Source organism: Conger conger, chromosome 2, assembly GCF_963514075.1.
Source record: "Conger conger chromosome 2, fConCon1.1, whole genome shotgun sequence".
NCBI lineage: Eukaryota > Metazoa > Chordata > Actinopteri > Anguilliformes > Congridae > Conger > Conger conger.
Genome location: NC_083761.1, coordinates 55,481,394 through 55,625,572, shown reverse-complemented (window position 1 = coordinate 55,625,572; position 144,179 = coordinate 55,481,394). Strand labels below are relative to the sequence as shown.

Below are 144,179 nucleotides of genomic sequence, written 5' to 3'. Positions count from 1 at the left end.
TGGTAACAACCAAACTATTTCAGGTTTTTGCCTAATTCAAGAATATCTACCCATATTAAAGCAAATAATTTTCCTCCAGAAAGAAGATACATGTCTTTGCTTTGACTATAAACTATCGGTACAGTTCTAGGACATTCCTTGTGATTACAGTTCAGTCAACAGTAGCGGAAGTGAAACTGTTCCAACGTCCCCTGACTATGGTGTAAGTTGAAACACCTCAGGGGCAAATTTAAACCACGTCCAAAATGCTAGAAAACGGACTGGAAAAATGCTTTGTTTTAGTAAAGTCAAAGGTGGTCTATATTTTGTCTATACTATTCATCCCTGTCTGCCTCCATATTTTCCATTAAATATTTTGACTATGCCTGCTGCCTGAGGGTGGAATATACATTAAGATGTTTGCTGTATACCTGTCATTTTATAAATTTAAGACGCAAAATGGGAACCATTGTCACTGCTCAGGGTGTGACAGATGCTGAACCTAGGGGAAATGTATCTAGCTAATGCTTTAGCTTCTGTTTTAGAATCTGCATGCACAGTGGGGAATGTTTCCACCCACCTTGAAAATCTATCAATGATTACTAAACAGTACCTTTTGCCTTCAGCGTGATCACTCATGTCTTCATAGTCCTAAGTACTAAATGAGTAAATGGACCCACCGGTGGGGGCATGGAGCCTAGTGTAGTTGGTATACCTTTTTTTTATGTTTGTCTCTTGGCAAATTTGGCATTGCGATATCATGTTAGTAACATGCTTGGTTAGTTTTGGGATCAACCAATGTTACTGTATTTGTCTCATCATTTCCCCCCTTGCACAGTGGCCTATCCCATGGGCCGCTCTGCAAATGAGCTCTATTACTGTGCTTGGTGTGACAGCTTTTCCTGTACATGTGCACCATTAGTTCTTGTAAGGCAACTTCTGGTACATACAGAAGTGCAAGTTGTTGTAGGCCAGTACTCCAGATCCACTGCTCGCTTTGCAGCTTTGTCTGCATAGTCATTTCCAGCATGAGCCACCTGTATGCACTGTACATTGAAATTTTTTCGGCAGTTTCATAGCCTCCAACAGGTCTTGTACCTCAAGAATATTTTTTATTAGGTTCCCCCCTGCAGCGAGGCACCTTTGTCGAGCCCAAATTCCCCAAAAGCTATGTACCACCCCACAAGCATATACGGAGTCACTGTAAAACAGTCAACAGTTGCCAGCACTCCTTCTACATGCCCTTGCCAGAGCAACCAGTTTAGCTTGTTGGGTACTTGCTCTTGGGCTCAAGGCTTATTCTTTGATTGTTTGGTATGTCCATGGCCCCTCCTGCTATAATACTGTATATCCCAGTGCAGATATTCGCTAGCTTTTGTGTCTTCCACCACACTCACATTCATCTGGTTGGCCTTCCTCAGGTGTCCTCATCAATTCTGCCAGGTTTACGGCTTTAGAGCGAGCAATGGTCAAACCTGGTTGTGTGAGCAAGATCTCATATCCCAATACTCTCCGGCGAGTAAGGGAGGATTTTCCTCTGCTCAGCAGTGCTTCTACTGCATGTGATATCGGGTGACTTCATGTCCTGCCGTTGTTGACATTGCTTTCTCAACAGCAAAGGCAGCTGCTGCCAGTCCTTTTTCACATGTGTGGAGTCCTCATTCTACCTTATCCAGTCTCCCACTGTAATAGACAAGAGGCTTGTGTCTGATTTGCTCTTTTTGGGTTAGCTCTGCTGTGGTAAATCCCCCTCTTTCTGCACAGACAAGATGGAACTGTTTGTTGTAATCTGGGAGTCCCAAAGTTACTGCAGTGTCCTGTGAAAGGTAGCCAGTCAATTTGATGTCTTCCTGCTTTATTTAGGCACAAGTCTCTTAGCAGTTGTGCTATTTCTGCAGAGTCACAAATCCATTGCCAGCAATATCCTGCCATTCCTAAGAACCTCTTTCGCTGTTCTCAGTTTGGGCAGAAATACTTTTACTCCTTCGCATGAAGGTATAGCCCAGACACTGTTCTGTTGTCCTCAGTATGTACAAGGACAACAGGACAGTTGGAATGTTGATGAATATAGTCGAGGGCTCGGGTATGACTGGATAGTCTGCAATTACTTGGTCATTCAGTGGTCTGAGGTCTTGTACCATCCTCCACTTTCCCTCCATCTTCTTAACAGGTAGGATTGGCATGTTTGGGCTGGTAGTTGGGTATATCACTCCAGTTTTTAGAAGATCTTATATAGTTGTGGGTTGCAGGTAACTCTCTTGTTTCTCCGTGAGTGTCATCATTGCTACCATTTCAACTGTGCTTTTTCATGGTTACTGAAGTCTTTAGGTCAAAAGACAGGAACCGATCTGTGGGGCAGACGCCATTCAGCAATCCAGGTATATTGGTGGGGAGATGCTGCTGCATCATCCTTCTCACCATTGGTCCAGTGTCCTTTGCTTCAAATCCTGGGTTGATACCCAATGTCACATAGGGAGATGCTGTGTCCCCATTATATACCATTGCTCTGTTGTTAAATTATTCTCTCCTACATTACATTACATTATTGGCATTTGGCAGACGCTCTTATCCAGAGCGACGTACAGTCGATTAGACTAAGCAGGAGACAATCCTCCCCTGGAGCAATGCAGGGTTAAGGGCCTTGCTGATGGGCCCAACGGCTTAACCACTAAGCTACAGGCCGCCCTAGAGCTACTATAGCCTCTACCCCTCTTTCCTATGTAGATACCTCCTGTATGCATCATTCCTTGTTTCCCATATATCTCTTTGGAGTCTTGGGTATGTTCTTCATCTTGTCCTGTCGAGTCAAAGTACAAGATGATGTGGAGCTGATCCCTCATCTCTGTTTTACTGTTTTCCTTGCGTGTTCTCATCCAAAGCTTCTAATATTCCCTCTAATTATTTTCTTGTGGTAACTGGGCTGTCCTGCTGTTTGTTTATCATGTCCATCACATATTGTCCAGATGATCAGAATCTTTTCCCACATATATTTTTAACACTTTTTCAGAGGGGTACTGTACCAGCTATCAAAGTCAGACACTGTCAAAATAAGACAGTAACCATGCCTTGACAACATTTCATGGAACATTATCCACAGCACCCAAAATGCAACAAATCCCCATATAATGTGGGCGCATCGTATATTCCCCTCCGAGGAATCGCCACCTTAACGTGGTGGAGGGGTTTGTGTGTCCCGGTGATCCTGGGAGCTAGGTTGTCGGGGGCACTGTCAGCCCCCAGTAGGGTCTCCCAAGGCAAATTGGTCCCGGGGGAGGGGCCGGACCTAGAGCGATTCAAAGACTCCCATGACATGGCCACACAAAGATCCAGTTACCTCGCCCGGAAAAGGGAAACCGGGGCCCCCTGCTGGAGCCAGACCCGGGAGGGGAGCTCGTCGGTGAGCGTCTGGTGGCCGGGCCTTATCCCATGGGGCCCGGCCGGGCACAGCCCGAACTGGTCACGTGGGGTCGCCGCCCTGTGGGCTCACCACCTGCAGAGGTCGGCATCGGAGTCGGGTGCTTTGCCCAACGGGCAGTAGGCAAAGGCGGGGATCCGGGCGTGCTGATCCTCGGCGTCGCAGACTGGTTCTGGGGACGTGGAACGTCACCTCTCTGGTGGGGAAGGAACCGGAGCTAGTGCGGGAGGCGGAGCGGTACCAACTAGATATAGTTGGGCTCACCTCGATGCACAGTACTGGTTCCGGAACCAAACTCCTGGAGAGGGGCTGGACTCTGTTCTTTTCTGGAGTTGCTCAAGGTGAGAGGCGCCGGGGTTTCACCCGGGGAACGAGAGGGTCGCCTCTCTGCGACTACGTGTCGCTGCGGGGAAGGCTCTGACTGTCATTTGTGCTTATGCACCAAATGGCAGTTCAGAGTATCCGGCCTTCTTGGAGTCACTGGGCGGCATCCTGGAAAGGGTGCCACCCGGAGACTCCATAGTTCTGCTGGGCGACTTCAACGCTCACGTGGGCAATGACGGAGAAACCTGGAGGGGGGTGATTGGGAGGAACGGCCTGCCTGATCTGAACCCAAGCGGTGTTTTGTTATTGGACTTCTGTGCTGGTCATGGATTGTCGATAACAAACACCATGTTCGAGCATAGGGTAGCTCATAAGTGTACTTGGTACCAGAGCACCTTAGGCCAAAGATCGATGATCGATGGTCGTATCATCAGACCTGCGGCCGTATGTCTTGGACACTCGGGTAAAGAGAGGAGCAGAGCTGTCAACTGATCACCACCTGGTGGTGAGTTGGATCAAGTGGCCGGGGAGGCTGCCTGACAGACCCGGTAAACCCAAACGTGTAGTGAGGGTGAACTGGGAATGTCTGGTGGAGGCCCCTGTTCTCGAGGTCTTCAACTCCCACCTCCGGAAGAACTTCTCACGCATCCCGGGGGAAGCTGGGGACATGGAGTCCGAGTGGGCCATGTTCAAAGCCTCCATTGCAGAGGCGGCAAGCAGGAGCTGTGGCCAGAAGGTCATCGGTGCCTGTCGGGGCGGCAACCCAAGAACCCGCTGGTGGACACCAGCGGTGAAGGAGGCCGTCAAGCTGAAGAAGGAGGCCTTTCAGGCTTGGCTGGCCCGGGGGTCCCCTGAAGCAGCAGACAGGTACCGGGTGGCCAGAAGGGCTGCAGCTTCGGCAGTTGCTGAAGCAAAAACCCGGGTATGGGAGGAGTTCGGGGAGGCTATGGAGAAGGACTTTCGGTTGGCCTCGAGGAAGTTCTGGCAAACCATCCGACGACTCAGAAAGGGAAAGCAGGGCTTGTCTCAGGCTGTTTTCAGCAGGGGAGGAGAACTGCTGACCCGGACTGGGGATATTGTCGGGCGGTGGAAAGAGCACTTCGAGGAGCTTGTGAACCCGAACAACACGTCCTCTGTGGAAGAGGCAGAGCCTGAAGACTCGGGGGAATCTGCACCTATATCCCTGGCGGAAGTTGCTGAGGTAGTCAAAAAGCTCCTCAGTGGCAAGTCGCCGGGTGTAGATGAGATTCGCCCTGAGATGCTGAAGGCTCTGGACATTGTTGGGCTGTCTTGGCTGACACGCCTCTTCAGTGTCGCGTGGAGATCGGGGACAGTACCTGTAGAGTGGCAGACCGGGGTGGTGGTCCCCATTTTCAAGAAGGGGGACCGGAGGGTGTGCTCCAATTACCGGGGTATCACACTCCTCAGCCTCCCTGGGAAAGCTTACTCTAGGGTACTGGAAAGGAGGCTCCGACCGACGGTCGAACCTCGGATTCAGGAGGAGCAATGTGGCTTCCGTCCTGGCCGTGGAACAGTGGACCAGCTCTTTACCTTGGCAGGGTTGCTGGCGGGGTCATGGGAGTTTGCCCATCCAGTCCACATGTGCTTTGTGGACTTGGAGAAGGCTTTCAACCGTGTCCCCCGGGGAACGCTGTGGGGTGTACTGCGGGAGTATGGGGTACCGGGGCCGTTGTTACGAGCCATCAGGTCCCTGTATAACCAAAGTAAGAGCTGTGTCCGCATTCTCGGCACAAAGTCAAGCACGTTTCCGGTGGGTGTTGGACTCCGCCAAGGTTGCCCCTTGTCACCGGTCCTGTTTGTGGTATTCATGGACAGGATCTCAAGGCGCAGCCGAGGTGAGGAGAGTGTCCGGTTTGGTGACCTCAGAATCGCATCTCTGCTTTTTGCGGATGATGTGGTTCTGCTGGCTTCATCGGACCGTGACCTTCAGCACGCACTGGAGCGGTTTGCAGCCGAGTGTGAAGCGGCCGGGATGAGAGTCAGCACCTCCAAGTCCGAAGCCATGGTTCTCTGCCGGAAAATGGTGGATTGCTCCCTCCGGGTTGGGAACGAGTCTTTGCCCCAAGTGAAGGAGTTCAAGTATCTCAGGGTCTTGTTCACGAGTGAGGGTAGAAGGGAGCGTGAGATCGACAGGCGGATCGGTGCAGCGTCAGCAGTAATGCGGGCGTTGCACCGGACCGTTGTGGTGAAGAAGGAGCTGAGCCGGAAGGCAAAGCTCTCGATTTACTGGTCGATCTACGTCCCAACCCTCACCTATGGTCACGAGCTTTGGGTAGTGACCGAAAGAACGAGATCGCGTATACAAGCGGCCGAAATGAGATTCCTCCGTAGGGTGGCCGGGCTGAGCCTTAGAGATAGGGTGAGGAGCTCGGACATCCGGATGGAGCTCGGAGTAGAGCCGCTGCTCCTTCGCGTCGAAAGGAGCCAATTGAGGTGGTTCGGGCATCTGATCAGGATGCCTCCCGGGCGCCTCCCTTTGGAGGTTTTCCGGGCTCGTCCAACTGGGCGGAGACCCCGAGGGAGACCCAGAGCCCGCTGGAGAGATTATATATCTCTCCTGGCCAGGGAACGCCTCGGGATCCCCCAGGAGGAGCTAGAATGTGCTGCTGGGGAGAGGGACGCCTGGAATACCCGGCTTTGCCTACTGCCCCCGCGACCCGACTCCGGATAAGCGGGTGATGATGGATGGATGGATGGATGGCATCGTATATTTCTTCCAGTCTCTAACTGGAGAACAAAACACTGTGGCCCACCCGGGATCTCGTTCTCCTGGATGGCTCATCTGCTGTGGTAAAGACCTCACTTTCTCCTCATTAGGTTCAATTTAAGGTGGAAGTTGGTTGGATGAAGATGAAGGAAATAATACTGACCATGGGCCCATTGGAGATCCATTCACCAACACAGAGGATTCAGGAGTTCCCAGAGCAGAGACATACATACATATATTGTCTCATATCTTCTCCTCCTCACTAACAAACCAATAAACCACAGTGACACCCTACCGCTTTTGTTAATAAAGGACCATATCCTGTTGTTCATATTCCCCAGTTCCTTCCGGGTCATCATGACCTGTTCCCATCCTATGTGATGGTTATGTTCTGCAACTCAGCATATAGGAGGTGGACAACCACTGTTCTTCCTTCACTCTTCACAAACTTTCAGTCCTTCAGTATTACACAGCTGCAGTTTTTACATATGTGGTGGCAGGCCTAGACCACTTACTTCTACAAGTTGTTTGTACTTCATGTACTAATGCTGTGGAGGCATATTGAATGCATCAGCTTAGGCAGGGGATTTTGGATGTTTATCTGCATGCTCGTAATGAGACTAATCTCATTAGAATCGCAGGTAAGTTGTTGAATGCTCTATACCTGAGACCTCTACAGAGATGGTTCATTTACTTTGGTCTCCGCTTTGGACACAATTTATATTGTATTTCAGCACAATGGATTTGAAATTAAACTATTCATATGAGGTAAAAGTGCAGACTGTCAGATTTAATTTGTGAGCATTTACATCCATATTGGGTGACCATGTGGGAATTGTAGCTTTTCTGTACATAGACTGAAAAAAAAATCAAATTTACACTTAAACTGTTTTTAAAAAAGCAAAATATAAGCTGTTTTACTCCTGATGCAGGCTCACGTTTCCCATTTCCACATCTGATTTCTTTAACTCGGTACCACTCTATCACAGAGATATGCAGTTTTGAGAAAAATGACTTCAACATTTATTATTCATATTCACACATACAGTAGAATCCACTCCTCCTATTATACACATTCACATTGTTTTAACCCATGAAATTCACCCCTACATCATGAGAATTACTATATTTTCAACAGCATATGGTCTTAAAATATCTAATGGTCCAAAAACCTGCCCAGAACCTCCCCAAACAAGAAGAAAATGTTTTTCATCCAGTATAAAGTATTTATATTAGTCATTTTTCTACCAGAGCCTTGTTAGCAAGCAGAGTTACTCATCACAATAAGTATTAACAAAAAAAGAATGCCACTACAATATCAACCTCTAAGAAGACAATGTGTTGTTACTATCTCCTACCACATGGACAATGGGTTGGACTTTAGGAGGCATAAACAATTTAAAGTTAAAGGTGAAAAGAAAAATAGTCAAAAATTGTGAAAACTATTTACATAAGACACTAGGCTGCATGCTCAGACCTTCACAGTGCCTGTCTCCTCTGAAGGTCATGTCACTCTGTGAAGCAGATGCAGTCTGCCACACTGCAGAAAGGGACATCACAAGAATGACACTGTTCCCACCACCTGATCTTGCCCCTTCTATGTACTACCATCCATGCCCACAATTCTGAATTTAGAATTCTGAAACAGCTGGTAGCAGGTCATCTGAGCGATGTAAGCAAATTCATCTACCTGAGAGTGACGTCCCAGCGACATAAACCAGCAGCCGCTGTAAATGCTAAATGGGGACATAGCGACCATGCAGTGCCAAAAATCAAAACGTAGCTTCAGACAAGATCCGTCTGAACTGATCAACCAGCTAACAACCAGCTATTTAAAAACCTAAGCTTGCCCAGGGCAGGAAACAACAGCCGTTTTTCATGGCTAGATAATTCCCCCAAACAAAAACTGTAATGTACTGTAAGTTACTGTACATATGCCCAGATGAGTTAGTTGGCAAACACCTACATCCCAGCCAGCAATCAGAAGCTCGAAAGCTAGCTAAACATTCAAGCTAAACTACAGTAGCCCAGGTCAGCTAGATTAATCCTCGAAACAAATACTGTAAGTTACATGTTTGTATGTGGTATGTAAGGCAAAGCAGAAAAAAATAATGTAGCTCACTTTGCTAGCTAGCCAGCTATATAATTGAAATAGTGCAAACAATATTGTTAGCAAATAACTAGTAACTACTTACAGTTTGTGTCATGGACAAATCCAGGCTGTTCCAGTGCTTCTCTTCTCACTTCTGTCTTCTAATTCACTGTTTAATTGAAATTGTTTAAAGTATGTTGTGTTGTGTGACTTCAACAGTTCCGTTCATCTTCCATTTTCTAATAATGTCTCTTATAGTGGAAATAGGTAGTTTGAAATGTTGAGAGATTTTGTAGCCTTCTACTTCTTGATGGAAATGAACCATCAACATTCTGACATCCTTGGACAAGTGTTTATAGGAACCCATGGTTGTTAACACCAGCCAGAACAGCCACTGTATTTGGATACGTTAGGAGACGTGGAGTTACTTCGGAATAAAAAGTTTAGCCCTGGAATTATACTCACCTAACTCATTGGAGCCCAAAAGCGTAAATCACCTGTGTCTGGACCTTGGTAATTGTCTTTTTAAAAGTAACAAAGAATAATCCCAAACTTTTGCACACGGCACCTTCCCTTTTTATATATCATTTGTACAGCAATAAATGAAAATAAAAAGCAATTTTGCTTTAAAATTTGCAGAAAGGGCTCATTTTTAACTGTGCACCATTTAAAGTTCAGGTTTGCTTTCTATCACGTACAGATTAATTAGAACAGACATTTAAACCGGGAGTGCTTACATTTTTGCACCCCACTGTATATGGACACTCTCTCAATTGACTTGTTACATAAGGTAACACAGCCACCTTCTTTCACCCTGAGAAGACCATCAATTTTGATATTTCCACATTTAGCACAAGTCTAAGCACAAGATTTCTCTGTACTAGAGTAAAAACAGCTTGTAGAATTTCCACTGTAGATAATGGTGTCTTCAGCATAACAAATACACTTTTCCATTTTAACCCAAATTGTTTTTGTACATTTAAAATAAAATGAGACCCAAAATAGGACCCTGTGGACACCATTTTCAATAGTCAGAAAGCCAGACATCAATCCATCAAGTTGGACATGTTGAGTTCTTCCGCTCAAATAGTTTTCATACTACTATACAGACTTAGAAGCTTTAGACACATCTAAAAAATAAGTGTAGCACAGTATTTGGTCTGCAACAGCAAACTCAAATAATAGCTATCTAACAAATTTTTCCACATTATCTGTTAACCAAGCTACCTGTAGGATAGTGGAAAAACTATTCCAGCTATTCATAAAAAAGAAGCATGGTATAGTACTATAGCGGTGTTAAAATTTAAAGGCTGCTATTTAATTTTAACTTTAGATGCTGATATATTTTTACTACAATGTCCATTGTAGTATACATTGTTTGCTTTCATCTTGTTACTGTGCATGGATTTGAAATGTAAACTAACTCAGATTCGGCATAACCATTTGCTCTGATCTTGTTACAGCTGTCTGTACAAGATCAGAACGTCAGTAAGGAACAAAGCCAATTCTTGGTCGGCCCTGCAGGGTTCGGCAAAAATGTACTCTCAAGCCTTTGATCGTCTCTAAACTTATGAATAGAAATGTTTAGAATAACAATAGTTAAATTAGTGACATAAAATATTCTAATGAGTTACAGTTTCTGTGGACCTTTTTCAGTCATTTTTCAATGCTAGTCAAGGGTACCTAAACATGCACCATGTGTTTCATTTCATTTTAGCTGGACGTTGGAAAAGTTCATCATCATACATGCATCTTAGAATCAACAAGAGTATACAGTGGCCAAGGTCACAGTTATCCAGTCATTTATTTCAAATGTCTGCCAAACTTGGCCTGTGATATCCCTTTTTAATATGCTGGCTGTGCTCCAGTTTACCTTTAATTTCAGTCTTCTAGTGTTTTCTTTCATCACTGATTGTCCATCTGCTGTACAGAAGCAAATGTATATTAGGAGAACAATCTGGACCCTTCATGGTCCATCTCAGACTCTCCTTCACGGCCATCACTGCCGGAGGTATGATCACATGTTATAATACGTGGCTCAACCTGGGAGGACAGGATAACAGTTCTCTCCTCGAATGGAATGAAATCTGACAATAAAAGACATTTATAGTAGCAAAGGCCACAACTATATTTAGCTTAAAGGTAGCATAGTTTGTTCAGTTGAGTCCCCTCTTACAGTTAGTACAATATGTGGTTTTAAATGAAAAAAAAAAACTCCCTGTTCTTTACACGTTGAAAGCACTAGTTATGAACTCAAGACATCATTTTTATAATAATATAACATAATAATTAACCACAAACATTTTTTCTACATAGGGCTTTGTCTTCTTTTCTGAGTGCTTTATGTTAGTCTTACTGTAGTTAGTAGTTAACTGCACTTAATCTGTTCCCTGCCTTCTGAAAACTCTTGTTTTATGATGTAGACTACACTTTCGGTTTCACATTAGTCATTTCATGCAACTGCGAGCTTACATTTTGACCCCTCGACCCATTCAGCATCCTGTGAAGTAATTAAATTTCCTCATATTGACTCTCCATTCATCTGAGCAGGTGAGATCCCTGCTCCATTATAGAGCACATTTGTTAACCAAATGTTATCACATACAAAGGTTGGAAATGGAAGAAGCTTGGCCCTTAGTAATTAAAAAGTGACTCTCTGGTATAGTGTAGGTAGCATACTGACAAAGTTCTGGGGAGTCTCCACTCCTAGAATTTTTATTAATGCATTTTGGAACCATTATGAAGTAAAACGGGAGAAGTAATGTGCCATTAACCTTTTGTTGTGCTTTTATTTCCATTGCCCAGTGGATTTATGTAAAAAGCCTGGAAACAAGCTTTGAGGTTTAGAAATGAATAATTATGGACTCATTCCTCTAAATAAATGTTACAATAAAGTGGTACTGTGGAGGTGATCACTAGATTTGAATAACACGTGTCAGCCTCCCTCACAAACATTGCAAAACCTTAGTGTTAGTCTTTTCTGAAATCTGCCTTTTTGCCTTCTTTCACCCACTACAAACAGAGCATTGACTGTATTTCCTAACTTAGCACCTCTAGCAACACTATAGATCATTGATTTAAAAGTGACATGTCATGTGCTTTGTTGAAAGGCAACCCAGTATTTTCTTTCTTTTTGCCTAAACAAGAGTATGCATAAGACCAAAGGCAAATCCAAATGTTACTCCTAGACTTTATTTATCACAGTAAGATATACTGTAGAGTAGCATTTGTGCTGCAAGTTGCAGATCTCATTAACAGTATACCATAAAGGGAGGGAACAGAAAAATAGAAAATAGATTAAAAAATGTATTGACTGTGTAGAGAAGGGAGCACATCTGTCATCTGCGGTTCAAACCCTGTACAGTATAATTAACTTTTGCACTTTTAACAAAGGTATACAACCTGAATTCCTTTTGCAGTGTTATCTACCTGCATAAAGAACTATATATCAAAGTGAAAACTAAGGATAAAATTTTGAATAATTTAGGTAATACCAAATGTAAAGCAGTGAAACCCTATTTCAAAGTAGGATTTGCTGAAACACTGATAAAACAGCACAACCAGCAGGTGAAACGGATAGGAGCAATGCTTTCTAGTTGGCCATGAGCCATGCCCAATCCAATTTGTAAGCAAATATGCTTCCCACAATAATTAAGGGATAATAAGGGGGGATAGAGAATTATTACTATCATCCCATAATTCATGCGAACAGCATAGGAACGGGGTAAAAGAATCCTGATGATGAACCAGGTGCTCTTTGAGAGGTGCCATCTGGCAGCTGAACTGACAGCTTATGGTCTTAAACGGTCCGCTTTCTAAAACTGCAACCAGGTGCACCTGTACAAGAGAGGAATCTCATATGAGCATCTGTGTAACTGCCTCTTCTAGCTTCTCTATGACAGCGCAACATCTCTTTGTTGCATTTAAAAGATTGAAATGAAAAGCCATTACTGTTCCATATCTAGCATGCAGCTTCACATTAATATTAATTGTCCTAATGTGTATGCAGTATTGAATGTATCACAAGTGGAAAATGAAGGTGGGAATTGTGTTTGACAAAGCCATAGTTCCATCCATCAGTCTTGAGTATATCATTGGCTATGCTGGTGCAGTTAGCTAGGTGTCCTGCTGTGTTATATTTATAAAGTTTGCTTCTTCAGGTCTTTCAGTGTATTACATGATTACCAGGTTTGCCATTTCAATCTGCATTTAATTCAGGCTGTGTTTCTTCCAGATCTTAATTTCTCCAACATTTAGAAATCGGCATGTAACATCATAACATCTCTTCATTTAGAAGAAGACTATTTGTTTAATACAAATCTTTACAGCACCATAGAATGTCCTATATTGCTGTTATGTACACACATTTTAACAAAAGTTACAGTGGAAAAAAAATATTCAATTGATTTTATATATTTTATTTTCTAAAATTCTGTCAAAAACAAAATGCATGGAACTGCAGTATAAATTAAAAAAATATATACATTCAATAATTCTTAGTTAAATAAAGTATTGCATTCATTTTTTAATAATAATTACATAAGGGCCAGAACCTTTCATTATTCCCAAATGTCTTGTTTTTGTCTCACCTTCAGTACTGCATTAAGACAGGAACTCTGGGCTTTGACTGGCTTATTTATAATCTTAAATGAATTTTGTGAGTTCACAGGAACTCTAATCCACCTACACTACCTCCTCTGAATATGCAATTAAAAGTAGAACACTAAATGATACAGTTTGCCTTTTCATTTAGCATTTCTCTCGCCTTCATCCAGACATTCATTTTACGTCTGAACAAAAATGACTTTAAATATAATACTGTACATCTCATATGATATGAGTTGCTTTAGCTCTGTCTCCAAGAGCCATGGCTTGATATCAGATGACTCTTGTAAATATACGGTAAAGGTATGTTTAGTACAAACAGAAGCACTTGATCCATGGCTTAATCTAATATCCATAAAAGGGCTTCAGAAGATACAGCAGTAGCACCGCTAGACATCTGTAGTCTTTAGAGGAAAAAAGATCTAAAGGTTCTAACTTTGGAGTTAAATCCATAAAAGCAAGTTAGATTTTTTTCCCTGTCATATTCTATCATGAATGTCACCTTTTTAACATGCATGAAATCAGAAAGATAACAATGGCTGCTTAAATAAAGACTTACTTTTATGGAGCACATATTCCTCGGTGTATAAAATCAGTGTATTTGTCACAGACTGGAATTTTGTAATTACTTGAATTAAAAATGGGCCTGGTTTAAAAAAAGCACTCAGTCAGTTGAAGAGAACTCAGAAGAGTTGGACTGCCACCCTCTGGTGAAAGTAATGTTACTCAGTTTCCCATACTTTCATATATTGGAAAATATAATTCTACGTAAATGCTATTGAATAATAACGCTCCCAGTTTTTTATTGAAATCTCCGTGCAACGTGTGTGCGTACATGTGTGTTTGTGTGTGTGTGTGTGTGTGTGTGTGTGTGTGTGTATGTACCTATATAGAGTACTGTCAAATTGGAAATTATACAGTTACAGGGAATAGGTTGTACAAGGTACAGTATGTACACTGGATATAATTTAAGATGAAGCTACCGTATATGCTCATGACAACTATTTTTATTCAACTCATTCTGTGTAATTGGAAGTGGTTTTGTGTGTAGTGTTGAAGTGATTTAAGTGGATTATGGAAATGAAGTAAAGTTTTAAAGCCTGCAAGCAGTTTTTCTTTTTTCCATGGGTTGTTGATTGATTTTACTCTTTTGATCTGTTCACGGATTCTCTTCACCAAATGACTGCGGTACTGCTGAAACCTGCTTTAAAATTCAGAGCTTCCGCTGAGATCATTTCAGCGCTGAAACAGAAACACTGTAAATACATTGTGAATACACACATTGTCAATACCTTCCTCTGCTCTGATTTTCCTTTTGTTTCAGTTTAAGTGTGTACAAAATGTGGACATAAACTATGAAATCCCCATTGTAAGTAGACAACTCTGGGCTTCCTTCAGGTCATCAGCTGTAGAGATGAAAGGCTTTTTTGACATTAGTCAGGTAACTAGTGAGAAATCGATTTGAACATAATAATAACACATAGTGTATCAGTTTAGGTACTCAGATGACTGAGTGCTTTTTATGTTTTAGTTTTTAAACGTCTCTGTACAAAGAGCTGCCAGCCTCTTAAAACGTGTATATTGATTGAACAAAGCAATAGACACACGCTAAATGTATGCCAATTTTATTTGGTCAAAGAGTGGGTGTACTGCCTGTAAATAACACTGGGTGGATATCTTGTAGGCAGCTACACTCCGTACATGATGGTGTTCTGTGTTTATGATTTGATTTGGTCAATAGATAAATGGATACACAATGGCATGAATAAATGAAATACCCAGTCATTAAACAGCCTGGATGTTTCCCTCTGAACACCGCCAGCAGCATACAGTCAGGGTTTTGCAGGACACAAAAATATACCCAAACAAATTTTGGCTTTCACATATTTCTGTTTTGTAAGACACTGATACTAAAAAAGACATCAAAGCGCATGCATCTGTGTCAAAACTATGACAAGAATATTGTGCAATTAAGCATGGACTTAACTTTTGGGGATAAAAATTGCTTCAGCACACATCCATGTATAAAGCAAATCCATTTAGGTAATCAGTCTGTCATGTGGTGCGGTAAGCCAGTATGCTGCACTGCTTTGAAATTGGTTTGGATGGATATTCACTGCTGCACAACGTGCCACTGCAAATTTTAAAATCACCGGCACCAATATAGCCTACTGTATTTATCATTTTCTCTTCATTTCATTCTGGTTCTGATATGGGTAGTAACAATTATGAAAATAAAAAAATAACCATTTCAAAAGCCGTATGTTCCTTCATTGTTTCAAGTCACAAATGCCGTGCTGGCATGGATATCAATGTATAAGAGCAAGGATATTTTAACAGGTGATAAATATTAATATAATCAGATGACAAAAAGTGACATTGGCGTGAAAATATTATGCATTGCTCACGCAACAAACTTGCAACATGGTTAGATTATTTGGCATTTTGCACATTAATTGAAATGTCTAAATAAATTAAAAGCAAAAGATTTTCCCTTAGAATCCAGAGAGTGGAGCACTCTTCCATTACTCTGGCCTAATAGGAAAAGTACAGATAAAGTGTAATTACTTTTAGAGGCAGAATGCATTGAAGCAGAAAGCACCTATATACCTTTTACATATGAGGACACAGCTTACCGTCCTTCACAATAAGATTACTTTTTGGAGCAAAAAAAAAAAAAATGATGAAGAGTTTTGTCTGTATTTTATTAAAAGATAAGATATTCTCATGCTTTATTTCAAATATTGAAGACTAATTTAAGTACATAAAGTGGTCGGGGCTTTTTATGAATCTAATTTTTCTCACAGCATTCTGGACCCTGACATGAAAGCATTGAGGTCTTCTGAGAATAAGAGGAAGTTGTTGTTTTGAACATATTTTTCTATCACAAGCTATTGGAAAAATAAATTCATGGAACAAAATAGTGAAATTCTCTTTTAGTTTCTGTTAAAAACATCTTCCCATAGCCTTGCATAGTCCTGCTGCAGAGTGCCAAGAAAATCAAATGAACTGAACAGAATTTCTGAACAGCTCCCACAAAATTAATGTGAAGTATGATGATAGATAAATGGAATCTACTCTTCCACATTCTGCCAAGCAAGTTGGTTACTTGAAAATTATGCAAGGAAAATATCAGCTAACACATCTTTTCTGCTGTCTAGCCTTGTACGTTATTCAGTGTGTCATGTGTTAATTAATAGTTGATCGAAGCAATAGTTGATAGTTTAGCTAATTAATTGCAAATCAGTGTAGTGTTGATTATGTTGATAGTGTTGCAAACTATGAGGGGTGCATCAACAATATAATTTACACTCACTGAGGTGCTTGAACTAACTTGAACTAGTCACCAGCTTCAACTACTAGCATGTTTCCATCATGGGTCTTCATACATCATCGCTAGAAATAGACAAGAAAGCATTGATAGGGAGGCCTAACAAAGACCTTGTCATGCTGATGAAGATAATTCAGCTTATCCACATTTTCACACCCAAGTTCCTCAATTGGAAATTACTGTATTGGGCCCTATTTTAACAATATTGGTGCAATGATGGCAGTGAATTTAGGGAATATGGAATATCCACTCCAGTTAATTAGTAGATTATCTCAGCACAATGTAAGGCTAAAGTCACGCATCATCTGATGAAATTGTGTCGCTTCGCTCTCTCCTCTTAAATTAGGTTGCTTGTGGACGTGTTCTTAAACGTAGCCTAGCCAATCACTCTTATCTAGCAGTGGTGTACCGTCAGATGTAGAAAAAGACTAAACAGATGATTACTCTGACTACTAAGCTGTTTCCAATGCCTTTTTTATTATGAATTAAGTAACTATGTAACTGAATAACATATATCAATAGCAATTGTGTGTACCCTACTAGGCTATCAGTTTTCTCTGTGTCATATAATTGTGTAACATTTAATACATAGCCTACGTAGTGGGGCCCAGTACGCTGAAAAAAGGGTGATGTAAACCATTATCTTAAAACCGAGAAATAAGCTTATCAATGGCGTTTTTGGCATAGAAATTCTTGTGGGGCACCAATCAGCTTGTCAAGCATAGCAGTGACTATTGTGAGCCTCAACCTTGCTAATTTGACACAGTGATGAAAGCCTTATAATACACTATCACTAGCTGCTCACTTGCAAAATAGGGATATGAGAAAGTAGCCTATCCTGGGAGTTGGGCCTAGCATTTTAAATAAATGACGTAATTCAAATGTAAATTCGGGAGGAACAGGAAATAAAAAAGTTCATTGTGTGGCTCGATTATTTCCAATTTAGCATTTGATCACACATGAAGGTAATCAGGGGAGCTGGCATACTTATCAGTTTGTTAGTTAGCTGGTATTTATATTGTGGGGAAACTGGAATGCAACTGGATGATGCAGTGTGGATAAGGTGAAATAAACGTGGACAATTAAAATTAAAAGCTATACTTCATTACAGTCATATACGAGGCTACCTACCTCTTTTGTTTTGCTTTTGTTATTGAATGGGCAATGGGTGTGGTACTGACTGCCCAGTATTTTGTCCCCCTTTATTTGTCTGTTCACCTGATGTGTTTAACCGTGTGGGGTGAATCTCTCCTCCCATGAAGGTAATCTACCTGGCGGTCAGCTTGTGATCCCCTCCACCATAATTTCTTTTTAGTTTCTGGTGGCAGCCATCACCCCCTTTCGTGCCATGGCCAGTGCCCTGGTGATGCTGTAATCCCATTTTAAGCCTTGTAGAAAATTACATTTGTTGGTACGTTTGTGGTGGAATTTGAATTGTAATAAAATTGCCCATCCAAACTGAAATACTATGTCTCTATGGGTCATTCCTTACAGGCGTATCTGTGTGTGGAAACCCTCATGTACAAGATTTTGGTCCCCTTAACATTTTTTGGGGCAGATGTCCCCAGGTGGTGTAATCGAATAGCCTACAGTTCAAGACCTTTACAAGTTTTTGCCAGGTCACATTCGGTTAGTGGGATCCTGCCCTGTGCTAAATATGTTGTGGACTTAATTGACACTGGATCCATGATAACTACTGCCACAGAGAGTTTATTTTCAAAACATTTATCTAATTTGAATAAACATGATTGCCAGTGGTGGGGATTAAAAGCAGCAAATGGTCTGGATATACTCTATGTGGAGTATATTGAATTAGATGTAACAGTCCTTGATCAGCTCATTCCTCATTTGCATTTAAAGGTACAGGGCAATCTCCCTGTTCACATTGCTGCCAGTACCCTTATTATGGTCCCTGTTATTTACCCCAATTCCCCTCTGTAGAGTTAGAGCCCTTGATTCCAGGGGATGGGTCACTCCTGGAGGGGTTGTTCATTTATGCTACACTTCTTCAAGCAGAGCGCCCTGTATGCCCCAGTTACTAATGTTGGCTGCAGTGATGTTTGGTTGCCCCGATCATGAGTGGCAAAACCGACCCCGAGTGTGGTGGCTGAGTTGAAACTCCCTGTTTTCAATGGGTTGTCCAAGCGAGAGAGCTCTTGGTGAAGTACAGTGCATTATTCACCTGGGATGAAGGTGATTTGGGGTTCACTACTTTAATAGCTCATAACATTCCCCTATTGGATGATTCCAGTGCGTCAAACGGTGCCTCCTGCTGTCCCAATATAAAACTGAAAGCTCATATTAAGCAGTTATTGGATAGCCAGATATTTTGGGAAACCCCTACTTTTCCACTACCGTTTTCGTCACAAAGAAGGATGAAAGCCTATGTGTTGACTACTGCCGACTTAACGCAAAGACACGTAAAGATGCCTACCACCTCCCTTGAATTGAGGAGTCGCTGGACGCTGTGTCTGCTGCAAAGCTGTTCTCGAAGTTTGACCTAGCCAGTGGATATTATCTGGTGGCTGTTGCAGAGAAAGACAAAAGCTAAAACTGCTAAATTCTGCATGCCCTTTGGGGTTTTTGAGTTTAGTCATATGGCCTTTGGGTGATGCAATGCACCTGAGAATTTCTAGAGTCTCGGGGATCAGCGGTACCAGTCTGGTTTGTTGTACCTTGCTGATGTAATTGTGTTTTTGTCCACAGTAAATCAACATCTGGAAAGACTGGAGGTGTGCTCCCAACTTTTAAGTCAGGGTTTTAAGGTGAAGTCATTTTTTCCAGAGTCAAGAAAAGTACTGGGGAATTTGGTGTCAGCTCAGGCGGTGGCCACAGATCCTGAGAAGCTTGAGGTGGTAAATTACATTACATGTTATTTAGCAGATGCTTTTACCAAAGAGACCTACAAAACAGTGAATATCAAGGTCATTCATTCCTTTGGTTTGCGAGTTATGACCGCCACTTTGTGGAGGGCTTCGCCAAGTTAGCAGCACCCCTTCATCGTCCAGTGGGTCAATTAAGTAATCCACAAAGGAAGGGTAAGACTCCAGCAGTGCCTTTGTCGTCATTGTGGGATGAAATGTTGTTTAGCTGCCTCAAAGATCGCCTTGTTACTGCTCCAGTTCTAGCCTATGCTATTTTCCAGAGGGCCTTTATCCTGTCAATAGTCCATGTGATTCATGGGGGGTTAGCTACAATGCTCTCCCAGGACCATGAGGGAAGCTCAGGCCAATAGCATATGCTAGTCGGGTTTTGCCAACAGAAAGAAATATGAAGAATTACAGTTCCATGAAATTGGAGCTACTTGCCCTTAAGTGGGCAGTTATTGAAAGATTTTGGGAATACATTCAATCCCTTCAGCCATCCTCTGCCAAGATAGGGGCAGTGGAACAGAGTTTGGCTTCCCAGTGGGCTTCTTTTTATTTTGTTATCAAATACCGCCCAGGGAGTAGCAACAGAAATGCTGATGCTCTTTCCCGGCAATATCTAGAGTGATTGGTGCCAGGGGCAGAGATTCCATTGGCCTTGTCGCTTAGATTTTCAAGGACTTCACCAGACAGTGTGGAGGTTTCAGACCAATTAAATCATGGCTGTAGCCGCTAAACCAACGTGACGAAATGAAAGCAATGGTCTACTCGCTAGTTTAAAATAATTCAGTCTGTCGAGAATCCACTCCACAGTCTGTTGTTATAGTCATAAAAAATAAAAAGCTTTATTTTCCACTGTTAGTAGCCTTGCCCAAGACAAAGGAACAATAAATATAATTTCTGGAATTCTGCCGGACTAGGTAAGCGACCGCAACATATCCCACTTTGCTTGCATCAGAGAAATGGTGCAGCAGAGCTGACACAACCTTTCCAAAGCCTGCTGGCTTGAAACATCAGTCAACTCCAAATGTACTCAGCTGATGCAGATCTTCCATCCATCTGGGCCACTGCTGTGCAAAATGCACTGGTACAGTATCATCCCAGCTGATTCTTAGTCTGCACGAGTCTTGCAGGATGTTTCTTGCAGGCAGTGTCACAGGGGATAGGATCCCCAGTAGATCATATAGCAAACTCACCATAGGCAAGCTACCCCTTCTGGTAAGAGGCTAGGTTTGGATAATAACTGTGAACTTGAAACAGTCGGACTGGTCACACCATCATAACCCCAAGACCCTTTTCATGGGAAGTGAATCTTGATCCAGGTCGAGATCTTTGTGTTTCTGTTGCCCTGTCCTCCAGTGGAATGTTCACCAACACTGCCAGGTTGTTGCTTGTCCATTTGGTTAATTTGAAGCCTTCAGATCGTGCTACAGATAGACAGCCTGTAGAACAGAGCTCACTGATGTTAGGCAGTCGTCAACATAATCGTTGTGCAAAACTGTGTTGACTACAGTTACTGTCGTGTCTAGGAAACGACAGAGTCCAAATCTTCAATTTGTCGAAAAACATCTTCGCAAGGGAAAAGACGACACCAGGCAGCAAGATCTTCAGGAAAATCAGACTTTATTAGCACACGTGCATAAAGCCGGATCAGCTCTCCAGAACTGAACCCCGACTGGCATTTGTACACCCATTTTATACACAGTTACTCCTCCTCAAACCTCATTCTGGCAAATCACCCACACTTTTCTTATCGTAACTCCTCCCAACGCTCCTCCCACAACGTCATTGTGGCAAATTGCCAACGGTCCTTATGCTCTGCCAACTCTGTACAAAGTTCAGGGCATTCTGCCAACTACATGTACTTTTCTAATATACAGACATACTAAACATTTGATTAATTATTCTCTTCTAAGGGAGTAAATGTACGTAGCATTCTTTACTCTCATTTCAACAGCTTTCACTGTGGTTTCTTGCGTTTTCATAAGCTCAGCTATAATTAATGTTCTAGGTCAAATAGATACACTTCTGGCATAAAACATCGAGAGTCCCGGAGAAATCAGCTGTACAGTCATATCTTGCTCTGCCCGTGTCCTTGACAGTTTGGTCTACACAGTTCAAGACGGGCCCCCCCCTGCCAGCTGGCTGGGCTCACTGTGTAATCCTAGCACAATTTAGCAGTTAATCAGTTTGAAACTATACAGGGTACATATCATACTTTAATACAGATATATTGATAAACTTTTAGCACACATCGTCGAGAGTTTTGGAGGAACCAGCCTGCTCACTAAGGCGGAGTCTGATTTTGACTCGTGATTGGTTATCATGCTTTTAGGAGGGAGATCTTTCGTTCTGTGAATTTTCCCCTACATTACAATCAAGCACGTGCCTATTGTCTTCAGCACATCTTCTTAGTGCATAGCTAGCACAGCTAGGTGATGATGTTGCACCAAATAGGTGCACTTCCATCCTGTACTCCTGCAGACCTTGGCTCGTGTCACCATTTGGCCACCACAAGAACCTGAGCAAGTAGGCATCCTCTGACGGAACCTCTACTTGGTGGAACATGGCTTCTACGTCATTGGCTCAGGCGGTAAGGGCAGTTGTCTGGCAGTTGGAGGGTTGCCGGTTCAATCCCCTGCCCAGGGTGTGTCGAAGTGTCCCTGAACAAGACACCTAATCCCTAAATGCTCCTGATGTGCTGGTTGGTGCCTTGCATGGCAGCCAATCACCGTTGGTGTGTGAGCGTGATCATGAATGGGTAAATGAATGGGAAAACCATTTACCATTTACATCAGCCATCATTTCCACAGGCTCTTAGTGGAAACTTATCATGACCCCAATCAGGGTGCTGGTCACATCTAGTACCTAAAGAAGTATCCCATTCAGAGTGGTTCCTTGATATAATGCACTGCAGTCAGTGCACTGCGGATTACTTCCTCTGGTTCCAACACCTTTGGCACATTCATACCAATAAGCAGACCTTTCAAATCAGACCACCTGTCTACATCTTCCTGCTGTGTGATGTTGCCTTTGCTCACTAAGATAGACCCATCGCCCTCCAGACGACTTACCTCCATATCTGCTACAACATGACCAGACACAGTCTAGTTACTTCCACAATCCAAAAAGGCATAAAACATCACCACTTTTTTGCCTTTACATGCACTAGAACAATGGCAAGAATACTGTCTGTATCCCCGGCCCGTGTCAGCACATTTATCTTCTATGTCCATACATCCACTGATCACTGGTTTCTCATCTTCCTTTGGTGGGTCTTCCTTGGGGGGGACCTTATCCTTGTGCATTATATGCAACAATGTAGGATGTGTCAGTGAGCAGAGCTAGCAGCTCAATTTCTCTTTACACGATTTGCTCATGTGTCCCTATTTCAGGCAACTAAAGCACAAGCCATTTTTTCAGTCTTAATGCAGAGATTTTGTCATTTCTTACACTGCTCCAAAATGTTCTTACCTTGACCAAAGATACAAGACTTGCTAGGGCTTATCCCGACAGCAAAATCATTCTGACTGCTCCATTCACCTTCTCTGTCTTTCCTGATGAAGACTTGGTTTGTGCTTGACTTTTATCCTTTAGGTCACCAAACAGAATGTAGCGCAATCTTCTCTTGTCTGTTAACGAGCCCCACAATATTTCTGAAATAGGGTATGCGCTCTTGTGTCTCCTGAATATCACTGCCCACACTTCTGTACTGCTCCATGAAGTACAGTTGATCCCTGCTGCTCTCGTTTTACTCTCCACACCATGTTCAAATGCTCTCATGAACAGTTGGTACTCCAAAGGATCTCTCTTGAAGATAGGAATGTTTTGTGGAGGTACAGTTGAGAGTCTTTGTTGCTTTACCAGAGATTCTGTAATGTAATTCTGGCATTGAATTACAAGAACCAAGGCAGAGTTAACAGAGTCTTTCAACAGATTTGCACAATGAGTGTGTATACCACAGTCATCTGTGTCTGCTCGTGTGGAGTAATGACCATGACTGTGGAGTGCGACGCCCTACAGGAGTTAACTTCATCATTTGAATCCTTGTGTTCTGCAGCAGCCACATTTTTCACTGCAGCAGAGACTGGCACTATTACTGCATTACCCTTCGCACCACTTGATGCTTCTGAGCCTTTATATTTCTGCAACTCCTTGAGTTGTGCATCATTTGTAGCCAGTGCCGCTTGCAGCTCTAGCTGTTCCTTTTGAACCTCCATCTTAATTACTTGTTCCTGTAAAGCTTGTATTTAATGGAATGCAGCTGCCTTGGCTAATAGTTTAGCCTTCTCCAACTCTTCTCCAACTTCCTAGATGTCTGTGATGCACTGTCCTCTGGGTGTCTATCCTCAATGACTTTCCTTGCTTCTTCCCTACACTAAAGAGCAACATTAATCCACGTCTCAACTTCCACTATGAATTCCTTGAATTGATTTGCTTTAGGCTCAAACCAATATCATTCATTTCTTCCTCAGACGTAACTTGGTGAAAGTGCCCTTTCACAGAGGTATTCTGGTAACTCTCCCAATAGCTACTTGAACTCTGTCATCAATTTGTTTTGTACCACCTCCAAATTGCCATCATCATCCATGAAAGTATGTATCTCATTCCTTTTTCCTGTATGTTGGCCCAATTTAGCATTCCTCGGGCTTACTTGCCTGGGAAAAGCATCCCTTATAGCATTAGCTGTTAGCTTCACTTGTTGTTTTTCCAATGCATCAGAATCTTTACCTTCCTCCATAATTATTAGCTTACATTTTCCAAGGTTAGCTAGCCTATACTTTGTTAGCCAATATTAGCTTGCTACACTTGTTAGCCTAGCAGCTGTGAGCTAAATACTACAGAGTGTCGGATGTCTGATCCACTTCGAATGAACAGTTCTCAGACCATTAACACCTCGTCTCGATGGTAATTTCTTGGGTTCACATACATTAGCCTCTGATGAATACAGTAGATACTTGTTTTACCTGGTGTTTTTTATCTTCATGTGTAGACCTTGTGAAGCCAGTGTTTTTACTGTAGCTACTAAACCAACATGAAGAAATGAAAGTAATAATCTACTCGCTATCTGGTCGTTCAGTTTAAAATAATTCACTCCGCAGTCCGTTGCTATATTAATAAAAAAATGAAATGGTTTATTCTCCATTGTATATTCACCTATCTCCATAACAAAACTAAACAACACACGCATGCAGTAAAAACACTGTGTGCCTCCAAAGCACGTCAGGCATTGACTACGTTGGTCTTTATCTTATTTCTCAGCTTAATACCAGTTGACATGCATATAACACCACTGTCTGTCAAAACTATTTGATGTTTGGTTGTACGCCTAGGTTACATGTGGATTTAATTGCTGGGGGGTGGGGAGGGTGTCTTTGATAATTAAAATGTGGATTCAGGGCCATCCAGAGAGTCTGAAAGCCTGCTTATGAACAGGTGAGGCAGTGGCTTGAAGCTAGGACCGAAAAATGCAACTAGAAATGTGAGCAGGTGAATTATGCAGGTTTAGAGGAGGGTCAGCTTGCATATTTGCAGAATCAAAAGCATCATAACATTCAGGACTTTTGGGATTCCTTTTCGATGTCCTCACGGAAAGGGTGAAAAGTTGTTTACTCCATTAGGCCTGCTTATGGGGACGGTCCTGTACAGCAGGTACATAGATCTCAATTAAGGTGTGTCCCAGAAGGACACAGAGGGAGGATGGGTGAGGTGCCAGTAATATCTGCAAATCTGGGGCATGTCTTGCTAGTGGTTCTTCCTGAAGAAGATTCTGATGAAGGGTCCTGGGCTTTGCTAATGGACGAGGGACTAGAGGTAGTCAGCCCGCCAGTAAGCCCCCTAGTCAGCCCCCCGGGTGGCCCAGATTTGCAGGGACTAGCAGCTGAAGATTTGAGACATTGATCTAGGTCAACTGCCAGGTACCACTCAAATCCTCATGGGTTGCCCCAGTCAGCAGAATGCGGCCTGTAGTGTCAGGGGACATCTAGATGATGTACGGCGTCAGGTAGTAGATTGTTAGTTACTTTGTTTTTCTCTGTCATCATCGGGGGGGGGCGACTCTTTTGGGGGGCATGGAATGTAGCAAGTGAGACCCAGGTATAATTGCTTCTGATAGGCTCTTTCTCAGTCATTTGGTACCTAACACTTCCATTTCCGGTAGCTTGTTCATGCTCAGTCCCGGTATGAAGGTATGTTGATTTTCCCTGTATATTCGTTTGGATTACTTTTGACATTGTGTGCATTATTAATATGCTTACGGTCTATTTTATGTGGTTGGTGGTAGGGTAAGCAGGGGATCGCTGGATATTGTAGTTGGCAATGTCACTAATGTGAGGTAGGCCTCACGCATATAGCAGTGTACATGCAGGTTTGTGCTAAAATGCTTGTTCACTTGAACCGCATTGATTCTTCTGTGTTTGGACATTGTAAATATTGTAAAAAGATGCAAGTCCAGTAAGGAGCTTCTACGGGAACAGAGGGAACTGTATGTGTTCACAACACAGTAAATATGGTTACATGTGGGCTGGAATCATGTTCGTAATAATACTGACTTGTAACTCTGTGAAGGCATGGTTTTTCCTTTGCATTGTGTTGAAGGAAAAGTTGCTCATGTATTTCTTGGGGCGCAGTGCATACAACTGCTACCTGTTACGGACGGTATGTATCTACTTTCTATGTAAATGAGAAATTCTATATGCAGTTAATTAAATGTTTGACTAGCGTGTAGTTAAATAATGGTTTGTTTTCTTTTCTAGATCACCTCTGTGCGGCTGTAGAGCTGCTGTCCTTTATGCCTAAGGTCTGGTCACACGAGATGGGGACAGGGAAGAAGTGCAGGAGGGGGTGGGAAATCAAAATCCTTATTGAACACACAGCCAGTTGGTTGATTAACCTGTCCAACAAACCGATGAACATGGTATGTGAGTTCGCAATGTGTACGGGCCTATGTTTTGTCCTCACTGCACAATGCAATAACTTAATAAAAAATAATATATTTCCTTTCAGGGCTAAATCTACTTTTGTCCCACCTATGAATAGAAATGCCTCTATTGATACCAATTGTTTCTGGGTCTCAGCAGATTCTTCTTAGGGAAAGCAGTCCTATTCTAGATGAGATCAAACTGTCGCGTCATTATATTGATTAGGTTTTTATGATCTGACATAACTGTTGCTCTTTTATGACTGGTTAAATTTAAAAAATGAATATCTGAAATTCAGCATTTGCCATGACCCACAGCTTATCTGTTTTTTAGATAACCAGTAGAGAGGTTAATGGGTTCAGCACATATCTATACAGGAAGCCAATAATTCCTTCCTAAATGGTAATAGCTTCCACCCATTATCCTTTAAAAGGAGTCTACCTATTAGCCAATACAATCATATTCATAGAATATGCAGTAAGCGATCTTAATTTCTACGACAATCGGATGTCTTGAACACACACTTCAGACAAAGAAAAGTGAACAGTAGACTGCATGTGCCTCTGAAAAATGTATACATATAACTCAAGAGGAAAGCTTGCAGCCCACGGGAAGAATCACCTTAGATAATAGGGCAAAAAATTTGAGAGCATTATTAAGAATCATTGCCACATTCTTAACACTGACCCTCAGCTTTCCAAGCAGTTCAAGGGTGTTCAGACAAACCCCAACATCATAAATATGATGGTAAAATCAGATTTACATCCCCTACCCTCCACTTCCCATCAAAGTACCTTTCTTGACCATGTCCCAGCTGGGAATTACACGTGTGACGTTGTGCCCAACGTAACTTTACCACAAAATGTAAAAATTTTAATCATCCTGGGACTGGCCAGGAGTTCAAAATTAAGTTTCATTACATGTTCCACCAAGAATGTAATTTATGCTTTGATGTGCCTGTGTTCATTTATGTGGGCAAGACAAAGAGCTTTAAAGACAAAAAATTCTCAGCATAGGAGCAATATTTAGACCCAGGACCAAAGGAGTCCTGTTGCTCAACACTTCATGGAGGCTCATCAAAATATCTCTTCCTTGATATATTTGAGAATTTAACATGTAAACAATCCAAAGAGAGGGGCAATGTTGAAAAACTTTTTTGACAAAGGGAAATGTTTTGGATCTACACTCTTAATAGTTTATTGCCTTCTGGTCTTAATATTGATCGAATATAAAACCTTTTCTATAAAAAATCACCAACTTCTTGGGTTCATTACTGCATTCCTGATATATCCATATATTTATTGTATGGACTAATGTTTTCTCCCACAAAGGAATGTGAGGCACATAATGTTAACCATTTATACTATATATCATGTGTATGTATGCGAATATGTATGCATATATACACGTTTCTAGCATTTTGTTCGGTTTCTAACTTTGAACGTTTAAGACTCTGCCTTGGATCATGAGGATCAGGTGATCAGGAGGTTTGCATCATGTATATGTATGAGTGTGTTAGCACTGAAGATCCACTGGGATCAAAATGTTGTGCATAATAAAGGTGTGTAAGGAGCATACCAGTGTGCAGGCTTCCTTCTTTTCATTCAGGATTTTTAGACATAGTACACATGAAAGATAGCTCCAAATTATACCCCAAGGAATTTCATTACAATTACTAGTGGAGAGATATTCATCCCAATTGATTGGATTGTAAGGGGTTTGTAAGAGGCTCTAAGGAGAAATGTGTGGGCAAAGGGCAGAGATTAAACCCCTTTCCATTTATTCTATCCAGCATGGCATGTATTGCATGTGTGAGAAGCTCTATTCCCCAGGGGACCCCTTAAGTTTTCATTGTCCGACGGAAACGTAGGTAAAAGTCAAATGATGTATCATGTAGGTCATATTGTGATTTTAAATCCTGGAATATATGGAGGCCATTTTACAAAAAAATGTCAGCAAAGGCATTGTATTCTCCATTGAGGAAATGAGAATAGATCGGAGTCTATTAACAGTATAGTTATGAAAAATGGGAATGGCTAAACGCCATTTGCAGATGGTCTTTGTATGTTTCTTGACGTTTTCCAAAATTGTGAGAAGATACAAGATGATGGGCCCAAAACGCCAAATAGCTGAGTGGATTACATCCTGAAGTCTGTGGGGATGTACCAACCAGGAGACCGATGCATTAGGATCTTTCCAAGTTGTAATTGGACCTAAAATAAAATATAATTTTAAATTGAGACGGGACAGCCCTCCAGATTACTTTTTGTGTTGTATGCACTGTAGTTTAATTATAAACTAAAACCAAACCAAATAAAATTTTATATTAAGACTATGAACTAGATGCCAGAAATAGATGCCAGGCACCAGGGCTTAAGCACTGTCCTTTCTCAAGAAGGTAAGCTTCGACCTATTGCATTTGCCAGCCAGGGTCTGTGACCTTCGGAATGTCACATCACATGCAATACTACAGCTCAATGAAACTGGAGATTTTGCCATTAAAATGGGCAGTGTCTGAAAATATCTCCTGGGTCACAAATGTATTGTCTATACAGACAATAATCTCCTTAGTCATTATCATGCAGCAAAACTGGGGGTGTTACTCTTACAATGTCTCAGCTAACTCCGCCTTGCTTTGTCATATACCTCCCTTCTTAGCTAACTTGCAAGTGTTACTGAACACATACTGTATTTACATCCGTCTCCGTGGCATTGCTATAATTGCAGCGCAAATACATTTTTCAGTGTTTACTCGTTGGAATCATTGAGTAGAGGCGTTCCGCAGTCACGCGAAGAGACGCTCGTCCGACCGCAGTTTAATGAAACTTAAATTCATCTCCTCCATTCCCGTTTAAACAATAAGCACTAGGTATTTAATTATAGTTAATTTAATGATTTAGAACTGACTGCTTAATTGATTTCCTTACTCCTCTAATCCCACCCCCACGTAAAATCGATGTAAAAAGTTCAAAACAAAATATAATACAAATGAAAGTCCATTAAAAATACAAATAATACAAAACAAAATTGAAAAATAATTTTGAAAAAAAAAAAAATCAAACAAAATGGAATAATAAGTTTAAAAAGTTTTCCCTTTCAATTATACTTTTTTCCTTTGAGTTATACTTTTGACTTCATATAAGCTAAGCGTGCGCAGTAAAGGCTAGTTTACTGTTACTTCCGCCTGGGGGTGGATCTAGCCTCTCCCTCACCGCCTGGGCCCTCCTTCCCTCTCTTCCATTAGTAGTTTGTTGATCATTGTTGCTTGTAGTAAGAAGTCTGCATAGTCCAGTGGATTCGGTGACTACTTTGTCTCACGGAACAGAAGAGTATCTTGTAATCCGGTTGTATCGGGAGACAAACTAACGTTCTTATTGGTAAGTACGATGAAAACAAGTGGGTAATTTCTGAATTTCCTCTGCATCTATAGCTAGCTAGCTAGCGACCTAACATAGCAAAAACAGGACTGGTGGTATTTCTTACTATGCTGGATCAACGTACAGCATGCTACGTTAACTTAGCTAGCTATATTGCAATTTCCTGAACTGGTAAGCTAACCCCGTTAACTGAAACATTGGTGTCGGTCTTAGCTAGATAATGACCGGAGTTGATTTAGCTAGATAATTAGCGTAGTTGAGTTAGCGAACATTGGTATAGTTGTGTTAGTCTAACCCGGGTTCGATGGAATTCAGAAGGCTGTTGCTAACTTCGGATGACTAACGTTAGCTAACGTTAACTTTGCCAACTAGCTAACACATTGTAGACCCCGTTAGGCACGCAGAACCTTATCTGACTGTTATTAACGAATCGTGTTGCTTCTAGAAAGACTAACATAGCTAACGTTAGCTATCTTATCTAACGTAACTTAAAATAACGTACTGATAGCAGAGCACATAGATTAAATACAACGAAGTCTAGCTAGTCTAACTAGTTCTAACGTAACTTTGAGTTAATATAGCTATAGCTACACGGTTACGCTATATCGTTGACGTTAGCTGACACTTAAGTCTACCCGTATTACTAGCGTTACGTGTTTGTGTCAGGCTACATTACTTAACGGTAGTTGCTCCAGAACAGCATATACTTTTGGTAATGTTTACGTCACATCTAGCTTGACTCACGTTTACTTTTTTTTTTTTTATAAATGAATAAAGTGAACCACTGTTGAACATTTCAGGCACATCGGGCTACTAGCGAGGTAGCTAGTGTTTCTTGTCTTGCGGTGCTATGCCAGCTGTGATGTTTAGTTGTGTCGAGTCATGTAAATGTTTCTTAGTTAACGTTAACTAACCTAGCGTTAACTAAACTAACTTTTAGTCAGCTGGCTTATTACAAAGGCCTCTTTTAACGTCAACTGCCGCTACGAAGTGAATCATGATGTTACGATTGACGTACGTAGTTGGCGATCATTTACTTTGATCGGACAGTGAAAATCGCTAGCTAATATCTACTGGGCTACAGCGACGCGTAGTTAGCGTGATTCGGCATTTCTAGGAGAGACTGACGCAACATGACGTCACATCAATGACGTAATCCATTTGCTTATACCTCATGCAACTTTATTAAATTGTATGATTTAGGGGACGAAAAGACTTGACTAATCAGACACAGTTGAGTAGCTAAGTGTCACTCCCTTCGTGTAGGTATAAGAGATTTCAGAAATCTATTCCAGGTTTTTGATTGCCTTTTGAGTCTGTTATTTGTGTTTGTAAACATGAGGACCAGAGTCAAGGGGCTCCAGAATTATTGGCAGTCATAAATATGCACAAATTATACTGTAAACTAAAAAGTAATAGTTATTCACATGAGCTTTATTTGCCCGCATGTGTAAACTAAGGTAGTGTGCTTCATTAATGGAATCAACCAAACTTACATTTTTCAAATAAAAACAGGTTTCACAATTATTGGCACCCCTGGTTCTTACTTTATGCAAAGACCACTGGAAAAGATGACACCCACGAGTCTTGTCCTATAATTTGTGATGAGGAGGGCCATTCCTCCATGCAGGTCTTTTTGATGGGATTCAAGTCTAGAAAGGAGATTGAGATGGCCATTGCAGGACATAGATGATGGTTTCACTTAACCATTACTGTGTGTATTTTTATGTATGTTTGGAGTCGTTGTCCTGCTGGAAAATTGACCTATGACCAAGTCTCAGTTCTTAACAGAGACAACTGGATTTTCTGCCAAAATGTTGTGGTACTTTGTTGAATTCTTTGTGCTCTTTGATCTTAAATGGTGCCTCTGGACCACTGGCGACAAGACATAAATTACCCACCTCCACATTTCATATTTATTTGGCTTTTCACCATGCTGATGGATTACAAAGGGATTTAGCATGCTTGTTACCTAATTAGTATACTTTAGTAAAACAGGAAGTGGTGGAATGACCCAACATAGTTCCTTTAGTCTGAGTTGGACTTTATTAAGTAAAATTGTATTGCCAATTTCACTTTGTTTGATTTTATTTGCAATGATTGTTAGGGTTGCCATTCATTTTGGCATTATAATATTCAGAAAAACTTTTTGATTGGCCAGTTGTTCCTCTTATTGCAGAATCACCCATATATAAATACACAAAATTCTTCCCCTCAAAGTGTGTTATTCCTCTCACTTTGACAATTGAAATGGGGCATATAATTCTAAATTGAACAGCTCCCTGTTTGAATGTCCACTGGGAAGTGTAGGAAGAAATGTATGTCTACTTCACTAAAGTGGTGCCATAGCTCAAAGTAGCCCGGACCAAAAAATTTCTTCAAAAACATAGGCTTACATTTACTCTTAAAATATAATTGATAAATTACAGAATGTATAAATCAGATTCATTCTGAACTCTGCTATGTTTAGCTAAAAATCATGTTTTCTGACTACTGTGCTTTCATAGAAGTCTAGGGCTTTAAATAAATATTATAGAATTGATTTTGTCACTACAGTGCCATGGAGTTTCCAGACCTTGGAGAGCACTGTTCAGAGAAGTCCTGCAAGCGTTTGGGTAAGAAGTCCAACAGAAGTGTTGTGCTGTGTTCTTGGATTTTTCTGTCAGTTTTACTTCATAACTGCAAAGTCGCATTGTGTTCTCAGTTGACCTAGAACAGGTTAATGAATGAATGAGTGAATTAAATAAATAGTAAGGCATACTAGTTTAACATCTTGATAAAATGTTTGACATGTTGCATTCATCCAGCACCTACTACAAGCTGCAATGCGGTTCTTTCTTTGAAAGTGTAACTGTATAAATTGTAATGTTTTAACATAAATTAAGTATTAGAAAAGTAATTTATTTAGCTCAGTATGGACATCATTGAAAACTACAATTATCACAAAGTGATATATTGTTTGTGAAAGTCCAGTGTCTAAGTGACTCATTTATGTATTTTACATGGCTATTACAATTATTCCTCATTGGAAATGTTTTAAACGATATATATATATTTTATCTTTGACAGATTTTCTCCCCATGAAATGTGATGCTTGTGAAGAAATCTTCTGCAAAGACCACATTACTTATGATAACCACAAGTGTACTTCAGCTTATAAAAGGGTAATTGTTTTTGGAACCTCCTGTTTCTTGATCAGAAGCAACATATGTCAGCATACTTAAAGTGATTTTTTGCACCTTATGTACGCTCACATATGTTGTTCACACAAGGATCCCTGAGTGGCTGAACACAAGCACTGAGAAAATTGCAAGTGGGGCACAAAGTTGCCCCTGACAGCAGAGACTGTTGCACCAAATTAACTTGGATGGGTCTGTCAAGTGGCTTGGCCTACAAACCAAGCAGGCTTTATCTAATTGGTAACCAGGTCTGGCACTATTGCTTATATTAATCAGGTGAATACACCCCTGTTTATCCTGTGTTGTAAGTCTGCTCAATTAATGTAATTTATTTCATGTAAGTTCTTGCCTGGGCTGTCTCTTCATCTACACTGGCTTGACAAAATTGGCCTCATCCCAACTATAGTAGGACACCGCATTTTTCCTCTTTTCCTCATGACACTGCAGGCACCAGCAGTATATCAACTCTTGTCTGTGAAAGATGCTCCTCCAGATGGAAGTAAATGCTTAATGCAAGCAGGATGTTAGTACCCTTTGCAGATGTAGTATGAGGTAATTGTGTATTTCCACAGGATGTGCAGGTTCCAATGTGCCCCCTCTGTAACACCCCTATCCCCATTAAGAGAGGAGAAATGCCAGACATTAAAGTCGGGGAACACATCGACCGAGACTGTCGATCCGACCCTGCGCAGAGGAAGCGGAAGGTATTCGGAATGTCCTCGTTTAAACCGCTTAAACCTAGCTCTGAAGAATCAAGTCATTTCGTCTGACATTTCGTCCGCAGTGCTATGAGCTGTGCAACCTTCTTTCCTCTAGATCTTCACAAACAAGTGCTCGAAGGGGGGTTGCAAGCAGAAAGAAATGATCAAAGTGACCTGCGACCAGTGCCACTTGAATTACTGCCTGAAACACAGACACCCCTTAGACCACGACTGCGCCGCGGATGGTCACCCCGTCTCCAAGTCTGGGTGAGTGCAGTGGTCTGGCACGCTCCGACGGCCCTCGTGCCGTTTCCCCATCTCCCGGCGTGGGGACTCGAGTGCAGTGGTGGGTGTTGTGACTGTCGCTGTGTTTTTTTTTTTTTTTTTTTTTTTTCTTTCAGGCACGCTGCTCTAATGAGATCCCAGGGGGCCTCCTCCAGCAATTCCGGGCTCTCCGCCTCTCGAGCAGCCTCTAGGTCTGTTCCCAACGGTCTGAGTGGGAACGCCAGGGCCCAGCAGCAGAGGTGAGGAGCCGCCGCGGGAGATGATGCACCTCAAATCTGCATCCAGACCCTGAATTGGGAATATATTTTATTTCCCCCGGCTTGGCCAGGCTCAACAATGAGGCCTGCCAAGCGGCCCGGCTTGAGTTATATTACATACGGGCCAGTACATCATACATCACCTCTGTGCCACTAAATCCTTTAAGTTTTTATTTATTGGCATAGAAAAACCTTTGGCCAGTAACTGAAAAGACAGTGGCCTAGTGGGCCATTAAAAAATACACCTTGTCGTCATCAGGCCCTGCTTGATAAATACGACTGCTTGATGCATAAAGCGCAGCTTTGGTCTCTCCTATTGACCCGCCACAATTTGGTTGCAATACTTCATTGTACTGTCATCTGCATTCCTAGAGGTCTTGATCAGCTTTGGTGGTACATGGTACATGGCAGGTAATTAGAACTGCTATTACATGGCAAAATCTGATGCGTCAGTGTGTTGATGAAGATGGGGAGTGTGTGTAGAAATGGTGCTGGTGTTGAGCTTGTGTCTCTTTGCCTCTTCCCTCCCGCTCCAGTGCCCATCGGAGCCCAGCAGCTGCTGCCCCTGCCCCAGCACCCTCTGCAGCGCAGAGAGTGATCCCACAGTCTGCCTCTTTACAGGCCGGTCTGGTACGCTCCTTACAAACACACATACCCACAATCCCAATCAACTCTTCTTCTCCTATCTAATGCCAGGTATACAGTAACACACCCCAGTAACTCAATGAGTTGGCTGCTTCTAATCACGCTCGTTACCCCAGGTTTGAATATGCCGTACATGTATGAACGAATCGCATGTTCTGAAATGCTTGTGTACGATAGGCGAGTTCTAATGCCAGAGGTGTTTAGCCATGCATGTGCAACTTTGGGTTCTAAAGTCATCTAAAGTCTTTAGCCGCCATCAACTGCAGACTGACTCGCAATGATGTGTTGAATGACGTAGTTGAGTCTTGACTAGACCTGGCGGATGCTCTGACCCAGGAAGTCTGGGCTTGAGTTGAATGAGCTGGCTCAGGGATAATTGTGGTGATGAGGAAAGGCTGGTAGGTGTGCTGAAAGGTGCTCCACTGCACTGCTAACAGCTGTATTTCTTGTCTGCCCAGAGCGAGGAGCAGGCTCTGCAGAGAGCTCTGGAGATGTCCCTGGCAGAGTCGGCCCGCAGCACTCAGCCAGCTCTGAGGTAACCAGCCCACCCCAAATGAGGCCCATGAACCCTGCCCCACCTCCAGTAGTCCTACCATGTGCTGGGGTCTGCCTCTATGGAAGAACCCTTATCACAGTGAATGTGTTTAGCCTAACACACAGCCACTCTACATTTACACATTGTTTGCGCATGTGTGTGTGAATGTGTTTAGCCTAACACACAGCCACGGTGCCCCACCTCCAATAGTCTTACGACCATGTGCTGGGGCCTTCCTCTATGGAAGAACCCCTAACACAGTGTGTGAGAGACATTCCAATGAAAGATGTGTTTATTAACAGAATGGGGAGTAGGATGATGCCTTTTTGTATGCATGTTCATTTGCACACATTGTAGATGGAAGGGGTGTTATTTCACGGTGCACTCGTATGAGTGTATGCATATCCGTGTGCGTGTACCCACCTCTCTGGCTCATCTCTCAGTCCACAGGAGCAGGAGGATCTGGCTCTGGCTCAGGCCCTCGCTGCCAGTGAGGAAGAGTTCAGACGCCAGCAGCAGAGACAGCAGGTATCCAGTGCCCTTCGCAGTCAGTAGCATGCTAACAAGACCTAACCTAGGTACTGTACATGAGCTCTGTTCATGTACTCTGCTGTTCTTCTTCATTAGTAATTTGTATGGAGTGTGTATGTGTGCTACACATTATAATATTACAGTCACTCAATCACTGTCTGCTCCTCACCGCTTTTGATCATATTCAAGATATCAATAGATCAGAAGACCAGCGGACCAAATTATAGATTTTTTAAAATTTATTTCAAAGACTGAATCCCCACAATCTGAAGTATATGATGTACTGAGTATTGAGAAGTTTACAATTTGTTGGGAATTACACCCGTACTCTAAAAGGGTGGCACAGTGGGTAACACTGTCGCCTCACAGCAAGAAGGTCCTGGGTTCAAATTCCTGTGTGGAGTCTGCATATTCTCCCCATGTCTGTTTGGGTCTCCTCCCACCATACAAAGACATGCACATTAGGCTACTTAACAGGACATTGCTGCAAAAGAGCATGTGTGCTCAGTCAAGCTACCCTGTCAGTAGTAGGCCAAGAGGAAAATGTAGCCAGCTGGGGGGGGGGGGTTTCAGATGATGTTGCTAAAATATCAGAGTTTCATGCACGCCACCTTTTATGGCTTAGAGTGGCTGCACTTTTCGAAAGGCCACGACTGGTGGTCGATACATGTCCTCTGTGCGGGCACTAGCTGGGCGACATCCGACCAAAATTAGACTAATGAAAAAAATAACAGGGGCATTTTCTTCTAGAAAGTAGACGGCACAATTTGTTTTTATGGTATCTGATCTCCAGCAACTCGTATTTGTGGGAGTTGGCTTAATGGTATGGGTAACAGTTAGCCTATGTTTGTTGAATGAAACTTATTTTTAGTATATTGATGAATAGCAAATAGTTTTATTTCAGCATCTTTTAGAGAGCGGCAAAGATGTGTGTGCAGACGCCAGTGACAAGCGAAGGAGAATAAACCTGAACATGACACCTCTGTATTTTGAATAAAAATTAGTTTGATTTGTATTAGTCACAATAATTAGTCATGCCAACCTTCAACATTTATTAGTCAATCGTATTATTATTTTTTCCAATGTGAATACATGTTTACAGATAATTGGTTTCAATAGGCAACAGTACCTGCCTTAATACAAAAATGTGCTCTTCAAAGTCCCATTCAGCTTGCAAGTTTGAGTAAAGGATTCATTAATGTGCTACACCCCTGTATCTGTGTGTATGTTAATGAGTACTGGCCACCATAATTATCTATAAATTAAGGCTCTAGATGACATGAAATGGCGGTCAGATGTCCATCAGAAATGCAAAACCCCTCAGCTTCCAGTGAGGGTTACATCCCCTCCGAACTTCCAACATTTGTATCTCTACCAATGTCACAATCAAACCTACACCCTTGGACTCTTCCCAGTCCATGTCAAGAGACGCCAATGCTCTCCTAAGCTCCTCATAGACTGTTGTGTCAATTTGAACTAATTTATTAGGGCATGGGCTTCTTCCCCCTCTATCTCTGCACTGCATGGGAGGTGCTCTGTGATGCTGGCACTGGGGCTCTCTGTGAATGTGAGGCTGAATGGGGCCTGACTGGCTCTGGTTTGGAGGCTGACCGATCCCCCTCTACAAAACCAAATACCATTCCAATATGATATTTCATCATTCATATTCTTCACATTAATTTAGGATACAAATGGAATCACTTTGGTCTTTCTTAATAATAGAATACCCTATTGGTAGAATCATAATTAAGCACCAATCAAATTTAGAGCATGTTTGCCCATTCATAGTCACCGATGAATCAAATTAACTCTATTAATGTTCCTGTTATGTAGCCTAAATAATATGCACACTTCACATTACATAATGTAAAACATTCTATCGGCAACATGAATTGTATTTAATGTATTTTCTTCTGCAGCACCAAATGACGCATGGGGTCACTAAATATATACTCTCCTCTTCACTTTCACAGGGCAGGGAATCCAAACAGTCAAACTGCAGCATATCGTAGCACCTCACCCTCCAGAGTGCCTCAACAAGGCTCCACAGATCCGCCGTCAGGACACGGACAGCCTGGGAATGTTCTTTTAATCAGGGATCCAGGGTTACTCAGCCACATTTAACTGACCAAATGATCAAGCCAAAAAGAATCATTGCTCACTGCTTTGTTTTTGAAGCTCTTCTTACAGATATGCATCATGTCACTTGTATCAATGGATCTTTGTAAATAATTTATATATACTGGTATTCTTAATCAAAACTTTAAACCGAGCTGTTGAATAAATTATTTTAGACGCTAATACAAGTGTTTCGTTTTATTAATTGTTTAAATGTTTCTTGTTGGTAATGATTATTAGAGGGCGCAGCCAGGTTGTATGATATGAAATACACGGTGAGTAGGCACTATTAATACTTCTCCCCACTGGGCAAGTTTGTGCTTGTAGACATTTTTACATTTGCAGGAAACCAGTACAAACATTGAATTATGAATTTAAAGTTGCTAGAAGCGTGTAATTTCCCCCAAAATAACGAGGCAGAGAATGGGAGGTAAATGCTGTTTTTGGTGATGTCCATCTTAGAGATTTGTGTTCTAGATTAGTAGATCTGGTTTCTATAGACGCAGACCATTTGTAAATGTTTATTTAAAGCCAAACAGTGTCTGCAAAGAACCAGAGTCTTTTTGCTGTCCTGTCAAGTGGATAATTGAAGAGGTGCTCAGATCATCACGGACTGCTTTAACAAAAGTACATCACTAGGTGGCAGGCTTGTACCACAATTGTGGTTCTTCTGGTTGTGCAACGTACAATGTGCTTTTCCGACACACCCGTGACTGATACAATGCAGCATCTTCCAATGGACTGAAAAAGGAGGGGCTCATGTGTCAGTATTTTAGTATGAACTAAAGCGCATGTTTTTATACCACATTTTCAAACTTGAAATTGGAATTTACTTTCCACTGCCGCAACACACACTTCTCTAGCTCACTCGCTAGTAACATTTCTTCATATATTGTCTGAATATATTAGCATTTTATTTACTTTTGAGGCACATTTTCATTTTATGCCTCTATATTGTCCTTGCATTTTGATTGTTTTTCTAAACTAAAAAAAATATTTAAAAAATGCCTTCTCAGTTGATCGAACTGGATTGAATTTTAAAACCATATTGTAATTACAGAATGTGGTCATTTTTAGACAAACTGATTTTTGACGTCTCAATTCATAAAACATTCTATAGTATTAAACTTAAATATGTCAGAATTATCTACATTTTCAAGGAAACCACATAAACCTATATTTTATGTATACAGTGTCCATGAGGATGTCACAACAATGTAGCCATTTTGTAGCCAAGTTGGAACTAAAGTGCATAAACAATTATTTTATGGAACTATTTTTTAGTTTCACACTGCACACTAATGGAGGTGGGAACCTCGCCTAATTATGTTGATTGGAATTGGACAGTGAAATAACCATGTAAACAGACTGGTGTGTTTTGATAGTCCTTTTATACATGTTCGATGTTTCTGTTTGGGCGTATGGCCAACTCTAGGAAGAGGCCTGGTGGTCTCAAACATCTTCCATTTCACAATTATTGAGGCCACTGTGCTCCTGGAAACACTCAAAGCTTTAGAAATGGTATTCTATCCATGCCTTGATCTATGCCTCGCTACAATTTTATTGCGGTGGTCTACAGAGAGTTCTTTGAACATCATGGCTTGGTCTTTGTCCTGACATGCACTGTGAATTGTGGGTCCTTGTATGCACAGGTGTGTGCCTTTCTAAACTATGTCCAATCAATTCAATTTGCCACAGGTGGACTGCAATCAAGTTCTAGACACAAGGATAATTAAAGCAAGCAGGATGCAACTCATTCATTCATTCATTCATTATCCTAACCCGCTTATCCTGAACAGGATCGCAGGGGGGCTGGAGCCTATCCCAGCATACATTGGGCGAAAGGCAGGAATACACCCTGGACAGGTCGCCAGTCCATCACAGGGCACACACACCATTCACTCACACACTCATACCCAAGGGCAATTTAGACTCTCCAATCAGCCTAACCTACATGTCTTTGGACTGTGGGAGGAACCCCATTCAAACACGCGAAGAACATGCAAACTCCGCACAGAGAGGCCTCGGCCGACGGGGATTCGAACCCAGGACCTCCTTCCTGTGAGGCAGCAGTGCTACCCACTGCACCATCCGTGCTGCCTACAGGATGCAACTGATCACTGAAAAACATGTTTTCAAATTGAGTGTGGAGTTATTGAGTGTAGATCAATGGGAAAAATGGCAATTTTATCCATTTAAAATTAAATCAACTCAAATCAAGCAGTCTGAATACTTTCTGAAGCCATTGTACATTTTCAGACTTCTTGCTGTTTTATTTTACCTTTGTTTTCTTATCTCTGCAAAGCACCTTGTGTTACTGTATGAAAGGTACAATAATTAAGTTTATTAGTGTGGCTACTTTATTTGAAAATACATATACTCAGTGAGCACTTTATTAGGTATTTATTAGACTTATTTATTTTGACTTATTGGTCTTCTGCTGCTGTAGCCTATCCACTTTTGACATGTTGTGTGTTTCATGATGTTCTTCTGCATACCACTGTTGTAACGTGGTTATTTGCGTTAGTCACCTTCCTGTCGACCAGTCTGGCCCTTCTCCTCTCACCTCTCTCATTGTTTTTGCCAGCAGAACTGCTGCTCACTGGATGTTTTCTAGAGATTTGTGCATGAAAATCCCAGGAGATCAGCAATTTCTGAGATTCTCAAACCACCATTCCACCGTCAAAGTCACTTAGATCATATTTCTTCTGACATTTGGTCTGAAAAACATTGAAACCTCTTGACCGCGTCTGCATGCTTTTATGCATTTAGTTGCTGCCACATGTTTGGCTGATTACATATTTGCATTAACAGGCTGGTATACAGGTCTACCTAATAGTGCTCATAAAGGCAAAGACGCATGATCTGGTTTGACTGTGAGTTAAGCATGTATTCCGTTCACTCTGTATCCTCTCAGATGTGGGCAGATATGTTTTTAGGAGTGGCAGTTTTTTATTTTTTCATTTTCTCCTTGTCTGAAAGCATTATCGGCGAAGAGGTTTAGAAGCATTGTTCAATGTAAACAACAGCTGCGGCCAGGCTATGAACTGCCTCCAGCCTCATGTCAGAGCATCATGTACAGTGCACAAGTGCTTTTGTGCTTGCATCAGTGGACTGCATCACTCACCCACTGACTGGAACACAGCCCCAAGCAGTAATGTATTCTGGATTGTCAAAGATGGCCCTCAGTAGCTTCAGTGCGAGACAAAACCACTGTCCTAAGACCTCAATTAAATATTTAATGTGATGTACTAAGTTTCACGTGCTGTTTGCCTGTGGTTTTTTTAAGAGGATAAAAAGACAGGCTATAATGTTTCTTCTGCATTATAGTATTTAGCTTTTTATTCTGTGTTGCTGAGAAACAGCTGAGATGATTAACTTATTTTAGTTATTGATTTCATTCACTTATTGATGCATTTAATTTATTGAACTTTGTTGATCAACTTTTTCTATTTTGTGTGGTGGTGGCTGAGAATATGTGACTGATTACCTCATGTTACTGTTCAGAATCTGTGCTACAAAATGACGTATCATTTGTTGAGATTGAGTAAATGTTTTTGGAGATATGATTCGATTATGATTCTTTGAATATAAGCACTTTGAAAGTTGCCACATTAAAACCTTACGTACATACTCTTGCCATAGTCTAGGATTGGCATAGTATTTATCCATTTATACCTTGTGAAAACAATTAGACTAAGTTTAATGCAATACATTACAGTTATTTAGCTGATGCTTTTATCCAAAGCAACGTATAGTTGATTTGACTAAGCGGAGGCCAATCCCTCAGGAGCAATGTGTTAACTGGGTTAAGGGCCTTGCTCAAGGGCACACAGCTGCACAGATCTTATTGTAGTTACACTAGGGCTTGAACCACCAACCTTAGCCACTAGGCGATAGGCTGCCCCATTAGGCTGTACCTTAGCCACTAGGCTATAGGCTGTAACAATAGGCTGTACCTTAGCCACTAGGCTATAGGCTGTAACTTTAGGTTGTACCTTAGCCACTATGCTATAGGCTGTAACATTAGGCTGTACCTTAGCCAACAGTCTATAGGCTGTAACTATAGGCTGTACCTTAGCCACTAGGCTATAGGCTGTAACATTACGCTGTACCTTAGCTATTAGGCTATAGGCTACCCCCAATGTAAATAACTGTAATGTAATGCTTGCATGTTTTTTTTTATTTTTTATTGTTATTTTTGATTTTCAGACAAATATCTAACTATAGCAGTCAGTTCCAATCAAAGTACAGCATAGTTTATAACACTTTATTTTGGTAAACCTATTGTTTGGCCGATATGTTTTTTTAATTTTTTCATATTTCACGCATCATTTCTTCTTAGACTGTCCTTGGCACTACTCAGTTGATGTAACATGAATGTTTTTATAGATAAATCAAGTTTCTATCTTGTGCAGTCTATATGAATCTCATATAGATTCATATATGAATCTCATATAGACTGCAGGTATGTACGTACCTCACCGAGCACTTTATTAGGAACATTTTAACTTTATTCCACCTACTTATTCATGCGATTATCTAATCCACCAATTGTGTGGCAGCAGTGCAATGTGTAAAATCATGTAGATACAGGTCAGGAGCTTCAGTTAATGTTCACATCAACCATAAGAATGGGGAAAATATGTGATCAAAGTGACTTTGACCAAAGAATGATTGTTGGTGGCAGACAGGGTGGTTTGAGTATCTCCGAAACTACTGATCTCCTGGGATTTTCACGCACACTAGTCTCTAGAGTTAGAATGGTGCAAAAAAAACACAAAAAAATACAGTGAGCAGACAGAAACGCCTTAACCACACAGTACAACAGTGGTATGCAGAAGAGCATCTCTGAACACACAACGCATAACTCAAAGTGGATGGCTACAGCAGTAGAAGTCTAAAAAAATAAGTCTAATAAATACCTAATAAAGTGCTCACTGAGTGTATATCTCATGTCAGAGCAATGTTAGTTCTTAACACTCTCAAAACGTTAAAATTTTTCACTGAGCTCTTTCATGAGTGGATGCGTTTTCACATACAGCATGCTCAGCACTGTCATAGACAGAATTGGGTACTTGTGGACCACATGTGAAAGCAGACTCAGTGAGTTTCCGCTGTAGTCTGCAGTGTGAAAATAAACAGGTAGTGACATCGCATTTGAAAGCAGTGTGGTTCTACATTCCAAATTATGTTGGACATCTTTCAATACATCTTTCATAAATGTAATAAATATAAATACTTCTATAAAAACCAATATAGGTCAACATAGGTATGGCCTAAACATTTTGGGATATTTCATCAAACTAATGTGTTTTTTCTTCCTTAATTTTAAATGAATGTCTGGCTCACGGCCACCATCGGTGAGGAGATTCCTGTTTGAGCAGAAAAGCAGTTCTGTTCAGTCACATCCTCAATCTATTACAGTAACTGTGCCTTTCTACCTCTAATCCCCTATTATCCTTTTGATGAAAATTGATTGCACTGGGTGCAGTTCTTCAGCATGTACATTCATCATCACCCTGTGTATTGCCACTCATCATCTCTCTCCCGCAGTTAAAACTGTCTATCATCTCCACCGCTTAATTACCAGAGATCTATCACAGCAATGGCCATACCTGCACAAGCAACCCTGTCTTTGTCTTGGTCAAATGAGACCACCTTTTGGGCCTACATTTTAAACATTCATAATATGGTCCCAAACCCAAAATTAACCCCTCTTTCAAGTGGGACATGAGGCTTCCAGTTGATCTACTGAAATGCAAAATGGGGTGCCTTTTTTACCAATAACTGGTTGTAAACTGGAAAGGTGCAACCTCTGATAATGCTTTACCTAAAGCTAGAAAATATTAATTTAGGGATGAACAGTTTGAGAAACATGATTAATCTCACAAGCATTGCAAAAGGCTGAACTCCTTTACTGAAATATAGGCATAGGACAGGACCACGGGGACATCTTTGCTGATTTTCAATGTAGTATTGAGCATTTCAGTAGGAATGAGTTGTACTCTTCTAGTGTATCTCGTGGTCTCTGCCTGGCCCTTGGATAAAGGGGATACCTCTCAGCCTAACATTTGAATTGGTCATCTTTGAAAAACATTGAAAATATTATTAAATGTGTGCTTTTTGTATTTTCATTTTTTTGCGGATCCATAGGCTTAATAAAACAATATTTTTTTTGTTTGCCATGACCCTACTCTTTGTATCCTGTACTATGCTCCTTACCACTCCACAGCAACAGATATGTTGACAGATGAGATCTTGGGCTTGAGCATATTGACAAACCAGCTACAAATATGATTGTGTCAACAGACACCTAACACCGAGTGCTCACTTCATCTTGATATCTTGATATGAACCTTGTGTTTTTTTACACACACTCCCCGTAATGTCAGCTGTGACTGAGCCCAGTAGGGCTTTCATGTTCAAAGTGTACATTCCACAACATGTTCCATACACTTTGCATCCTTAATAGTCTTTAGCGCTCTGGTTTTTGTTGCTAGGCACCCTGCATGGTGTGAAGCTGTGAGCAGTGTGAAGCTGAGGTCAGTAACCATATGCCCATTGTTCACTTCCAACCATAGCACACAGTGCTATATATTGCCAATCAAGTATTACGTATTCAGGTAGTTGTTTCCTCATTGCATTGTTAAAGATTGGGTTAATACGAGAATCAATCGGTTGTTTTTATTCACGAAATTGACATGAAACTGGTCCGTCGAAACCTGAGGTGAAAGAGGGCATGTATGGGGGTGAGCAATGTGATGTACAGCAGGCAAGCTTGTAACTGATCAGGGGAAAACATTGCGTAACAATGGACGCCGTGTCACAACACAACCCGATCTCCCCTATTGTAGGACAACTAAAACGTCTCCGTTTGTTTGTATTGTTTATATGCCATACTTTTTTCATTTGAAAGAATTCAAATGAGTTACATCTATGCCTCTTTCTGCTTAACCTCTCCTATTTCAGTGGACTCACAGCATTGCCAGCATTACTGGAATATTTCCAAGGTTCTCTTAAGAAATAAATGTTTGACATTGCTAATGCTGCCCAGTCTGTGCAGTATGTGAACATTTCTGATGAATTATATGGATCCGAACAGAGGTGTGTAGTGAGATACAGTACCCAATAAGTTCATTAACAAACTTTTGCTAATCTTTGTGAGGTTTGTGAGGACAAAAATATGGAACTTGTCAGGTTTCCATATCACTGTGCATGAAACCTTTAATGATAGCAATCCTCTATAATGGTGTGGAAAAGGTAGCATTGAGATTAGAGGGAAGATGTGCATCACTACCTTCCTGTCAAAGGAAAGTAACAACGTGTTTTTTCCCATTAATTGTTCCCATTATTCCATTCTGACAGCCCTCACATAACCTCTTTGCTATGCTCTAGCCCATAGCATATTTTCCAACTAAAACTCCCTCATAGGTGGACTTTCTCTCATGTTAAGTGGCTGTGCATACAGATATTATACAGAAAACTGTGTATATGTATGGACAAATGTAGAAACTAGCTTTAATGAACAAAGTAACCATTTGTTCCATTGTAACCATTGCAGCAATATATCCCTGTGCGAGAATATGAATATGTTTCTAGGATTTTCATGAATTTTTGAACAACACATGTGGATGGGAATTGTGAAAACTAGTAGGCCTGGCCCCAGATTAAGTGTGGAGATTCACCTGGGTAGCTTTGCTTTATCAGCTCAGGGTTTTCAAACTGGAAACTGACACAAAACAACTGGCAGTGTTCAGGTTGAGGGAAGATTATAGTTATGTTTAGGAGCTTGAAAAAGGCTTAGCACTGTTGGTCTTTAATTTCACAAAAAAAAGAAATTCTTACTACTGAGGCCTAACACTATAGCCTCATGGTCAGCATTTGCAGTATTTGCATGTTCAGTGAAATATTATTTATTAATAAATAACTTTGAACACATTTTATTGACATGGACACAGTTATACATGTCATTGTTCATGATAAATTACTTCAAACATGTTTTGTATTTCTTTTAATTGATTTTATTGTTTTTATCCATTTTAACAGCAAGAGTTCACTTCCATGGTTAGAATTAGGGTTAGGGTTAGAGTTTGAACCATGGTTAGCATTTGGAATGAGGCAAGATTAGGGTAATGATTGGTACTGAGCATAGGTAAGGGTAGTGCTAATTTTGACCACATAATTTCTCACTCTTGAGATTTAACCTTATGATCATGTTTGCATAAAACATGTATTTGCATACATCTTGCAGTGAAATATGTATAGATTATAAATAACTTCAAACACATTTCCTTGTCTTTCATTTGAATGACAATTAGATTTTTTTTTCTCTTCAATAGGTTTCCATACACTTTGCATCTTTAATATTCTTTAGCTCTCTGGTTTTTGTTGCTAGGCACCCTGCTCTATGGTGAACAGCAAGAAGCTTCTGTCATTGCTCACTTCCAACCATAGCACACAGTGCCATATAGTAGTCAATCAAGTGTGACCATGATCCGATATCAGTCACATCACCAAAACAAAGAATTGTACATTAAGCCAATATAACAGCAGTGACTGAAATTAAGTATTAAATTAAGGATTTTACTGTATAGCTGTCATTGTCATTAATTTTATTCATTAGATGTATGACTGGTGTGGACCTGACCTTTCAATTAAATTATAACCCGATTAATCTTATCAACCCACACTTTCTCACATTAAATCTTTAGCCTGCTCACAAGAAACTTTACACATTTCTTTGCAATGTCCCTCCATACTTTGCTGACCCAAAGTTGTGTCCCTGAAAATATTTTCAAAATATTATTCGTTTTATTTTTATTTAAAGGTACAATAGGTGAGATTTTTGTGTTAAGCATTGTTACAAGACCACTGTAAATCCCTTCCTATAATCGAAAAAGGCTCACAGACATGTTGACTCACTGCCTGTGTTTATCGTCCTTAAATTTGGGTTTCAATATATGCAGTTGACGAGCCAGCAATCTGTACCAAATCATAATATAGCTGTACAATAATTCAAGCTCATCGGTTGAAAAGCCAATGGCGTTTCAACATCAGCGCGTTCACAGAGAAGGGGTGGGATAAACTGTGTTGTGGTTTGAGCATGTTTGTTGGTGCAATTCCTCTCTTGACCATTATAAATTATCTATTGTACCTTTAATGTTAGTGTTGGTCTCCCCATAGTAGAATAAATGGTTCTTGAGATTAAGATCAGACGCACGTTCCCTAGAGGGAACAAAATTTAATTGACAGGCCGTTGGAGGTTATGCAGGAGAATGCAGCACCATTCTTTCATGAGAAAGTCCATTAATGTCATGTTTATGGACGTTGAAACTGCTGTCTCAGACATTTCAGAATCTCCCACTGATTGGGCTCAGATATGTTGACTGAGAAGGCCACAGCTTATGGAAATCTCATTGTTGTGTTCATCAGACCATTCGGTTATCACATGTGCTCTATGGATAAGGGCACTTGCATCCTGGATTAGGCTGAGAGGAGGCCCTTGTAATTTGTCAAAACAAATTGAGGAATGATTACTTGTCCCAAGTGGTTCCATTACCGCTACAGTGGGCTCCAGAATTATTGACACTCTTGAAAAACATGCTCAAAAAGTACGGTCAACTAAAAAATAATATAGTTATTGACATAAGCTTTGTTTTCCAATATTTATTTCCCAACAGTATTTGTCCTGACATGCAGTGTGAGTGGTGGGACCTTAATATACACAGGTGTGTGTCTTTCTGGGGGACTCTAATCAAGTTGTAGACACATCTCAATGATAATAAAAGCACCTGACACAATTTGGAGTGCCACAGCAAAGGGTCTGAATACTTATGTCATTTAGAGATTTCAGCTTTTGATGTGTAATTTTTTTATTTTTTTCACCTTATCATTATGGGCTATTGAGTGTAGATTGATGGGCAAACATGGCAGTTTTATCAATTTGAAATTAAATCTACAACACCCTAAAGTGTGCAGAAAGTGAAGGGTCTTTCTATAGTCACTGTATCAGTATCCATGAGTATGTGGTTCCACGCCTGCCCTTGATGATGTCTTTGCTCCAGAATTCCATGCTGAGCTCACCTTATACAGTACATGGTTCCTCATGAAACATCAGCATATTGAGCTGTCTGCATCACTATGTGCCCCAAAAATCATCCCACTTTTAAAGTTATTAAAATTTTGTCTTGTAGCAATAAAAGGCATTATTACAGGCAATCAGGCCTGCCCAGTATTTTTGCTCGCAACCCTGAATGTGTGTTATTGTGCAATTAATTCAGGAGCCACACCTGTGTGGAAGCACCATCTCTGAGATAATATGGCCCAGAGAGAGAAAAACATCCTTGAATAGACATTAGGAGGGTCTAATTAAAAAAATAACAGCTCAGTAAGAATCCAGAAGTTGCAATTATGGTTGGAACAAAAATCTGCATACAAAGTGGGCCCTCAGGACTGAGTTCGGGAGCGACTTTATGTTATCTTGTACTGCACGCTTGTTCAACATAATATCATACTCACACCTACATATTACATATATACATGTGTTCATTGAATCACTGAATTATCTATTTCCCCTGTGTGCCCATAGAAGCTACCAGAGCATTGGACAGCATCATATATATATACCCTTGTGCAAGATTGTCTTATGCTTTGGTGAGCTTTAGAGTATGCCGCCATATCAATAATTCATCTTTTTTTTGCTGCATGGACATAGATGAATAAAAGTGGAATGCAGCACTGGCTGCTTGGATCCAAGAATTGCTCCAAGCAGCTATATTCTTTCATGTAAAAAAAAAAAAAACAAGTTCACAGAGGTCTCTGTATTTTTGGACATGAATGGTCAGCCAAAAACGTATTTTGTCTCCTTTTGCCACGTGTCAACCTTTGTCATTTGATTCCAAAAGCCAAAAGCCATCATTTTAATGGACAGAAATATTGATGTGGATTTGGAAGACTGATAGAATACATTATTAGTTACACAGTGAGAAACCCAGTACAAACCATTTCCACTACTTTCAATTCTGTAAAATGTACATTGCCTAGCTATTTATTGACAATTACATACACACATTTATTATTCACTTATTACATATAGGACATGTCTTACAGATACAGCCTACTCAAACTAAATTCAGATTTGAATGGAGATTTGCCAAACAAAACAATTAATCTGTAAGGAGGTTCAAATAGACAATTCATTTTGCTCTCACTTTCAAAGGTTCAAAAGGTTCAAAGGTTTTGATTGTTAAACCACTGCAATTCCATCTTTCTTGAGAAACAGCTGGTGATCAATTAATGTGTTTGCAAAGGAGTTGTTTTCAAAAGAGCTTTCACAAAGGAAATAAACTAGATAACATTAATTCCATATCCTCTGTACTGGGAAAACAATAATAATAACTGCAATATAAAGACATGCAGGTGAAATGGATCATTTTCTACAATCCTAGACAAACCTCCCAGTGGGGGATTTGTATCTAGCCTGCATTTTAGTTTAGTTCTATATTTGAATGAATATTAATAACATAATTTCCTTCCTGAAATCATAGTATTCTGTAGGCCATTCACTTGATTCAGCTGTATTCATGCTTTGCTCATTTTCCGATTACAATTCTATACTGTACATGTATGTATTAAATTTATTCATTAGAATAAATAGAATATTAAGGTGAATGACACTGATATGTATGGTGCTGTGATATGATACAAAATATGATCCTCTAAAGCAGTGGTCTCCAACCCTGGTCCTGGAGAGCGACAGGGTCTGCTGGATTTAATTGTTGCTTGGCACTTAATCAATTAGAGCAGTTTAATACACAGTTAACTGACCTCACGTGGTTACCTGGGTCTCAACGGGGTCCTGATATTCAGGTGAAAACTAAAAAAGCAGACCCAGTAGCTCTCCAAGACCAGGGTTGGAAACCACTATTCTAAAGTGTGTTTGGCAGTGTATTTCTGTGAATCTCCACTTGTACAATCAAATAGGTCGACTAGAGACATAAAAATATGTGACTGTGCTGGTCAGACCTGGGTCAAATATGTCATTGTTGTTCATTCTTTTCCATGGTCTACCAAGCTTATCTGGGGAATTGGTACCCATGGAATCTGAAGTGGAAACCAAGTCCAAAACAATTACATATTTGACCCTGGTGCCTGTCTAGTGAACACGAGACACATTTATTAATATGACCACAGAAGTGGAGCAACTTTAACATGTTTTTAACAACTTTAACTTTAACATGTTTTGAGGCACTACCATGCCTCAAAAGGTTTAAATGATTTAACAATTAACACCCACTATACTGTCTCTTGCTACATGACTCTATATCAAACATGTGACTAAATACATTTGTGTCTAAAGACACAATCCTCTGCTGATATATGCTCAGTTATGGAATTGCAGTACAAATTACCTTTATTCCGTGAATGCTTGGGACAAAAATAGAACCTGGAGCTGTGACACCAAAGACAGTGTCGGAATTATGCATATCCGATTGTGAAAGTCTGCACTGTTTTAATGAGAATCAATCAATCAATCAATCAATGTTGTTTTTGTTTTGCTTAATAAAATTAACATTTTAATTAACTCCTTAAGTATCATCTCTTTTCTTGACACAAGCTGGAAAATTACATACACAAAATAAAATGGTTACTATTCTTGACCCTTTTGACTACAGGCATAATCCTGGTCTGGAAAAAAAGATATGCAGATGTTTTGAATTAGGAGAGATTTGGGGACTGATAGGTGCGGAATATCAGAAACCAAGCAGACTACAAACTGAGAGAAAAGGGGTCTTTATTACCAGTCCAGGTACAGAAGCCAGCCAACAGGAACAACACAGGATAAGCAGACAGTAGTAAACGGACAAGAGTGGTGCAATGGAGAACAGACGAGACGAAGTCAAACACAGACAAGGGTCAAAACCAGGAGATCAGACAGAGATTGAATTTGTATCTGTTGAATTTATCAAAATAATATGCTGGCTTGTTAATGCAATGCAAATAATTGGGTATAAATTATAAATCTGTACAAAAAGAATATTAACTACAAGGCTGTAGCAAGTTGTCAAAGATCTGTGCAGATACACCTTGATGGAGATGGACAGAGGCTGATGTCCTGTCTTTTGAGGCTTTCAGCAAATGCAAACATTTCACTTAAAACAATGTTTTTGGGGGCCAAGCAGTGAAGATGCATAGACACACAGTGTGTCTCTACCTCTTCTTCTTATTATTCATCGTCATTATCTTTTTCTTCTGACTAGGGTGTCTTTGGCAGCCAAGGAGAACTGTATGATACAAAGTTTTTAAATTTGGCACACTGATTGGGATAGTCCTATGATTCTTGATTTCACCAAGATTCATGTCTCTACCTTGAGCACTCTAGTGCCACCAACAGGTCAAATTTGGGGGTACGTTTATGCATGCAAGTTTGGAGACATGCTCAATTTAAAAAAATGTTGGATTCCTTGGATCAAGCGTAGCAATACCAAAATTGGCCAGCCTGTTGCCATTGTATTAGAAGTGTGAAATGGCATTGAGATTGGTTCTAAAACAGGTGAGATATTGAGGTTCAGAATTTCAACCAATTCAAACTACTGCACTCACTATAAATTAAAGACCATTGAGATCATTTTTCAAAGCTGTATTACAGTCAGGTCTTGTAAGCCCATTACACTCAGTGACCATTTATTTATATAGACCTGTAAGCTGGTTAATGCAAATATCTAATCCACCAATCATGTGGCAGCAACTCAATGCATAAAAGCATGCAGAGCTGGGGAAGAAATTAGATCAAAGTGGCTTTGACTGCGACTCAGAAACTACTGATCTCCCGGAATTGTAACGCACAACAGTCTCTAGCGTTTACAGAGAATGGTACAAAAAACAGTGAGCAGATGTTTTGTGGGTGAAAATGCCTGGTTAATGACAGAGGTCAGAGGAGAAAGGCCAGACTGAACGTGACAGTAACTCAAATAACCACACATTACAACACTGGCAACACTTTGAACCTTGAAGTGGATGGGTTACAGCAGCAGAAGACCATATACTTTCTTTTATGAAACCTGAAATGAAGCCATAAAATATAAAATGCATTAGAAAAAATATTAAATTTAATATACTAAATCAGATGTATAGTATGGTTGGGGGCATGGAATCCAGCATGTTTGTGAGTGGAGTTTGTTTGCATTAAAAAAATAAAATAACTGTCAACAACGAATGTGTATAATTATTTGCAGGACATTTATTGTTGGTGTTCCATAAATTATATTGCCAATATTGTAAATGGGAAATGCCAAATTTTGGAATGTCTGAAAGTTACTAAGTATACATGAATATTTGTAACATGTATAAACAAGACCAGTCACCATGGCTTTTGTTCAGAGTAGGCCAATTCAGTATTTTTTAAGGCTGACATTTCCTTGAGGAGCTATAATGAAGACAGGAGTAAAGAGCACGGAGGTAAATCTCATACCTTCTTACCTTCATTTCTGCCAGATAAAAAGCCCCCATGCCCCCACTTATATTGCTGTACCACTGTTCTGGCAAGGACTAAACTGTTTAGTCAGTCCATGCACTTGCAGCTTGGTTTTTACAGTGAAGAATGAACAGTAAACCAAATAAAAGTGGAGGTGGAGCTTTCATACGTGAGAGGGAAGACAAGAGAGTGAGGGAGGGAGGGCGAGAGAAAGGCAACGAGAGAGGAGAGAAAGGCAGAGGGAGCGAGGGAGAACAAAGGCATAAAGTCTGTGCGAGAGAGGATCAGAGTGGCTGCTGAATAGGAAGGAAGCGCTACATGTTTTTAGGAAGTGACATGAGAATTGAATGACTGCTGTGAACAGTGAGCCTGAGGCCTGGAAGATTGGAAGCCTGGTGCAGCAATAGGTCTTGGTGAGTACAGACTTCCTCCCCTGAAAGGAGATTTCCATGTGGAATTTCAGATTTCCTTTGTGATACCATTAGGCTTCATCATATCTTTCCCAAGCTTGAGAGATTTGTCTGGTTAGATATGAGATTACCTTGAAGCAGAAGCATCCAAAAAATTCTTTTTTTTTTTTTACTTTCTGAACCCATTTAAAGGCCCATAAATGTATTAATATGCGTATTAGTGTAAATATGAATAATGTATTTCATAGGTTGCATGTATTTCTATTCTTTGGTATTTCATCTGCATTGTTCTTGTGGTTAGACTGTGTATGTATGTATATATTTCTTTGTCAAAGAGGGTGGTGGTACAAAACAATGGGTAGTGATCTGGGCTTGTACTGTAACACTATGGTTGTGAGTTCAATTCCCAGCTGGGGCTCTTGAGCAAGGTGCCTGAATTATTATTATTCATATTCAGCTGCATAAATTACCTTTAAAAAAAACGATCGGTGTGTGTTTAGCAGGGTATTATATATTGAACTTTTCCAGTTGATAAGCAGATTAGTTCCAGTTTATCATTTGACTATAAATTATTGCAATGGTTTACCAAATATTGAACCATTTCTTCTTAAATTGGATTACATTTACTGTATATGCTTAGATATTTAGTTGTGTAGTTCTACAGTTGTATCAAGTCTGACCAACCATATCACTGCTGACTGTGGCCGGTAGCTCCACGGGGTGACTTGCAGGGAATTGGAGGGTTCCGTCGACTAGGGTGCAGTGGATTCATAATCTAGTGAACCCTGCAAATCGATCTGCAGTGAGCCACATATATGGTGTTGCAGTTTTTTTTTAATGACTATTTCAGACAACCATTTTGTGTGAGGGTGTATGATATAGACATTTACATCTCCCTCAAAGCCTCTTTGTCTCAAACCCATCAGTATCTTCACACCTATGCAATCTCTCGATGTATTGCCACTCTCCAGCTCAAGATTTTCTCTATAACTCAACATGCTTTGACACATGCAGTGGGAGGTATACATTCTCCCAGCTTTAATCAAGGCATTCAACTGGGTTGATGCACAGCTCCTTTTTTAAAGGTGGTTGCCAAGAGGATATCTCCTCTGCCATTTCACAGCCAAGTGTCTCTACAGCGTTTGTGTACTAATGTAGAAGTAGAGGAGGCAAGTTAGCCTGTGCCTCTTTGCGGAAATGTCAAGTGGCAAAAAATAAAGTAAAGAGCGCTACAGTTGGTTCACACCTCTCTTTTCTGTCTTGTTATTAAGCCAGATATTTAGCATTCCCTTATCTACCTACTACATGTGACACAGCCTAAGAGAAAAAAAGCATGGAATACTGTGGAATCTTTAAATGCACTGATTGGAAATGTATGGGGTGAATAGATATGGCTCCTGAATGCCTCAGATACCCCCTTACTCCTTTAGTTAGTGTGAATTTAATTCACCCAAAGGATTATGCAGAGAGATTATGAGAGAGTGAGAGAGCTAGGTTTGATTCATTGTGAATTATCCAATGGGATTCATTCTCAGTGTTTGTTGGGAGATAAATGCTGCATGGCTGACAGATGACAGGACATGAAAACACACAGCAATGGTTCATTACTAACAGTCATTTTGTGAGCTATAGCATAAGTCAGTTCTTACATACATTACATAGAACCCCCGCCCCCATTTCCAGTTCCATTATTGATTTCAATTTTTTTTGTGTTAAAAGGGTAATTTCTTTAGGAAGGCCTGGCTTACTGGTCATGATTAAAGCAGCATCATTAGGAATAGAGGCGACCCACTGGTCATTTCCCATGTCATTCCCCCCCCCCCCCCTTCTATCTGTCTCTTTTTCTCCATCAGTTTATTGTTCAACTAACCTATCATGAATTCAGATATTTAAACCTCAATCCAAAAGTATGCACTGCACCCACTATTGAACATTGGTGATGATGAACATTTTGGCATCACCTTAGTCACTGTTGCTTGTGAATCATCTTCACTGATACTGCCACCAAACATGTTCCAACAATCACCTGCCTTTTGGCAGCATCTTTTTCAGCGATGCTAGCCATAACTATGGACAATTAGGTCCTATGCATGCTTGGCCATTTTTCTGATTAATTACAGGTGAGCCACTCCTTTGTCTGATATAGTCTGACACATAATCATATGTAGCTACTACATCAGGTCCAATTAATGCAAACACACCAAGTAACTCCAACCAAAGCTATTCTGGACACTGCCTGGGTAAACTGTACAAACTTTACAAAAAACCTTGTAGTAGACACAATTGAATTAACTTAATCAATTAAGAGAGCACAAAAGACATCTGATCCAATGAATGGATGATCAGGATCTGAATTTAAATACAGAACGTAAAGTCTTAGGGAATTTTAAGCAAAGGTGGGAATCAGATCTTTTAGCTGTCTTAGTGGAAATGCAAGACCTGTTCCTGTTGTGGCTTGTATTTTCTATGCCTCTGTCTGTTGGGGGAGGGTTCATACTTATTGGTGCCAAAAAGGATCACAAGTTGATAAGAAAGGCAAGCACTGACATTGGTGTAGCTCTGCTTGAAGTTCCATCCCAGAACAGGCTGTAGAAAAACCATTACAAGGATATTACACAAAGCAATTTGCATCCTCTGCACTAATGACACAAATGAGCAATTTGAATGGAAGGAATCTTCTCTTCCCAGGTGCTCTACAGAAATTTAAGAACCTTTCAATGCATTCTGTTTATCCAGCTAGCAAATAACCCTACTGCAACTGTTTTACAACATTGCACAGGGTTTGGTGAAGAACAACAAAGCAAACATTTATTTTGTCTACCCTCCCAAACCAAACTGACTACAATGACTGCAAATACAGTGGGCTCCAGAATTATTGGCAACTCTAACTGGCAATACACAGAAAATGCTTTAAAAAAAAAAATTAACAATAGGATTACTGAGAAATTCAAAAAGAAAAAAATACAGGACTTTATTATTGTTTCAATGGAACCAACCAAAATCAAACATTAATATAATAAATCATACAGTGCATCTGGAAAGTATTCACAGCGCTCCACATTTTGTTATGTTACAGCCTTATTCCAAAATTGATTAAATTCATTTTTTTCCACCAAATTCTACACACAATACCCCATAATGACAACATGAAAGAAGTTTTTTAGAAATGTTTGCAAATGTATTAAAAATAAAAAACTAAGAAATCACATGTACATAAGTATTCACAGCCTTTGCCATGAAGCTCAAAATTGAGCTCAGGTGCATCCTGTTTCCACTGATCAACCTTAAGATGTTTCTACAGCTTAATTGGAGTCCACCTGTGGTAAATTCAGTTGATTGGACATGATTTGGAAAGGCACACACCTGTCTATATAAGGTCCCACAGTTGACAGTGCATGTCAGAGCACAAACCAAACATGAAGTCAAAGGAATTGTCTGTAGACCTCCAAGACAGGATTGTCTCGAGGCATAAATCTGGGGAAGATTTCTGCTGCTTTGAAGGTCCCAATGAGCACAGTGGCCTCCATCATCTGTAAATGGAAGAAGTTTGGAACCACCAGGACTCTTCCTAGAGCTGGCCGCCCGTCTAAACTGAGCAATCGGGGGAGAAGGGCCTTGGTCAGGGAGGTGACCAAGAACCCGATGGTCACTCTGTCAGAGCTCCAGCGTTCCTCTGTGGAGAGAGGAGAACCTTCCGGAAGGACAACCATCTCTGCAGCAATCCACCAATCAGGCCTGTATGGTAGAGTGGCCAGACGGAAGCCACTCCTTAGTAAAAGGCACATGGCAGCCCGCCTGGAATTTGCCAAAAGGCACCTGAAGGACTCTCAGACCATGAAAAACAAAATTCTCTGGTCCGATGAGACAAAGATTGAACTCTTTGGCGTGAATGCCAGGCGTCATGTTTGGAGGAAACCAGGCACCGCTCATCACCTGGCCAATACCATCCCTACAGTGAAGCATGGTGGTGGCAGCATCATGCTGTGGGGATGTTTTTCAGCGGCAGGAACTGGGAGAATAGTCAGGATTGAGGGAAAAATGAATGCAGCAATCCAGACATCCTGGATGAAAACCTGCTCCAGAGCGCTCTTGACCTCAGACTGGGGAGACGGTTCATCTTTCAGCAGGACAACGACCCTAAGCGCACACAGCCAAGATATCAAAGGAGTGGCTTCAGGACAACTCTGTGAATGTCCTTGAGTGGCCCAGCCAGAGCCCAGACTGAACATCTCTGGAGAGATCTGAAAATGGCTGTGCATCGATGCTCTTCATCCAACCTGATGGAGCTTGAGAGGTGCTGCAAAGAGGAATGGGCGAAACTGCCCAAAGATAGGTGTGCCAAGTTTGTGGCATCATATTCAAAAAGGCTGTAATTGCTGCCAAAGGTGCATCAACAAAGTATTGAGCAAAGGCTGTGAATACTTATGTACATGTGATTTCTTAGTTTTTTATTTTTAATAAATTTGCAAAAATTTCAAAAACTTTTTTCATGTTGTCATTATGGGGTGTGTAGAATTTTGAGGAAAAAAATGAATTTACTCCATTTTGGAATAAGGCTGTAACATAACAAAATGTGGGAAAAGTGAAGCGCTGTGAATACTTTCCAGATGCACTGTAGATTTCACCAAAATGTTGGTGAAATTATTGGCACCCCTGGTTTAGTACGGGGTGATTTTTTTCTATGCAGATTCTTGCATGATCCTTGGGTATGTGCTCATCAACTACCTTCTTCAGTTCAACCCACAGGTTTTTGATTGGATTGAAGTGCAGCGCCTGAGATGGCCACTGCAGAACATTGCTTTTGTTGTCATGGAACCATTTCTGTTTTTTGTGTCTTGCTGAACAGTGCACCTACAACCAAGTCTCAGCCTTGGGGTAGGGGCAACCACATTATCAGCCAAAAATTGCCTGGACCTCTGGAATTAAAACAGCCCCAAAACATCACTGGCTCACCTCCACAAAATTTCACTGTGGTTATGACATGCATCTCCTTTTATGCATCTCTGCTTCAGTGCCAAATATGCCAATGCTGTATCTGACAAAATGTTCAATTCGGTGTCATCTGGCAACAGCTTAAAATTGAATGTTTTGGTCAGATACAGCATCGGAGAAAAGGAGATGAGCATACCCACGGTGAAATTTGGTTGGGGGTCAGTGATATTTTGGGGCTGTTTTAATTCCAGAGGTCCAGGGGACACACCCAAGAATGTGAAGGATTTTGCAAGGATTTATGTAGAGGAATGATATCCCTTCAAATGTGTTCCTTAACCTTGCATAGCATTACAGGAAAAGACGCCATGCTGTTGTCCTGTTATCTTGGTGGATGCACCAAGAATTAAACCAGGGGCGCCAATAATTATGGAAACTTGATTTTGGTGAAATCTATTTTTTATGAAATTCATTTTGGTTGGTTCCACAGAAATGAATGAAGTCCAGTATTTTTCACATGTTCAGCATTTTGAGTTTATCTCAGTAATCATAGTATGTTTTGTGCATTGCCAATCAGAGGTGCCAATCATTTTGGAGCCCACTGTATATAGCATGCTTTTTTATATTTTATATTTATATTCACAAATCTTCTTTATGGCTCATATATATCTTGAAATCAAATAATCACTGAATTCTTATTTGAGTTTTTATTTTAAATTAATCATGGTTTCATTGTGAATGTCAATTATTTTCATCATGATCATCAGACTTTGAGCCTTTTTCTGTAACAGCACCATATGTGGACTCATATGATTAAGCTAATTACAAATATTCATGGTTTCTGATGGAGATGATCTATCATAACATAACCTAATAACTTGTAATTTATTTTAATTATGCACAAGTGCAGTAGTGTTGCTTTAATCCATTTAATTATCTGCTCCATTACAGAAAGAAATACAACATTAGCGAATAAGCATTTCAATGCTTATTCGTGCACAGGTGTGGAAATGTAGCCAATAATAAATGAAAACACTTAATCACTGTGAAAACAGAATGGGCATTTTCATTTATAAATGTTATTTAACTGATCATGGTTAATTAAGCCTAACAGACCCTGACGTTTTAAAATTATTATCTACAAAGTTATCAACTGGTGCGTCTTCGGCTACTGATTACCATGTTTGAGACAGGATGATACACATAACAAAACATTTTCCTGTCTTTAGGATTAATTCAGCCAGCCATGTCAGATCAGGAGGACTTCAACAAAATGGGGGGCCCTGGGAACATATCGGAGAGTTACCAGTTCAACCCTGCCAGCGTTATTGTTTCAGTGGTCTTCTCGCTCATCTTCCTGCTCGGCACAGTCGGCAACAGCTTGGTGTTGGCAGTGCTCCTCAGGAACGGGCAGATGGGGTACAGCACCACCAACCTGTTCATCCTCAACCTCAGTGTGGCCGACTTCTTCTTCATCATCTTCTGTGTGCCTTTCCAAGCCACCATCTACTCCCTTGAGGGCTGGGTGTTCGGTTCCTTCATGTGCAAGGCTGTCCACTTCTTCATCAACCTCACCATGTACGCCAGCAGCTTCACTCTTGCTGCTGTGTCTGTCGACAGGTATTGTACCCTTTTCTAATAACTGCCTTTCACTGCAAATACGAGGCCATGCCCATAATTGTTCCATTAAGGCACTCAACAGATAAAAGAATACTTATTTCCTAGTTATAATGCATGAGGGAACAATATTTCAATTTTTTTGATGCTAGTAATTTTGTGCTAGCTAGCTTTTTATGACATTTGTCTTTTTTTATGTGACCCTTTTAATCTGACATTTACTCAGATGAAATGGTTTTATGGTTAGACATTTGGTGAAGACCTGAAAATGTCTCGACAGATGAAAGAACAACCAAAGACAAATCAGACAAATGTAATATTGGAAACGTGCTAAACGCCACAGTCAAGGTCACATTTACGTATGTGCAATTTTGGAGAAAGTGAAAATAGAGGTTTGTAATCGGGCTCTTCAGCCATGAAAGAGTTAGCTGTTGGTTGTGGCGCTAATGCACTGTTTTTAAAGTTGTTTATTTTTTGGAGGCACCATTTGTTCTATAATTTCAGTGGAAATATTACATTATATTTTTCGCAACATTGTAGTCAGTTTGGTTTAGGAGGGTAAACAAAATAAATGTTTGCTTTGTTGTTATTCTCAAAGAAATGACCCAATCCGATTAATTAACCCAAACTCCCACCTCACCCACAGCTAAATCTTTCTCATGGAGCCAGCCTCTTTCACAACTGAGCCTCAGATGCACCTAAATTGAGTTTGGCACACCCTAATTATCAAGCGCCTTGAGTTACCAAAAGTGTAGGACAATTCTGCGTTGATGGTGAAAATAAGGTCCAATGTCTGTATTGTTAACAAACACTTTGGAAGGCATTGGTATGGGCAGGAGAATTGAGCTTCACATATAAACTGCTCTGATATCCCAGTAGAGGCCTGAAACACGGTGACTACGGCATAAGAGAGAGAAATTGAATAATTTATTTGATTTTTATTTCTGTTTCTGTTTATTGTCATGGCGTATGGCATACACATTGACAATAAAATACACAGTTCAATACGCCGAACAATTTCAGGCATGATACCTTTCAGATGAACCACTTTCAATGACTAAACATCAGCAATATGTTTTCATTTCATTGCAAAATGTATTAAATATGTTTAGTGAGTACATAAAACATACAATGAATGGGATTTTGGATAAACTGTGAAATTACATGAACATGCATATTATGGAATAAAAGACCATTATTTGTGCATTCTTGGCTTGTAGGTATCTGGCCATACGTTACCCGCTGCGGTCTAGAGAGCTGAGGACACCCTGCAATGCAGTCGCCGCCATGGCAGTGATCTGGGGCCTGTCCCTGGTCTTTGCCGGGCCCTACTTAAGCTACTATGACCTCATTGACTTTGCCAGCGGTAATGTGTGCGTCCCTGGGTGGGAAGAATACAACCGGAAAGTTCTGGACACATGCACATTTGTGTTTGGGTATGTGATACCTGTGCTCATTGTGAGCCTCTCCTATACCAGGACTATAAAGTACCTCTGGACTGCTGTGGACCCCTTAGATGGCATGTCTGAGTCCAAGAGAGCCAAGCGCAAAGTCACCAAGATGATCATTATTGTCACTGTGCTCTTCTGTATATGCTGGCTACCCTACCATGTGGTGATCCTGTGCTACCTCTATGGAGACTTCCCCTTCAATCAGACAACCTATGCATTCAGACTGCTGTCCCACTGCATGGCCTATGCCAACTCCTGCCTCAATCCCATTGTCTACGCGCTGGTGTCTAAGCACTTCCGCAAAGGCTTCAAAAAGGTTTTTAGCTGCATTCTGAGCAAAAAAGCCAGGAACAAGGTACATGTAGTGCATGTGGCCAACACTGTGCCTGCTTTTGAGACAGGGTCAACAGAGGTATCACAAATGAATGAGAATACTCAACGGAATGATTGTGAAATGGGCAACCGTTCCCCAGCTGTTCCACAAGAGTCACTTTGCCTTTCCAACAGCCATCTTGACTGAGCAATTCTGAATAATACAGCAAACGTGTTTTAAGACTTTCTCTTTTAATTTTGTCAATGTCCATTGACCTTGTTGAATATTGTGTAAAGTTTTGCTTTTTGAGTGATTTTCTTTGGTCAATATGAATTTAATGAATACGATATTCTGGTGTTTCTTATTTTTTAAAAAGAAATAAAAATGGAAGCGCATTGATTTTTAAATTGCTAACTCTTCTAAGTCTGTATAGTGGAATTATACAAATGAACAGTGAATACATGTTTACATTCTGTAAAACAACAAATATGTTGTAGTTCCTCAGCCTTTGTAAGTGTTCTTGCCAATGTTTAACTTTACTTTGTATAAAATATGTATTATTATGTTGTTCATTGTTGCTATATGGTGGATATGCGGTCTCAATAGACTATAAAATTGGCAATAAAACTATTCCTCATTGATATAGATGTAACTACAGTTGTTACCAGTTGTATAGCTTCACCTTTTATAAATGTTTTCCAACAACCCTGTGTATACTTGATTGTAAAGAAGGCTAAACTATGCATGATTTCTTTTATTGCCTCCCTCTTGTGTTCACAGTCAAAAAGCTCCCATTCTCAACCCCACCTACACCACCAACAAGACGAAGCTCAACCTTCAATAAAACTACCGTAGATATTTTGTTCTGGCTAGCTATCCGTAGCTTTGTAACACCGTATTGCAGTCAAAAATACAGCAATAGCTTAATCATACCAATCAGGCAGTCGCAAGTATGCAAAACAGCGCCCATGTGTTCCAGTCTGTTCTAGCCTGCCGCACAGCAAAATTATGTAACATAAGCTTTGTATATCATCATTATTATTATTATTTTGTTTTGCAGCTTTACATAGTCTCAACTTAATTGTCAATTAAATAGATTGTCACACCTGTTTCAGTTGAGCTCATTTGAATGCTTAAATTATGTGTGTAGGCAAAACTTCAAAGAGCAAACTTGGCTTGACTTTCCAGCCTGTGTTTCCCAGAAGGTAACGGGCGCTCAAACTCCACCCTTGACGCAAAGATTTGTTTATGGACGACACTCCCACGAAAATATGGTAACATAAATGAAACCTCTACTTGATTACCGAGTTGCAAAATGCCATGGTGTCACCAAAGAATTATGCTGTGTGCAGAAAATGTTTTACCGTTTGTGAGTGACTGTGTGATTCCACCTGCTGATACACCTGCTCATAACACTCCCATTTGGTTGATTAGATGTGCCACAGTGGTCTATAGCTTTCAAGTAATTACTAACATGTTAATTAGGCTAAAAAAATACTGTTATCATCAGAGATTTGGTTGTTATGAAGTGCACACTGATAAGAGGCTGAAGGTACAACCAGGTTACATTTTATCAATGTCATTTTATCAAATGACAGTGAATGGCTATCTCTGCATTTCCCTTCATCAGGAGCTGAAGATAAGAATATCGATGAGAAGGCAAAGATGGAGGCACAGATCTAAAAATATATATACAGTACATCTGCAGTTTTTTCACATTGTTCACTTTGGTCATTTAATTACACTTAAAGCTTGATATTGCTTTTATACTTTGCTTATACATGGATAAAATAAAAAACAGCACAATGTGTACCTCTGATGGATCTGTACACATATTTATTTAACATAATTAAGTGCATGGTAATAAAGAAACCTATTTGGTCTGGTTAATTAAAAATCAAATAAAAAATCAAAGAATTACCCTAAAATGATTAAATGACACACTATGTTCAAGTAAAGTGTTACTGTGTAAGCTTTGGTTTCCTATTAGGCCTATGTTGCAGCCAACTGTATGAAAAAAAAACATTATATTGTGCAAAATATTTTTCACTAAAAGGAAATTCCTTATGATCACACATTGCCTTCACACTGCATAACTTGGACATGAGCAGTCTACGTACTGTGAAGATCTATGAGTGTGCAAGGTTTTGGGAAATAAACAGTGTTTGGGTGGAAGTGTGGTATAAAGGAGCTGGGCTTACGACTCAAACTTTGCAGGTTTGCTTTCCTGCTGGGGAGCTACTGTTGTATATTTGAGCCCAAATTACAGGGAGATCTGATTTTTCATAGAGAGATTTATAGCAAGAGCTATGTGGTGGCTCTTTGGTGCGGTGGGTAATACAATTGGTAATACAACAACAACGCTCAAAACCCAACTGGGGGCCTTTCTGTGTGGAGATTGCATCTCGCTATATTTCAGATCTTAATCCCTCTATTGACCTTATGCCTCTCCCAATCTCCCACTTCTTCACTACAATATACTAATATTATATTTTGAGAGGGGTTGAGGAGGGAGGTGCGGTGGTGAGGCAGTCCAGACCATGCCCATACAATCCTGACATTGCTTTCAATACAGAATTTATATCAGACTTGCAATGTGTATTATTATAGTTATTTACATTACTTTGAATAGATATTTGGTGGCGGTGTAGTGGACTCATCCCTCAATGGTCATTTCTGGCCATCATTATATGTAGATGAAAGCATCGACTAGATGCTAAGATGCAATGAAATAATGGATTCAAATTGTCATTTTCACAATGCACTATTTATATTATAATGCATGAAAATGCATCCTAATTGAAATCCCACTTATCCTCTTCACTCTTCAAAACAGGCCTCTGGAATTGTAAACAGGAATTACCACACACTCAAAAATGCATTAAGGGACCAGTACCCTGTACGAGGACTCTGTTTTTTCTTGTATAAGCACCAGCGTTCTGAAAAAGAAACCTACAGCTGTCAAGACCCGGTTTCCTTCTCAGACTCCAGTGTCTGGTCCCCTGTCTCAAGCTCCAGTCTCTGGTCCCCTGTCTCAAGATCCAGTCTCTGGTCCCCTTTCTCAGGCTCCAGTCTCTGGTCCCCTGTCTCAGGCTCCAGTCTCTGGTCCCCTGTCTCAAGCTCCAGTCTCTGGTCCCCTGTCTCAAGCTCCAGTCTCTGGTCCCCTGTCTCAAGATCCAGTCTCTGGTCCCTGTCCCATCCTGGGGGAACATCAGGTGCCATTCCTTAAAGGGGGGCTCCTGTAAGGGTTCACCCAGGTCCTTCTGGCCTCAGACCAGCAGAGGTCGCCAGTATGCCCTCATCTCTCCCTGTTAGAGTTAATTGTTTCTTATTGGATTATTGGTTCCCACTAGTGTCCTCTTGTTAGGTCGCATACTTTATTGGTTTCATGTGTTTCCGTGTATATTTAGTTCCTTGTGTTCCTTTGTTCGGTTCTGAGTCGTTGTCTTGTCTTCTGCATGAGACTGTCAGCTCCCTGTGTTTTCCCAGGTCTTTTCCCCTTTTCAAATACCTCCAGTGTTCCTTGTTCCTCATAGATACACATCTTTATCTACTCAAAATACCACAAGTGGATCTAGGAGGCATTTGCAGAGTTCATATGGCTTCCGATAACCAAAGAGAGCAATTTACATGTAGGGTTGGGTAACATTTTAATTTGATCAATTCCGGATCCAGTTCTGCTTATCGTTTCCAATTCTTAATGGTTCCAATTCTTAACATAAAGCCACACATAATCTTTCTTTCCCGGTTGGTTAAAAATGGTTACATTTTTAGATGACAAAAAAGCATTGACTCTACAACCAAGGCTATTGTTTAATTAAACTTGCTAAACTCAAGATCTTTTTATGCTAATTTTCAGAAAGTAAATAGATGCAATAACAATAAAAAACGCCAGCATGATGATATGATATGAGTCCTCCATGAATCATAAGAAATGTCATACAATAAAGTCGTAAGTGAACCACAGCTACAAATTTAAAGCACATATTCTTTGATAACTATAGTACTGCAGGTATTTGCTGTGGTATTTGTATTCTACATCCTCAAAAATAGCCAAAATATGTTTGCTATAACTAGCTAGTTGATTACTAGCCTAGAATGTAAACAATCCGACGGGAACTAACACAAAGCCACACGTAATCTTTCTTTCAATTGTCTGACCATAAGGCATGTGAACATGAACAAGTTTGATGGCCTAGTTGCAATGTATTCCCAACGCAGAGAAAAGTAACCACCCAACATCACTTGAAAGCAGGATAAGCACTACAATTGTATAAGTAAGAGACAAACAAAAGTGACATAAATGTAAAACAAGTGAATATCTAGCCCACATTATTAAGCCCTCAGCTGAATGCTTCTGCTGAGCCTGGGCATGGGTATCATAATCATGCCAAGAGACATTTGGAAGAATAGTTTACTGATTCATATTTTGGGGTGGCTGTTTTAACATAAATATCTCATATGACTACAAACTTCATTTTGAAAACCTATCCAGGTTGCACTCAACCAAAATTTGCATTTTTATACAATTTTACTAGAGCATTCATGAGATGGTATAAATACCATGGTGTGCATCTGAATTATTCAGCTTAAATCCAAGATACTTTTTGATTTTGGGCCATTCTGAATGATTGTGTTGATTGAGATGATAACTGAGCGTTAGCCTATATTTTAACAATGCCTAATGCAAAAGCCTAGATTCAAGACTAGACACAGAAAGCTCTCTTATACTGTACCTGCACTAAGGACGCAATTGAATGCACCTGATTAATCAGACACACCTGCAAAGCCATTTTGTCCAAACACTATGGTCCCCTGAAATAGTGGGACTAGGTACAGAACATGCTGTAATTTCTATATAGTGAAACCAAGATGTATAAACATAAAAGTGCTGAGAATCTGCACTTTAAGCATGTGTGATTAGTTTGAGTACTAGAAAAAAAATGTTTGTCCCAAATATTATGTAGCATACTGCATATATACTGCATATATGTTACCAGAAAATGATACCCTATTTGATCAATTCACAAATTTTGGTGCCACATTATATTTACCAAACCACACTTAATATTCTTAATGTGATGCAGACAGCAAAAACGATTTTTGGATGAATTATTGTGGGTTGTTATCCATAATACCTTTTCTGGTGCATTCCGTTGAATCTCTTGCCTCCTGGCTTTCAGAAATCCAGCATATTTTGAATATGGTGGGAAGCATACTATTGAGGAAGCATCTGAGGTTTTGTTAATGTGCTTGTAAGTTAGTAAAGTACAACTAACAGGTTTCACTTAATTTCTTTTGTCTGTCCAAGCTCCTGATTGGGTCCATTGAATATTGTCCCCCATAGAAAGTCCACAATACCTTCAAATTATAAATACTTTCCCGAGAAATATCATTACAATTAAACTGTGCTTCATTAAGGTTTTATAAAGTTGTCAATAAAATGTTGTAATGATATGAATGATTCAAAAACTGGGTTAGTAATTGGGTTAGGTATATCCAAAACAAAATATGTCATACAGTATCATAATAGTAGAGTTTGAATAAATGTCACCTCTAATATCAATTTTGAAGGAATTTTTCAGTTCATAACCATATACTGTAGTGTGCGGGCCTTTTATCACCTGTGTTTCACACACCTGATTGTTATACCCTCTCGTTACCTGTGTATTTAAACCCCTCTGTTTGTCTCATTTTCATGTGCTACAGCCATACTCTCCAGCGATTATTTCTGTCTGATCTCCCATGTGACCTGTTTTTTACTTCTGTTTTTTGGATTTCCCTCTTGTTCTGATTTGACCCGCTGTGTTTGGACTCCCTTTGGCTTTTCGGATTTTGTTTCTGTTTGGACTGTCTGTTTGTTTTGACCCTTTGCCTGTGACCCCATTCGCTGGATTATCCTTGTTGTACCCTGCCTGTCTGAACTGCTCTGGAGATAATAAAGACTTTACCGTTGACTCGCTTTTGGGTTCAGTGTTCTGGTGCCTGACAGTACATGTGTCCCTCCTGCATTGCCTTATGTGATCATGCAAATCATAACCAGGAATGAAAGCAAGTGGGAATAGAGCAAATGAGAAGCAGAGTAAGTGTGCCAGGCTCTATATTCTGCTACAGTACACACATAGAATATAAATATGAAATTAGTCACACACAGCTACGGTACACTCATAGGATTACAATATGACATTCTTCACACTCTATTATGATGCACACATAGAATATACATATGAGATTCTTCACACACTATTAAAATACATACATAGGACATAAATATGGCATTCTTCACACACTGCCACAGTACCCACATAGAATATAAATATGGTGTTCTACATAGTTACAGTACTCACACAGAATATAAATATGGCATTCCACATTGCTACAGTACCCACAGAGAATATAAATATAACATGCTTCACACAGTGTTACACTACACGCATAGAATGTCAATATACCATGCTTCACATGCTCCCACACTGCATGTGTAGACTAAGTGTTACAGGTTCCACATTGCTGCAGTACAGAAATGGCAACCTGACAAATGACAACACACCATTCAGTTCAAAGTCTGAGATGAAAGTGCAAGCCCTTCAGATAATACTGTGCATGAATGGGAAGGTAAAGGACTCCTGTAGCACAGCTGGTTCCGTGTCTCACACCATAAACCAAGAGACTGGGTCCACTGCAATACAAATGGTCTCCTTTCAGTTTGTCTCTGTCTATTTTATCTGTCATTTTTAGTAGAGCTAAGCCAGCCAAGTGCTTTGAGGGTTGCCCTGGAGGTCACTCCATTTATTTTATGAAAGACCATTATTTTGGTGAGAGAAATCGAGTACATTTCCATCTTTTGTCTGCTTTACAAAGTGTTTTTAATTGGATCTGTCTCTGAGTGCACTTACATGCACACTAATCCTCCGATCTTAACCCGATTCTGGCTAAACATTGTCATATGAACAACCTTGTCTGATTATCACTGTAAGGTCATCAACAGCTAAACCCAACTAAGACACCTGAAGGTATATATTTGTAGCATATACACACCATTCTTGCACACTCTAGATATTATAAATGAGCACTGTTTCATTGAAGGGGATGGGGAAACCAGCATGCCAGTAACATAAAGGGAGAAGTGGTTGGACAGCCAGACAGACAAGACAGAACAAAGAACATAAGGCAGTGGTGATAGGTTATTGTCTAGCAGGGCCTGGCGAGAACCATATACCCACAGAAACTTAAAAAAACTGCCATTTTTGGGGGAAATTTCATAGGACTGCGGCTGCACAATGCAAACAATCTGCTGAAGACATCACCCATTGATCAGGTAATGCTCACAAAGACAACCAGCCATCTTTGAGAAAACTGTGTGAGGCTGTGCAGCACAATGTACAATACTGTGCAAAGGTCTTACCATAAAGAGCAGTAAACAGAAGTAGTACAGTAAACACTAACTCAAATCAGCACAAACTCAAATCGCATTTAGAACTGCCTCAACAAGTACACTGTCCTGCAGTTTTATAGGAAAGCTTGCCACAGTTCATCAGAAGACTTTGGCTGTCTCACTTGCTTCTGACTGTCCAGGTAATCCGAGACACAGCTTTTATCTGAAAAATGTCTATTACTTAATTAACTTAACTTAACTTTATGTACCAAAATACAACCTTTAAATACTAATAGTAACGTAATAAGAGTGTGTTGATACCAGAGTGATACAAATTTCAAATAATACGCAGACACAAACAGGATTGACTTGAGTTACAGTGGCTTAATACCACAGCTTGGGGGGCCCACAGCTAGAAAGGGGCCACAAAAACTCCAGTAGGATGTGGATCCAGAGCAATATTCTTTCAAGGGGGTCAGGATTCCTAGCTAAGCCCCTGTTACTACCCCAGTTCTGAACATTAGAAATAAAACATTAAAGCATTAATATTTATACTCAATATATAGAAAAGGAATGTAAAATCTGAGAGAGATCAGGAATGAAATATGTATTGCTGGGGAATTTGCAAGCAACTGCGGGAAAAAGGTTATCATAGGTTTATCGAGAATATATTTAATCATGGATAATGAGAAACAATGAATAATGTAAAATGTCAGTGAATGTAATAGTTGGGAAGAATATATTGAAAGGCTGGTTTCTGGGTCTGGGTAAAAATAAATAATAATATCCACACTTAGTATCAAAGGAGTATAAGCCTTGAAAAATGAAGCTCATGGGTTCTAAAGTATGCTACAACTTCTTTGAACCCAGCTGATATTCTACAATATGTATTACGTATATGTGAGTGCATGGAAATATTGTTTAACATCCCCTGAAAGATATTGTGTGGAAGAATAGCAAGGGGACATCCCAAAGGTAAGGACACCGATTACTGCCTTGATAGATTGCACAAATAATTTTATTTTATTAGTGCAAATACCTGGTAATGTGGAAATCTCAATTCACAAGAGTACATCGTTAACACTACTGTCCATTTAAGACAGATAATCAGCAGTTACATAGTACAACCAGTAATTATCTGCAATTGAGTAGTTTGTGTCATTGTGATGATAATAAAGCAAAATTAATATAGTAATACGTTTTGATGTTAGTCAAGTGCAAATGTATTGTTCATTTATATGATGAAATCCCACATGATAAAAATAACAGCTCAGTCTGGCAGCTGCATCTTCCGAGAAAGGTACAGGCACATAATACAAATGACCAAGAATGCCCGCACATAATGATTTTTATTTTATACTGTGAATGACACACAACAGAACACAACAGAGCCAGAGTTGGGTTTTCATAAGGTAACGGTGACTACATGAGTTCACCCTAGTTGCTTTCCACAGGATTAAGTTATTGCCTCGTAATCACTACAGTGACAGCTATGCACAGTAACAAACACTGACAAACACCCCCTTTTCTTTCTCATAGGGGGCTAAGCCTCCCCAAACCTCAAATCCAAAATACACCCCGATCCTGTCCCCTCCTGTTCCATCCTGCCTCTACATCACTTCCATTCTCACTAATTCTCCACTGAACTGCACAGGAGCATACCCAGCATTTCTGCCCAGCCTGCATTTATGTATTCTCAGCACCTGATTATTTTATTCTGGTGCTTTTTGGTGTCTTGGCGTCCTTCCATGGGCTTTACAGCCTATAGTTACGCAGATGATTTGGAAGTTTCATGCTGGCAAACGGTAAATTTCCAAATGTCTAACCCTGCCTCGCATTCAGTTTTCATCAACGTAATGACCCCTAATTCCATGCTGATTTCTCCCAGGTTTTGGTATTTCTCTCCCAGCTTTGGGCCTTTCTCTCACAGTCATGCTCACAATGTGTGATGGGTTCCTGTTGCGAGCCTGCCACTGGCTTCGCAATAACATGCATCTCTGCTGTGCAGCTTATCCATGCACCTTCTTCCGTGCTCAAATATTATCCATTTTCACACATATGTCACAAGCTCTACTACCCAGCTATCTGCCAGCTATGGGATTGATAGGGAAATGAAGACTACCTTTACACTTGTGAATGTCAATGAGTCAGTTGTAAATCAGTTAGGCTACTATTTGAGTTTTTAGCCCACATGCAAAACATTGTACTTACAGAAAAGCATGGCTGCACCTCTGACGTGGGCTGTGACCCACTCGTAAACAACTGACCGACAGTGCACCATGACCAACACGCAATGCTGCCACCAGCCCAATCACATGCCACCAGGAGGTCAAGCTGAGTCTCCAGAGGCAGGGCTAGCACCCAACCTTGTCTACAACCACTGTAGACAGCCACATTTTCAGTTCAGAAATCCCCTTCACAAGGTCTGCATGTCTGCCTTATTGAAGTGTTTTATATTCAAACCACGATTCGCCTTCATGTCTATTTACAGTAAGCATGACTGCTCTGTGTGTAAGCACCACCATACCTATTGCAGTAAATAGAATAAGGAGAATACGTGCTCTTCATTGCCACTGAACTGGCCTTTATGTTACATCAAGCTGCACACAATCAATTCAAAGGAAAAGTATGCTGTCTGTGAAAAGCACCTAGTTTCAAGGCCATTCCTTTTCATTGTTATTATGTGAGAAATAGCTATTATATTTTAATAGATATGGCATTTTAAAAAATAAAACTGGCAAAAGGTGTATTGTGTTTAAAAATAGTTTAAAACAGTTGATAAAGCCAAATGAAGAGTGGATAATATTGTTATTTTATTAAGAACTGAAAGATTGTATGTATGAGCTTGACAGAAAGTTGTTCTACCTTCCCAACAGTTACCCTGAGAAGAAAATCCGTTTTAATCTTAGGCATTCATCCAAAAATTCCACTTTTGACTCATCTGTGCATAGAACATTATCCCAAGGTGTTTTTTTGCAAATGTTAGATGAGCACTGATGTTTCTCTTGGTTAGCAGTAGTTTCTGCCTTCGTACTCTCTCATGGGTCCCGTTTTTTTAATTTTTTTTTTCCAGATTTTTCCCTTTTTTCTCCCAATTTGGTAGCCAATTGTACCTCGTCTGATTCAATTGGAGGTAGTCGTATTAGATGTACCTCCCGTACCCCGTCCCTCGGCGGCCCGAATGAGAACGACACGCCTTCTTCAAGCCGTCTCGTCTCATGCCCGTTGCCGTGATTCCGAGGCGCCCGAGGTGCTTATTGTGCGGCGATCTAATAACCCTGCCAAGTCCCTCCCTCTGGAGCAGCGAGCCAATTATTGCTGCCCCACGTGAGCCGGCCAAACTTGGCTTTTGGCAGGATGGGTCCCGTTTTTGCCCAGTGATGAATACTGACCTTAGCTGAGGCAGGAGAGGCCTGCAGTTCTTTGGATGTTCTTCAGCGCTTTATTGTGACTTCCTGAATGAGTTGTTGCTGCATCCTTAGAGAAATTCAGGCAGGCTAGCCACATCGGGGAAGATTCTCCACTGTTCCAAGTGTTCTCCATTTGGAGATTATGGCTCTCACTGTAGTTTAGCGGAGTCCCAGAGCTTTGTAACGCTTTCCAGACTGATTTCTAATTTTTTTTGGTAATTTCCTTTGACTGTGGCATAGTGTGCTTGTAGATACTTCGTGGTGATTAAGTTGTTGATTAAGTAAGGGGGCAGATACTTTTTTAAGTATGTTTTTGATAACTCATTCAATAAATGAAATAGTAATTCAAAAATGTTTTTTGTTTACGCAGGTTCCCTTTGTCTAATATTACATTTTATCTAAAGTCTCCTGTAGCAACCGATCCCCTGTTTTGAAGTGAGAAAGCCTGGAGCTGAGGAAATACGTTTTCTGAGATCTGAGAACAAAAGCTGAGCCAATTTCTGCTGTCTGGGTGTGATTTAACACATTATAATTATGGTCTTTCTTTTAATTAAATTTCTCTACCTATTTCTTTAATAGTGCTGTGGAACACACTAATGAACACACTAATTGGGTTGCTGGGTTGTAATTCCTGTTCTCAGATCGATCAGAATGCTCAGCACCCAGCCTCTATCACTGGAATTCTCAAACACTGCATTACATTACATTGCAGTACATGTCATAAATTAAGGAGTTTAATTGAAAGGGGGAGCCCATTTGACCAGGTGGTTTATAAAAGCCACGTACATGTTATCCACCTAACCTAACTTTAACCCTAGGGCTTTACAAGTCTGACCTTAAGACACGATTGTCCCAGCAACAAGCCTGTCAAAATTGTGAAATCCCCTTATGAAACTGAATGTCCTGACGTTTTCCAAAAACATCAACAATCAACAATCGGTTAGCGACATATATGAAATAGGGCCCTGACATGCAGTGTGAATTTGGGGCCTTAAATACAAAGGTGTGTGCCTTTCTAAACTATGTCCAACAATTCAATTTGCGACAGGTGGACTCCAATCAAGTTCTAGACACATCTCAAGGACAATTAAAGCTAACAGCATGCACCTGACCACAATTTGGAGCCAACAATAACTCTTCCCATTGTACATTAAGGAAACTGGAACTGCAGTATTCTCTACAGTATATCTTGTGGCTTTAAAAGTCAATTATTACCAGGTGCAAATGATCTACACTGATACTTTAAGTGGGCAGCAATACAATTTACAAACACCATTTCACTTATAGCGCCCAAGTCCCATTCCTAATTTCCTCTATTATTGCATATTTATCATACTGAATGGTTGTCTTCCAACACTACATAAAACATTTTTTTTAATCATTACTTAATTTAAGGATAAAAGTTATCAAACACCCATATCAGCCATGGGAATAAGTAATTGCCCCTGTAAACTTGACTGGTTGCACCACCTTTACCAGAAATATTAGCAAACAATTATGTTTAGCCCACTCTTCTATGAAGAACTGCTTCAATTCAGACAATTTGGTCGGCTTTCAAGCATGAATTGCTTGTGTTGAATTTGCCTGAATATTAGGCAAATGATCATTTGCCTAATATTGCCTAATCATTATTTTATGGATGTGAATAAATGTAATTTTCTCCAGTGATAACGTAACTCCACGTTCACATTGGATATTCTCTTAGTTACAATATTCAAGCACTTCACCTTGCACAAAAACCAATTTTTCAAAGACGGATTTTGCACAGCATGGAACTCAGTGAGCACTTTAATAAATACCTAATAGACTAATACGTTATTTGTGTTACTGTCACCTTCCTGTCGGCTTTGACCAGTCTGGCCTTTCTCCTCTGCCGTCTCTCATAAACAATGCATTTCTGTCTGCAGAACTGCTGCTCACTGGATAATTTTTTTTGCACCATCCTTTGCAAACTCTAGAGCAGGGGTCGGCAACCCTGGTCCTGGAGAGCCGCAGGGTGTGCTGGCTTTCGTCTCCACCTTAAAATAAGCAACCGATCCAGACCCAAGAAACCAGGTGAGGTGAGTTAACTGTGCAATCAACGGCTTTCATTGATCAATTAATGCCAAGTAACAACGAAAGCCAGCACACCCTGCGGCTCTCCAGGAGCAGGGTTGCCAACCCCTGCTCTAGAGACTAGTGCGCATGAAAATCCCAGGAGATCAGCAGTTACAGAAATACTCAAACCAGCCAAGTCTGGTACAATCATGCCACGGTCGAAATCACTGAGATCATGTCCCCCCCCCCATTCTGATCATTGATGTGAACATTAAATTATGTTCCTGACCCGTATCTGCAGATTTTATGAATTGCACTGCTGCCACACAATTGCCTGATTAGATTATTACACCTACTTATTTATGTGATTAAGTAAAAATGTTCCTAATAAAGTGCTTGGTGAGTGAAATGAAACACTTTTATTTCAGAGTGCAGCACTTACTTTACAAGGCAAACACCTTGAATAACTTCAATGGAATCTTTAATCATTTTCTCCACTCCAGGTATTGTTTTGTTATACATATTTATTGCACAAAAATTTGGTCCACATGCATTGTAACGCATTACAATGGCTTACTCTAACCCTCATTTTTAGTTTTTTTTTTTCATGAAATATGATTCAGTCAACAGGGAATTGGGTGAGGGCAACACAAAAAACAGCACATAAACAAGTAAATGCATAGTAATTCATTGCATTTCAATAAATAAATAAATATAACCGATTATAAATATAAAACAATTATAAATCAATTGCCATCTATATCCTTCTATGCCATCGCCTACACTTAACAATGGTACAACTTCTGTTTCACAGTGGCAGTTGTACTGCTCATGTGTTGACATGGGATGACACTGAATTAAAAAATAAAAAATAAAAATAAAATAAAGTTTGGTTTATGTAGAGATTAAGCTTATTGTGAGAAAATAAATTAAATGTGGAAGTGTTAAGCATTATATTTTAGGGTCCCTTTTCTAATGAGTACTTATTTAGATAACTAATTAGCCCATAAAATACAGAACCACAAGCAATAATATAAAATACTGAAACAGCACACGGAACAGCACGAATATGCAAGACAGACAGTGAGCTTTCACAGATGGACATGTTCCAAACTTCTCGGCAAAGACATATATTGACATTAAAGAATTTTGTGTACCTGAATTTAAATTGCTCCCTCTGATCAAACCACAATAAAGACAGTGGCAGGTATCAGCAAAGTCTTAGGCCTTATTGGCTCTGACAGACCTCAAATCAGCTTACAACAAAGAGCTGAGGATGCTTTGTTTAATGTGCTCTACAATTTTCTTTCTGTATGGTGTAGCCTTCATAAATATCGACAACTACACAAGATAGCTTTGACCAGCAGAAAACAGCAACAGGCCTTGACTAGAATGGTCCATAGTTCCAATAACTGGAAAACACAGAAATCTGAAAGGAAAAATCAAAAACATAAATGCAATTCTTAATAAAGCAAAACTTAAGAAAGACAGTCGTTTGGATAATCAAATATTTTACGTCCAGAACTGCATTAACAAAAACGAAAGACATTTCATACCGCCTTTGTGCATTTTCAAATCTGAAGCCAAATAAATCAATTGCAACCATGTGACACCAAATTACAACATAACAACATCAGTGAAATTGTTTTGGAGATCTGGCTTGGCTATGCTGCAATATGGGTGTTTAGGACAGTAGAGGCCATGCCTCTTGTCCTCCTGTATTGTGAGAGCCAGGCTCTACCCACCTTATCTTTCAGCTGCTGGCAGAGCTGCAGGGAGATTGTAAAGAACACCAAGGTGTCGTTGAGCCAGGGGACTACACACTCCACTTTGTGCACGTGGCTAACTTCAAATTTTGTGTTGTTGACTTCACTGATGGAGAAATGAGTGCAGAGTTAACACCCAGAGAGCAGATCTGCGCATGGTTAGTACACTCGACAACATGAACAGAAACATTCTTCATATCAATCATCATCACATTCTGATTTTCACATTTAACAAGAAAATGGGCACCAGCCCCTGAAGCCCCGCCCACTGGCCATGCCAGATTGTGGCAGCAGCAGATTGGTACCGTTATGTTGTAATTTTATATTCATGTAGGCCGTCTATATCATTAGTTAAATTATCTCTAATTATCATTAAATTGTAAAATTACAGTTTTGAGAAAGAAGTGCACTGTAAATGGAAGGGGACTATTTGCATTGTATAATGGGGGGAATGTTGCTTGCACCATATTGTACACACATACAGAAAATGACATCCTACCAGTGATTGTAAGGTATTTGATATTATATCATGTCCCTTACATATTTAATATTACTGAGCAAACATTTGGTGACGCAATCACAGAGTTTTTTTCTAGCATTATGGAAAATTACTTGAAAGTTATTTAGTTACAGTAAATAGCAATAAGAAATTATGCAGTTCCTTAGCAAACTAATTGGCGTAAATAATAGCACATATTTACTGGGAAATCAAATCTAACACCTTAATAAAGCCGTCTACAATGTGTGCATCTTTGATTTCATATTAAAGAAACCAACACATCATCCATTATGAATGCATAATTTGTAAGCATACTTACAACATTGAACCAGGATTGTGCAGAACTGAACTTCCAGCAGGTTTAAAATTCTGTGATAAAAAAATATATAATTTACAAAACAATAAAGGCAAATTTGCAACATTCATCTTTATATTATTCGGAAAACTTTCCCCCAATTTTCTCCCCAATTTGAAATCTTCACAGCCAATGGAGGAGAGTGCAGACAGTATACACTCTCCTACAAATCATCCTCTATCATTTGGTCAACATGCACTTACTTTTTATAAATTCTGTGTCGACCTTCCAAAACATACTAAGAAAAGCATCATGCATAACCACAGTCGTCATTTCACAATGTTTTTAGTCCAGTTTTACATACTCAATGCCCCCTATAACATCACTCTCTATGCAAGACATTTTACACTTGGGACTGACTAGATTCACAGGGTTTGCGCTTATTAAATGTAAAAAATTTGGAAATGTCTTCCGTCGCTACCTTGGTAGTGTTAGGCTGCAGGACGTGCAGCTGATAGACAGTCAGACACAGCTTGCTGAGGTTGATGTAGAAATTCACCATCAGATCTCCGGGCATTGGGGGTGCGAACATTTTCTAAAAAGAAAAAGATAGCTGGTGAAGGGGGACCACAGCGTTGGTATAGGTTTGTGTGTGTGTGTGTGTGTTTGATTTATACTGCACCCACCATGAGGCCACTGGAGGCCAGCTCAGGCAGTGTCATAGTGGCTGGGGTGGTGAGACGATTACGAGCCCGCGTTAACTGCATCATCACTGCGTCCATTAGCTGTATGCAAGAAACAAACATAACATGTATGCCTGTCTATCACTTAAAGGTACAATAGGTAAGATTTTTGTGTTAAAACATTGTTACTAGAACATTGTAAATCCCTTCCCTATCATTGAAAAAGGCTCACTGACATGTTGACTCACCCTCTGCATGCGTTTTTAGTCCTTAAATTCTGGTGTCAAAACATACAGTTGACTGACTGATACTCTGTACCAAAACATTGTTGTACACTAATTCAAGCTCATTGGTTGAAAATTGGTTCCAACTGCCACAGCCAATGGTGGGGGGGGAGGGTTTCAACGTTTTTGTTTCTGGACAACAATGGTGTTAGACAATTATGACTAACCTTGTTAACTTCTGCCCCTGTTTTAAAGTGGTAACTCTCATCGCGGCTATTCAGCAGCTGAAGAGCCTGATTCACATGGTTCCTGGCGTCCTGAATCTGGGGAAATCATAAATTAGATTGGAGTTGATCAAGTGATTAAGATGCTTGCAGAGAAAACAACACTGTCCACTGCGTAACTGCGTAAAAGGTATATAAAAGGTTCTAGTTATCCATCCATCCATCCATTATCTTAACCCGCTTATCCTGAACAGGGTCGCAGGGGGGCTGGAGCCTATCCCTGCATACATTGGGCGAAAGGCAGGAATACACCCTGGACAGGTCGCCAGTCCAGCGCAGGGCACACACACCATTCACTCACACACTCATACCTACGGGCAATTTAGACTCTCCAATCAGCCTAACCTGCATGTCTTTGGACTGTGGGAGGAAACCGGAGTACCCGGAGGAAACCCACGCAGACACGGGGAGAACATGCAAACTCCGCACAGAGAGGCCCTGGCCGACGGGGATTCGAACCCAGGACCTCCTTGCTGTGAGGCAGTTCTAGTTATATAAAAGGTTATATAACTACCATATAAAAAAAGTCACAAGAAATCAAATGAGAAATCAGGTCAAACCTGCTGCATTTTCCATTGCTTGTCATCCCGAAATGCAAAATGCATTACTTGATTACTTTTGGGCATCTTCAAATTGATATCCTGTCAGACAAAACATTACTTTAGTTAAAAGTTACTCCAGGAACCTAGCATAGATGATGACAATAATAAAACACAGCATGAGTATCTAGCTTTTGCCCAAGACCACTGGATCACTCCAGTACATGTACTTACAGCCTGGGTTAAAGCTTCCCCTTGTAATGTTAGCACTCCTTTCACTTGGTCCATGCTAAAAAGGAATGGCATGATTATTTCAGAGGATACTTTTGCAGGTATAGGACATTTTGCACAAATGTACAAGTCAGGACAGTTATACAGAACAAATATTTAACCAATGTGCAGGAGAGGTTTGGAAGCCCCAGGGGGCTTATGCTGGAACCACACCTAAAGAAGTATATATACATCATATTTTATATATCAAAGTAGAGGTAGATTGGGATTCCTCAAAAGCAAATTAAACGGTGATGAGACTAAATGACAAAATGACAAAAAGGTCTGTGCATGCAATTACTCTCATCCTTGTTTGCGGTTCTACTTGTTAATTACAGGGAAGGAGCTGATTAATACATTATTTCAACAATAAGCCAGCGAATTAGTCATTTGGATCACAATCCGCATCAAAAAACGAATTCTTCTTCATCAATAATCATGATGGACAGTGAAAGGCCCATTCACAAAGCAGATAATTGATGTTGTTAATTTCCTTCCCATAGTGAATTCAGGTGGCTTTATAAGAATAATTATTTTCACAAACTAGGGTCTAACAGGGTGATTGAATCTTCATTTTCTAGAAAGCAGCATCGTATTAAGATGTTATTCCAAAATACTGTATTAATTCAAGTTTAGTTGCATATCAAGGCATTTCATTGCAGTATACATTTGGAATTCGAAGATGATGGTCACAAAGGCAAAAGACAATTACTCACATTACAGATTCAACCCTGAGCCCAAGCACTTAATATAGAGTATTTGTTATTATGAGAATATGCTGGCACCACATGCTGTAACCCAATCATTTTTTACAGTAATGACAGGTGATCAATGATGCACTGTTAAACATTGAGGCAAGCCAAATGTCAATGCTCTCTTTCAATGCAAATAAATTATATATACCAATACAGTGCCCTCCAAAATTATGCCCTTGTTTAAAAATGGGTGTGGTTAGAGAGAATTTGGATTCCGAAAATGTTGGATACACCACTACGTATATCATTTGGATATGTTCTTGTATAAGGCAAATTACATTTGCTTTTAGTCTGTTACTTACGTTGAACTACCCAGAATGAAATTTTCTTGTTTAAGTTGGCTTTCCAGACCTCCTGCTGGCATTGAAAAGCGGCGCGATGCCTCCTGTGAGAAGAGAATGTACAGTAATGAAAAAAAGGACGTTACTGGACAACCAAAAGGGAGAAAATAAGAACAAAAAGCTATCCATTTTTCCAAAGCACTTTTAGCTTGAATTACAGCTTAATAATGTGCAAAATAAAACTGCAAACAGGAAAAGTGTGAAATATGGGTAGACTGTAGCCAAAGGCATGCACATACTCAGGTAGGCGGTGGCATTTAAACAATACTCAATTTGTATTAAGGGGCCTAAAGTTTGCAAAGAAAACATTACCCACATCATTACACCACCACCAGCGTGAACCGTTGACAGGAAGCAGGATGGATAAATTAATTAATGTTACGCCACATTCTGACCTTACCATCTGCATGTTGCAACAGATATCAAGATTCATCAGAACGGGCAATGTTTTCCCAATATTCAACTATCACGTTGTGGTGATCCTGTGCCCACTGTAGCCTCTGTTCTCAAACCACCCTGTCTGACACCAACAAAGATTTCCACCGTCGAGGTCACTTTTTCCCCCATTCTGTTTTTTAATCTGGACAACAACCTAACCTCTTGATCATGTCCGCATTATTTTATGCCTCGAGTTGCTGCCACATGATTGGGCGAGTAGATATTTGCATTAATGAGCTTGTGTACAGATTAAAGTGTTACCTTCAATATATCCTTCAGCTGCTTCAGGACAGCATGGACTTCCTCTTTCAAAAGCCATTTGAATTCTTCTTCCTGACATCAGAGAAAAGTCAATCACCGGCATTAAACAGATAGTAAATTCCAAATATGAAACAGAAACATATATGCCCATCAACTTCGAAAGACAATGTCATAGAAAGTGATGCTACTATGCGAACAAGTAGGCCTAGTGAGCAAACCAAAACATTAACTATAGCTATAGCAAATACTCAAAAATATCATGCTTAATGTTTCTCTCCAAAAATGATTGAGCTTGGCTTAGGGCATGGCACTCTACAGTAGCTATATCTTAGGTTAAACAAATGATTAACGTTCAGGATATTAATTCCTACTTTCAGCGAGTCGCCGAGCTATAACAAACCAAACAGACATCTTCATTCAAGCAGCCTCAATATCTCTTCTCTTGACCGCATATATAAATTATGCAGAGGCACGCAGACCAGGGTGCACTCCAAATCTGCAAATCAGTGTTAGTTGACACATTTCGTAAACGTAATGACTGTTAGCCTGCTTGTCAACAGCACTGACGAGGTATGTGGACATCGTCGTTAGCTTGCAAACGCTGTTACACGTCACTTTCACTTACCAAGACGGCTCTTTCTGCTTGACTCGCCGCCGACATCATAAGATAGTCATATAACGTTTATATCTAGCTAGCTAAAACGCTAACAAGGTATACGGATATGATTCTGCGAATTACCATATATGTCTTCACACAGCTGTATTGCCTACTGTTAGTAACAATCGTGTTAGCTACATATATATGCCCCGCCTTCTTTGGGTGGACCCAGTTACAACTTCCGCTCACCGATAGGCTGTATCGTTGTCAGTGATCACAAGACGCATTTTCAACTCCCGTAGCTTTTCCGTCCTCAGCTCCAGGTATTTTGACTCCCCATTGCCTTGTCGGTATCGAAATGCCTTTGAAATCACTAGAAGGTTATTAGGCTAGCTTTGATGACCTTATTGCTCCATTAAAATGTTTGAATGCATGATTCGCAAATAGTTACAGGATGTGAACAAAGGCTGGGTTTTAACATGTTTTAATAAAAATATAAGCGTACCTTATTTTCGGGTCTTGTTTGGGCGGGTGCATCACAGTGCATGGCATTTGATGAGCAATTTTTATTATTTTGAGGATTCAATTCCATTACAATAATATTTGGGGCTTATTTGTAATGCAAGTACATTTGCGTTATTTACCCATTATTGTGGAAATTCCCATGTGTAGATTATTTTTTAAAATCATTTTTAAATGGCAGTCACTTAATAGCATGGTAATTCAGTTGGTACAAATGCTTTTAAACACAAGATAACCCCTGGTCATGTAAATACATGTAGGTGCAAGGACTGGTTATGCAACACAAATATAAAACATGAATAAGGTAACCTCAGAAAACTCCCAATTCTTTCACTTCACAGCCCAAAACAAGTCTCTAAACTGCACGGTGTACATAAACCTGTTCTTTTATTCAGCATGTTGACAAAATAAGGAAAATGGAACACAGAATAACACTAGTCATACACACAACAGATTGTATATTTCAGAATTACAGAGTAGCCATATCACTTAACTGAAACAAGCTTATGCAGTTTAGAATTATTTTGACAAATGCATATCCTTGAAAATGTACAAGGGAAAGGTTTATTGGAATACATAAAACTAGGCTGACTAAAATGATAGTCAGTTAAAACAAATATTTCTAACAATGCATTAACATTATACATATTTTATAGAGGTGAAAATTTACCTATAAAATAACAAGACACTTACAGAAAGTAAAGCCCACAATGTTTCCTAAGTATTATTGTTTTACTTTATTAAATATGATAAAATATTTTCCAAATTCAATCCAATGCCACCCATTATACCATTAATAACCAAAATTAATATCCTTTAAAAATGCATGCTCAATTTCTAGAGTATACTTTGCATTACGTATATTTTTATGGGTGTACACAACTCCCAAACATACAGGTTTTTTTATTTCAAAGGTGGAATGGCATTGGTGAGTTCTGGATAAAATACATGTACACTGTTCCATTTCATGTGCTGTGAATAACAGCACAAGTGTTAAAGCACAAAATGTCAAATGCAGCTGAACTAGCAGCACATCATTAGAGATGGGGTGGGTAAGGATTTGGCAACATTTACACAGGAAACTATTCATTGCAATTCATTCAATGATATACAGTCCATAATGAAATTATAAAATAAGAGTTCATAGGTTTAAATTCTAATAATTGATAGTACAAAGATACTATAATACTTTGCACATATTTTGAACATCAACTACCCCATGTAAGTTTCCTTAACAGTTAACTATAAATGTATTATATTTTAAGGCATTGGATATGCTACAATTGCAAGATATGGGAATGTAATTTCCCCTGTTTTCTGTATTGGAGAATTAAGCCTCAGAAAATTAAATAAATACATCTCATGTGGGTTACAATATTAAGGCATTGAAATGGTATTTTCTTGATGCCTCTTGAGCCAGCTCTCAATATAAACAATTTTCTAATTTACATCACCCTGGACGAAGATAGGAGAGTACAGATAGCAAATTTAAATAATAGAACTCATGAGTGGCCATGAATGACAAGTCAACCTTAATCCCCTTTAAAAATGAGTGCAATGAATAAAAGGTATACATTTAATACAAGAGATACTGCATTTCACCCTATTATAAACACTGAGGAGCTGAATAAGCAATTACTCTAGTACAAAGTCAGTGCAATACTTAGGCTTACAAACAGTTCCCATCGCATATGGGAAGAAATATCACTGCTGCCAAATAGGCAGAATCTGAGCAGATTCATAAAAAAGTAAATATAAAAATTATATTGAAGTGTATACATATATGGAGGAAAGTCTGAAACCCATTGTAAGATTCAGTGAATATAAGCTCTGTACACTGCCGACATGTCGTTGTCAGACTGGTCCAGGGCTTTTGCCCTCTTATAGACCTGTGGGGAAGAAAGTGAAAACGCAAGCTTTTCATCAGACAGGCAAAGAATCAGCAACTCAGACTAAACACATTATTGTTATGAAAACAACCAAATAGTAAACATGTTGTCCCTCAAGCACTGTCGCCACCTCTGACTTCTTTTGGTGGGGGACAATTAGCCTACTTGATGCCTGATGTTGGCAGTATGAACACAGTTAAGCAAAGCTTTTAATGGATCCCACTTGAAGTCGGCTACTTAGCTCAAATTGAAACTGAGGCATTTGCTGTTGACAAATGCCACGTACGGGATCACAGAACCTGTCATCTTGCAGCTTGGGAGCAACAATCCAATTGCCAAAAAAAGGAATGTGTCATCTGCCTACCTAGTCCAGTAGTTTACTTCAGAGCTTAAGTTACTCATTTAGCAGGTGGTCTTATCCAGAACGACTTACAATGAAAGTACAATGTAATGCGAGGGTAATGTACAATGCAAGTCCCTCTGGATATGGCCATGCAACGCATTAGGCAATTTTCCAGATATGAGCAATACAGAACATTCCCAGACTGATGTGCAAGGAGCGGAGGGTAATGTTAAAAGACCAGTCGCATGTTAAACACCGTTAACCAAGAACCAATTTACAAATTCTAAACACGTATCCATTATATGGATTATAGTATTAAAATGGTAACTGGCTAACTTGCGTCAGTTGTATTGTTGGTCAAACCGAGACTGAGCTTGGTCGCCACCTTGTGGCAGAACATAGAACTATAAATGGAGCCTGATACAAAGTCCCCTCCACCAGGATCACAATAAGCAATCTGCCACAGGCTTGAAAATTCCAAAATGTGACATTTAGATAAAGCAGTTCAATAACTCATCCAAATCAATTATTGGACACTTCACATATTTTTCAGCTTTGTAAGTGAAAAAAGTAGGATAGCTTAGAGTCAGGAGATTGCCTTCATTTAATAATTCCATATCACAGACCATTGAACCAATAGTGCTTGCTTGGTCATATTCTTGCAGATAATTTTACCGTTTTTACAATAGACAACTTGGTGGGTATTAAGATCTGACTGACGACTAGTTTAGTGCATGTGGGGTATTTCTGAACAATGAAAACTGATTAATGCCATGGTGATCAGTGCATTTGTGTAACCAATAAATTGAGTTAAACAAGTAAAAATTTTTAGTAACTTGATTTCTAACCTCACCTATTGCGAAAAAGGTGTAAAAAAAAAAAAGAAGGAAAAAAAGCAGGTAATAAGCACAATGCACTTCATGTTTTCATCAGGTACAGGGAACCATTTTCTATGGGTTTATATAACTTTCTCTGGGTTTGTATCATCTCCATTGGTTATGTGATGTAATCCTACCTTACAGTAATAATGAGCGATAAGACAATATGGATAATGACAGTGCTTCAAAATGATAACTACAAGAGGGATCCTTACAAATTGAGTGGCAAACATTTGATTCAGATTTATGATTATATAATGCATATGTGAGAAATGATCAGAATTTACCTCATTTGCTGCTGCAGCCATTGGAGTTGGGTGATTGACCGAATCACCCACTGAAATTGCCAACCGAAGATCTTTCTGAATGTGCTTCAAATAGTAGTCAGGTCTGAAGTTGCCCTGCAAGATATCTGAACAGAAAAGTTACAGGCAGTGAGTAAGATGGAAAGACTGGGAAAAAGTAAATAATATGTTTGTTTACAAGCTCTTAAAACAGAGAAAATGACACTTAATGTGATTGGATCATCTTTAAACATACTTTGGCATTTCTGGTCCAGGAAGGTGCTTGCCATTTGTCCCTGACAGAGAATGTCCAGGAATGTTTGCTGCGACTGACCAGTGACCTGAGCCAATGTTAAACCCTCTGCAATTGTTGCCATAAAGCTGCCTTGTACCATACTAAGGATTAGCATCATTTTTGCAGCATTCCCCGCTTCACCTATATAAAAAAGGGGGAAGGAGAGACAAGTCAACATTTACGTATATTTACCACAAACAATCAAATACCATTCAAAGTACAACTGATTGCAACGCCTGAGCTGCAGTCCCTTCCAAAAGTATTGGAACAGCTAGGCCAATTCCTTTGTTTTTGCAATACACTGAATACATTTGTGGTTGAGATAAAGAGATTAACAAGTTTTTCTTTCCCGGTACTTACACCTAGATGTGTTAAACTACGTAGAACATAGTACCTTTGGTATCAGACGACCCATTTTTAAGTGAGCAAAAGTATTGCAACAGAGTGTATTGAAGTAAATTACACTTAATAGTTGGTAGCATATCCCTTGCTTGCAATAACTGCATCAAGCCTGCAACCCACTGACATGACCAAACTGTTGCATTCTTCTTTTGTGAAGCTTTTCCAGGATTTTACTGCAGCCTCTTTCAGTTGTTGCTTGTTTTGATTGTTTCCCTTCAATCTCCTCTTCAGGAGGTGAAATGCATGCTCAATTAGGTTAAGGTCTGGTGATCAACTTGGCCAGCCGAAAACGTCCACTTTTTCTCTCTATTGAAGTCCTTTGTTATGTTGGCAGTGTGCTTTGGGTCATTGCCTTGCATGATGAAGTTCCTCCCAATAAGTTTCAACGCTTCCCCCTTAGGTTGGCACACAATGTTTTTGTAGACATCTAAATTCATCCTGCTGCTACCATCATGAGTTACATCATCAAAAAAAGATTAGTGAGCCCACTCCAGAAGCAGCCATGCAAGTCCAAGCCATGACACTTCCTCCACCGTGCTTCACAGATGAGCTCATATCTTTTGGATCATGAGCAGACCCCTTCTTCTTGGCCATCACTTTGGTAGAGGTTAATCTTGGTCTCATCTGTCCATAAATTTTGTGGCTCATCTCTGTACTTTTGTAAATTGTAATCTTGCCTTCCAATTCTTACTACTGATGAGTGGTTTGCAACTTATGGATAACCCCTGCACTGTGGAGATGGTTTGTGATGCCACTGATATTTTTCTTCACAGCTTCTGCTGTTGTTTTCTTTGGTCGACCTATTCGATGTCTGTTGCTCAGTATGCCAGCGGTTTCTTTCTTTACAGTCTTTACAGGCAAAACTTAAGACTCAATTTAACAGGACACATCTGGGAAATCACTTTACAATACTTTTGGAGGGGACTGTACACTGAAATGCACACATTTATTATGCAAGTTTGGTTAATAAATTCATGAAGCTGCTGAAAAGAGTTGCTTAAATATAAATACCCAAGAAGAAAGATGTTTTTCCAATAGCTTGGAAACAGCTGCTGCAGTCTTCATATACAGTTCTATCACCAGCAGCTAAAATAACCAACATCCCATCATTAGACAGCTGCTGGCTGCCTGACAATGGGGCCTCCAGGAACCGACCCCCTCGAGATGTGATGCCCTGAGGAGAACATGAAAATCGCACACCAATTTACCAAACCTTCACGCCAGGAAATTAATTCAGCAGCAGGCAGAAATTCATTCCAATTTGTGACATGAAGCAAAATGGTATCCAAGCGTGGCAGGAACACCATTTACCCATGAGCCATGGTACTATCAAGGGAACGCTCCCCATCTCATTCACCCATCAAATATGAATGCTTAGGCCAAAACCTTTTGCCATGAAATCAGGCTGCCCTCTGATGACTTTCCCTTTACTTTGTAAGCCATGGGGCTTTTTGACAAATTAATAAGAGTTTAAAAGTATATTATCTCCTGCACATTTTGAAAAGTAACTTGGATGAAGTTGGGATACACCGGTGTTAAAATGCTTTCTTTTGTGACCTTTGGGAATTAAGTGAGATAAATGGTTGACCTGCATTTGTAAAGCCAGGTGTGGTGAGCACAAATGGAACATCAAATGGATTATGATGTCACAGAAGTTAAACAATCCACCAATGGAAGCGTCTTTGTTGTAAAGATGGCTTAGGCATGAAGGCCACGCAAAGACGGTGCCAGCAGTGATGCTTACCTGCGACAGTTCAGCGATTGTTTCCGGGTCAACCGTGGACATTTCCACATAGCATTTCCCTAGTCGGATTCCCTGAAGCACTCCGCTGGGGCCTTGAACTAGCTGTAGATCGAGGAACAGATTTACACTGACGTTAATACGTGCAGGGCACTAAATAGCGTGGAGGCATTTTCCCCCTCTTCATTTTACATGAAACCACTTACAATAAAAATGTATATTATTCCACAGCCATTTGTGAAGCAGCAAAGTTGATTGGAACAGGCATTCAGCAACAAGCCAAACTTACTTACATCTTTAGCAGCTTTTGGGTCTGACACGCAGGAAAAGGTTATATCACACATGGACACGACTTCTGCTGGTGTACGCCCTAATGTGGCTCCCTCTTGGATGAACAAGTCGCACTGCAATTAGATCAAAGAAGAGCACACAAAGTGACAAACTACTTTTCAAATTAACTCAATCAAGTTGCATAACTGCATGAATGCAAAATTCTTAACAGTGAAGCTCCAGCGTTCAATTATGAGGCTTTAGCTTGTTGGGTATATAACAGAGGGCTTCCTAAAACTATTTAGCACATTTCACTTCCAAGGTCTATATGCCATGCTACAACACACACTTAAAATGTAGTGCTGACTAATTTGTACCAAGGAGTTTCTAGTCCTACCTTTTCTGCCGTGCGATTCCACACGGTGACAACATGGCCCATTTTTAACAGGTTAGAAACTATTCCACTTCCCATATGTCCTAATCCAAGGAACCCGATCCTGTGATTGGGGGGCAAATAATTATATTTTTCTCCATGACGGCAATTATCATTTTTTAATGTAAAGACAACTTGCCAAAAAGTCATTACCATTAACTTGAAACAGTAGGCTATTCAAATGTCAAATGTTAACTACCACTACAATTATGAAAAGAAAGTTACACATCTCAAGGTGATGGAACAATTGGGAGCATAACTGACGTAATATTTGTGAAGCTTACCTTTTATCTGTAGGTGTAATGCTACCATTAATGGCTGTGCTGTCTGCCGCTTGAATAGATGTTGATGCAGCCTCCTGTTTAAACAAAATATTCCAATTGTAGAAATGATACAAAATGGATTCAATAGATAATTCCAATTCTAAATTATGCACACATAAAAAGACAGCATTCAAAATGAAATATTACTTTCAAAGGAAGATATTAAAAATACCTCAATAATCTTCAGTCTTTTGCTGATGGGCTCCATGGAAGAACATGGCTGTGGAGAAAATAAGCAAATTCAAGAGTTTGTTTTTTTGGCAGTACGCAAGTATGAATCATTACAAAGTATTATTTAGTATATTCCCATTAATAAATTTGATACAGGATGATTATGGTTCATTCCATATCAAGACCATCACCTGTGAATTGCACTCCTAAGGATTTTAATTTTACTAAAGAAATATCCCATAGGAGAACATAGGCTACTTTCTGGACCTGATCGACCAAACATGCAGAAGGCCAAGTGAGGTCTGGTGGACTCTGTGCCCCTCTTGCATACCCTCATTACAAACACAGAATTGACATACTTATCTTGCTCTAAAGATTACAAATGAGTGTCATTTTATATTTTCTGTTAAAATTTCCTATAAAACATAAGTTAACCGATGCCATTGTATCCTTGACCTGCATTGCTTCAGAATATATTCAGCTGCATAAAATGGATACTCTTAAAGTAAAAAAATCAATTGAAGTCACTCTGGATAAGAGGGTCTGTGAAACGCCAGTAATATAATGAAAACATCAATTCAACACAATTTGCTAGTGTCATTCAGAACCATTAAACCACACCGCCGTTACTAAAATAAAAGTATGAAAACCTAAACTAGTCCACTAGTATGTGGGCAAACAATGTAGGATGTTGATGCATTTTCAACTTTTGAAACTTCTAAAAACAGCTGTTACTGTTGTTTTTCAATTTCACAAGATTGTCATAAATGGTCTTGCCTTCAACATGTTGGTATGCAATTTCCTTTCAAAACCTTGCACGTGAACAGTTGGTAACAACGGTAGTAAACAATAGGTTGGTTAAGCAACAAGGTAGCGATTTGTACATTTACAAGGACAATGTGTTGGGCCCATTAAATTTACACTTCATTTCACACAAATGTTTTATTTTCATATGTTGTCCATGACCTATGCGCAACTTGTTTAAATTACTTGCATCCCAAAATGATTGGTAAACACAATTAGTTGATCATACTGCCATTTATGAACAGGCAGACAGCAGACAGCAACCACTTAAACTTGGCCTCAAGTCTCTACTATTTTTCTGAATACAAAGTCAGATAGCCAATTCCATCAACTTGTGGGATGGAACTTGGCTAACTTATATACATTTATAAGAGCAACTTCTCATTTTGCTTGCACAGATAAATCTCCCACGATGACCTTAAGGCCTGCCATTTGGGAACAACTCCACTAACTGCCATTTTGCTCCACATTTAGCCTTCTGATAACATCATACCACTGTGCTGTGATATTCCCTGCAAAGTTTAGGCCAGTTGTCAGACATGCCGACTAGTGAGTTTTAACTATATGCATCTCCTTTTAAAGCAGTTATGCAATTAAAAATAATTAAACTAAAGGTTTACTGTAACACTAATCAGATTGTATTCATTGGGATACTTTTGTACTATAGAAATACATTGGATCTTGGGCAGTCCTTTTTGGCTTCCACACTTTACTCTTGCCACCATTCAGTTACAAGTGAATCTTGGTCTAATCAACAACCTTTTTCCAGAAGTCTACAGGTATTTTTTTTGTGTTTTTTTTTTTTTTTTTTAACAATACTTAGCAAACTGTAACCTGGCCATCCTGTTTTTTCTGTGACTAGTGATTTGCATCTTGTAGAGGAGCCTCTGTAGATCTGCCTGTGAAGTCTTCTATGGACAGCAGTCAATGACACATCCACGCCTACCTCCTGAAGAGCGTTTCTGATCTGTCAAGACTGGTGTTTTGGGGTTTTACATCGTTATGGTGAGACTTCTTTGGTTATCAACTGTAGACATAATGCATGGCCTACCAGGCCCATTGCGACATTGTGCACCCTCTAGTTAATAATGTTCCAAATTGATGTTTTTGGTAGGCGTAAGTTTCGGCCTATGTCACTGTATTTTCCCTATTTCTCAGCCTCATAATGGCTTCCTTGACTTTCATTGGCACAACTTATTGGCATGTGTCAACATGACGAACAGACTCCAAAGGCATTCAAAACCGAGAATCAAGACTAGATACCGAAATCTCTTCTACTAGCACTACGGAAGCAATTAAACCATAGACTATAAAAATAGGGAACAAGTGCCTGTTACATCAACCACTCACTATTCATTGGCTTGTGAAAAGCGGTCTGAAGCCCAAGAACTCAAGTTTACCAGCACAGCCATGTTGTAAAATTTGGAGCCAGAGCGCAGAAGGTAAGCCAATGCGGCTCCTCCACTAAGCTTGTGAGAGAATGACGTAACCTGTCCCTGATTCATCCACATTACTGCTGTATTGTCCTAATAACAAGATAACTTTGAAATAAAAATCGGCACGAGGAGGCATTTTATGAAGGGGAAAAACTGATTGTGACTACCTTGCCTTGTGGGAAAGAATTATTGACTTTGTATTTTGACCGAACTTTACATTGAAAACCTATATGAATGACCTACACTGGAGCCAACTGCAGTGGTGCACCGTTTCCTAGCATGACCTACATGGTGAAATCAAAATGTATAAAATACCCTTTAAGTAAAAGCTGAGAATCTGCACTTTAAGCAATCGTTTGATTACAAATCTTAAACTGTGGAGTAAATAGGCCATGTCTACCCCAGATGTTACGGCACTACTTACAAAAGGTTTCTACCCAGGAGATTCAAGGAAATTAAGTCACCAAGACGACAAAAATGTCAAGCCATGCGGGCAGTGAGAATCCGTCTCAAACATTTGGACGGTCAGGAGTATCCCATTAAATCCTTCCTGCGCACCCTTTAGGAATCCTTAGCACCTTAATTCCCTTCAGAGGCAAAATCTGCACTCATTCTCAGGAAAACATTCATAGCTTTTATTATTATTCATAGGACTGAGTGCAAACTGGCTTAACTCGCCCATTTACAAATAATTAAAATAAAAACATCCAGAAAGTTGCCAAGCACTGCAAATACTAAGGAAGAACATCATTGCACATCTGCCAAACATGTTGCTTAGAGATAAAGCTATTTAATTTTTGAACGTAGAGATCAATGCTGAAACCGTGAATTTAGCTGCTGGTAAAAACAAACAGCACAGAAACCCAGCACAGAAACCCAGCCTGCAATTTAAAGGTGGCTTTCTGTGCTTGAAATCCATCTGGGAAAGAACTTTTGTGGATTCTGTTCACAGCTAGGTGGATAGGAGTCTGAACTCTGGATGAAGCTGTTCAAGGTGCCATTCTAGATTTGCTCACTCATTACACAAGGTTTAAAAATGTTAATTATCTTGCACTTTCTTTTGTGAGAACTTAGCCCGTTAGCATTGGGACAGAGAACAAAATAAAGCCCAGTGTAAAAACAATTTCGATTTCTTTTTTTTAAGGTTAAGATTACAAAGATTATGGATTATTATCAGCCCAAGTTTGGGGCCTCAAAATAAAGGTCCACAGGCCACCTGTAGGGCCTAGAGCTCACAGATATTCAGCCTTTTTTGCAAATTTTTTGACACTAATGAAGTCGGTGTGCAATAAAACCTGTAAATCTGTGAGCTCCAGTCTGATTCACTATTCTGCCAGTCAAACAACCAACAAACCATTCACCTCCAGGAGACAAAGTTAAAGGTATGATTTTCAAAAACCAATATGACAGTATGCATTTAATGGCAGCCCTACACATCAAGCATGTAGTTCCACAAAGCATTCTGTAGTCCAGCAAATAAGTCACTGCATCTTACCTTCTCAGTCTGGCTGAGCAGGAAGTGATGAAAATATGGGCCATCCTTTACTTTCTACAATGGAAGAGGTTGTATTCTCAATAGAACTGCTATTTATTACAGGCAGAATCTTCCATTCAGGAACTATTCAATATGAAATAGAAATGAAAACATACAAAGACAACACAAGGGCCACCTGAAATGACAATGCACCTACAACCTGCAAAGTTAAATAAAAAAAACTAAGAAACTCTTCAGAACCACAGACCAAGTAGCTTTGTTGCCTGGCCCCTTTTTATTTCTTATAAAAAGTCAAGAGGAGCAGCATTTTCTAACCTCTATAGGGTGCAATCAATGTGCATATTCAATTTCATATTCTGATTAGCAGTGCTGTAAAGCACAATATCTGACCATCAACCCGTTTTTTTCACTGGAATCCTGAAACTGCTGAACCGAAGGTACAGGGGTCAGAGTCAGTTAACCCCTTAAGAGAACAAGAAAAAACATTTTGCCTTCACATTTCAACTGATCGCTGATACTGAGGACCGATAGCAAATAAAAGGCAAGGGGAGGGTTGAATGACATTACCTTCTTAAACTATACATTATATATATATATATATATATATATATATATATATATATATATATATATATATATATATATATATATAAATAAATTGTATAACTGTAACATCTGTCATAACATTTACTGATAATTCTGTATCTATCATCTGTTATGCCATCTTATGCCAGCTGTTATGACAGTGTCAACCTCATGGCGAGGGGGACATTTTTTGACGCTAGCTACTTTGTTTAAAAAATATATATATCTATATCTATATCTATATCTATATCTATAGATATAGATATAGATATAGATATAGATAGATATTTTTTTAAACAAAGTAGCTAGCGTCAAAAAATGTCCCCCTCGCCATGAGGTTGACACTGTCATAACAGCTGGCATAAGATGGCATAACAGATGATAGATACAGAATTATCAGTAAATGTTATGACAGATGTTACAGTTATACAATTTACCAATCAAGATGTGACAGTCATTTGACATAACCTGACAGTCTGTTATGCCAGCTTGTGACAGCTGTTAGGTCATGTGCATGTGTATTGTCAGCCTTATAGCGAGGGAGTCAAGTGTTACTGAAATATCTTATGTTTGCTGGGATGGCGTCTCTTGAGAGGCTTAACTCATTGAACTCAGATGACATCATAAAATACTCCCTTTAATCTCCGAATAACTCCATTGGAGGTTGGACCCTTTTATTTATTTATTTTTATGAAGCGGAGACTTGCAACTCAAATATATTAAACGACAGTAAAACCAGTTGTATTTGAAAAGCATGTATATTTTGCCAGATTTCGGCTGTTTTGTCACCAGAAGTCGTACCTGCTGAAAACATACGGAGCCCTAAGAATATACTCCACTAGAGAGTAATAATTCACAAATATGCCTCAAAAAATTGTCATTAGGACAGTTGTCATACTATTGACTAAGACGGTTGTGGGCACTTTCTGGGCATGAGGATTTCCATTTCCATGCACTGAACCCAAAACCAGGACAATGTGAACACAAGAATATCACTACTCAATAGGATACCATTTATGCAATAAAATATGAAAGTTACTCGTCATTTCTATATTCTACTGCTATATTTGCGATAACTATTGGAATAACCAATTTCACCAATTTCCATCTGGTACTCTGCTGATATTTTTATACATTATAAAGCAATTGTATGTCCGATTACATTGGCTCTACGATATTGTTATTCCATACAACCTATTCCTGTAATGTATGATACCGGAAATGACACTTGGTTTTAGACACCTGGCTAATCCCGCAAAATAAAAACGCAAAACCTGAAGCGACAGGTCCAATACAGGATGAAACAAACATTTACCTGTTGTCTATTATGCATGTTACAATTCAAGAATATCTCCAGCTAGGCTCCAACCTCCAATCGCCAGCTCACGCAAACAAATACTCAAACCGGTACAAAACTCAAGGGAAACTTTTACAATAATGTCAGCGTATTAAAGTTTTAAAAGAACCTGTGGTCAGAACTGACTGGACTGGACAGTGTGATTTCCACCAGGTGGAAATTTCCATTGCCAGGATCAATATGATGGAAATCAATCGTGTGAATTAAAACATGAATCGATGCGTTTTGACACCTTGGCCAATTGCAACTGCCACACTACTGATGTGAATGCACTGTATACTTCTGCTGTCGTGCTCATATTTCTTGCATGCAGACTACGCATAGCAGGTTTATGCAAGTACAGTACTCATAAAACTGTAACTATGGTACCGATACAGAGCATTTAAATTTTGCATCAGTCGAGTGCCGATACCAATGAGAAGTATCCGTGTACCCTTAAAGACACCAAGTGCATTACAAAAAGCCATTAAGGAAGAATATTAATGGTTTCATCAAATCTTGATGTGTAGAACAAGGACTGCAAGGACAAACATGCATTTACTAACCTTATTTTTTTCAAAAAAGGTTTGCTTATGAGAGGCTAGGTCTTTCTTATCTTCCTCCAACAGGGCTTTCACTGTTGTTGGACTCTTGCGCTTTTTCCCACCAGCCAGGATAGATTTGCTTTTGTCTTCAGAACTAGCATTATGGGATGCCTAAAAAACAAAATATAAAACAAATGTAAAATAAAAGTACATTGTCCGTTCTATAAAGAAGAGAGGAGAAAAGGTATGCCAAGCAGTACACATTTAGAATAACTATGGTTATGATAAAAAGATTTTTTAGGCAACAGTTGGAATTGGGCACATTTAGCAATCCGGACAGAAAGAAACTGTCATTCTGCTAGGCACACTGAAGATTGGAAGCCCCCCCAAAATTGCATAGTAGCACACACAAGGCCTCATAAGACAACTGTTGTTATGGGCAGTATTATCAGTTAGATAACAGTCCAATATTAATTCTGCAGCATAAATGCACAAATTGCATCACTTGAATTCTACCCTGAAGCAATGCCCTCAAGCAAAAACACTGATCATGTTATAACGATGTATAAATTAAGGACTTTGTTTTGCATTTCCAGCTCTGTTTTTTGCATGAAGCTTAGAAGTGTCACTATACACTCCTGTACCCTGAGAAAAAAGGCTGCAAGATCTCAGTAATGCAGCAACACAGCCATTGGGAATATGTACTGGGCTGCAATACTCACTCACACAACTCAATAGATTCTGAAAAGATGCATAGCAACCTGTTCCTTTCCTTTGCCTTTCTTCAAGAACTCTTCCACTGCATCCACTGCCTGCTGGAACCTTTTGCCTTTGTTAATTTTGATCATCTCCTCCTTGTGTGGATGGTAGGGTTTCAGTTGTTCCACCTTTATCCAAGCACTAAAAAAAATAAAAAATAAAATAAAAATAAAAATCCACAATGAATTAAAGACACAAACACTCAAGACCACATTTTATACTAATGATACAGACATGCATCTTTGAACACTAGCTTCCAATAAACCTTCATTAATTTTAAGAGAAGGACTCACTGATCTTCGGTTCCGAAGAATTTAACAAAAAAACATTTTTTGCCTGTTGGTTTCTTCAAGTCCTTGGGGGGACTTACAACCTAATGGTGAAGAAAAAGACGGCCTAAATCTTGACTGCACAAGGACAGCCAGCAATTAAAGGAATGTATCTAACTTAATTTAAAGCAATCATGGTATGAATACAGTGCATTCTCACAGGACGAACATTTACGAATGAAACGTGTCACAAGAGTAATCTGACTTAATTGTTCGATTTATTCAACATGTAGCCAAGTAACGTTAACAACATGCAGCCAAGTAACCTACAAAAAAAAATAATAATAATTTTTACAAGCATTGATTGGATACTGGGTAATCGACTCAGGCTTTTTGGTAAACTCACCTTCCCTGGCCATGGTGGATAACGGCCAAGCTTCCCCCTGAAATAAATATCACAAATATAAAATATAATCTTGAACCAACGAGATAGCGGAGGCGAGTGAGTGCCAACTACCATTGCACCCAATTTGAATAGCTATTAACTACTCTCAGAATTGTGAACGTCTACAACAAAACAACTGCAATGATCATCAAGCTAATTTACCGTATCGTATGATTACACATGTTCAGCATGTAGCAAAATGGCCATCTTACCAAACCAAGTCCCCAATTCTCAGGTGCAAGTTCGCCATTTTAGGACTTTAACAGCCAGCTACGTCGAACAGTCAGCAAACAGCATCCAAGGAAGAAAAAGAACACACCCACTCATATCACATGATCTAGCTACCATTCCATAGCAAAGATGTGTTCAAGTAGTTCGAGATGAAGAACTCCTACTGTAGCTCTAACATGAGCCTCATGTAGGAAAGTTTGCATAGAATCCGCACTATACGTACATGGTCCATCTTTTTTCCAAATGGAAGTTTTTTCTCAGATTTACCAAATACCGCGTAGACTAGCAACACCAATTTCTCGCGATAAATCAAAGTTCAGACGAAGTATTTATTTGTACACATGAACGCGCTTAGTGTCCACTCCTACATCCACCATAAATGGACAGGAAACGCCCACAATAAACCTGTTTAGCCTATATATCACCATGTCCATGCAGATCGGAGTGTAAATAAAGGACTCGAATTCTCACATTGTGAAAATGAAACTTTAATTAAAGAAGTTCTTTAAAGAAAATAATCCTCTTTGGAAGCCTAAGTAGTGTGTCAAACGAAAATAAATACGTGGAGTGGCAGGAAATCACTGCGGCAGTGAAAGCTGTCAATTTAGAGGTGCACACATTACAAATAAAACATGACAAGATCGGCTTGGCATGATCTTTACGCTATTTGTTATGTAGGTGGAATGCAACTGTGCCTTGCATACTGATTAACAATGTGATGTAATCCCTCCCTGTGCAGCCATAATCTCCAAAAACCATTAGGTCCAGTTATCTAAAGTTTGCATTACCCACCTAAAATGGCGAATCTAACAAAAAATATATATGGCCAATGTAGCTATTCTCCATAAATTATGCTAGATGTAATTATTTTTAGAGCTAATGTAACCAGATGCGCGATCTGTAACAGAGACAGAGCCTTGAAACGGAAATATCACAAAACATTGCTTGAAGTAATTTCTACCATAATTCTCAGCGCACTTATTTCCCTATTTCAACTTCGCCGAGTAGTATTTGCAGTAGACTATGCCGTATTTGATTATTTTGGTTGGCCTACATTTTCCTATTTAGGATAGCAGACACTCTTCTGCATGGCGATTTGCACTAGATCTTTAATCAAAATCCCTTTATGCAACTGAATATTTTACTGACACAAGTATCTTTCTCAAATGACAGCACCCCACTGGGAACTGAACGCACAACATTTTAGAGTCGCATTTTGATGACGAAACGGCCGGTTTCAATGGAGGTCCATTCCAGTCAGAAGATAAACAAGAGAGAAAACTGGGGAATGTGACTAATTGGAAATTATTTGTGAAATTATTATAATGAGCTATATTTATATGACAATTTTATTTTTATATGAACTGGAATTGAATTGATTCACATTAAACCCAGACAGTCGGACTAGGGTGTGAAATGGAAGATGTAAAATGTAAACTGAGAATTCTGTCAGAGAGGTTAGCTAGATTCCGACAGAAAGCTTGAATTCTTTAAGTTACATCACCCTAAATAACGAAACGTTTGTAACGCCTTGTACATTATTACATTGCACGCGATAATTACATATATTGTACTTTTTGGAAGGGGCCCTGTGCACGCGTTTCAAGTCAGATTAATCTATCTGTAAGGTTAGTAGCTAGAATTTGTGCATTGCGCTGAATCGATAAGTAGCAGTTGCTAGCTATCGCAATCTTGCTCAATTTCATATTAAGAATCTGCTTATTTCGACCACCCTAAGTCATATGGTGTACAGTCAGTTACTTGATTTCTCACAGGTCCAGCTACATTTTGACCGTGTGCAGTTGGTAGCGAGCTGATGTTAGGCTAGCTAGCTATTTCGGTAGAAATGTCATGCGTTTCAAATAGTGACTGTCGTGCTAAATTGATTACAGGACATTAATCTAGCGAACCACAACTGCCCCTTGAGATGTAAGCCATGGTACATGTAGCATTTACAGGCGCTAGCTAATCCACGCACGTGGTTTCATGTCCATTTCTCATTAGCTAGTTGCCAGGATAGGAGGCTATAGAAGAGTTATAGCTAGCTACCTATCCTAGCTAGATAGCAAACTTTGCTATGGCTGAACCTCGGAGAGTGCAATTGACTAGTCTTTCTGGCAATATCCCCATTCCTTCAACTTTACTTAAGCTACCCTTAAAAGAAGAGTTAACCATTACAACATCAGGGAATGATGTGCATACGGCCATTTCAGAAAAGTCTGAAACAACTTCGCGAATTGTCCTTGCTCTTTTTGAGCCGGATCAACGGCGCTGTCCAGAGTTTTATTATCCTGAACTTGTGAAGAAGAAGGTAAAATACTTATAGCTCCACTATAGACAATGTTGTCGCTACATGTAATCTTTCTGTATCTTTAAACTGAACTGTCGCGTTTAATAATGTATCGGTAGCGATGAATAACTTAATAATAATACAGGATCTCTTGACTGATAGTGTATGCAGGTTTTTCCCCAGTATGTTTGATTGAGCGAAGTACTGAGTTAAGATTTTTCAGTTTTTTTTTGTTGGAAATCCATTTGAAATGTTAAGAGAGATAGCTTAAGATGTTTCTGTGTAAATTCTTGTAAATCTGTGCTTCATCAAGTTTAAGTAATTCATTTTAGTATTAGGGAGTTTTTTGTTTAAGATTCAATTTTTCGCCATTCAGTTGTTGAATCGTAAAGTGCATAGCTAAAGTTAGCTAATATAATACTAAACATTTGCTTGCAGAGCAGTTCACTCAAAAAGCCAATAAAAAGTTTGGAGGAGGTTGAAGAGGAGAAGCACAGAGAGGAGGCAGAAGCTCTTGCCAAGAGGTTTGAAGAAAAATATGTGAGTAGATATTGAGTTGCGCTTTTGTCAAAAAATTTCGGATTCCAAAATACCCGTAGCAATAATAGTGTGAATTTGACATGTTTAGGGAGGAAACAAACGCAAGAAGGACCGCATGCAGGACCTGATTGATATGGGCTATGGCTATGACGAAACGGATTCATTCATTGACAACTCCGAGGCAGTAAGGTTTTAGCCATACGTGATTTGTTTACCCTGAATGTATATGAATATGAAAATAACCAATGTACTTTTAAAGACGTCTGTTTGTTGACTAAATAATAACCCTTTATGTAAACATGGGACCACTTTTTTTTCAGTATGATGAGCTTGTTCCAGCCTCACTCACAACCAAGTATGGAGGATTTTACATCAATTCTGGAATGCTGCAGTTTAGGCAGGCATCTGAATCTGAAGCTGATGATTTCACTGATGAGATGAAGAAAATAAAGGCTCCAAAGGTAAGTGCAACTCAAGCATTTTGATTAAAAATATGGTGCAAATGACAAAGTAGAGGTGTGTAGACCAGGGGTGTCAAACTCCAGTCGCGGAGGGCCACAGTGTCTGCTGGTTTTTGGTGTGTGTCAGCACGTGAGATGAAGTCTTTAATTGGCTGAAGAGTTCACACACCTTGTTCTCAAGGCCTTAATTGGCTGCTGATTGAAAGGAAACTACAAATACCTGCAGACACTGCAGCCCTCCAGGACTGGAGTTTGACACCCCTGGTGTAGACCAATTGTTATTCATAGTCATAGTTGTATGTGTACTTTGTAGGATAGTCAGAAATGCTAAACTGGAAGTTAACCTAAAATAAATTATTCTGCAGATCAGCTGCCATACAGTGAAAGGATTAACTTGTCTATTCCAACATTAAAACATCTGACACATTGGCGTATTATTTGGTTATGCTAATTAAGCATCAAAGAAAGTGTAATGCTCGTAATTATTAAAGTTCAATTTTGGTAGCCATGAAAATTTAATTTCTTACTTGCAAACTAAAGCGCACTCTTAATCTTTTTTTGCTTCATGATCTGCAACCAGTTCACTTTTATTTAACCCCCTAAGTATTGCCTCCTTTTCCTAAAACAAGCTTGGAAATGACATAAAATGGTTACTATTATTGAACCCGTTTGACGACAGTCCTTTCTGAAAGGTAACCCCTGGGGGTTCCAAAAGGCAGAATTACTGCAAATATTACTGAAACAATGCTGCACCCAACTTCAGTCAACTGTCCAAAATGAAGATGTCTGTTATTATACAGTATATACGGTACTATAGGTGGGTTCTGTCGGATAAGATGGCCAATGGGATTAACAAGAACAAGGGACGACTGATACCTGAATGATTGGGTAGATTGCAGTTCTTTCATTTTTGGCAAAACATAGTAATATGGCGGACCTTTGATCAATTCTCTTTTTTTCTCCTAAACAATCCACTGAAATACGTTTCTGAAAACATTTTAGGAAGAAAGTAAGCAATGTAGTTGCTGAATCTTTGGCAGGACCGGGGGTCAAACCCCTCATACGATGTGCAACCACAGTAGCACATTGGCCTTGTGTGCAACTGAAATTAACTGATGCCTGCATCAAGGTCCATTGCTTTAACTGTGCGCCACCGCAGCACTCAGATGTTGAATCTTGATTCATTTTTGATCTGCAATGCCTAGTTTGAAAGTTGGATCCGAGTTCAGTGTGCCAGGCAGCTGCAGTGAAATGGACTGCAAGGCTCTTGTCTACATGACTCACTAACAGTTAAGAGATTTAAAACTATTTAAGAACAAATCTGTTACGTATGAGTGGTTCTTGCATAAGGCCCATTGTATACTAAAATGATCCTGGAAGAAGTTTCCGTGCTCTCCCCTTTTCAGTGGCTTCAGAAAGTATTCAGACCCCTTCATATTTAGCACACTTTATTGTGTTGTCTATTTAATTTTAAATGGATTAAATGCACATAAGGGCGGCACGGATGGTGCAGTGGGTAGCACTGCTGCCTCACAGCATGGACGTCCTGGGTTCGAATCCCCGTCGGCCGGGGCCTCTCTGTGCAGAGTTTGCATGTTCTCCCCGTGTCTGCGTGGGTTTCCTCCGGGTACTCCGGTTTCCTCCCACAGTCCAAAGGCGACCTGTCCAGGGTGTATTCCTGCCTTCCGCCCAATGTATGCTGGGATAGGCTCCAGCCCCCCTGCGACCCTGTTCAGGATAAGCGGGTTGAAATTAAATGAATGAAAATGCACATGTTTGCCCATCAGTCTACACTCAATAACCTATAATGACAGTGTGTTTTTAGAAAAACTGAAATATCATGAATATACTGTCAAAAATATGGGCACCGCTGGTCAAAAAGCCTTTTGCATTTAATTGAAGTGAAGTGAAGTGAAGAGAAGCAAACCTGACCTCTAATGGGTACAAAGTTTCCTCTAATTTGAAATCAACAATGCTTTTTATTTAATTTTTTTTCAAAATAATAAAAAAGGCAAATGCAAATGTTTGGGAACCCTGTTAGGTAGTACGTTGTAACTCGGGTAACTATAACAGCTTGCAAATTTTTCTTGTAGTCAGCTAAGAGTCTTTCAATTTTCGCTTTTGGAATTTTCCCGCATTCTTCCTGGCAGAACACCTCTAGCTCAGAAATATTCTTCCGCCTCCTTGCATGTACAGCATGTTTCAGATCTCTCCACAGATTTTCAACAATATTCAAGTCTGGGGAATTTGGTGCCCATTCAAAAACCTTAATTTGTCTTTCCTGAAGGTACTTCATGGTTGATTTTGAGGTCTGCTTTGGATCATTGTCTTTCTATGCTTTGGATCATTGTCTTGCTGGAATACCCAACCCTTCTTCAACTTCAATGTCTGGAACTTAGCCTCAGGTTTTCTCATGGCTGCATTCATCCTTCCCTCAATTCTCCCTGTCTCCCTGTTTTTGCAACTGAGAAGCACCCCCATAACATGATTATGCCACCACGATGCTTCATTGTAGGGCTGCTATCAGCCAGGTGATGAGCAGTGCCGACATAGTACTAGGCGTTCTGCCCAAAGCTCAATTTGTCTCATCAGGCAAGATAATCTTTTTCCTCTTGCTCTCCAAGAGGGCTGAGGGGAGTCCAAGAGGCCTATCATATGCCTTTTACTTAAGAGTGGCTTGACAGAAGCCACTTTACCATAAAGGACTGATTGATGGAGTGCTGCTGAAATGGCCGTCATTCCGGCAGGTTCTTCTATCTCTGCAGAAGCTCTGTTATTGTGAAAGTGGAGGTTGGGTCCCTAACCAAAGTCCTTTTTGCCCCATTATTCAGTCTGGCCAGACGACCAACTCTAGGAAGATTCCTGGTGGTTCCAAACTTCTTCCATTTCACAATTTTTGAAGTCACTGTACTCCTGGTTTTTTTTATTATTTTTTTATTTTTATTTTTTATTTTTTATTTTTTTTAAACCCATGCTCTGATCTATGCCTTGCTACAATTTTATCATGGAGGTCTACAGAGATCCTCTGTAAAAATAATTAATGTCTTGGTTTTTGTCCTACCATGCAGTGTGTACCTTTCTAAACCTTGTTTAATCAATTCAATTTGCCACAGGTTGACCCCAATTAAGTTCTAGACACATCTCAAGGATAATTAAAGCAAACATGATGCAGCTCACAACAATTTGGAGTGCCACAGCAATGGGTCTGAATAGTTTTGTAATTGAGAGATTTCACTTTGACTTTTGAAGAAATGTTCTTAATTTCTAGACATGTTTTCACTTTGTCTTTATGGGTTATTGAGTGTAGATTGAAGCAGTCTGAATACTTTTTGAAGCCACTGTAACTACAATAATTACATTAATAACATCTAGTATAGTAGCATATTAATTGATTGAAGTCTTTGTCACATACTCTCAACCCAGCCAGTCAAACATCCTACAATTTATTATTATTATTATTCGAAAGCAGGCCTGCACCTTATTTATAAGAAATATACCAAAAAATATTTTGAGAATGTATTTGGATGCTCATTCATATACAATGGGGTCAAGTCACTGAAAACTCCATCTAATGCGGAATCAAAGGCATTTTCACTGTCTTCAGGCCGATTCTCTCAGAGGAGTGATATAGCCTTCGCAAAATAATTTTTTTATGGTAAAACCTCAGCCTTTTTATGCATAAAGTCACAAGAAATGTCTTTGCCAGTTGAGATGCGGTTTTTGTTCCCGGGAGTTTATAGAAAACGTAGATAATAGTATTCCTATGTGCAAGTACTTTTGTACAAGTAACAGCGAAATCAAAAGAAATGATAATTACTCTAGAGAAATTCTGGGCATTATATACATTCCTAGTAAGCACATTTTTGGAATTAGAAACTATTATGGATTTGGTTAGCTGGACCCTTGCTGCAAAAGTAGTACCAAATTTACCCTGATTCATGTCGTCTGGAGTTCCAAAATACAGAGATGGTGAGGTCCCCCCAGGCTTGTTTTGGCACCCCTCATGTTACAAAATTAGGTACTCTTGTCACAAGCAAAGGCATAGTAGAAAATGAAAATGTATGTCCTGTGACCATATTGATTCAAAAATCACAGTGGGGGGGGGGGAAAAAGGAATGCATGTAAATAAACCCACTTGGTGTGACTTATGGGGTTAAAATTGATCAACACAATCTGCTGTGAGTAATCATTAAAGAAAGCAATGATCATCTTTCAATTTTTTACTATTATGTGCCAGCAAGGGCCTAATGTATGAAATGGTTTTTAATAGTTATGGCTAATTGAAGAAAATATTTTTTTCTTCAGAATCCTCCGGAATTGCTGAAGAGTTTAATTCAATTCAGTTATAAAATCTTTGAAAAGTTTTTTTAGTATATTGTCTTTTTTGTAGAAGAAAAAATTAAAGGACGGAGGGGATGTAAAATTAATCAAGAAGAAGACAAAAGATGGGCAGCATAAAAAATCCAAAGTTTCAAAGATGGGGTAAGTGTAAAATTTTATAGCAACAGTAGTTTCTATTCTGTCACCAGTTTTTATTGTTTTGGCTCTGTACTATCACACATTTTGAAATCAAAACGGTTAATATGAGGTTAAATGCAGATAGTCAACTTTAATTTGTGGGTAGTTGGGTGTATTGGGTGATCCATGTTGGAATTGGAGACATTTCCATGCCTAGGGCCAGATTTACTAAGCCTTTTGCGACAATTGTCTGGTGCACATATTTCTCATTCTGCCCATGAAACATGCGTCGCATGTATCAAACTGATGCACAGGGCTTGAACCGCAGTGTGCGCTCTTTAATGCATATGCATATCAGGGTGGATCGCGCAATTAAAGGACGGAGATATTATAAGTGTGGCTGATTATGTATTCCGTTGAATTAACTAAAGTCCATGGAATTAACAAGGGTCGATTTGTGCTCAAAATAGCAGGTGTAAACCGAGGCGCAAGTGAGACCGAGACAAATGCTTCGATTCTTGGAACAAAAATCACACTCTTTCAACTTCCAAGAAATCATCAAACAGATTATTAATATAAAAGGCTGGGTGTTTGTCAGAGAAAATACTTTGGAAAATAATTTATGAAGTTAACCAATATCGCATGCGAAGCTGTGGAAAATGACTGAAATAACGTGCTCAACCATAATGACCGTAACAAGTGTTTGAAGTTTTAAAAAAATCGTTAGTCGGTAGTAAAACAATAAGTAGGTTGAATGCATTGACATGCTGTTTTTAATCACTTTGGTCCATCCTGGAAAGACATGCTTTTTGCCTTTAACAGGACATTGGTAGAAACAGAGCATGCTCAACTGCATTGCTAAAATAATAAGGGTTGTGTGTTTGTTTGTATTAGTTATCCTCCAAAACAATCACGGACAATAAACTGGGAAAAACATCTACAAATTACCAGTCATACAAATAATTGTGCTATTGGAAAAAATGAATTGTCATGGAACCTCCCACACAACGTTCCCATTCTATCCAGACAATAGTCAAGCTCATTGCAGTGTTATATCTCGCATTTAATTCAAACAACAATAGCCACCACAGCTGGAAAATGTGCACGTTTTGTCCTGCACTAGATACGTGGCAGCCGATACAAGCAATACCCCACACGCAGTGAAGATATTCAATGCACTAAACGCGTGTTTTACCTGCGCTGTTTAAGATCTGCCTCTTTTGCAAAATGCGGATCGTAGGCAGTCCCATTCGCTGATTGCGTAATGAGCTGTTGCCTTTGTAAATAAGACGTTAATTTTCAGTTAAATAAGATGTTCAGTTAACTTTGTAATTAAGATGTTCATTGGACTGTGACCACACCAACATACCCTCTGCAGGCCCCATTTTGCGCTGCAGGTTTCATGTACATAAGTCTGGCCCATAGTCTCCCCATTTTAGGGGAGCAAAAATAATTGGACAATTGGGTGCTTGGCTATTTCTTGGCCAGAAAATGTTCAAGAATAAAGTCTTGTGGACAGATGAAACTGGTAGTAACCTGTACCAGACTGACGGAAAGGGGAATCCTTAGAAAGGAACTGCTCATTATCCAGTGGACCCCCCTACCAGTGAAAGATTGTCGTAGTGTCATGGTTTGGACGGCCTTTCACTTTATGGCAGGACAGTGACTCCAAACAGTACTAAAGTCAAAACCGAGTCAATTGCCCATCCTGAATCTAACTGAACATGTGTGTCACTTACGGAAGACAAGACCAAAGACCGAATGCACGAAGCAAATGGCTGCAGTACAGACCTGGCAGAGCATCACCAGAGAATGAAGTACTAAATATGACTATTTCAGAATGACTGTATTTCCAAAATGTATAAAAATACCCTTTATGAAAGCTGACAATCTGCACAATCTGCACTTGTGAATTGTTTGGTATATCTCAAATTTGAGTACAGAGCCTGATAAAGAAAGAATGTTTTTGTCCCAAACTGTATGTTCAGTAACCTCTGGATTTTATAGCCTGTCATTCAACTGAAAATTATTTTTAAAACCATTTTAGTTAGGTGCAATGAAGGACAAATTAAAAATAGTTTTGTGGGCATATCTTCCCCTGACCTGTTTAAAACAACTTCCCAGTTGAATAATACTTTTAAGATCTTGAGAGGTTCTTGTTATTCCTTGATTATTTTTTGTTGTAGATTAAGGTTCTTTGTTTCTGATAATGACTTTTGGTCGCATTTTGTTCAATTAGCATCATGCCTCTCAATTCCACGGAGGAAAAGAAGAAGAAAAAGAAGCATTCTGGTGCCCTGAGTGTCAATGAAATGCTGAAGACTTTCCAAAGAGAGAAAGAATCTTCATTAACAGAGCCAAAGCCACCACAGATCAGCCAGCCCATGACTCTCTCAGTTCGAGAGATGGACCCCAGCTTAAGTGTGGCAGATCCTCTTCTCTCTCTCATTGGATCTGCTAATGAGAGCGATTTCTTCCAGGCAGCTAGTACCATTGACTTTGACATTGACCTGGACAAGCTACTCTATGAATCACCAGAGCCTAGTCCTCCAGGCTTAGATGAGAACAGCGACCCTCTGTCTGCAGTGCAGTCTCAGAAACAACCCCTTTCGCTCCCAGAAGGATTACCACCGGCTTTGGAAAGGCGTATTAAAGAACTGACTCAGGTACAGTTTATGTTGTCCTCACGATAAACACTGCATCTCCATCATTGGCTTTGTATTCAGGTCGCATGCAGGTTTTCTTCGGGGTGTTTGTTGTCGAGTGTCTCTTGTGCCTTTTGAGTGTTTGTGTGAAATAATATGGCATGCCATGCTGCACTTGACATGGAATAACACTCAATTGGAAATTATAGAAAATTTGAACGATACCCACTTTAATAGACTTAATAGGCTTATGTTGTACTTGATGGCAGTGGAGGGGTCCTGTGCCATGGAATGCCCAATTCCCTTGCAGATCAACCCAAGTGAGCAGGAATAATGAATGATTAGGGTTTTGATGGAATGATTGCATTGGTGTTGAATTTGAAAGAAAGCTGCTTAAGGATTGTGCCAATTGGGCCAATACACAGTCGGTGCGAGTGCAGTCAATCACAGCACAGGGAGGCTTTTGTGGTCTCAACATGGAAACTGTTCAGCTTTCATAAGCATACAAAATAAAATAATTTTATTGAATTAACAGAATATCAACCGAGGCGGTGCGCTGTTGTTGCCATGAGCAAAGTGTGTACTGTAACACCAGTAGCTGCTGCAGTTCGTTAAAAGTGGAGGTTTAGGGGAGCCGCGGTGGCGCAACGGGCTAAGACGCAGCAGACTTGCGGTTGTAGTTCGCTGCAGTTGCACACCGGGGACCGGGGTTCGATTCTCGGTCCTGCCAAAAGCCAAGTTTGGCCGGCTCACGTGGAGCAGCAATAATTGGCTCGCTGCTCCAGAGGGAGGGACTTGGCAGGGTTAGTAGATAGCCGCACAAAACAAGCACCTCGGGCACCTCGGAATCACGGTTACAGCTTGGGAGGCGAGACGGCTTGAAGAAGGCGTGTCGCTCTCCCGTTGGCCGCCGAGGGACGGGGTGTGGGCGGTGTATCTAATACTAGCTCTAATTGAATCAGACGGGGTCCAATTGGCTACCAAATTGGGAGAAAAAGGGAAAAAATCGGGAGGTTTAATTTGTTAGCTTCAACGTTCCCAAATAAGTATTTGAAGAAAATGTAGTAAAATGCTCAGATAGCATACAGAGGTGACTTCATTTTGAATAAACCCACTGAGAAAAAGGAAATAGAGATTATGCTATATATTTGAAGTTGTAGGAGAGGAGCTGACTAATCCATTCTGTCCAACCAACAGGCTGCTAAAGCCTCAGAGGGAGAAGGAAAGCAGAAATTTTTCACTCAAGATATTAACAACATGTTACTTGAGTAAGTTACTTTACTTAATTTACTAGAGCATGCCCTTTAAAATCTGATGTGATCATGAAGTGGCTAGCTTTGTTTAAATTCAAATGTACTGTCCAACATTTTGTTGTTTGGTGTTTTGTCTGTAGCATTGAGCTTCAATCCAGAGAGCTGAACAGCCAAATGCGCTCTGGAATCTACGCACACCTGGCCTCTTTTCTCCCATGCAGCAAGGACACATTGGTCAAAAGAGCAAAGAAGCTGCATTTACATGAGCAGGTTAGGAACAAACACACATTCAGCCCTGCCTATTTGTTAGTTTTCAATACCGTTCTTCACAGTGCACTTAACCCCAAGGCCTCAATGGCTTTCAATGGATACCGAAAATTAACGGCACACAGTAACCCCAAGTTTTTCTCTGTAAGGATGGCCGTCTCAAAGAACCACTTCAAAGGCTGAAAGAAGCCATTGGCAGATCCATGCCTGGACAGATAAGCAAGTACCAGGATGAGTGCCAGGCTCACACTCAGGCCAAGTTTGCAAAGTATGTAACCGCAGATTGAAAAGCAGGAGAGTGTTGCCTGTTTCTGTCCATATGCTCTTCCCTCACTTGGGAATTTAAAGTACTTCAACCTTGAAACCTTGATTCTGAGAGGTTATTGCTTTGTTTGAACTTTAACACCGTTCCTTTCAATGGAAATTAATTATGGTATTTGCATTGCAGAATCTTGGAGGAGGGTAAAGAAAAAGAATCGAAAGATAAGGCATACTCTGATGATGATGATGAAGAAGAGAAGAGTGGCAAGCGGGTTATGGGACCCAGGAAAAAGTTCCAGTGGAATGATGAGATAAGGTGAGCAACAACACGATCACTGGGGGCTCATATGAAAAAGTGTCCAGCAAAAGAATGCTTACTAGACGAGCAAAGAAATGTGCAAAGGGTATTACGTTTCAGTTCTAAGATCTGTTGTTGCAGGAAGAATTATGCTAAATTGCCATTTTGCTACATCATATTTCATCAGTGTGTGACTAGCTGTGCACATGGGGTCCTCTATGAGATTTTCGCTCAGGTGATTCATTACGTAAATGATACTGATGTCAATAATGTTACATGAACACACACAAACAAAGGCGAAGTTGCCATTTAAAAAAATAAATTAAGGAAAGAAGATGATCGAATAAGATGATTATAGTAACAAAACAGAATTGTACATTTATCACAAGAAAGGTCTAAAATAATTTACATTTTGACCCTGAAAATTTGTGCTAGAGACTTCACTTCCAGTGTGGGTTAATATAACATCTGCAATATGGTCTTTAAACTAGACAATCAGTGTCTTATGTAGCTTTACTTTACCACACATGCATCCTGCATTTTCTATGTCACTTACCATGAAATTCGCTGATGTAGATTTGATGTTTAGAATGGGTAATTGTGACCCCTAAAATTTAGATTGTTTTGTGTTTTTTTTTTTTTTTTGCATTTTCTGATCAATTTCTCTTGTACTAGGGAGTTTCTTTGCAATGTTGTCAGGCTTAAAATGGGTAGCTATGAACTGGAGAGAAACAAGTCCCAAAATGCAGAAGAGTATTTGAAGGCTTTTCTGGAGGCTGAAGTTAAACCGCTTTGGCCAAAAGGATGGATGCAAGCCAGGTGACTAATAATGAAAGAATGCACTTCACCTGTACTAGAATGTGATGCATTTCCCCTAACTATTGCAATGATGATTTAGACTCTCCGTGAGTGAAGCCCTCAACCTCACTCTAAAGTTGAGTGCTGTCATTAACGGCTGATCCTTGCCTTACAATGTAAGAACATTTGAAAGTTAGGAACCCCAACTCTTCCTTTTGCATATTTATTTCATCAAGTCTAGGGCTGGGCATATACTGAAACAATGATTACTGACTGCAATAACAATCATCGCCACCATGTGGCGTATTGCCTTTCCTTAGATTTTTTTTTTTCTATAATTATACCTGATGCGGTAGTAAACATCCAAACTTCTGAGGCCATGTTAAATGCTTCTGGCAAAAAAATACAAGTACAAACATCACCACTGATATCTATTGAGTGTTGATGGGTCAGGCTTCTACAGCTTCCATGTGAAAATGATATTTGTTTTGGTCCATCACATTGAAGCTGCAAAGCCTTACTGCTGATTGACAGTCTCATCAATACTGTTTTATGGTGTAACATCTAATTCTAGATCGACTACATTTGAGTCACTGCATTAACACTTGTAAATATTCTCAATCTCCTTTCAACAGGATGCTGTTCAAAGAGAGCCGGAGAGCACATTGTCACATTACGTGTCTACCGTAAGTAAGCCAGACAACACAAAATCAGCAGAAGAATGTAGTCTTTAGATATAAATGATTAACCACTCACCCCTTAAGTACTCTTTTAATGATTAACGTCAAATGGTTCAAAAATGTTACCATACCTGTCCGAAGGAAAAGGAATGCAATGCATTGAATTCCAGTGTGCACCTGCAATAACTGTTCCTAATCTGACCTTGTTGCAGGTAAGTTTTTAAGCAGTGTCCCTATTTTAGATCACCATACAGTTTATTTTTTAACCGTAAACTTCAACATGAAGATATCGCAACTTGCATAATTAACTGGATGCAAAAAAACAAGTAGAGTCTCTCTTGGTTAACACCAAAAATACAGGTCTCCTTGTTGAAAAATTTACTGAATTAACTGAATGGTAAAATATTAGGTGCTGAATTGCCAATTATGGATGTAATTCAGTGCTTTATGATAGAAGTTGAGTTTTTTTAAATAAATAAATAATTGCTCAGAACTTCCATGTTGCCAGAGTGTCTGTACTTTCTGTATAGGTCTTTTCTACTATCAGTATGCTGCTGTCAAACCTGCTTCATATCAGGGGATGCCATCATGTTTTGGCTAAATAATCTTTGTGTTGAAAACAGTTAATCTTTGTGTTGAAAACTTTTGTGTTGATTTTGAATGGCTCCAATGTTTGCATTATTCAGTCTTATACAGTCAGGTCCATAAATATTGGGACATCGACACAATTCTCCTCTTTTTGGCTCATACACCACCACAATGGATTTGAAATGAATATGAGATATGCTTTAACTGCAGACTTTCAGCTTTTATTTGAGGGTATTTGCATCCAAATCAGGTGAACGGTGTAGGAACAGTTTGTATATGTGCCTCCCACTTTTTAAGGGACCAAAAGTAATGGGACAAACTAACAATCATAAATCAAACTTTCACTTTTTAATACTTGGTTGCAAATCCTTTGCAGTCAATTACAGCCTGAAGTCTGGAACGCATAGACATCACCAGACGCTGGGTTTCATCCCTGGTGATGCTCTGCCAGGTCTCTACTGCAACTGTCTTCAGTTTTGTCTTCAGCAAGTGAAATGCATGTTCAATCGGATTCAGGTCAGGTGATTGACTTGGCCATTGCATAACATTCCACTTCTTTGCCTTAGGGCGGCCTGTAGCGTAGTGGTTAAGGTAAATGACTGGGACACACATGGTTGGTGGTTCTAATCCCGGTGTAGCCACAGTAAGATCCGCACAGCCGTTGGGCCCTTGAGCAAGGCCCTTAACCCTGCATTGCTCCAGGGGAGGATTGTCTCCTGCTTAGTCTAATCAACTGTACGTCGCTCTAGATAAGAGCGTCTGCCAAATGCCAATAATGTAATGTAATGTAAAAAAAACTCTTTGGTTGCTTTCGCAGTATGCTTCAGGTCATTGTCCATCTGCACTGTGAAGCACCATCCAATGAGTTCTGAAGCATTTGGCTGAATATGAGCAGATAATATTGCCCGAAACACTTCAGAATTCATCCTGCTGCTTTTGTCAGCAGTCACATCATCAATAAACCAGTTCCATTGGCAGCCATACATGCCCATACACTCTGGTGAAGTCTTCTCTTGATTGTTGACTTTGACACACATACACCTACCTCCTGGAGAGTGTTCTTGGTCTGGCCAACTGTTGTGAAGGGGTTTTTCTTCACCAGGGAAACAATTCTTCTGTCATCCACCACAGTTGTTTTCCGTGGTCTTCCAGGTCTTTTGGTGTTGCTGAGCTCACCGGTGCGTTCTTTCTTTTTAAGAATGTTCCAAACAGTTGATTTGGCCACACCTAATGTTTTTGCTATCTCTGATGGGTTTGTTTGATTTTTCAGCCTAATGATGGCTTGCTTCACTGATAGTGACAGCTCTTTGGATCTCATATTGAGAGTTGACAGCAACAGATCCCAAATGCAAATGGCACACTTGAAATGAACTCTAGACCTTTTATCTGCTCCTTGTAAATGGAACAGCTGAGCAGCCAATTGTCCCATTACTTTTCGTCCCTTAAAAAGTGGGAGGCACATATAGAAACTGTTGTAATTCCTACACCGTTCACCTGATTTGGATGTAAATACCCTCAAATTAAAGCTGAAAGTCTGCAGTTAAAGCATATCTTCGTTTCATTTCAAATCGATTGTGGTGGTGTATAGAGCCAAAAAGAGGAGAATTGTGTCAATGCCCCAATATTTATGGACCTGATTAAGTATTAGTACTTGGCCATTGGGTCTCATAATTATTTTAAAATGTATATAGACTGGGTATTAATTCAGGATTATGAATTCATGTAGTGTCAATGTAACATGATATTTAAGCTTATAATTTAAATAATTAAATAATGAAAAATTAACTATTTACCTCCAAAATACTGCAACTAATTGTGTGCATTTAAGGTATTTCCATGTGCTGCAGTCTTAGAACCCCTAACTTTGTTTCCACCTACAGGACCAAAAAGAAAGTCATAACCGCCCCAAAAATAAAAAACAAGGTATGTGAGTTGTTTCCTTTTAAATTGTGAATATAAAAAAATGGAAAATGATATCCATTTTACAGTACTGCGTATTTCCTCTCCAGGAGCCGTTTGTGAAACTGGAGAGAAAGGGGACCTTCTTCGGCAATGCACCAACCCCCACTGGGAGCACTGTGTTGGGGTCTGGGAGTCCATCAGTGCTGGCCTCGGGGTCTGAGAGCTCGTCAGTGGGCCCCCATGGATGCTGCGGTCCTCACTGCGCTCCAGTCCATGCCCCCAACAGCATTCAAGCCTTCAGTATGGATGACTCGCTGGACGGAGATCTGCTTCATAACCCCCCTTCGCTGGGGGCAGTTTCCGAGGAGCTGGCGGCCCTCAACAGCGACGCGAGAGGCAGCCCCGATTTCTGCTTTTCCGCCGTACACAAGCCTGCCCCTGACAGCGTTCCCGCCTCGGCCCTGCTGGAGGAGAGGAACGCCGTGCCGAAGCTGTCTGAAACCACGTCCATGGCTACGTCACAGTCGCCGCTCAACCTTTTAGCTGAGCAAGCGCTAGCACTCGGGCAGCTCTCCCAAGACGGGAAAACCGAAAACACCCAGCTGCTGATTCTCCCCGGCTACAAGGAGCTGCTGTCCCATGCAACCCTCTCTGCCAAAGCCTTGTCTGACAGTATGCAGGCCAAAGAGAGGAGCTTCAATCAGCCAGGAACCAGCCACTCTCCTTTACCTTCTCCAACCCTGAAGCCTTTCCTACAGCACAGCCAACGCCAGAAACACTTTCCCACGCCAATGCAGTACAACCTGGGCAGTTCCCAAAATAAAGCATCAAAATACTTTCACCCGTGCTCAGGCGTACAGCAGCCCAAGGCCGCGTCGAAAGCACAGGCTTTTCAGTCCCTCTCCTCCTCTCCGCCCAACAACGGCCACCCCGCGTCCATCAGCATAGCCAGCATGATTCCCTCTAAAGGGTCCGCCCTGACCTACCTGCCGAAACACGGCTCCACGCCTAGCCCCTCCGGCCTGGCCTTCAAGCCCGAGTTCTCCCTGCCGGGCACTCCCCAGGGCAGCGCGGCCCAGTGCCTCTCTGGCTCTCACGGCCCGGCCACCGGCGCGAAGTCCCCCTCTCCCAGCCAAGCCCCGTGCCTGCAGTCGCCCAGCACCACAGTAAAGAAAGCTCCCTCCTCTCAGAAACTCACCCTGGTGGCACCTCCTGGTGGCTCTAACGGGGACTCTGCCATGGGCATTCAGGGTGTAGCCAGACTCCTCACTTCCTCACTGAACCCTGCTGTGGCACCCCCCGTGTCTGCCCCAGTAGCTGCTGTGAGTCAAGTGAGAGCGGGGTGCTATAGCCGTCCTCCTGTACTCTCTTTCCTTCTCTCCCTCTGTCCTCTCACTAAAGCCGTAGCTGTAAGGTTTAAAGAGTGTAACGCATCACAGTGCTCTGTTTTTCTCGCAATTGACTAGCGATCACAGTAAATCAAATAAGTCATGTTAAACAAAACGTAATGCCTGCTTTTTTGCAAATAGTATTCCCTCCCAGCTACAAGAATGTTTGGCAGACCACATATGTCATGCATGTGGAATAGATGTGCTAGCAGGGCACATGGCACACCATAACCACCAGTTGATTTAAGCATCTTATACATAGCTTATAGTTTTAGATTATACCTTTTGATTGTAGTCTTAATTATATGTTGTTGAAATCTGTACGCTCTTCGTAATCCGTAACTTTTTTTTTTTTTTCTGTCCCAACGAAGGTCACAAAGAGCGGGGCATCTGTGCTGTCAAGTGCCCCGTCTCTTAACCTCCTGTCACCATCATTTACTACAGCGGGCCAGAAGCTGACCCCAGGGACGCTCGGGATTCTCCCTGGCATCGTCCCTATGCACACATTTAGTTTCCCCGTCATCTTCAACCCGGAATCCGCATCCCAAAAGATGGGATCGAAAGACGCCATCGTCACCGGGCCCGCCCCGGGGACGTTTCACCACGGACTGACTCACAGTAAGTGTCACACAGTGACACACACGGGCCACAGCGCACGAGTCCACGCACGGTGTCGTCGTTGAACGTTTGTATTGTTATGCTTGCGGTATTTGTGTTTGTCTTGTGTCGTAATCTCTTTTCCATCACTCTTCATTTTCTGTAGAAACACTTGTCAGTATGAGCTTCCCCTTTTGGGTTATCTGATATGTTTTCTGACATTTTCTCACATGATGAGGACGGGTGTCTAGCACACACACCAAGCTTCTGAGGTGCAGTGCATGATCACACACACTTTACTTGTCTGCACTTGTCTTCTTTCCTCCTCTAGGTATATTTGGTGGTTTGCATTCTAGCACGCTCCACCCACCGCAACTCCCACAATCCACTCTGTCCTCCCATTTACAGCAAAGCCTACAAGGTAATCTGCCACACACATTAACCTCTGTCTTCTCTGTCTCATTATTAAGTGAAAGAGGGCTTAACTGCTTCTGCAGGCATTCTCGTTCATTGTCCTGCATTTTGTCTGTCTTTCCCTGGAGATTCTGCGGTACTGATGACATGTACTGTGAGCTTTTGAACCGCGATGCTAATAAGGCACCGATGACATGGACTTGGAGATTATGTCTCTCCGCTCGCAATGACTGAAAATTTTGACCTACGGGGCTCAGTAATTATAATTGCTCCTTGCAAGATTAGAATAATGTAAATTGTTTTGAAGACAAAATGATGCCAGTGTTTTGGACATCTGTTTTGGAATGTTTCTGTCGTCGGTAAGTTGGATTTCAGGCCAAACGATGCAAGGTAGAGTTGCATAAGTGTAATCAGAGCAAGGATTCTCCCTTAGCATTTGTCATCTTCCAAGTAAAAAATAACTTTCGTGTTTGATCTTTTTGACACGGTAGCTGGTAGCCCAAACTAATTATTTTGCTCTTGGTTCTACTGAAGAAATTAATCAGTTGTACATTTATTTCAGATGGGAGCAAAGTCCACGGAGAGAGCGCAAACGCACAGAGAAAGTTGCAATGAAGTCTCAAAGACGAAAAAAAAAACGCTGCTAGTTTCAACTGAGGCAACGTTGATAAAACTCAATTGCTTTAATGTTCTTATAGTGTTGTGGTGGTGATGGAAGGATTGTTTCAATGTGACGTAAAAGTCGGAAATGCACAATGCAACTTGCACTTAGTTCCCCAACTGAAATCGTACTTTTATAATGTATTGTGGAAGTGTAGATCAGTTGAGAAAAGGTAGAGGGTTATACCTGACGATTAACACTGAATGTAATGAAGGTGTTTTAACATGTTCAGGGTCCTGTGTCTTAAAACCACCCCTTTTTAAAAAAAATAAAAAAATAAATAAAAATGCATTGTTGCATATGGTGTGCTGTACAGTGAGAAATTGCACTCAAATTAGTCATTTTGCCAAATGAACAACTATGGAGAAACTTGGTTGTTGTGGATTGTAAAATGAATTTTGAAACGTGATCTACAATTTATGTTGCTAAGTTGATTTGTATTGAACTTTTTGTTATAACTTAAGTACGGCACTCATTTGTATTGCTTTATTTCTATATTTCTTTTTGTTTCCCAAGTTGGGGTCGGAGGATTCATGGAGTATTTTCATCCTTGTTATGGTTTTGAATAACTACACTGTAAAATCATGGGACCATTTTTCTACTGTATACTTATGTAAATTGCATTGAGTGCGGCATTTTTCTGCTTTGTGCTGAATATGTGCTATAATAAAATGGGAAATAGCATTTAACATGCCTTTCCCAAAATGTTATTTTCAGAGTACAACTGACTAATGATAGATGACTAAAAGCAATTTAAATGCACTTGTTTAAAAGAAAAATCTGAAATGATATCCTGAGATAAAATCTGAAGGGTTACATTTTTTGCAGTGTTTATATTATAATTTGCTCAAAATTCTAGTTTGTTAAAAATAATATTAGTATTATCATGACTATTAAAGAATGAAAAAGGCCTTTATAAAAATGGAAAGTCAATTTGGGTCCCATTTATGGTGAGATTAAGCTGTCTGTGGAAAATTTATTGAACATTTGTTAAATCTCAGGACTTAAAGCTATATAAGTTTGAGCAATTTACTTGAACATTTGAAGGTTTGTAAATTGTACTGCATATGTGATGCTCTAGATTGTCTACTGTATGTAAAATGGCACTTTTTAAATGCTTCGTTGTTCTTACAATGTTTGTAGTGGAAACGGATTTCAAAGAAGTCGGTTATATTTACCTTGTAAAAAGTGCTTCATGTTTTGTATTTCTAAATTTATTTAAATGAAAAAATGCATTAAACTGACTTGAATAAAAAAATTACCCGAATTCTACTTCAGATGCGAGTGTGTGTGTATGAGCGTAGTCCTGCAATCTCAGCTTGTAATGAATGCAGACCTTACAGTAAACATTAAGAAATGACCGCAGTTATAATTCTTGCAGACTAGCATAATCATCTTTATTCAAAAAGAAAATGTATGTGTGTCCTAGACCAAGGTTACAGATAACCGTCTTGTAAAATTAAGAATACATTTCTTTCCAGTTATTTATGTTTATTGCTCTCAGATCTTGAAGCTTTAAAATGGGAGGTTATACATTCAATTGTTTCATTGATGTTAAATCGATAGAAAAAAAGTACATTTTCCTGTTTCACCACTCATAAGAATAAAAAAAACATAGGAATGCAATCAACTTTATATATGATACATTCATTTAAAATGGATGATTACAATTGGTAAGTTGCATTATGAGAGAAAAGAAGCGCATTATAATCTTCTCAAACATTTTCCATTCACTCATTTAATACACTTTTTCCAGCTTGTATAAAAGTTGTTAAGAGTATTGCTATGTTTCAATACTATGTAAGTCTTTAACTTGAAAACTTTAACTTTATGAATGTCTTCTAAGAAAAAAATTCCCAATACTTCTCATCAGTAAATATGCAAATATAGGTCCTTTAAGTCCCTGAAAGTAGAATCAAAAGAAAAATGGAAAAGGGATGCAATTTAAAAAGGCGATTTAATAAAATCAGCTTGTGAAGAAAAACCATCTTGATTCTCATTTTCTTCGGCCAGACAGAATGTGACCAAACTCCTGGATAGTCATTTCTTTATTAAGATACTTATCCAGGTGATGCTGTGTAATGGTGCCTTTCTTCAGTGCATCTTCAATGCAGAATTTCTGACCTGACTTTCTGTTATGAAGAACTGATGACTCTCCACTGGGCCCTTTGACTGAGATCTCCTCCCAGTCACACTCCTGGCCTTGGAGGTTAACGAACAGTTTGGAGTCGATGATTCCCATTTGGTATGCCTCTTCTGGTCTCATTTCCTTGCCTGTATCTGGGTCAATAATGATAACAGAGCGCCTAAGATGACTCTCCCTCTGTTCCCTCTTGATAGTCAGAGTCTTTTTAAGTGTCTCAATTTCTTGCTCTTTTTCTTTTGTGATGCTCCTCAGGTCTGATAGTTCTTTCTGAAGGGAGGCCAGCCTTAGTTCCAGGTTTCCATTCTCAAATGGTACAGACTCTGCGATATGCTTAATCTCTCTTGCTGTGATTTGGTTTTCTGCATTTAGTTTCTTGATTTGATTCTGTAGTCGTAGATTCTCCTTTTCCAGGGTGGTATTTTCTTCTTTGACTTGGTCTAGCTCTTTTAGGGACTTTGTGTTGGACGACTCCATATCAGACAATCTGGACTTTAAATCTTTTAGCTGCTGGTTCAGCTTGTTGCAAAGATTGGTTTCCTCTTCCAAGCTGCTCTTGAACCTGTCGATCTCCAAAAGTGTTTCAGGATCCCTCTCCACTATAACCCTTTCAGAGTACGCCACTTTTTCCTGCACCCCCTTCTTCTCCACATTGGCCTGTTTTTGTAATAACGCGTTTAGCTTTTCCTCAAGCAATATTCGTTTGTGCTTCTCCTCTTCAACTTGCACTCTGAGCATAGAATGCTCTTTTTCTTGTTGAGGATCTTGCTTAAGGACCACCTTTTGCTGTACAGTCACCTTTTCCATTGTCTCCCTGTCCCTGGCTTCCAGGTCACTGAGGCGGGCCCTCAATCTCTGGATCTCTTTCTCAGCCTCTCGCCGTGTCATTCGTTCATGCTCAAGTTCTTTCAGCTTATTTTCTAAATCAGCTTTTTGATCTTTGAGGCTATCCTTCTGTCTCTGCTCGTCGTTTATATTCTGAGAGAAGCCTTGACATTCAGACTTTAGAAGTGGATCCTCCTCCATTTTCACAATCTCCTGCACAACAATTTTCTCTCTTACCTGTGAAAGATCAGTCTTCCTCATTCTGATTTTTTCCTCATTGGCTGCTTTTTCCCTTTCCAGATCCAAACGCTTCTTCTGTTCTTCTGCCAGTTTTCTCTTGAGGACTTCCACCTCATCCATGGTTTTAGGATCCTCACGATACTGAGTAACTTCATTTACAACTTCCTTAACCTGCACATGGGGTTTGGTTTCTTTCCATCTTTGAATCTCCTCCTGTAGTTGCCGGATTTCCATCTCAGATTTTTCATTCTGGCTGGCTTTGTCAACTATTTCGTCCCTGAGTTGTTCCAGTTCCCTCTCAGTCTCTGGGTCTGTCTTGTACTTAATGACCTCTTTGATGACCTCTTTGACCTCTATTTGTGGTCCTTTGCTTATTAGTAAATTCAGTTCATCTTGGAGAGTTTTCAGTTGGAGTTCCGTATCCCTGTATCTTCTCTGCTGTTCAACCAGGTCAAGTTGGAGGTTAGCAGCTTCATTTTCAGCCTTTGGTTCAGGCCTAACAATTTCACGAATTTTTTCCTGAGTAATGACCTTAGATTTATCTTCCTCCATGCTTGAAATCTTCCTTTGAAGATCAGATTTTTCCCTTTGTGAAGACCTATGTCTTGCTTTCTCATCTTCAAGCTGATGTCTGAGGTTTTCTACTTCTCTCTGAAATGAGGTGTCTTTTTCTACTTTGAGTATCTCTTTGACTAAAATCTTTTCTTCAGCCATAGTCTTTTCCTTCTCCAACTTCCTCAATTTTTCCTGAAGGAACGTGAGCTCATCTTCAAGTAGTCTTCTGCTGGCAAGCTCTTTTTCCTTGCTCTCAAGCAGTGTTCTATACTCACTCTCAAGCTCTGGGTCATTTTGAACCTTAATGACTTCTTCCTCTCTGATTACTTCCTGACGCTTGGACTTCTCCTGTGTCAGTATATCAACCTGACTCCGAATTTTGGCAATTTCATTCTCTTTAACAGCCTTCTGTCTACTCAACTCCTCCAACTCATCCTTCAACCTCATAACCTCCTCCTCTTGATCCCTGTCCTTTTCAATATGTACTACCTCTTTAACCACAAAATGCTGTGCATTCTCTGCCTTGTCCTTTCCTATCACACGTAATTTTGCACGAAGTTCCTCCAGTTCATTCTCTAGGGCCTGTGTTACTCTTTGTTCCTCAGACAGCTTCTGCTGGACTTCACTGAGTTCTTCATCTAACTCTGGATCACGTAGCTCTTTAATCACCTCTTTTTTGATGACTATGTCTTCTGGCTTTTGACCCTCCAGCACATAAATATCAGTCTGAACCGTTTTAATTTCTTTCTCAAGTTGCTTTCTATGTTGAATCTCCTCTTCCAGTTGCTCCTGTATGCTCGATGGCTTTGCTCCTGGGACTGCTGAACTGACCGACTGTACATTCTCCTCTTGATGCTGCAAAATAATTAGATTTGTTCATTTGAGCTAGTGCATGCAATTTGAAATTGTTCTACCATCTGTATTCAACTGACAGAAAGTCACAGAATAGACTTCACTATTAATTACAAACTCCATCTACCTGATTCAGAAGACCCAGTGCATACTCAAGGCTCTGTAGCCTCTGCTTGTTTACAGCAGTAACTTCAGTAAATTTTGCTTCGATGGCAGATTCCTGAGGGGGAAAAAGTAAATTGCAGATACTTCCTGAATAACAAGACTCCAAAATCTCCAAAATGATTGCCCCTCCAAATCCAGTACTGGCAGTAAATAACAAGTTTAGATTTTGTAATTGTTCAAAATGTACAGAACTGAAATGGTGGTATGCATTGATTGCTATTTAATTCAAGCTTAAACTAGCCTAGTCAAACATTTCATTACCTCATCTTTTACTTTGATAGCTGGGGATTCCAGTCTGCTTTTTTTGTATGTCTGTGCAACAAGGCCGTCCTCAAAATCAAGTATTGATTTAAATTTCTCAGTCTCCGCTTCATAATCCTGCAAATTGAAGCAGAATAGGAATACATTTTTTGATATTTATTTACCAAATACTCTTTAAAATAACTACATATTTTCTATTTAACCAGTTATATTACTTTCTTTACCTTAATTGCCTGCTGATACATCTGTGCATTTTTTGACAAATTGATCAAGTCCACTTCTTTTCTTGCAACATCTGACAGCAGATTCTGTGAAAAGGAAAAGTGATTAATTCAGATCAGTTGCCTGCTTTCAATATGGAGATAACTTGCATCAGGATCACCTGTGTTTTCCATAATGTATTACATGCATAATGCAGAAGTGACTGGCATGCACTCCTTGCTCAAAAACCTACCCTTTGGTTTTTCAGTTTCATTTCCACTTGTTTGGCATCATCAGTTTCTTGTGGTTCATAGTTTGGCACACGGGACAGCCAGGTATTCAGATCATCATAATCATTGCAGTAGTTGCTATATGAAGACTTGGCTCTTTGTAGACACTGAGCCCTATAAAGGAAGACAGTAATGCAAAAATGTTTCTGCTATTACTACTGGGATTCAGCCACATCACAGGTTAATTCAAACGACAGGCAATATAAATCAATGTGTTACACCATGTTTAATGGGATTCTGTACAAATTATAGTGTATAACTTTTTTCTACAAAGGAGCACATGCAGTTGAGAAGTTGCTCACCTTGTGTCAAACTGCCTGCTGAGGTTGTCAAAGCGTGCATTTAACTTGTGGACCTCAGCCTCCTGCCTCTCAATGTCTGGACAGTGCTCCTGCAGCTTATTGCGCATGTTCTCACAGCTGGTCTTGGTAGCCTTGAGGTTCTCCTCAGTCTCAGAGATAGCATATTTCTTGGATTTCAGCTCTTTGGCATTTTCCTTTGAAAAACCAATAAGCAGAGTTATGTATGTATTTGTATTTGCATTGACCTCAATGTATTAGGAACCTAGAGTTCCTAAAACTCACCAGCAGTTCTGCATGTGTTGTTTCCAGGGCAGTCAGGTTAGATGGGGCAACTTCCTCCCTAGCCAGAGTATTCTCAAAGTTGGACAGCGTATTCTTTCCATTCTGCAGAGAATTCTCAAGCTGGTTGGAATTCACTAGTCTGCAAAAATTTTAAAACAAAAAAAATATGAAAACAATTTTAAAGAAATGTAGGTTTAGTCATTTTGGCTTTATACTGAAATGAAAGAAGCTGCATACTTGTCCTCAGTGCATGTAAGTAGTAAGTTGACTTTGTCATATTTTTTGGTGGCTTCATCTGTTTTGGTGAAGAGTTGAGGAGCACTGGCACATGTGGGTTTAGTGTCCAAGAATGTCACTGCTTCTTGTACTTTGGAAGATTTTTCAGGCTCAATTTTTTGAACACTAGCCATCATTTCCTACAAATCAAATCCAAAACGGGTGTCAGATTTGATTGAAAATGGTTATATGGATATTCATTTAATTCAGTGACAATATGAACGGACAAGTACCTTAAACTCCTGCAGTCGGTCTGCACTATCTTGCAGAGCCCGGATCTGCTCAAGCGGGGGACGCACACAAGTATAAATGGCTTTCTCCTGCTTGTCCAGATCATTGGTCACTTTTTCCAGACCAGCCATCAGTTGACGACACTGTTGTTCTTGGTCATCTGTAATTTATTGAATAAGGAAGGACAAACCCTTAGAACTGTATACGATGTAGTCAAGAGTAGTGATCTATATGTATACATGTACGTGCTATATGATGTACTTGCCACTATGGATTTCTTTCTTGAGATCCTCCAGTTGTGTCAGTAGTATATCCTTGTGACTGGAACCCTGTTTCTGTACAGTTTTCTGCTGGTTTGCAATGCTGATGAAAAAGAAAATACTTTTTGTAATACTTGTTTTTTTCCTTCAAAAGGCTTCCACAGATTTAGTCCAAAAGTATAAAGAAAATACATTGCTGAATACCCACACGTCAGAAATGGAGATTGCTTCAGGGTCAGTAGGGGGAATTAGAAAGCACACAGCAGGAGCAGATAATTTGTTTCCAGAAGAGTCTTTAATATCCCATTTGATTCCATTGTTCTTGAGAAGGGTGTACCTCTCTCCGCGGACAACTTGACCCTGTGTAGTACGAAAACGATAATTAACGAAAGCAAGTAATAGCACAGCGTAGCTTTACCATTAGTTGAGAGTCTTATGCAAAATGTATCATAAAGCCAAGTGAAAGTGACTTTCTTACATCAATGGTGTTAAAGTCACACAAGGCTTCCACAGGGATGGGTTCCAAGGGCGTCTCCCTGCGGAATTTCAGTGGGAGCACCTGCTGGCTGCGCTTTTCAAGGTCCTTCACTTGGTCATCAAAAAGACCAATGGCCTTCAACTGGTCCTGTTCTCACATACAGATCCACAGGATAGTTGAGCATGTGATCTCACAAATTCAGAGATAAGTGTTCCGTGTGAAGGGGGGGAACTTACGTCCAGGCCGGAAATTAAACCCTCTATCTGGTACATGTCTTTAAACTCCGGGTTGTACTTCTCACGAAGGTCAACTTCCAACTTCTTCAGCACTTCCTCAGTGTCTCGAACATCTTTATGATACTACAACAAACAAGCATCCAGTTTCCAAAAATGTCATTGTGGAAAGAAAATCACTTATCAATTTTTCTGCACAGCATGATGGGAATATGATAAATGCCCCCAATGCAACATTCTGAATCATGACATTCCATTTAAAAAAAGTATTATGGATCTTCAGGAAAGGTTACGTCTGTACATTGCGCAATAGCAATTTTTAAAATCCATTATCTAAAACGTTCTTGAAAACAAGGCCAAAACATATAGCACAACATGTAGCTTCCCCATTCTGGCATTTTAGTCTGAAAAACAGCTGAACCTCTTGAACATGTCTGCATGCTTTGGTGCATTTAGTTGCTGCCACGTGATTTGCTGATATTTGCATTAACAAGCTGGTGTACAGGTCTACCTAATAAAGTGGTCACTGACCACTAGAAATAAGAAAAATGTGATTTCAATGGTTAGGTGTATACTCACTTTGTGGTACTCTTGCATGTGTTTGAGGTGGTTTTCCTCACAAATGAGCAAGTTGAGGTATTCTTTCCAGTCTGCATGTACAGCTTCCATATGTGCCTATGAAACAGGAATGTCAGTGCCAATGATACTCTCAGACACAGACTCAGATTCATCACACTAATGTCCTGCAATTGCAGTTGTTTCCTACCTCAATGACGATCCTCCCAGGGTGATCTGCAGCTAACAGCTTCTCTCCATCATCACTGAGTTTGGTGATACTGGCCTCCCTAGGTTCAAGACCTTTACTGATGAAGTTCTGTTGAGTTAAATATCATGTGAGAAAATAAGAATTATTCGAATATTCTGAGAGCTTTGCATTGCGGAGCAAACCACATGTACATAAATCTTGCCTCATACTGCCTCTTTCGAGAAAGGTAGTCCAGGTTGGTGTCAGTCCAGTTGTAGTTGATGCGGTCCTCTGCCTGCTGGTCCAACCAGTAGAGCTCATTTGTGCAGCGCTTCATGTAGTCCCTTAGACTGAAAAGGTCCTGCTGCCTTGCTCCAGAGCTGGCCTGGAGTCAGATATTATAGACCAGCCTTCAATTCACACTGTGTATTTCAACAAAGTTGACAATTTCAACAAATTTTGTGGATGTGCAGGGCAGAACTCAACTGCACTTACCAGAAGCTTGTTATATTTCACCTGTAGGACACTTGCATAGTCCTGTAAATCAGAGGACATATTATTTATTTTTCTGCCACATTTAACCACACTCCAGCTTAGAGGACAATAGATCATGTTGGCAGTATATTGGCAAAAATATCATCAAAATTTCAGCTATTGCTTTGTCTTCTAGAATGATATTTTTACATATTTGAGGTTGGTAGTACCCAGATTATTAAAAAATCAAGGGGTTATTGCTGATAAACACCTTCTCATCGCAGTCATTTATGTGAGGGGCCAAGGCTTCCACTTCACAGTGGAAAATGTTGTGTTCTTCCACCTGATTTTCCACTGTACGTAAATCACTCCCAAATCCTTTGTTGTTGAGGTTCTCCTGTAAGAATAACCAGAGCCAGAGTGTTTTCATCAATTATAAACAGAGTAGTGTGTCAAAGTGAAGCAAGGAAAAATGTGAAGCAATGGTGGTGGTGATGATCAAACTCACCTGTTTCTCCTCAATTATCTTTCCCCAGTCAACAGTGGGATGTCCTACTGGGCGTGTAGTGGAATAGATTTTCTCATGTTCCTTACCAAGTTTCAGCAGTCGATCTTCTAGCTGCTTGATACTTTTAAACAGAAAATAACCTAATTCAGTAATTTCTTACATCCTCTCTCACACACACTGTAAAATATATACTTTTGATATTATGAATATTTATATTTAACATTAGCACAGCCAAATTATTATTAAGGGTTCAGCAACTCAAAGCCCTTCTGCAACCTCCCCAGTGAACCTACTCATCCTTGATCATCTCTGCCTGTGGGTGACCTAGGCGAATTAATTCTGCAATTTCATCATCTAGGTCCTTCAGAATATCCAGGGAATTCTGGATCTTCTTCTTATTCTCATCATGGTATAGGGGTGTCTTTCCTTGATTGATCTTAGTCACGTCCTTAAAACAAACATTTTACCATTGTTAAAACTTTTGACTGACCTAATTCCTTATATAAAAAGGTTAAATCAGCCATCTGTACAAACCTTGTTCAGATTCTCTTCCAATTCATATGAGTTCTTTTCCACTTTGTCAGCATACTTCTGGACTGTTTCTACTAGAGCTGAGAGCTCTGAAGCAGGAGTTCTAGAGGAAAAGGGATAAAGGACAACATAACTTGATTTATGGTGCATGGCAGAAAGAGGGATTAATGTTTCCTAAAGTTCCTGATTCCATGTAGCCATCAGTAGTAATCTGATCAATAGTTTGATGTTGATCAAATTTTGCAGACCTTTTATGTTTTGTTGACAACTTAGCAAATTTACCAGAATTATAGAATATGTAACAGAAAAGAAATGGTCAACATTGGGCTCTGGCACTATATGATTCCCTCCTGGCATAATATAAAATTTTCAAAGGGTTCAGAATTCAGCTCAGGTATGTCATTGGATAATAATTTACAAACCTGTCGAAAATCTTGATGCACTCTGACAGATTTAATGTGATATTTCTGGCTGTCTCTCCTACAGGAATTCATTTCCTGAACACTTTGCATTGCTCAAATAGTATGCAAATGAATTGCATGACTGAGTGTTACATAAGTAAAGATTTATTTCACCCTCTGGACATTACTATCGTTGTTTTGTATAATCATTCAGACTATTGTTTACCTGTCGTATTTCCTACACAGTGCTATACTCTTTGCTGTTTTTTAAAATCCTTTGCCAGACAGTAATTTAGTTGGCATAAATATTGCAAGCACATAATTATGAAACATTGGTACTGGGGTACTGAAAACAGAAAAAATGAAGATACATTGTATTTAGCCAAGTCTTTAATTGCAACTCTGCCAATTTTTCAAAGCATCTGTTTCTTGCTATGCAGACAACATTGCCTGTAAACATGTTGAGGCTTGGGTAATCAAATGCCCTTTACTCGGTATTACAGCTACTTGTAAATTTTGCGTCCTTATCACATTAGACAATCCTTATTCTGGTTAATATTAAAAGTTCCTTCGTTTTTATGAACAACTGCTTGCTTTTTCTGGTCCATACTTGAATAATTATGTTTGCATTCACTTGGACTTCAAACATAGGATACAAGGAAACATAATGTGTGTACTTTCAGAGGCAGATTGAGTTTAAATATCAACAATATATGAGGTCATGCTACTCCAAATCAACAACCAAACTGTAAGAAAATGTACATCTGTTTGCCAACCTGGCCAGTGTTCCAGTGCCCCCATTAATCACATTGAAGGGGTACAGATAAATGATACCATGTGGTTTTCTTCCATTTTTATTATTACTATTACTAGGTCAACATTTGGTTTTTAAACCCTGGCAAATATAATTCATAGAATTCAACTAAGGTCATATTTACAAAGTAATTTCCCCAAGATAATATTGCTGTAATAGTGGTAAGTTCTGTGTGCCCTCAGTGAGAGGGTGTGGCACTTGGTGGATAGGTCCAGCTTTTTCCCCTGTATTTGCATGAACAGAACTAGCATGACCTTCTGAGAGGTGATGTAACATTGGCTCAGTAACAGTGGATACCACTGCAACTAACAAACAGAAGAACAAAAGCAGCATAAACCAGTATTACTCACAAGTAAAGTTTGAAAGTGTAGAAAACAAATTGATTTCTCTACTGTCATGCAAAGTGCCATATCAACTTGCATTCTCAGTATGGTATTCACAAAGTAGCAGGTTTTGGATCCAATGACTTCATGACAGCAACAAGATTAATATTAATAATACATATATATTCAAAGTGAGTGACAGTATTAGTTACAGTAACAGGATGCAGTCATCCATCCAATTTTATTTGAGGAACATTGCTGTTTGTGACAATATACAGTCCCCTCTAAAAGTATTCAAACAGCAAGGTCAATTCCTTTGTTTTTGCTATACACTGAAGATTCAAATTGAGTTTGAGGTCAAAAGATGAACATGAGATGATAGATCCGAATCAGCTTTTATTTCCTGGTATTTTTATCGAGATTTGTTAAACAACATAGAACATATCACCTTTTGTATCAGACCACCCTATTTTTAGGTAAGCAAAAGTATTGGAACATATGACTGACAAGTCTTGTTGCCCAGATGTGTCTTGTTAGATTGATTGGTAAAGCAATAAATAGTTCTGAATGTCTGCTCTTGGCTTTAGCCTTGGATTTTGCCTGTGAAGACTGCATTTGTGATAGACCAAAGATAAGCCAAGACCAAAGAGCTGCCTTTGTGAGAAAAGCAAGCCATTCTGAGGCTTAGATAAGCTGAGAAATCAATCCAAGCATTGGGGATAGCTTGTACAACAACTTGCATTGTCCTGAAAAAGAAAGAAAACTCTGGCATACTGAGCAACAGACATCGAACAGGTTGACCAAGGAAAACAACAGTAGTTGATGACAAAAACATTGTGAGAGCTGTGAAAACCCCCCCAAAGAAACACCAGTCAGTGACATCACAAACAATCTCCACAGGGCAGGGGTGAAGGTGTCTCAATGAACCGAGACTATAGAGACTATACCACAAGATGCAAACCACTCATGAGTAGTAAGAATTGGAAGGCAAGACTACAATTTGCAAAGAAGTACAGAAATGACCCACAAATGTCCAGGAATAAGGTTTTATGGACTGATGCGGCCAAGATTAATCTCGGCCAAAAGTGATGGAAAGGCCAAAATGTGGAGAAAGAAGGGATCTGCTCATGATCCAAAACATACGAGCCCATCTGTGAAGCACGGAAGAGGAAGTGTCATGGCTTGGGCTTGCATGGCTGCTTCTAATTCTGCTAACTAATTGGGAGGAATTTCATCATGCAGCAAGACAATGACCCAATGACTGTACATTCTTCTCCTGAATTTTGGCTTATATTTACCATAAACACGTAATGTGACAACATGCTCTCTGACTCTCTTTGAATAACATCCGGTTGAAAGGAGATATTTACAGAGGGAGATGCAAATGTACAACATTTCCAGATGATGGTGCCTGCATGCAACCATGTACTAGACGGGAGTGACTGAAATGTAGTCTGTCAAGAATGTGATGTTACATCATAAAACAGTATTGATGAGACTATCAATCAGCAGTAAGGCCTCGCAGCTTCAATGTGACAGAAAAAAACAAAGCTCATGTTCACATGGAAGCTGTACAAACCTGACCCATCAACACTCGATAGATATCAGTGGTGATGTATTTTTTTGTCGGAAGCATTTCACATGGCCTCTGAAGTTTGGAGGTTTACTAATTAAAGATAAAAAAGGCAATACACCACATGGTGGCAATGCAGTCAGTAATCATCGTTGCAGTCTATGCCCAGCCTAATTCACAGTCATTTTGTCACTTTGAGGTGTTAAAAATGATGTATGTCACCCTTCCTTTTCAATATTTATGCGGGTGCATCAGCTGTAACTTTACAAATTAAGTGGTGACAAAAATGTTAATGTATAAATAAAACACTCCTTCAAAATGGCACTACCCTCAACTTAAACTCATCATGTTCCGAACTGAACACTGGGAAGCAGCCACTTCCACCAGAATTAAAGTCCATTCAATGGTAGTTTTTCTCCCGAAAGATGTGGTTTATGATTATGGTTGCTTATTGACTATCCCACACACTAAAACAGTTTGACTGATGTGAATGGGACCAATATTTATAGAGAAAATGACAAACAAATGCACAATGTCCCTGTGTTCAGAAGACCGTGTTCGCTCACGATGGTCCGAACACCTATTCACTCTTATTAGGGAGGGCAAAATGGAGCTTCAGAATGTAGACCGCTGTATGTGCACATGAACTCAACAATGCATTTCTCACAGAAAACATACTTTGTCTACTTTTTTACTTCACAGGAGAGGTGGTAAAACTTATGAGAGCTGTAACCTCTAATGATCCCCGTATGAGATTAGCATGATGTAGCTCGCACAAGCCAATAGCAATAACGCATAAAATGTGTTGCTTAACGGTGCTTGGTCATTCGAATGATAAAAATGAAAGCATTCAATTTCAGTCAGCAGCACCAAAAACGTCTGTCACACTGTCCATAAATGGCACTTTATCTGTCAGGTGTCATGGCTTGGGCTTGTATGGCTGCTGCTGGAGTGGGCTCACTAATCTTTATTGATGATGTAACTCATGATGGATGAATTCAGAAGTCTACAAAAACATTCTGCAATACGTCCACCTAATTGGGAGAAACTTCATCATGCAGCAAGATAATGGCCCAAAACACATTGCGAACAAGTCCATTATGGGACTTCATTAGGGAGAAAAAGTGGAAGGTTTTAGACTGGCCAAGTCAATCACCAGACCTGAACTCAATTGAGCATGAATTTCACCTCCTGAAGAGGAGATTGAAGGGAACTCCCCCTAGGGCCCTACATACTGTAGATGTACAAAAAAATACAGTATAGAAGCATAGCCCTGTATGCTGAATATATAACAAACTTTTACATCCAAATGTATAACTTGTAATACAGTATGTGACAACATTTTTAATGAGATTTGCAGGAGTGGACATATGGCTTCAGACAATAATTAGGACTAAACCACTGGATCTTAGAGTATAACACAAACTTATTTGAAATTTCAACTGTTTATTTCACTGGGCATTTCCCATAACAATTTATTTTGAGGACCCATATTTCAGAGTGCAAACAACATGGCTTCGGTATTTGGATATTGGGGGAGTAGGCGAGTGTATACTACATTCACATTACTGTGATTCCATTGATTATAGGATCCTCCCCTCCACTAAAACCACAAGAGATAGACTATAATCATTCATTACTGACTAGCTGTCGCTAGAAGCATACAATATAGCCAAGCAGGACAAGGTGGTTTGATTTTAACCATAGCATTGTGCATAAATGTGCATTCATTTTCTAATTTTGCTTGTATTCCAAAAATAAATGTTTATATTCTATACTTTATTTGAATGAGCCTGTTTTTGTCTCTTTCACAGTTTACATATTGTCTTTGATGTAATGAGTAAAATATGGGACTGCTATTGACAGACCAGTACTCTAAGCTCATCATATGATAGGAGGCAACAGTGGCTTTGCACACATTGAGTCCCATTCATTTACATGAATTTGCTTGAAACAGGAAATTTAGAATTGAAAGAATTGTGCTTTTTGTATATTTCACATAGTGCAATTGAATTTGAAGCTAAAGATATACACTGTGCTGCGTGATATTTTGAGAGCTGGTATAAAAAAAAAATAGCATGTTAAATCCTGTAAGCTTTTTTTCAGTTAACCAAGTGTTCTTTTAAAACACACCTAACCCTTAAGACATAAGAGAAGAGTGTCAACAAAACTGCAAGGTGTGGCCCTAGCCGTACTGGGGAAAAAGGGTGAGGTCTCCACTCAAAGATGAAGACAAAGGATATTTAAAGGGTAGGTAGGTAAAGACCTGTTACATATACTTTGTTAATTATGTGTTACAGGACAGTGACATCCCAAAATGATAAAATTGGCGTTTAGTAACAGTGCTTGTGCATGCGTTTGTGAATTAGATATGTTTCATATATCAATTGTTTTTAAATTTTTATTTATTTTATTTTTTAAGTGAATTTCCCATATTGTTGACGAGACTGAAGACATTTGTCCAACTCGTTCCAAAATTGTGGATTTTTCGCCGCGCCTATAATAACCGAGTTCGCTAATAAGTTCTGAAGGGGACACGCAAGCGTCAATGTTAAGCGCACTTTTTATTTTTATACTGCAACTGATCCGACGCAACTCCGTTTGCATTGTTTTTTATGATGCTATGAATACCAACAATATAAGGAAGAGTGGTACTTTTACTTACAAAAACATAAATAATTTTCTAGGAAGCACAAACCAGAGGGGAACGCTTTCCATAGTATTCTACTTACTTTTTCTCCGTAATAGTCACGCTGTTCTTCGAGCTCTTTTTCTTGAACATGGTCACGGGACTGGTCGTTTCTCTTAACACCTGCGTTTGCGAAGTAAAGTGATACAGTCCAGGAGAGATGTTCCGGTGTATGCCTGCGAACTGTTTCGGGTACTGTTTCTACATACACAGAACTCACGGTGACAGCGTTCGAGGCGTGACTCTTCAGCCTGGTTAACTCATTGAAATGTCAAATGAGATACTTTATTCAATGCATGGATCTTACCTGTACGCACGACTAAAATGTGGACTGGAGTAGCCCACGCCCATTAAGGTGGTGTATACTAGGAGCCTATCAGCAAACAGGTGTGACTTCGCACTGTTTTTTTCTTTTATAGATAACTTTTCTGTACAGGCACGAAAGTATTGTGCTTTTCCAGACTCAGTGATGCACAAATCTTGCTTCTCATTGGGAAAGAATTAAAATTATGAACCATTTGAAGAGTGCCCTTCAAAGAACAAATTGTGTTAAAGCAACATGCCTGTCTGTCGCATGTAAGTTGCTTTTTGGCTTTTGCTAACCAATAAAGACACAACTGAAATAAAAAGCTGATTTCAATGTTCCCTTTTTCTTTCTACAGTTTATGTATGAGTCACAAATTAAGCAAACTGAAAACATCTGACTGTACTCCCTCTTGCAAGAAAACACATGGAACTTATTTTGGTGTGACCCTTCCATTGATTTGTGCAGTTGTTTGTGTACTGGCTTGGACACACTACAGGCATGTTCTTGCTCACACACTGACTCATTCACAGGGCCAGTTATGTAAATGCTATCCAATAGGAAATGCTTTATTTCGATGGTTGTTCAAACAAAACTCATACACATGATTTGAATTTCGATGTACATTCTAAATTCTTGCCCTTGTAACTTGTGATTATAACAGCCTCCCTCTCGAAGTAAATTATAATAGACTTCTAAAGTCATGGCAATTTTCGAAGTTTGAACAAGTTAAACTAACTGTTGTAAAATGGCTCAGGACCAATACCAAATCAATAAATCAAGGTTTTATTTTTTTATCTCAGTCATGAAATCATTCACAGTAAAAAGGAACATATGAGGTGCCAAATGCATGCTTTTTGACATCGACTGGTAGGGCAGGTTCAACTAGTCGGAATTACGAGTTTCACTGTGAATGAAGTATTTACCCTCTTACTGAGAATGGGCTGGTTGAGACATAAGAAAGGCTTTATAGGTGTCTCACATAGATGAGTGGTTTACATAGATCCTGAATATAATTCAAACAAAGAATTCAGTCTTTAGCATAGATTTGACTCTTCAAGCAATTAATCTGTGTAAAGATGGTAGGTGTGTGATGCAGATATTGAGACTTGAGGTGTATTTATACATAAGGTACTAAGCATGATGACTCCCTAAATAACTAGAGGGCTTTTGGGTGTGTGATGCAGATATTGAGACTTGAGGTGTATTTATACATAAGGTACTAGGCATGATGACTCCCTAAATAACTAGAGGGCTTTTGCACCAGAGAGAACTGGAATTGCCTCCCAAACATGTAATTCATCAACTAACCACTCTGTGTGTATGAAATAAATAATTAAAATGAGCTTACTAAGTTCCTGGTAAGCCCCCATGACATTGGCCCCAAACTGCAAATCTTGAATCTAGGGTGTCATTGCTGTGAGCCAAAACTGGAGCAGATCCCTGGCTGTTCTCTATGAACTTGATCACTCACAATGAGTGGCATAGTGTTCAAATTATGTCAGCCTTGGCAATGTCTGTTCTGGAACAATGTATCCACTAAGCACTTTGAATTTAAAAAGGAGGGATTTAGTCATTAGTCAAGGGGGGTTGTGCGATTAATCAATGAACAAGAAACTCTGGTGCTGACTGGCCAAATGATGAGCAGAGATGGAACAAGATGGAATGGAGTTGGGGTGAAACCGATCTTATGAGTCTTGTATGTCTGTATGACATGATGGTATTATATTTATGATATTATTCTTGTCAGTGAAATAGTATAACTAAGGAAATCTGGAAACCATTCAGATGGGTCCACCAAAAATGTGTGTATTCTGATTAAAAACTGAAACATTAAAAAAGTGTTAGGCAGTCTAAAACCGACTTCTATTTCATACACCAGGCAGACAAAATCAGATGACTAATTCTAGCAACAGTTAAAGTAACATGGAAGTGTAGTGTCCTGGCAATATAGTGTGTACTGGGATGCAAAGTACACAGTTTTGTTCTTTGTTTTATCAATTATGTTTTACCTTTTGGAATCCTCATGGCTGTGTATTTCCCAATGTTGTCCCTTGGATTTAATCTTTGCATTCTCTGCTTGAGTTCAGGATTAAGGCCAAAGGAGGACATTTTTTAGTAGATTTGTTTTCTATTGTCTATTCTTTCTATTTTTATTTTCTATTGGAAATAATGGTCTAAGCATCTTCAGTTTAGTCCAGGAGGCAGGAAACTGGGGCAGAATAAATGCAGTGGTTTAAACATTAACAGTGTTTTAACCTGAAGGCTAGGAACCACCCTAGGAGTCACAAACTTTCATTCATTTTAGTTTATCATTATATTTTGGGATAGTGTTGGTTTTAATATTTCATATTCCCAATAATGCTTATGAGAACATAACAGTTTTATGAAATCATTAAAATGCTTTCAAAATATGAATGTTGATTGACAATGTTGACAATGCTTGAGTCTAGTCTCAATCTTTAATACATTTTAAAATTAGTTCAATTAGATTAGTTCAATCTTTATTCACACAAATGTGCATTTACAAGTGGAGGGCCACAGTTGTAACTCAACTCTGATTGTTATGACTGGAATGTTTGAACTGATGTCACAAAAAAAAACTTGTGCTGCTGCATTTTAGTGAATCTGATAAGGTTAGATTAAAAAGGTTCATTTTTCACATAGTTTCACATACAAAGATTGAGTCAAAGTCAAATTGAAAAAAAGGTTTGCTTTGAAAGACAACATATTTTCATCAACACATCATAATAATCTTCAGTTTAACAACATGGGGCACAACACCAGTCCTGGAGAGTCAAAGTATCTTTTAACTGTTGAAAGGAAACTATCAAGTCCCTCAGACAGTGCAGCACTCCTACCCAGGCCTGGTGTTGTGAACCCCTGCTCTAAGAATGTGGTGGGTATGCCCTATAGTAAAATCATGTACAGATGTTCTACCCATAGTTATGTTGGGAATAGGCTACATATTATCATTTTATTAAGATGTGTGAGGTCTTTTAGAGAATCTAATATTTGAAAGGCAATAAACATACCTTTTGTGGGCTGGGGCAGTGCTCATGGGGGCATGGGTGGGGTGGTTTTCGGGTGGGGTTTTCGTAATTGTAAGAATCCTTCTTCCTGCAGTAAAAGAAACCCTTGACTGATCTTTTATGTTAATCTTCAGCTGTTGTCTGTCACCAGGGTAGATCAGTCAAAGGAGAGAGAGGGGAGTCAGTATAATAAATGGGTAAAAACAAAATCTACTGTTGGAGAGTGGAACTTACTTCCAGGAATGTGAAGTGTTATGTATTGTGTGTCAGTCCTTATGGGTGTGTTTCAGCTTGGCAACGTAACCAAGGAACATTGTTTCGTATCGTAAGAGATAAACACACTTTAATTCTAGTGCTGCAGTCCCACAAAGGGGAAACCTACTTAGAAAACGAATGTATTGCACTAGAATAGATATTCGAGAACACTAGAGTATATAAGATAATCTATCCTTTTCCTGAGGGTGTTCTTTGAAATGTCGTGTTGAAATCCTGATGTGCTCACAAAAGTGGAATTCTAGAGTTCTAGGTAGTGGTTAGCCGGTCATGAGTCACTCTAGAGTATTGCTGGAAGCTAAACATGGAAAATTATATAATTCAGTTCAAGAAGCCTTGGCCCTTGCACATGAAAATACTCTTGTTACCAGCATCCCACAGAATCAGTACTAATTCTTACTTAAAACTTTGGTCAGAGTTAATCTCAAAGTTTATCAGAGCTCATGGAGGTTATTTCACATTCCAATTATTGCAACACATAGTGGGGAGCTCATTGCTACAATACATGGATAAGGCTATAATGACTGTGTAATGTAAAACTGACACAGAAGTATCTTAATACTGCACTGCAAAGACAACTCCCCAGCTGTGTGAACCTGTGTTTGGGCAGCATGCAACATGTTCAGCTTATTCAGTTCTGGAGCTGTATTATGGGACGAGGTCCAGTTTTATCAAAGGCAGCGGAAGATCTTCATAGGAATTCTTACCATTGGAGAACAAGGCTCTGCACAGGCATGTCTTCAAAGCTTAATGAGAGGATAAACTGGTTTTTAATGCAGTGTTCTATGCCCTGTATGGACTTGTCTGTCCCACCTCATTACTCTTCTACAGACAACATGCATGATAGATGATTAATTTAATAGATCCATTTAATAGATTATAATGATTACACATTCTACCACACAGCTGATATGCTCTAGAACTTCAGAAGAAATATAAAAGAAAGTGTTTTAGAGTAGGTCAGTGGTACACAGAATTGGCATAGGATTCATGAAACTCCATTGCTCCAAACATGTCATATTACTCCTTGAAATGTGCAGTTCCAAAGAATGTTATAGTTATTACTTTTAACTTGATAATATTGTACTGTCAAAATATGTCTGGTAATGCATAACTGATCCTATTTTCACAGTACAGTATAGAAAATGTATTTAACGCACTCCAAATGTAAATCAATGAAAATATATGTGTCCCTTACACTGTATCTTTGTTCGCCTCACAATTGTTGGGTATGACTAACGCCTAAAGAATATGAGTAAGAATGTGAAGTATGAAGCCATCTTAGAGTGCTGAACATTTTTAGATAAGACTTCTACAGGTGCATACTTCACATCCATTGCATTAACATTACCATGACATCAGTGTATATTATTCCTACTTGTTAACATGCTTGCCTATAATGAAACATATTTAAATAGGACGTTTTCAACTCATATTGTAACGGCAGGGATCTGGTCAGCAGGGGGGAGAGTTGGCCTAGCTTCCCTAACGGTGATGAATTCACCATTACCTGAGCAGTTAGCCGACCTCAGGAGACCCACTCCCAAGGTCGGCTAACTGCTCAGGTGGATTGAAAGAATATGCCCGGGCCCATTGTTTTGTCTGGAACATATGGGCCCGCACTTTATTTATGTTGAATGGTTTGTCAATTCATCACCACCATAGAATGCCATTTTATAGTGTTTCTGCTCAGGTCCTGCTTCAATTAACATCTGAAGTTGTGTTTCCCAAACTTAAGGCAAACCTCCAGAACCCAAGCAATGCCAAATTTTCTGTCTTGCAACCTACTGGATTGAAAAAGCAGGCCATACGGACCAGTGAGCTTGAATCAGTCCTCTGGAGTCGTGGCAGTCCTTGGCAAAGCATGCTTTGGCAGGGAAGATAGACAGAGGGGGATGCAAAACACCCCACAGAAACTCTTGCGACATTTCTGTGTCTCAACAGCAGTCTTAGTACACAGCAATGCGGCTGTTGGTATTTGCATGACAAATAAAGGCTCAGAAGGCCACCTTCTTCGAAGATACCATCATTTCTCACCGGCATTCCTGTTTGTGCTGAGGAGTGCTCATTACTGGGACACCTGCAGACAGCAGGGACACACTGGTATGAAACTTGGAACCTGTTCAGCTGGATTTCTCTCTGAGCGGCCCCACCCCCGCGGACTGTAGCCTGGCAGCACTGCCAGCCATTCATTCCAGGCACGCTCCGCAGCACGTAAGGAGGGCGGGGCTCCAGCCGTTCGCTCGCCCCGGCCTTCAGCACGGAAGACGGGGGCACCCAGAGGACAGAGCGCTGAAGCACGGCTGACCGCCTGGCGATGAATCCCTGGTGTAATCACACGAGCGGGTTTTACAATGATGGCCTTGAGTCATTGTGTAAAAAGTCTGCTGTGCTGCTGCTCTGGGTAAAAGGTGTCGAATAAAACCGTGTCTGGTCGCAGCCATTGCAGTGGGTTTTGCTTTTGTGATTGTGATTGACAACGTGACAGCTTATGAATTAATTTGTGTTAACCTATGGGGTTAATGTGTCTTAAAGACTTTTAATTCTGGCTAGCGTTCATTTTGGAAAACATACTTTATTCATTCGTATGCATTTACCTTCAGTTACTTGAATGGAATACAGTACTACAATTTAACTAACAAGGAATATTCTTTGGTCTTCCATTAAAATAGAATTGTTTATTAAGATAAAAGCTGCACATAATCTTTGTTTCCAAAAATATACTTTCCTTTTAATAACTTTAAGAGCAGGGTTGCCACACTGTTCATTCCTCCAACACTAGAGTCACTACCTCAAAAATGTAATCGCTACCTTGTGTGTTTACACGTGGTGACATAAATCACACTAATCTGAGGTGAAGATAGTTATCCCATAGTCACAGATGCATGACAGCACTGCACATTTTGTCTTATAAAACTTGGTATAAATTTTAAAAATTATATTTTTGTATTGAGTAGAGGAGAGAATAAAATGTCTTTTCATACTTTAGCTGCATTCTATGTTCAGCTGACCTTGAGATATAGCCACAATTAGTCAGTTTGGGGCGAGGTGTCACATTGTGATATTGTGTCATATTGACAACTAGGTTTCTCATAAAAGTACAAATGTTATTGTAAAAGGTGTTTTATATCCACATACACTCACTGAGCACTTCATTAGGAGAACCTGTACACCTACTTATTCATGCAATTATCTAATTAGCCAATCTTGTGGCAGCAGTGCAATGCATAAAATCATGCAGATACAGGTCAGAAGCTTAAGCTAATTTTCACATCAACGATCAAAATAGGGGGAAAAATGCTCTCTCAGTGATTTTGACCATGGCATGATTGTTGGTGCCAGATGGGCTAGTTTGACTATTTCTGTCTCCTGGGGTTTTCACACACTATGGTCTATAGAATTTACTTAGAATGGTGCGAAAAACAAAAAAACATCCAGTGAGCAGCAGTTGTGCAGACGGAAAAGCCTTGTTGACAAGAAAGGTCAACAGAGAATTTCCAGATTGGTTTGAACTGAGAAAGGCTCAGATAACCACTCTGTACAATTGTGGTGAGCTGAAAAGCATCTCAGAATGCACACAACATGTCGAACCTTGAGGCGGATGAACTACAACAGCAGAAGACCACAACGGGTTCCACTTTTGTCAGCCAAGGACAGAAAGCTGAGGCTGCACATAGGTTTGGGGGTACCAGGAACTGCATTTGGGGAGCAAAGCAAATATTTTGGAGGCAATTCCACCCCTCACAGACGCAGCCCTGCTGGTCTTTTGAAGCAGTTATATTTAGTGACAAAGTGCACACCCTGTAATGAATGCAAAATATGTGCCTGAGACTTCATTATTCCACTGTGATATATTGCACCCAAGAAATGTAAGAAATGCCTCACTCTCCCCTATATACAAGCTGTTCACTGACAAAAGAGTTGTAATATATAGTGCTGTGAGCTTTCCCTTGGTATAAATATTGTTATTCATTTTAAGTCATATTTATATAAAAGAAGTAAAATACTGTATAAACATGTCCATATTTAAATTTTGATTGACTTTTCTGAAAATTTCTTGCTAAAATTAGAATCTGGATAAATACATGCTTGGGCCTGCTTGAATTGTCCCTGGGTTTGATTTGACTCTGTCTTTATCTCACATTGCAGATGCCTTCAGCGGGAAAAGCCAGTGTCCTCATTAATCTGCAACAGCGCAAAGCTCAGCTCTCCCGTCTGTCTGCACGAGTCACACTCTTAATCTCGCTTCTTAGGTAGTGCATTTCAACGGCAGCGTCCCTTCCATGTCAGTTCCTAATCCCAAACTAAACATGGAGAGATTCACATGAAGCAGAAGTCGCTTTGTGCTAGTGAACAGCTACACCAGCACGTTCTTTGCAGAGCTTTTCCAAATCTGTTAACCCAGCCACTCCCAAGAGGGATCCTGAGACGGATCTCTCTGAAAAACCGATGCTTGACTCAGTTTCCCGAATGTACTCTATATTCTGTATGTACAGTTTATCTTTCAGAAAAGAGAAATTAGTATATTTTTAATGCCAGAGTAGCAGTTGTCAGCAATCAGCATCTCAGTGCTCAGTGGATGGTTGAGTATTTATACAGCATAGAAACCATGCTTTCAGATTGGTTCTATAAATACGTTAGTATTCCAATTTAGCTTGTGTTATTAATTATGTGAAATAATTAAATTATTATTTTTTCACTTACTGAAATCTGAAATATACAGATTTAAAATAATTTTGGAATATGACTGATTCAATTTAAGGTCAGGATAGAATGTTCCTTCACCACACTGGAAATGTGGTTCTTTCTGGTTCTATGGTCCTCTAGAGCAGAAAACTCCAGGGCTGCTTTTTTCTCTCACCTGTTTCAACAGCGACCTCACGGAAGATGCTGGATGCATTTCGCAGAACACCAGAGGGTATGTGCAGGTGCAGCTTTTAGTATGGGTGGGGTCTGGAATGACTAATCAGGAACATTGTAACAAACCATGTCCAAAAAGAGCTCCTGAAAATGGGATAAGCAGTCTTCTTGTGAAGGAATGGTACATAACACCTGAACAGAGCTGACAGGAATTGTGACTGCATAGAAAGAAAAACAGCATGTCACAGTTTTCCTTCACTCAAAGGTTTTACAAGTTTAGCAGTCTTGTGTGTTTTGTAACAACAACAAGGATCACCTTTAATCCCCTCCTTTTTAAAGCTGTAGTCTTTCTTTTGTATATAAAAATTATACATTTGATACGGTTTCATGTTGCCAATTTTGAAGCAATATCCTTTCAATGTGTAGTGTTTGTGTTCTGCAATTGCTCCTTTATGCTATTCCCCATTGGTGTGACATTCCCGCCATGTATTCAGATGAGATGTGATGACACATGCACAAGAATTTGCATGTCAAACACAGAAAAACAAAACACAGTTTGGAGGATAGGGTGGTTTTGTGCCACTCCCAAGAAACCGAGGAAGGTCAGTAGAGTTCCATGAACACGAAAAACTGAAGAAATTGTGGCAAGTCGCCAGCTATTAGGTGTAGAGCATACACACCACACAGCGCCAGTTATGCCACATTGACCCACTGACTGACAATGATTCCCAGACTATTATTCAAAACAGGTTTTATGAAAACCCTTATAAGGTCATTCAGGATCAGTTTATTTTGAGTCTACTTAAATCTACCCAAATTACATTAAATTCCTGTCAAAGCAATGAAGAAGAACAGAAAATTACATGTTAAGTATTTAGTACTGACAGAGAATTGCCCCAGGAAGGTGAAAGTATGCAAAGAAAAATGTATCAAGGTTTTTGGTGAGATAGATTAAAGAAATATCTAGCTTAAAACCCCCTATTGCATCACCATTAAAATAGGATCCTGACAAATAAAGGTGCTTGAAAAGTAAATCAGTTTTCTTTAGTGTTATTGTATGTGTGGATTTAGAGCATTTTGCTATAGCGTTTCGGGAAAAATTATTTGCAGCCTTTTTCCAAAAATGCACAAAAATAAATTTTATTCGATATAGGCATATAATTTTAAATAGTTCAATAAATTATTGAACATTCATTAAATGTAGCACTCTCGTTCCATTCATTAGTAACAAAAAATTGCCTTTTTCTCAAAACACCAAACATATAGCTTTTTGTGATCTTCAAATGTAATCACATCTGTTGACACTGTAAAATTATGTTTGATATGTCTTCTTTTCTCCAAAATATGCTACCACTATATTGTCTTCAAAGAAAATTAAACACTCAACACACTCCTCATACTATACCTTCCAAGTAAACCATGCTACTTTTCGGGCAGGTGTCACTTCGTTTCGATTTGGAGTATAAAAACAAACTGTTGTGACCACCAGTCACCAGAGATGTCACCAAAACTGAAAAATGAAGCATAAATGCAAGTACGCTGCAGGCATCTCCAAAGGAAGCCTGTGGCATGAAATTATGTCTCCAGAGGTTGCAGGTGTCTATATTATCTAATTTCTTTTTGTAATTACATATAATCTGTTCTGCCGTTGGAATGATTTCATATGATGCATGCTGCCTGAGGAAAGAAGTAACATGGCTTCTTGTATGAACATGTGAGAAGGACTTCAAAGCAGCAACAAATCAAGAGATCTGAAATAATTCCTATTCCTGAAATAATAATTAATGCAACTAATGCGGGAAAAATGCCAAAAGTGTCTTCATGTCATAAGCAGACTACCTACAGACAACCCTGATCTACTGGTTAATAAAACTGTCCTGAAAAAGGTATGCGTGAGAAGCACTTCCAAGCAATTATAAAATAGTTTCTGCTTGTGCATTTCCAATTTGCAGGTAGAAAAATACAAAAACATCTCCATTTCACTGTCACCAACTACAGTTAGACAACCCAGATCTAGCAAGAATGTGGTACATTGTCCTCAAATAGGATGTCAACACACCAATTCTGTTATGCCGGGGGGAACAGAAGAACCAAAAGCAGACGGGGGTGCAGAAAAAATGGCAGGTTTAATTGCAAATGCAGGGGCAGACAGAACGGAGTCAAAAAACAGGCCAAGGTCAAAAGCCAGGGGATCAGTCCAACAAGGCAGAGGTACAAATATCCAACAAGCAAAGAAGAGTCCAGGGAAGCAGGCAGGGGTCAAAACCGGAAATTCTGACTCGGGAAAAAGGAGGTTAGAACCGGGGGAAGGAATACAGGGCTCGGGACTCAAAAGACAGGGAAAGACGAACTAGCAGCGTGCAACTGAAAAGGACAGGTATAAATACACAGGGGAATGAGACAAACTAGGCGGGGCATGGGAGTGAGGGCGGTCTAACAAATAAACATCAGGTGAGACACATGGAAGGGTAATAGGACAATAACAAGGGGGAAACGAAAACGCAGACTGGATTCACAAAGACACACATGTAATACAAACGGCTTCGGACTAAAGAGTAGACAATTGCAGAGAATCAGGAGATGCAGAGATACAGAGAGACAGGTGCGAATACTTCGCTGAAACTAAGCAAGTATAGAATAGGGAGGCGGAGTTACAGAACAGAATTGAAACTGGAGATGCGTTAGTAAGTTAGTTAAGTGATTTAAATTACAAATACCTAAAACTAGTTAGTTTGTTAGTTTGACAAACATATTAGTGTGTTAGTATAATTAGTACTGTAGAAATTCTATATTAGTTGGGATTAGTATATTAGTGCTATGTACAAACATGAAATGGAGAGAAAGCAGGAAGTAAGGAATGCAAGATTGGAAGGAAGATTGAACCCCGGAACTACCGTAAACACCCGAATAGTGGGGCACGCAGACAAGGGAGTGACCGGGCTAGTAAACATTTAGACTCAGACATCACAGGGGAAGACGAGTGCAAAGACTAATGAATATAAACAGAACACCAGACATGAATATGAAAAATAATAAATTACAAGAATAATGATTATAAACAATGATAAACTAACACACAGAACACAGGAACATAACAAATTTGCCTTCCATATTCAAACTCATAGCCTTTATCTTGCAGTACCTCATCCTTAAATTCAGGATCAAATAAATAACACTCAGGAGCATAAACTTTATTCAACTTTAATCATAACTTCAATTTACATTTGTAAGCAGCTAATATTAGGCATAGAAGAACAGACAGTGCTATAGCTATCCCTTGGCCCAGCCAGCTGCCTCTCAACCACACTTCTCTGGTCCTTCACCATGGAAGTTTAGAGCTTGCACTGCCTATAAACCGAGAAGGAAAGAAGTACTAGCATGAAAAAATAATTTATAATTGTGAAAGAAACTACAGTGGGGTGCAAAGATTTGGGCATCCCTGGTTTAAATGTAACAGGTAATTTCGGACTTCTAACAGTCAAGTGTAAACCACAACACTCTTTATCCGACGTTGAAACACTCGGCTGTGGCAATAAGAACCAATTTTCAAACAATGAGCTTGAATTATTGTACAGCTGGTACATTGAATCTGTATATGATCGAAATCAAACTTGAAAAGTCCTATAAACTAGGTCCATGAGACCTTTTTGCAAATTTGAAAGCAAGATTGCTTTTTATTACATTATTACAAGTACTTCCAGGAAAGATGGATGAATGTTTTGAAATGGCCACCACAGTCCCCAAACTTGAATATTATTTGAAATCTGTGGTGAGATCTCAAAGATGTTGTACATGCAAGGAGCTAAAGAAAATTTCTGAGCTAGAGATGCTCTGCCAGGAAGAATAGGGAAAAATTCTGAAAGTGAGAATTGAAAGATTCTTAGCTGGCTACAGGAAGCGTTTAAAAGCTGTTATAGTTGCCTGAGGAGGAGTTACAAACTATTAACTGACAGGGCTCCCAAACTTCTGCACAGGGCCTTTTTTTCATTATTTTGAAACTGTAAAAAATAAAAAGTAATCTTGCTTTAAAATTTGAAGAAATGTGTCATGTTTAAGGTTGTACTATTTGTACTAGGTTCACTTCTGTTCACTGAGATATTAATTGTAAAAGGCTTTTTGACCAAGGGTGCCAAAATCTTAGCACACCTTTGTATAAATGTGCTCATATACAGCCACTGGAAACAACATCTGAGCTGTCCATCAATACCCATCAATGACAATATACAGTAGTAGTGATTGTA

At 39.8% G+C, this 144,179-nt stretch overlaps 6 protein-coding genes across 15 annotated transcripts; 3 read left to right on the top strand and 3 right to left on the bottom strand.

Moving 5' to 3' along the window:
- Nucleotides 1-29,453: 29,453 nt before the first annotated feature.
- On the top strand, nt 29,454-38,077 carry LOC133121633 (AN1-type zinc finger protein 2A-like). 3 transcript variants are annotated; one of them, XM_061230944.1, is made up of 10 exons: nt 29,454-29,638; nt 32,195-32,253; nt 32,708-32,802; nt 33,390-33,521; nt 33,634-33,785; nt 33,920-34,042; nt 34,597-34,690; nt 35,164-35,240; nt 35,684-35,768; nt 37,745-38,077. In XM_061230944.1, exons 2-10 carry the CDS (start codon nt 32,199-32,201, stop codon nt 37,781-37,783), a joined length of 852 nt encoding a protein of 283 aa, XP_061086928.1. In that variant the 5' UTR covers nt 29,454-29,638; nt 32,195-32,198; the 3' UTR covers nt 37,784-38,077. The 3 variants fall into 3 exon arrangements, with proteins under 3 accessions (XP_061086928.1, XP_061086929.1, XP_061086930.1); XM_061230945.1 differs by having other exon boundaries at nt 35,684-35,818; XM_061230946.1 differs by lacking the exon at nt 32,708-32,802.
- Nucleotides 38,078-58,950: 20,873 nt separating this feature from the next.
- On the top strand, nt 58,951-61,365 carry LOC133122794 (galanin receptor 2b-like). The gene is made up of 2 exons (XM_061232955.1): nt 58,951-59,324; nt 60,542-61,365. Exons 1-2 carry the CDS (start codon nt 58,951-58,953, stop codon nt 61,290-61,292), a joined length of 1,125 nt encoding a protein of 374 aa, XP_061088939.1. The 3' UTR covers nt 61,293-61,365.
- A 13,048-nt stretch (nt 61,366-74,413) lies between these two features.
- LOC133122135 (protein rogdi homolog) lies at nt 74,414-81,079 on the bottom strand. Of its 2 annotated transcripts, none has more exons than XM_061231878.1 (11): nt 80,888-81,079; nt 80,263-80,334; nt 79,525-79,607; nt 78,432-78,486; nt 78,219-78,299; nt 77,602-77,697; nt 77,154-77,252; nt 76,949-77,062; nt 76,492-76,541; nt 75,653-75,779; nt 74,414-75,336 (listed from the first exon to the last, which is right to left on the bottom strand). In XM_061231878.1, exons 1-11 carry the CDS (start codon nt 80,924-80,926, stop codon nt 75,295-75,297), a joined length of 858 nt encoding a protein of 285 aa, XP_061087862.1. In that variant the 5' UTR covers nt 80,927-81,079; the 3' UTR covers nt 74,414-75,294. The 2 variants fall into 2 exon arrangements, with proteins under 2 accessions (XP_061087862.1, XP_061087863.1); XM_061231879.1 differs by lacking the exon at nt 80,888-81,079 and adding an exon at nt 80,663-80,850.
- Nucleotides 81,080-81,752: 673 nt separating this feature from the next.
- On the bottom strand, nt 81,753-96,597 carry LOC133122834 (cytokine-like nuclear factor N-PAC). 4 transcript variants are annotated; one of them, XM_061233047.1, is made up of 16 exons: nt 96,540-96,597; nt 96,298-96,355; nt 96,047-96,083; nt 95,665-95,744; nt 95,374-95,512; nt 94,634-94,783; nt 92,147-92,200; nt 88,413-88,460; nt 88,202-88,275; nt 87,882-87,981; nt 87,508-87,618; nt 87,218-87,319; nt 86,485-86,647; nt 85,033-85,212; nt 84,780-84,904; nt 81,753-83,271 (listed from the first exon to the last, which is right to left on the bottom strand). In XM_061233047.1, the coding sequence occupies exons 2-16, from the start codon at nt 96,333-96,335 to the stop codon at nt 83,197-83,199; spliced, it is 1,476 nt and encodes a 491-aa protein (XP_061089031.1). In that variant the 5' UTR covers nt 96,336-96,355; nt 96,540-96,597; the 3' UTR covers nt 81,753-83,196. The 4 variants fall into 4 exon arrangements, with proteins under 4 accessions (XP_061089031.1, XP_061089030.1, XP_061089032.1 ...); XM_061233046.1 differs by lacking the exon at nt 96,540-96,597 and having other exon boundaries at nt 96,298-96,533; XM_061233048.1 differs by lacking the exon at nt 96,540-96,597 and having other exon boundaries at nt 96,248-96,328.
- A 957-nt stretch (nt 96,598-97,554) lies between these two features.
- Nucleotides 97,555-117,078, top strand: LOC133121761 (ubinuclein-1-like). 4 transcript variants are annotated; one of them, XM_061231209.1, is made up of 17 exons: nt 97,555-98,627; nt 99,045-99,146; nt 99,235-99,330; nt 99,467-99,607; nt 103,998-104,089; nt 106,305-106,731; nt 107,908-107,978; nt 108,104-108,233; nt 108,380-108,498; nt 108,679-108,807; nt 109,465-109,608; nt 110,223-110,273; nt 112,736-112,778; nt 112,865-113,923; nt 114,517-114,763; nt 115,074-115,163; nt 115,719-117,078. In XM_061231209.1, the coding sequence occupies exons 1-17, from the start codon at nt 98,394-98,396 to the stop codon at nt 115,769-115,771; spliced, it is 3,228 nt and encodes a 1,075-aa protein (XP_061087193.1). In that variant the 5' UTR covers nt 97,555-98,393; the 3' UTR covers nt 115,772-117,078. The 4 variants fall into 4 exon arrangements, with proteins under 4 accessions (XP_061087193.1, XP_061087191.1, XP_061087190.1 ...); XM_061231207.1 differs by having other exon boundaries at nt 112,865-114,079; XM_061231206.1 differs by having other exon boundaries at nt 112,865-114,088.
- A 111-nt stretch (nt 117,079-117,189) lies between these two features.
- Nucleotides 117,190-131,770, bottom strand: LOC133122981 (periplakin-like). Its single transcript, XM_061233298.1, has 22 exons — nt 131,513-131,770; nt 125,673-125,772; nt 125,432-125,586; nt 125,139-125,259; nt 124,902-125,027; nt 124,652-124,693; nt 124,380-124,541; nt 124,178-124,285; nt 123,991-124,086; nt 123,415-123,537; nt 123,179-123,325; nt 122,909-123,060; nt 122,706-122,803; nt 122,443-122,600; nt 122,171-122,349; nt 121,934-122,072; nt 121,652-121,845; nt 121,313-121,463; nt 121,083-121,166; nt 120,859-120,975; nt 120,560-120,652; nt 117,190-120,435 (listed from the first exon to the last, which is right to left on the bottom strand). Exons 1-22 carry the CDS (start codon nt 131,560-131,562, stop codon nt 117,814-117,816), a joined length of 5,217 nt encoding a protein of 1,738 aa, XP_061089282.1. The 5' UTR covers nt 131,563-131,770; the 3' UTR covers nt 117,190-117,813.
- Nucleotides 131,771-144,179: the final 12,409 nt, after the last annotated feature.

Excerpts from the sequence above, each read along its gene's own strand:
- LOC133121633 (XM_061230944.1), top strand. The coding sequence starts at position 32,199 with ATGGAGTTTCCAGACCTTGGAGAGCACTGTTCAGAGAAGTCCTGCAAG. Across the intron at positions 32,254-32,707 it reads GAAGTCCTGCAAGCGTTTGG|ATTTTCTCCCCATGAAATGT; the intron begins GTAAGAAGTCCA and ends TATCTTTGACAG. Across the intron at positions 34,043-34,596 it reads GCCAGGGCCCAGCAGCAGAG|TGCCCATCGGAGCCCAGCAG; the intron begins GTGAGGAGCCGC and ends CTCCCGCTCCAG.
- LOC133122794 (XM_061232955.1), top strand. The coding sequence starts at position 58,951 with ATGTCAGATCAGGAGGACTTCAACAAAATGGGGGGCCCTGGGAACATA. Across the intron at positions 59,325-60,541 it reads GCTGCTGTGTCTGTCGACAG|GTATCTGGCCATACGTTACC; the intron begins GTATTGTACCCT and ends CTTGGCTTGTAG.
- LOC133122135 (XM_061231878.1), bottom strand. The coding sequence starts at position 80,926 with ATGATGTCGGCGGCGAGTCAAGCAGAAAGAGCCGTCTTG. Across the intron at positions 78,487-79,524 it reads TTCATTCTGGGTAGTTCAAC|CATGGACCAAGTGAAAGGAG; the intron begins GTAAGTAACAGA and ends ATTCCTTTTTAG. Across the intron at positions 75,337-75,652 it reads GCCAGCAGCTGAAAGATAAG|ATTTCTGTGTTTTCCAGTTA; the intron begins GTGGGTAGAGCC and ends TTTTCCTTTCAG.
- LOC133122834 (XM_061233047.1), bottom strand. The coding sequence starts at position 96,335 with ATGGCGAACTTGCACCTGAGAATTGGGGACTTGGTTTG. Across the intron at positions 87,982-88,201 it reads ATTACACCTACAGATAAAAG|GATCGGGTTCCTTGGATTAG; the intron begins GTAAGCTTCACA and ends CCCCAATCACAG. Across the intron at positions 83,272-84,779 it reads TGGCTGCAGCAGCAAATGAG|GTCTATAAGAGGGCAAAAGC; the intron begins GTAAATTCTGAT and ends TCTTCCCCACAG.
- LOC133121761 (XM_061231206.1), top strand. The coding sequence starts at position 98,394 with ATGGCTGAACCTCGGAGAGTGCAATTGACTAGTCTTTCTGGCAATATC. Across the intron at positions 99,147-99,234 it reads AGAGGTTTGAAGAAAAATAT|GGAGGAAACAAACGCAAGAA; the intron begins GTGAGTAGATAT and ends TGACATGTTTAG. Across the intron at positions 108,234-108,379 it reads AGCTGCATTTACATGAGCAG|GATGGCCGTCTCAAAGAACC; the intron begins GTTAGGAACAAA and ends TTTCTCTGTAAG.
- LOC133122981 (XM_061233298.1), bottom strand. The coding sequence starts at position 131,562 with ATGTTCAAGAAAAAGAGCTCGAAGAACAGCGTGACTATTACGGAGAAA. Across the intron at positions 125,028-125,138 it reads AGATAATTGAGGAGAAACAG|GAGAACCTCAACAACAAAGG; the intron begins GTGAGTTTGATC and ends TTATTCTTACAG. Across the intron at positions 124,542-124,651 it reads TGAAATATAACAAGCTTCTG|GCCAGCTCTGGAGCAAGGCA; the intron begins GTAAGTGCAGTT and ends ATCTGACTCCAG.